General features: G+C 46.3%; 1 protein-coding gene and 2 long non-coding RNA genes across 4 annotated transcripts; 2 read left to right on the top strand and 1 right to left on the bottom strand.

Annotated features, from left to right (window-relative positions):
- Positions 1 to 29,858: 29,858 nt before the first annotated feature.
- Positions 29,859 to 32,778, top strand: LOC132655988 (uncharacterized). Its single transcript, XR_009593942.1, has 3 exons — positions 29,859 to 29,920; positions 31,585 to 31,685; positions 32,344 to 32,778. It is a non-coding gene; the product is annotated as an uncharacterized LOC132655988 (long non-coding RNA).
- Positions 32,779 to 35,584: 2,806 nt separating this feature from the next.
- On the bottom strand, positions 35,585 to 47,775 carry Slc38a2 (solute carrier family 38 member 2). 2 transcript variants are annotated; one of them, XM_060388742.1, is made up of 16 exons: positions 47,471 to 47,775; positions 46,682 to 46,881; positions 46,227 to 46,308; positions 45,966 to 46,081; positions 43,465 to 43,538; positions 43,266 to 43,358; positions 43,066 to 43,147; positions 41,690 to 41,772; positions 41,450 to 41,508; positions 41,201 to 41,365; positions 40,744 to 40,823; positions 40,544 to 40,644; positions 39,974 to 40,098; positions 39,571 to 39,715; positions 39,333 to 39,430; positions 35,585 to 38,444 (listed from the first exon to the last, which is right to left on the bottom strand). In XM_060388742.1, the coding sequence occupies exons 2-16, from the start codon at positions 46,795 to 46,797 to the stop codon at positions 38,346 to 38,348; spliced, it is 1,518 nt and encodes a 505-aa protein (XP_060244725.1). In that variant the 5' UTR covers positions 46,798 to 46,881; positions 47,471 to 47,775; the 3' UTR covers positions 35,585 to 38,345. The 2 variants fall into 2 exon arrangements, with proteins under 2 accessions (XP_060244725.1, XP_060244726.1); XM_060388743.1 differs by lacking the exons at positions 45,966 to 46,081; positions 47,471 to 47,775 and having other exon boundaries at positions 46,682 to 46,822.
- A 7,221-nt stretch (positions 47,776 to 54,996) lies between these two features.
- On the top strand, positions 54,997 to 94,175 carry LOC132655987 (uncharacterized). Its single transcript, XR_009593941.1, has 3 exons — positions 54,997 to 55,130; positions 92,026 to 92,087; positions 93,182 to 94,175. It is a non-coding gene; the product is annotated as an uncharacterized LOC132655987 (long non-coding RNA).
- Positions 94,176 to 128,742: the final 34,567 nt, after the last annotated feature.

Genomic DNA, 128,742 nt, shown 5'->3' with positions numbered 1-128,742 from the left:
CCAGAGACAGACGCGAGCTTTGCTGCTTCGTCTAAGCCTAGTTCTGGCCAGGAGCCAGTCACGGGTGTGGGTAAGCTAGTTAACTCTCCTGCCCTTGAGTCTCTCCATTGTGAAATGGGGAAAAATAATAAGATCGTTTTATGGATTCCATGAGACAAGTTTATATCATGTATCATTATATCATGTATATAACCTCCAAGGTCAGCCGGTGAGGCTAATCCTCGCTGGCTGTTGCTAACAATGTTCTTACTGATCACGTAGCTAGCTCACACCTACACGGAAGACAGGGCACTCGGTGGTAAAGGAAGTAGATGCCGGTACCAGGCAGCCAGGCGCCAAACCCAGGCTCTGCCCAGGGATGCCTATGTGAGCATGAGCAGGAACCTCAGCCCTTTGATTTTCTTGGTTTGCAAAGTGGCGCTTATAACACTTCCTACTCACAGGGCCCTGTGCAAATTGAGTTCATGTATGTAAAGCCTCGAGAGAGGTACTGTATGGTAAAGACCCACGGTACATTAGCCAGCACGGCCGTCACCAGTCCCTGCGCCTCCAGCTCAGCCCTCACACAGGCACTAACGTGCTGGCATGTTTGTAATCCCCCTCTGCCTACTTCCAGGTCCAAGTATTTGGTTCCTTCTCTGGGGATCCCATCCTTTCCACTTGTTTCCCTAAGAGACAGAGCCAATTTCTGCAGAAAAAAAAAAATCTAAGGGCAGAATGAGGAAGGAATGGAATGCCTCAGCCAGCTCACAGAATAGGTGCCGGGGCTTCCTTGCCCTCCTTCTACCCGCCTACCTGTGTACCCCCACAGCCACCCACAGCCTCTCCTACGTCCAAGCACTGATAGTAGATGAATAGCAGCAATGAACCCTTTACTCGACCAAGTTAAGTATTTTCGGGTCATGCGAATATGAAGCTCACGGGGATCCTTGCTTCCCCCCCCCCATTAACAAGGGGTGTGGGGTGTGTGCAGTGGCTGCTGCATTGCTTCCCTAGCACCGCAGACATCCCTTCTCAGTGTCTGTCCCATGGTGGTGGGAGCTGCAGCAGGCCACTGCTCTGCCACAGAGCTACACCCCCAGCCCAGTGGGGAATGTTCTCAGCAGGCGGGTGTCAACAGAACCCTTCGGTTCTAGCCGGAGAGTGAAAAGAGGCCGAAAACGGGGCTTCTGTGAGAAAGGGTCTCAGCCATGGAGGCTTGACACTGTCCTTGCGTAGGAGGCCAAGACAGGGCCGAGGTGCCTCCATCTTGTATTCTTGCTGAGGCCGTGTCAGGTTTAACTAGAATCCGGTCTTCTTGATGGAGAACCCCGTGGAAGACTACCCAGCTCTAGTCTAGGACCCACGGCTGTCCTAGCTTCCGCTACACCGCCTGCTTGTGCAAACCCCTCCCTGCAGCTGCCGAGTGAGACTGCTGTCATTTTTGTCTTTAGAAGTCTCTAAAAGTGTCTAAATCATCAGCTCTCGACTGTGGGTCGAGACCCTTTTGGGGTCGAATTATCCTTTCACAGGAGTTTCATATCAGCTATCCTGTATATCAGATACTTACGTTATGATTCATAACAGTGAAATTACAGTTATGAAGTAGCAATAAAAATGATTTTATGTTTGGAGGTGACCACAACATGAGGCACTGTGGTAAAGGGACACAGCGTTACGAAGGGTGAGAACCACTGTTCTAAATGTTCGGGGCTACACTTGGGTGCTGAATATGGAGAGTAGTCCCAGACAACTGGAATAAAAACTTTCCGTGTGCTATCAGCTGGACCTGAGTGGTCGTATTTTCTGGGCTCCCTGTAACAGTTGCAATTTATTATGTGAAAATTTTTCAAGAACAGACAGTAACTTTCCCCACTGTCCACTTTTCCATTTGTAAATTGGAGGATAGTGTCTTTTGGCAAACTGTTGTAAAAAATGAAGATAAAGCCAGGCACAGTGGCGCACGCCTATTAATCCCAGCACTCAGGGAAGCAGAGCCAGGCGGATCTCTGTGAATTCGAGCCCAGCCTTGTCTACAAAGTGAACCCAGGACAGCCAAGGCTACACAGAGAAACCCTGACTGAGAAAAGAATGAAAATAAAATAGTGTGTGTGGAGGTACGCTGGGAAGCCCCAGCACTTGGGAGGTAGAGACAGCAGGATCATGAGTTTGAGGTTAGCCTAGGCAACAGAGTGAGACCCTTTCTCACCAAAACAAAAAAACCAAAAGGGAGTAACATGAGCTTAACCTGGAATTGGCCCATAAGAAACACTCAAGAGGACGCAGAGGTGGCTGTAATTATGCTTGCAGGGACTGAGAGAATAGAGGTAGAGCAGACATGTGGAAAGCTTTTCCATGTGGGAATAGCAGCTGCACGGGTCAGGTGCCCACCATGTGCTGGGCACACCCTCACGCGTGATTCTAATGCCAATTACTGACCCTCAAGATCTGGTTACTGCCCATGGGATGCACCCATCCTTGATTGTGTAAACCTGCCTAAAACATTATACCTACTTGGTTCATTAAATGGCCTACACCTGGGCAGGGCAGAATGGGGTAGGCGTGGCTAAGGTTCCTGGGACTTCGAGGATGAAAGAATCACAAGAACCAGGGGAAGGAGATGGACGGACGACGGGAAGGGAGGAAGAAGGAGAACACCAGGATGGGTTAGCCTGGAGAAGGAAGCCACGTGAGGCAGGAAGGAAGGGCTCGAATAATGGCGTGAAAAGGCCCAGATGAGGAATGAAAGCAAGTGGATGGAAGATAGGAGGATTAAGGAAGATGGCATTGGATGGGTGCTGGGAGATGGATGGTGAGGTGATTGAGACAGTGTAAGTAGGAGTACCTGCCCAGCTCAAGGTAAATAAGGCAATAACAATTCTAACAGGTGTCCGTGTCTTATTATTTGTGACAGCGGATTAGATAATACCGCCGTGAAAATCAAAGGGCTAATAATAATAAATATTAGATAGCCCACGCTCTTTTATTACTATACCACAGAATCAAGCGCCCAGTGTGACTTCGGCTCTTATGGTCTCTGGAGCCATCTGTCATGGAGTGTCCCAGCCCACACATAGAAATGTGTCTGCGGAGAAACAGAAAGGGACGGGCAGATGAGAAACTGATGTTTTCAAAATCCCCCAGGTCAGTTTGGAGCTATGAAGATTCTTTTCTTTTCTTTTGAAAGGTGGGACCGCTTATGTTTCTCGAACACGAGGAAGGCTGAGAACCGGCCCCTGGACCGTGCTGTGTGTCCAGTTATTAGGCTGTCCGTAGATGAGCTTGTCTCTCAAGTAGCGCATGTTTACAGAGCTAAGTGCCTTTTCCTCACACCCCATTTAATCTACGCTGGTTTTACCTTCCTGCACAGATGGCCCTCTTTTCCTCTTCCTGAGCTGGATTCTTGCAGAAGCCAGGGACTGGGAGTCAGGCGGTGCCTGGTGTTACTGGGTCAGGAACCTGCAAGGGACTGGTCCTCAGGCTATGAGGTCATGCATAAGGAATATTAAGGAACCTCGTTGGCAGGATAGTTGAGGTGATGGATAAGCTTCAAGTGACGGCAACTGAAAATAAAGGAGGAAGCTTGTACATCAGTCTGATTTCCAAATGTCAGAATTCAAAATGTGCACGAATATAAAAAATCTCACACCTCTTAAAGACCAGGAGAGAGAGAGCGGGAGGGAGGGAGGGAGAGAAAGAGCAAGAGAATTAGTGGCTATTTCTAGGTGAAAGAATTTAGGTTGATTTGTGTGTGTGTGTGTGTGTGTGTGTGTGTGTGTATTGTTAAAAACCAGTTCGCACCTTTTTTTTTCATTCTCTACTAAGTTTTGTAGAAAAAAAAACACGCCAGACTTTAAAAAGACGAGTGACATTCAGGGAGCCTATTTTTCCCGATAGGTGTTTGAGTCTGAATTACAGGCAGTCTCCGCTGAGTTTCTCTGGAGGAGGCGTTGGTGTCTGGATTCTCCTGCAGCGGCCTCTTTACCTGGTGTGCGTGGGAGAGCCTTCCTGCCCGGAAGACGTGCTCACCACGTAGCAGTGACCAGAACTGCTCAGCCTGGGAGGAAAAGGCCGAGGCCCGGGCTCATCTGCTCAGGAGCTTCGCTCCTTGGCGTTTTTCAGGGGCGTTTACTGCAGGACCCAGCCAGCTGCAGGCCGCAGCTGTCTCCAGATGTCGGAGTGCATCCTATGATGCCTGTGCGGAAAGCGCGCTCTATGGCCCTGCTGTTGGGTGCACAGACCAGGAAATGTGGTAACAGTAAATGAGGTAGAGCTGTGGCTACCCTGACCTTTCAGGAAACAACTTGTGGGAAGTTCAGGTTGTGCCTTTCACATACCGGAAAGATCAAGGGAAGCAACGTACCTGCCACTGACGCCCTGAAAGCTGTATCCACAGGTGGGGGTTACTCCTGTTTCTCTCCTTAAACGCTAGAAGCCCTAAGGCTTAGTCACTGTTACTGTCAGAAACGTGTGTGGAGAATGTGGTATGGTTTGCACTATTTTAAAACTCAGGAAGCAGGACTCAGTTCTCAAGAGCGCTTACTGCTCCTTCAGAGGACCTGGGTTCAATTCCCAACACCCACATGGTAGTGCAACTCCGCTTTCAAGGGATCCCACGCCCTCTTCCGCCCTCCATGTGTATTGAACACACATAGCGCACAAATATCCACGCAGGCAAAACACCCATATACATAATATAAAAATTTTAAAAATGTGTAATTGAGCAAGCAATGTTACAATAATCACAAACAATGTTTTAGTGTAAGGAAGTAATCCATCATTTAAAAACCCAACTGTTTTCACTTTAAGGGCTTAAAGTGCCGAAGATTACATCATAAGAATGATTAAACTTTATGAAAAAAATTTGGGGGAAATCCTTCTATATTCGACTTTTCTTAGACAGTTGTCATCAATTTTATTTATTTAGTTCCAAGATTCTTCCTCATTTGAAGAAATGTCCTTAAGATTTTGAATTGTAGTAGATAGATTTCTTCGGTCCATTTTGGTTTTCTATTTAACATCAGGTAAATAGAGACAGTTTGAAGTAATTGCTAAAAGCTGAGGCCATGCAGCAGGCTAGGGGCCTCATTACAGAGTCACATTGCTATGAACTAGCAATGAAAAGTCAGCTCAGAGACAGGAGATGTCAGGACACTGGTATAGTATGAACCTTTGATGTGCGTCAGAGGTTGTACATCAGAGGTCATATGTTAAAGACCGGGTCATCAGCCTGTGGCCTGTCATGATATGGTGGAACCTTTAGGAAATGAGATCTACAGGAAGGAAGTTAGGTCACTGGAGATATGTCCTTGAAGTAGATTTTGGACTCTGTCACAACATCTCTTTCCTTCCCCTTCCTCTCCTTCCTGGCTTCCTTGATCCACTGTGTACTTCTCACGATGACACTGTGACTTGGCACAGGCCCAAAAGCAACAGAGCCAAGCAACCGTGGACTGAAACCTCTGAAATCATGAGCCAAAATAAACTTTTCCTCTTTATAAGTTGTCTCTCTTAGGTCTTTTGTTACAGTGACAGGAGTCTGGCTAATATAAGCATAAAGAAAGCTTTAAGAGAGATAGGGATAGAATCTCCACGGTGTTATTGTGAGAGAGAAATGAAGTAATATCTAAAACATATTTAAAATATGGCCTCGGACATTGAAAGCATTCAATAGATGGTAGTCACTATGGCAGACATATTGTGACATAAACTTTGTAGTAGGTCTTTTCATGTCAATAGAGAAATATGCTGATACCTGTGTTATGGACCTTTTGTTTTATTATTTTAAAATTGTTACACATTCATTTATTTAGTGGTTGGCTCTTATGTGTTAGGCTGCTGCATGTACCTGGCATGGTTCATGCATGGAGGTCAGAGGACACCTTGCCGCATTCATTTTCCTCCTTCCACTGTGTGAGTCCTGGGGACCAAACTCAGATTTGTCCGGAGTGGCGGTGGCCACTCTTTCCCACAAAGCCACCTCTCCAGCCATTCCCTTTCTAGATGACCTCTTAAGGCTGTGTAGCGTTTCACGGAATTACTGTGTCCGTGAATGTCTTGTGGTACACTTGCTGTCTTCCTTTCCTGACACCTTAAATGACTGCGCATCATCATCACTACACGCATACACACAAGCAAAAATAAGCGTTAAAAAATGGTAAGGGAAAAAAAATCTAAAACTAGAGCTACGACGTGAAGTAGCTAAACCTGTCTAGGGTGCATTCTCTAAATGAACACACTGCACAGATACTTGCGCATTCATGCTACGGCTGCACCGTTCCCAACAGCCAGGAAACGGAGCCATCAGTAGATAAAGAACGTGCGGTTCACATACACAAAGGAATTTTATACAGTTGTAGAGAAAAATGAAATCAGGAAATGTGCAGGACACCAGATGCCACTGAAAAACATCACACTCCACAAAGAAAGCCAGACTCAGAAGGACAGGTATAACATAATTTCTCTTCTATGCGGGACCTAGATTTAAAAGATGTGTGTGTATGCAAATGAATGTGTTTATTTATGTGTGTAGGTTATTAAACTAGAGGGGGATCATGAGAAGAGAAGGAGAAAAAATCGACAGCAATGAAACTCAAGCGCTAAGAAAGAAGAGGGGGAAACTGGGGAAGGAAGGGAACTAGGAACACAGGGTATGAAGTATCAGAGACGAAGCTCGGTGCAAACTCGCCTTTGCTAACCGAGAGCAAAGCCCGGCCGGTTGTTATGTGGGGTTTGGAAGCGCTGCCCCCTAGAGGTCATCTTCATGATCTAAGCGGACAGGCTTCCCAGTCACACCAGAAAGTTGCAGGAATCAGACTCTGGTGGACTTGGTTAGGGTTGGCCTTAGGTCACGAAAGATGTGTTTTCCAACTTGAGGTGATACAGGAACTCAGTTGGGGTGCACTAGGTAATTTATCTCAGAAGTGGATCATACATTAGAGCTGAAAGCGTCCTTCCAGCACTCTAGTTTTCATTGGCACCAGAAAATACTGTGCAAGCTGCCAGGGGAGAGAAGCAATAGGTAGTTCTAGCAGCTGCAGCACCTACGAACTACCCAGAGACCCTCGGGCAGGAGCTGCAAAAGCGCAGAAAGTGGCGCTGACATGTCGGTATAGCACGAGCTGTCTAGTTGGACGGAAGCCTTCTCACGAGGAACAAGATCCTGCCCGACACTGAAAACCTGCTGCTTCCCGGAGCTAGTGAGGTTGTGGAGTATAGGCATTGCTACGTACCTAGACAGCATAACTCCGTCCCACGGGGTGAATCTTACCCCTAGGCCCACAGATAAGTGGAGCCAGCTGTCCTCCTCAATAAGGCTTGTCTCCACAGCGAATGGAGACCGTCCCAGAAGACCACAACCGGACACAAAGCAGCCGAGAGGAAGAGTCTACAGCTTGGCTCCTGCATCCACGGCTCAGGAAACATGGAAGAGGAGTGTGTGGAAAGGACCGGAACAGCAGGATGTCTGCAGTGACACAGTCTCTCCTAGAAGGGCTGGATACTCAGAACCAGAATAACAGCAAATGGCCATGGAGGGGAGGGGGGTTCACAGGGTCTGTCCCCAGGGAAGGACTACTGGCAACTACTGACTGCTGGGAAAGACAGAGTTCGCTTCTCATGGGAAAGAGTCCTCTAGCTGGCTGCCTAATGCGGAGCCACCAGTGCTGAGCACCAGCAACGAAAATGGACTCAACAGGCTATATCTGCAAACCTGTGCACACGAACACACAGATGTCTATGTATGTAACAACAAAGAGAAAGGACTAGCAATTTGAGTGATGGGGATTGAGAGAAGGAGAGGGAAGGGGGAAAGAAAAGCATGGATTCTCCAATGTGCAGAGAGTTTTGATGGTAAAAGAGTCTCTCTCACCAAAATAGGAAACAGAAAAGAAATGAAAAGAAGGGAACTTCTCTCGGATTAAAGATGTAATCTAGTGAAAGGCTCACGAATGAAAGGCGCTGGCACCGATGTCCCAGATGGCAGGCCTTAATGGTACGGGCATGCCCCAGCTGTGGCAGCCGCTTCCTAGAAGGGCTGCTTGGAAAAGCAGATGTGCCCAACCGGCCAGGAATGAGGAAATGACTTCAGGGGGTGGGCAGCTAGCAGCGGAGCGGTGACCTGATGGAGCAGGAGAGGTAGACGTGATAGCAGCGGAGGTGGGGACAGCTCTCCCAGGTGCCACTGACGACAGCAGTGGGCTGGCCTCTTGCCTACTGCCTTCTTCCTTTAAATTGCTTCTCCCGATCTCCTGTGGGCTTGGGAACCAGAAGGCTCTGCGAAACAACGCCAAGGAGACCTTTCGGAGGAAGGTTCCGGAAGGATGACAGCAGAGGAGGTAGTACAAATCCGTCTCCTGGCTCTGACAACCAGCTGCATGGTGAACCTGCCCGGAAGAAGCCTTTGGAGCCAGGCTTGGGCAGAAATTTGCAGGTAGCGTTGGTGAATTGCAAATATTAGGATGTGCCCGCTGTCTGTTACTGCAATATCAGGCAGGATCACACAGGTGCAAGGAAGCAGGCAGAGATCACTGTGCACCCCTTTCCCTACCAGAAGTCTCCCCACTTCAAGACTAGTAAGGAAGCTGACTCCTTTCCCTTCCTTTGTTTTCCCTTCTTCTTCTTCTTCTTTTGGAATCTGAGGACTAGAACATTCTAATGCAATTGAGTATTTGGGGAACTTAGGAAATCTTCATGTCCAGGGGGAGATGTCTGCTCGGAAGAAAGTCTGGGAAATCTTTACACTTGCACCCAGAGTGACGCTCAGCCCGGAAGTAGCCACTACAACCAACAGCCAAGTGAGGCAGAAACCCAAAGCGCTCAGGGAAGTGGGGTGTCCTGCACAGTTACCACGCTACCGAGGTGAAATCCTGCTTTGCAACACCAACGAGAAAAGCGTAGAGTGTATAGAGAACTAAGTATGCGCGATCTGTTCGCTGTGTGTGGCCACACACGCACTGGGATCCCAGGACCTGGGAGGCCGAGGCAAGATGGCAGGATTCCAAAACCATCCTCTCTCATGTATTAAGTTCCAGGCCAGCCTGGGCTTCACAAGACTGTCTCAAAACAAATAAGCAAAAATATTCAGAGGGGGGAAATATCAACAACAACAAAAAAGCATCTCTGAAGAACATTAAACAGTAGATCTACTAGGTGTGGACTTTAAAAGCCCTACCTCATAGGCAGGCACCTTTAATAGGAAGGTGCTCAAAGGTCTAAAAGAGGATATGCAGACAAACAAAAACACACACCAAAAACAATTGAGCAAAAGAAAAATATTAATAAAGAGATAGAGACTGAAAAAAGAAACCCTAGGGCCGAAAAATATAATAAATAAAATGAAAAGAAAATCACTAAGGGGATCAAAATCACATTTAGGCAAGCAGAGGAAAATATTGGTGAATTTGAAGATAGAACATGGGAAATTGCCGAGTCCTGGGCATAGAAAGAGGCCTTGAAGAAGCCCTAATCAGGATGGCAATCTAGCGTGACAGTTTTTACTTCTGTAAAAGGCTGTGCTGGTTAGTTCATGTAGCAAGAGCATGGAGCCAGAAATGGGATGGTTTTTAATCCTAATGTGAGGAACTGTGTCTTTCTTAGTTTATGAGGCTGACTAGCATTTTAGAAATCCGAGAAAACGTGGTGATAGCACACCTTTAATCCCAGGGCTTAGGAGGCAGAGGCAGGCGGATTTCTGTGAGTTCAAAGCCAGCCTGACCTACGGAGTAAGTTCCAAGACAGCCAGCTCTACACAGAGAAACCACATCTCCAAAACAAAACAAAACAACAACAACAAAATCTGAGGTGAAATAAATGAAGGACGTTATTGGCTGCTTCCGGCCATCAGGTTTCAGGAATGCTTCGGGGAACACAGCAGGCTGTCAGAGACAATCAGCTTAAGAAGCTGGAAGAGGTTTCAAAATATTACTACAAAGTTACATGCCTGGCGTCCTTCTTCTAATGTAAGAGATTTAGATTCCTTGTAGTTATTTCCTTCCGTTACCCTCTCTTTATTATCCCAGAAAACTCTTCTTCAAATTTTATCATCAGTTTTTGCCCCCCCCCTTTTTTTTTTCTAAGAGGAGGTCACTTTGATAAGGAACAGAAAGAAAATTGTTCAGTCAAAACTGTTTCTGTTCATCTCTGGACTAAGTCAGGAAGGCAGGCGATCATGTCACATCCTACTAGAATCATGGCTCCAACTGTTAGAGTCACCGATACTAAAATAATGTCAATTTTTTCCCCTTCCAGTGGCTGGACCTTTAGGCCATTAGATAAAAACGGGTCATCTATTCCTGAATTTTCTGCTAGGTCATTAGGGTGGCCATTAGGAGCGTCCATCCCATCTGGGATGCAATGTCACCCTGACATTACACAGACTCCTTTTCCACCTAAAATTTGTTTCTTTTTAAAAATTAATTAATTAATTAATTAATTATTGTTTTCCAGACAGGGTTTCTCTGTGTAGCCTTGGCTATAATGGGCTCCCTTTGCAGACCAGGCTGGCCTCAAACTCACAGGGATGCGCCTTTCTCTGCGTCCCCAAGTGCTGTGACCACAGGGGTGTGCCACCGTGCCCGGCCTAAAATAGTTTCTAACATTAACTTATTCCCCCAAGTCATTTCGCGCACAGGACTAAGTTGCTCAGCTATTCCTTTGACAGTGTCCCAAGTAAAGTTAATAAAGCTTTGCTAGATGTGATAAATACAGCTAATACAATCTACGTTTTTTTTTGAATGGTCAACCACCACTACAGGGTCCGCTCAAAACCAGCAGCTGTTTGGTTCCTGGCTTTGAATGCATTTGGGGCCTCCTGGGGCACTTCCATGGTGTCTCTGTCCATCTGGGGGTCAGAGAAGCCTCCTAAAGTCAGTAGCTCTCCTGCATTGGGTTAGAATGTCCACACACATAGTGAAAAGGATGGCCAACTAGCCTCAAGCACAAGCCACGCTGAAATCGACAGACAAGAGCCAGAGAAGGGTCCTCCGCAACACTGCAAGATGTCTGCCCCGTTACACCTGGGTTAACCGGTTAACCATCCCCCTGAAGAGTGTTCTTCACTGCCCCCAGTTCCATTGTCCACGGGAGTCAGTTGCTGCCCCCACCCACGGAAGGTATGAGAAGTAATTACTCCCGGTGGCCCGTCAGGGAGAACAGTATGGACAAGCCCGTGGCCTTTTGGTCTTGGAAGAGAGATCATTCAGTGAATGCCTTTCCATTAACTCCCATTCCAATGGGAAGAGAACTATTTGACCCTTGGGCCTCCAGCACACATGCATGCCACTTGCTCTTTTGAGCGTGCGAAGGGAATGCTCTACCCATTCAGTCGAACATTTGTGTCCACACAGCGCGTCTCAGGTCTGCTTTCGGCCTTTAACTACAGTGACTATCACGTAGGCAGAATCATTCCTAGAAGGCTTGGTAACACTTTTTGGTATGAGGGGGAAGGAAGGAGCCAGAAGTGGAAGAGGAGAATCTGGGGACAAGATAGGATCATTGATTATCCCCTTACACACCAAATCCAGGCCTTTGCTACTCAAAAACAAAACAAAAGAAAAACAGCAACAACAAAAATCTGAGGAAAGGAGATGAAGGAAATGAAGAAAGTGATTGGTTGCTTCTGTCCAGATTTTTCCAAACATGAGGGCCCCTCTGAAGCTATATTTGCAATCAGTGTAGATTGTTCCTTTTTTTCCCCAGGTATCTTAGGACTTGTTTATGAGTGAATAATTCATACATTTGTGCTAAACAATTATTAGGTAATTTGCATGTGATTCACCAAAGACTAATTCTTCTCTATCCATCACAGGGTAGCCATCATGACTCTTCCCCTTGCTTGCTTAGAAGGATTCAGCCATGAAGTTTGAGTCCTTCCTGGAACAGAGCTTCTCCAAGACCAGGCTGGACTGCAGGCTGATATGCTACCCGGTCTAAGCAGTAGTGTGTTCCAAGGGGCTCGCTCCCTCCAAGAGTTCAGCAGGACTGTGCGAACTATCGGCAGTAAAGAATCAGGTCATCTTTTCTACAGCACAACTTCGTATCTGAGGGTGCAGGGGTCAGCCGACCACTTTCTTGCCCTCTGGTTGAAGTCACCTCTAACCTGGTGAGGACCACCAGCCATCAGGGAACCCACGAAAGTCAACTTCCTGTTTTCTCTGGCGAACAAGGCAATGGCTGCCACTGGCTGGGAACACTTAGGGTCTAGGAGTTTAGGAAAGCCTTAGGCTGCCTTTTCCCCAGCCCACGTTGTTGGGTTAAGATCTCAGAGCCACTCCCTGTTTGCAACCCCAGACAAGGGGAAAGGTTTTCAAGTGGGACGAGTGCTAACACTGGGGTTGAAAGAAGAGACTGTTAAAGATCCCGGACAGGTTCATCCTCTGGGTGCCGTAACAGACGGCTGGGTTTGCTTTCTAGTAACTTGGCATAGAGGTCCTTAGTTCTGAGAACATAAGCGTCAGTCCAGAGCACTCACTGCTCTTCCAGGGGACTCAGCCTCAGTTCCCAGCATGCACACAGCCGCTCACAACCTTCTATGACTCCAGCTCTAGGGAGTCCAGTGTCCTCTCTGGCCTCCATCTGTGCGAGTGTGCGCATACCCATACACAGGCATATCACACAAACACACATAAGTTTTTAAGGAGTCTATCCAGAGTCTACAGTATCCAACCAGACCCAGAAATTCCCTAAAGTCAGTTTGTATTGCTAATCCCATCTATTCACTCAGGGACCAACCTTCATTTTCCTTTACTGAGTAAGTGTTCCAAGTAACAAACTTCATTTTCAACAAATTACAATTTATTTTGAGAGACTCTTCAACTCTGTTGATCCAGAAGATCGAGGAGAGCGAAGGTGGTCTGAGCGAGCTCTTCCTGGGAGGCCTCTGCCAACAAAAAATCATCTACATGTTGATGAGATGAACTGGGGAAGGGAATGCTGTGTCTGCTAACAGCTGGTCCAGGGTTTGTCCAGGTAGGTTGCGAGAGACGGTAAGTCCCTGAGGAAGAACTGTCCCTCTATGTCACATCTTTCCTGAGGATCTTCCACTCAAGGGCAAAGGGCATGTTGGTATAAAGCCGAGACTGGATCCAGAGACCTAGACAGCTGGTGCTGAGCCAAATGAGGTCACTGCCCACCCACAGCACCAAGGATCAGCTCTCCACAATCAGTTCACATCCTACTCACTCTCAGCTGCTGCTGCTGCTCCTCCTCCTCCCCCTCTCCTTCCTCCCCCTCTCCTTCCTCCTCCTCTCCTTCCTCCTCCTCTCCTTCCTCCTCCTCTCCTTCCTCCTCCTCCTCTCCTTCCTCCTCCTCCTCTCCTTCCTCCTCCTCCTCTCCTTCCTCCTCCTCCTCTCCTTCCTCCTCCTCCTCTCCTTCCTCCTCCTCCTCTCCTTCCTCCTCCTCCTCTCCTTCCTCCTCCTCCTCTCCTTCCTCCTTCTCCTCTCCTTCCTCCTCCTCCTCTCCTTCCTCCTCCTCCTCCCCCTCTCCTTCCTCCTCCCCCTCTCCTTCCTCCTCCTCCTCTCCTTCCTCCTCCTCTCCTTCCTCTCCTTCCTTCTCCTCCTCTCCTTCCTCGTCCTCTTTCTTTTCTTTTATCTTTTCTTTTTCTTTCTTTCTTTCTTTCTTTCTTTCTTTCTTTCTTTCTTTCTTTCCTTCCTTCCTTCCTTCCTTCCTTCTTTCTTTCTTTCTTTCTTTCTTTCTTTCCATGTAGCCTTCGCTGGCCTCCAATTCATTGAGAATCACTAGTGGTGCTTGCTTGGGAGCTCCCCTACATTGCTGAGAGACTTTCTGTCTCTGGATCATTACTGATCTAGGAAGTGCTGACTGCCCACACCATGGGCCCATCACAATAAGGTCCTGGGACCTGTCTCCCTAAAGTTAGGGCTCTTGACTTATTCCCAGACAGAACTAGAATTCCAGATAAAGCCCCAAAGTGCTGGAAAGAAAGACAGGGTGCCAAGGACCCTACTGACAACATGCAAAGAACATGAGTTTCATTGGTTAGTTTTCTTTTTTTTTTATTCCAACTTGACACAAATTACAGTCATCTGGGGAAAGGGACCCTCAGCTGAGGAGCTGCCTCCATCAGATTGGCCTGTGGGCATGTCTATGGACTGTCTTTGTGGTTAATGGTTGAGGTGGGAGGACCCAGCCCACTGTTGGCAGTGCCATCCCTGAGCTGGTGGTCGTGGGTTGTTTAAGAAAGCAACGTGAGCAAGCCATGAGGGCAAGCCAGTTAGCAGCGCCCCCTGGTGGTTTCTGCCTCAAGCTCTTGCCTTGGCTTCCTTCGAGGATGAACTGTAACCTGTAATTTAAGCCCCTTCCTTCCCCAGCTTGGTCGGTGTTTCTACAGCAACAGAGGTGCGCTAACATGATGAGGACAAGGTGGAAGTAAGACTTCAAGGCAGCTTTGCCTTTGCAAAAGGTGGTTGCTTCTTTCAGGTAGTAAACACTGAGCAGGGAAGCCATCTGTTTTTACCCTGACGTGAGGGGATCATGTCTTTTCCTTCTCGGCTGTCATCTGATCACAGTCTTTCAAGGTTGGCTAGCTCAAAGGAGATGAAGGGAATGGGGATCCGGTTGGTTGCTCCTGGCCACCAAGCTCTGGGAATGCAGTAGCTGTGTAAGCAGAAAGTTTTACAAGGTGGGGAAGCTTTCAAAATAGCATTACAAAGGTTACATTCCAGGGATCACTCTTCAGATGAAAAACATATTTAGATTCCTTGTAATTACTTTCTTTACAAGCCAGGCTCAGACACCAGTCTTCAATAAGGTATTTAAAAAGAATCAAATGAACAGTGACAAGCAGAAATGGGGCTTTATTTTACATTGTCACATTGGACAAAGAGATCCAGCGACCACCTCCTTCCCTGCTCCAGTTTGTTTTGGGGCCCTGACATGAGGGTTGTTCTTAACTGGAAGGCAAGAGGGATATGTAGCTGAAAAGCTGCGGTTGAAGTGTGCACCCCATTGTCCCAACTTCATTCTCTTCTTCCGGGTTATCAGACAAGGTACAAATACTCCTGGAGGCAAGCTCACCCTCTGTCTCGGCACAGACCTTATGTGAGATTCTTGGTGAAATTCTGGTTTCTTGGGATCCATTCTTTCAGTGGCTTGATAGACAAAGGGAGGGTCTAAGTATTTCTTCAGAACATCTTCCCGCAGGGACAGGAAGAGTTTCAAGAGCATCTGGGCCACCATTGATCAGGCCAGTGTAGGAGTCTCAGAAGAAGAACAGAAAAGGGGACACAGAAAACATTAGGACCGGAGAGAGGGCTGAGGGGTCCAGAGCACTGGCTGCTCTTCCAGAGGACCAAGGTTCAACTCTCAGCACCCACATGGCCGCTAACAACTGTCTGTAACTCCAGTTCCAGGGGATCTGACACCCTCACAGAGACATACATGCCGGCAAAACACCAATGCACACAAAACAAAAATAAATAATTTAAAAAAACAACTTGAAAAACACAATGACCAGAAAAATTCCAAATTTGATGAAATACATGAATACAAACATTCCAGCTCCACATTCCCTAAGCAAGAGAAGCTCGAAGAAGCCCTCAGAGGACAGGTTATCATTAAACTGCTAAAGTGCAAAGACAAAGGGGTAATGTTGAAAGCAGCTAAAGGGCAGCTGCTTGTCCCGGGCCGGGCAGCCTCACTGCGAGTACCCAGAGTAGATGCTGCCCAGGTCACGCCCACTGCAGCTGTGGCTCTCCTCCCTCAGGACTGCATCTATGCTCAGGGCCCAGGCTTCCAGGGACACTGCATGTATGACAGACACACAGACCAAGAGGATCCACCCCTCCTCTCCCCACGCCCTCAAGATCACAGTCCTTCCCCAAAGAGCAGTCTGCTTGACTGCCGCTCTCGAAGCCCAAACCTGAGCACTTGCACTCGTTAGGAATGTCAGCAAAGGCCGCATGCGGACTGGAGGCCGGAAGTCAGCGGGCTGACCAACAGCATTCTAGGAGAGTTCTGCGGGTGGGCGGCTGAACACAGCACAGTGCTTGACAGGTGAAAACGGAACTCTCGGGTGACCTAGCGGCTACAGAGCTGATCGCACTCCTGAAGGGACTGAGAGTAGAGTGTTGAAAGATGTGGACAGCAGAATACTTCCCAGCGTTACTTCACGATCGCTGACACGTGGAAGCCACTCAGGTGTGAGCAGGTGAGCGGGTGAGCCAACCACTGTATCTTCACAGTGGCCTATTAGTTAGCATTTTAATAAATCTCCTGAAGGTCATTTAAGTGAGTTCAGGACTTCTGAACATGTTCACCTTAGCTGTTTCCAGTATAAACAGGGACAGTAACAACCCTCCTGGGCGGAAATGTCTGTCTGTCCATCCGAAGCATCTGAGTCAATGTGTGCTCCTTGAACACGTTGGATGAAGGTGAGAATTCCCCTTATTAAGAATCTTGCTGCTGACTGGTAGCGGTGCCCGCCTTTAGTCCCAGCACTTGGGAGGCAGAGGCAGGTGGATCTCTGAGAATTCAAGGCCAGCCTGGTCTACAGAGTGAGTTCCAGCAGAGAACTCCTGTCCAAACACAAGCAACAAAACCAAACCTAAAGATAAGACTATCACACTTGAGTTAGTCACGAAGTAATTGCCATTAAAAGGGGATGGGAGGAGAAAGAAAGCAGAAACTGGACAATCCATGAAACATGGCTGCTCCCTGGAGAATGATACCGTAGCTGTACTTAGGTTTCAATGAGTAAATCATGTAACAAGCAGAAGTAAAGGAAAAATAGCAGGCAGATGGGAGCAGCAGATGAACAGTAAAGCATCTTCACATCGGGCGCTCACACCCCCCAGCATCTTTTGAGGCAGGTGATTCCGCCATCCAGCAGAATTGCTGGGGAAGTTCCGCTTGAACGGTTGTCCTGGAGTTCCTGACTATGGGTTTCCAGAAAGAGCAGTGTTCTCTTTGTGGATTGCTGTTTACTGTTGGCTGTTGGCTTTCTCCTGTCTCCCTGCCACAGCCATGAGGGCAGACTGCCCCGGGAAAGGGCCTCGGAAACGCATGAGCTAAACATGAGTCTGAGATCTTGCCCTTGGAGTCAGCTCTCTACACGCACAAGCCCCGTGTGATATTTAACAGCTAAAGACCAGTGAAACCCTGTGTGCATCCGAAAGCTTTGAAAATGATTGTAGCGACAGTATTCGTAGAGGCCAAAAGGTAGAAACAGCCCGAATGTCTCCTGAATGGCGGACAAATGAAACGGCCATAGAGTGGACTGTAGCCAATAGTAAACAAATTAGATTCAGCCACGCCACCACACGGGTGACTCTTGAAGACACTGTGCTAAGTGAAACAAGCCACCCATGTAGTGTGTGTGAATCTGTCTGTCTGACATATCTGAAAAGGGTAAATCCACAAAGGCAGAAATTAGACTGGTGGTCACATAGATCTCGGGCGTAGAGTGAGGTTGGGGCAAGGAGAAAAAAAGAGTGAGGATGCTCTTTGGGGACAGGGTGGATATCTCTTGCTACTACTAGTGGTTGTGCAATGCCGTTGACTACACTGAAGCCCACTGAGCCATGCTCACAACGCGTCTGTGAATGCGCCTATTGGCAGAAGGGACAAGACTCATGGTTTCTTTGAGAGTTAAGCTAACAAATGTCGCACTAGCCTAGAAACAGAGAACTGTTCAGAATTGAAAACGGCTCTTGACCCAGCCTACTCTGAGTAGGAACCCGGCGAAGAAATGTTCCTAAGCTACAAGAAAGGCATATTTATCATTCTCACTTCTAATGAGGCCAAGAGCATATCGGGGAAAACAGAGCCTTGCTGAGTGTTTATCCAAGGGCTGTGAAAATAAGTGGCCCAAGGAGTCTCCCGTGGAGGAAGAGTGGGATGAGAACTTAATTAAGAAATTTACCCCATCTAGCTCACAGTTACCAGCCTTCCTGCAGGGGTCCTGGGCCTGGTCTGTCAAGCACTTGGAAGTCTGTCCTTTGTTCCTCAGGGCATGGAGGGATGCTGCATCCAGACCTCGTGGCGTGTCACAGGATGCTGTCCTAGTTAAGGTTTCTGTTGCTGCAACCAAATATCATGACCAAAAAGCAAGCTGGGGAGGAAAGGGTTTATTCAGCTTATACTTTCTCATTGCTGGGCATCATCAAAGAAAGGCAGGATGGGAACTCAAATAGAGCAGGGACCTGGGGTCAGGAGCTGATGCAGAGGTCAGGGAGGGGTGCTGCTGGCTGGCTTGCTCAGCCTGTTTTCTTAGAGGACCCAGGACGACCCACAAGGGGCTGGGCCCTCCCTCACTGAGCACTGATTGAGAAAAAGCCGTACAGCTGGGTCTCATGGAGGCATTTCCTCAACTCTTTCCTCTCTGGTGACTGTAGCTTGTGTCAAGTTGACACAAACCTAGCCAATACAATGCCATTCTTCAGCACACAGTTGTCCTACAAGGAGCATTTTTGTGGTTGTACCCCTCAGGATATGTGTGTACTGAATGACCTGGAGAAGACCTACCTGTTTAATAACCAGAAGAGGAGAACTAGGGGTGGGTCTTTGAAGGTGATGCTCTTTCCTCATTCCAGCTCAGCTCTCTGTGTCCTGTCTTCCAGAAGCCCGAAGCTCCCGTCACCAGGGAACTAGCCCAGCCATTGTTCTTGGCAGTCTCCACTATGGCGGACTGTGACTCTCTGAAACTGTGAGCCAAGCTAAATCTTTCCTTCCTTAGGTTATTTCCATCACAGCGATGAGAAAAGTAACATGACTCTTCCGTTACTGTCGTATCACCTCCTCTGATACACGGAATAAGATGAACTGACCGAAGGAAGCCAGGTGTACCCTAGCCATTGACCCCTGCAGTGTTATCTAATTAATTAAGCTGTTTTTCATTCGCATGCATAAAAGACCCGTGTCAGGATGGGAGAGACGGCTCAGAGATGAGCAGCCCTTCCCCCAGAACCCATGTGGCAGTTCACAATCGTATCTCCAGTTTCAGGGGATCTCCTCTTCTGGCCTCCTCAGACACTGTGAATGCACACATACATGCAGGTAAAATACACATAAAACAAAAGCATTAATAAATCTTTTTGAAAAAAATCTCATTGACCTCTGATTCATCTCACTACCATCTGCTTATGACTCTGGATAGCCACAGGCCACTCTTTTCCCATACTTGTGCCTTGTTGGACCCTGATGGTAAGGTTGAAGTCTGTGATTACCAGATAGCCCGTGAGCTTGGTGCCAAAATGACAGACTCCCTTCCTCAGCTGGGTCCCCTCCTCTTCCCCTGAGCCGGGGAAACCCCAGCTCCTCTAAGGAGAGTCACATAGCCCTCAGGAAGACTACAGGCTCAACACTTTCCTGTTAAGAAACCTGTTCGGGGGCCGGAGAGATAGCTCAGAGGTTAAGAGCACTGGCTGCTCTTCCAGCACTCCTGAGTTCAATTCCCAGCAAACTTGTGGTGGCTCACAACCATCTATAAGGAGATCTGGTGCTCTCTGCTGGCGTTCAGGAGTACATGCAGACAGAACATTGTAAATATAATAAATACATCTTTAAAAGAAAAGAAAAGAAACCTGTTTAGCAAGCACCAGGGGATTCCTGGATATAGCCCATACTATGCTAATGAGACCTTAGCATTTCAGCAAATGACCTTTAACCGTACCTGAAGTTCTGCCCCCACCCACAGAATAACTAAGTACTGTGTTCCCCCTCTTACAGTAGGACTGTACCACTCATTTCAATGAAGTATTCCTAGCACGAATCAAACACATTCACCTCCAAAACCCCAACGAATCAAACACATTCAAAATCCCAACGAATCAAACACATTCACCTCCAAAACCCCTCCCACTGCCCAAGGTTTCTAAGTCCCTGTTTCGCAGGAAATAAACTGGCTTCGCTTCCAGGGCTGACACAGTGTCTTCGCCATGACCCTCTGAGACTTGTCATTTATTCTGGGGAAGGAAGGACTCCCCTCCGCCCTGAAGAATTCACTGACTGTCGGTCAGGTAGACACGCTGCTGGCCACCGTGAGCTTCGGCCCTTCGCCGGCCTGTCCGCGCTGGTTCAAAACCGGGCTTCTGCCTCAGCCTCTCTCGTTTTCAGAGCTTCGAGCTGCTCACAAACGAGCCACTGTCAAGTCCACGTCCGGCCAGGCCCTTCTTGCTGCCTAGCTCCGGTTTTGGAGCCCTGAGCTCCTTTGACCCCGCACTTTACGCGTCTCTGCCCGGAGGATGCACTTCCAGTTTGGTACTTGATGGGGCCCAAGCTTCCCCCCACCCCCACCCCAAGAGAACCTGAGAAAGCCCAGGCGCCCGCTGAGCTCAGAATGTCAGCACCTGTAGAATTCATTTGTGCTTGTAACTTTTGAAAGCCAGGAGAGGGCATGAAGTGTTCAATAAATCTATAGTAAGATCTGGTGTGCAGGCAGAATGTTGTATAAATAATAAGTAAATCTTAAAAAAATTTATTTATGTATTATGTATACAGTGTTCTGCCTGCAAGTACACCAGCGCTCCAGGTGAGGGCACCAGATCTCATCTTCAATGGTTTGTGAGCCACCATGTAGTTGCTGGAAATTGAACTCAGCACCTTGGAAAGAGCAGCCAATGCTCTTAACGTCTGAGTCATCTCTCTAGCCCAAATAAATTGTTTATCACTCAGGTTTGATTCATTCTTTCATATAATAAGTGTTATTGAGACTATAGTAAGCGCTGCTACAGAGATATTTTTAAATACACATGCTTAACCTATTTTTAAACCCCATTTTTGATGATTTTTCAAGTTCTGCAGCAAGCTGTATTATATGAATAGCACAGGACTTTCCATGTTGGAAGACAGTTTAAAAAAGAGTGTGCCCAATTTAGCATACTGGAATTACCTTTCGAAGGGTGTTCCGAAGGGGTTTCTGTGTTGACCAGATGTCTCTGCATCCTCGGAGTCTTGCTCAAAGATTTGAGAGCAGGCACACAGCAAGGCCACGGGGCATGCTCAAAGGGAAAGTACAGGGAGGATATGCTGCTCAGGAGTCCTGGGTTTCTCTTGGGACTTCTTTTCAAAGGGTCCAGGAGGAGGACTCGGTTGCTTAGAGGGGGTATGTGTGGCCTTTTGATTGCCAGGCTTGGGTTGCGTAAGCTTTTGTCCACTGCTCATGCCTATTTTCATGATGTATCTGATCTTAATACTACTCATGGCCAGTCTTGCACAGGCATAGGAACGGAGAGTTGGAAGACACAGTTGCCTCCCTCTAGATGAGCCCCAAATCAGTTTCGACTGGATTAGCTCCCTGCTTGTAGCTTCCCGATTATGTTCTAGGACATGTTTGGGAGGAAACTAGCCACAAAAGGGGACTTACTGAAGGTTCCTAGGAAGGAACAACTTACTCTGTTGTTTGAAATAAGAGGTAAATACAGTTTGATGTGGGTCAGAATTCCAGGTTCACACCTGCATTGTTGGAAAGGAATGTGTGCATAACTCAACCAAGTGATGTCTGGCATGTAAAACTTCCCCCGTGTTTGTCTGTCTCAAATCTATGTGAGATTCTATAAAGCATCTTTTTTTTAAGGGAAAAAAAACAAAAGCCAGTGAGGTGCTCAGTCTCTGGGTCCCACAGTTGTCCTCTGACCGCCCAAGCCCCACATGCCAGGTGTGCATGTACACACACACACACACACACACACACACACACAGAGAGAGAGACAGACAGACAGACAGACAGACAAAGACAGAGAGATACACAGAGAGACAAAAACAAAGAGAATCAAACACATCCTTTTTAGAAAGAAAGCTTACCCAACTATATGAAAAGTATTATTTTAAACAGTATCTCATTATATAGCCCAGATTGAACTTGAACTGGCAATCCTCCTGCTTCCACTCCTGAGATCTGGGATCACCATTATTTCCAGCGTAACCTCTCTGCTTGCAGACACCTCTTGGCCATTCTTGCATATAGACTGCTTCTATTCCTTTTTGCCCTTTTCCTTCTCCTTCTCCCTACTCGCCACTGCAGTCCTTTCTTGTCCACATTCCCCTCTCCTTTTTTTTTTGCTTCTCCTTTATCACATCCTCTAGTTTGTCAAGCCATGCTCAGCAAAGAAACAGGCTTTATTTCCTGCCCAGAGGCCATCCATCTTCTCCTTGAATTACACCGTCACGTCTAGGAAGCTGAAGACGGCCATTATTCAATGGTCCTTATCGGGATGGCTGTAATGGGAAAGAAGAAAAGAGAGCAGGCATTGCCGAGGACAGGGAGAGGTTGTAGCCCTCATGCTTTGCTGGTCCGAATGTGTAATGCTGCTGCTGCTGCTGCCGCTGCAGGAAACTCTGGCTTTCTCCAAAAGGTTAAAACAGAATTAGGCTGTGAGCTGGCAATGCCTCTCTTGCAGCAAGATGAAAGCAGAGGCTCAAACAGCGGTTTGTGTCCCAACTTTCCTCGTAACCTTGTTTTTCAAATTTTATTTCTCCTTCTTCTTAGTGTGTATATGCATGATGGATGGGTGGATTCACATGCCACCATACTTTTCTGTGAGGGCCACGTGACAACTTTGTGGAGTTCCACGGGGTTCCACGGGCTCCAGGGTTAGAACTCCAGTAGCCAGGCTTAAGTGAGAAGTGCTTTTATCCCCTGAGCCATCCCGCCTGCCCCATTGTGTCATTATTCAAGACAGCTAAAAAGTAGAAAACATCCGCTTTGTCCATCCACAGGCGAAAAGGCAAAATGGGGCGCGCACACACACAGATAGATGACTATCATTTACTCGCAAGAATGGAATTTTGAGATATATCACAATATTATTGAGTCTGGTTAGACATAGAACAGATAGGAGTGCGTTTATTTAAGTGCCTGGAAAGTTACACAGAGCAAGGACAATAGGGTAACCGGGTGTGTTCCCTACTTTCCAAAAAAAACTGGCAAAAGCAACTCAGGGGAGGAAGGATTCACCCTGACTGAGGGTGTGCAGGGTAGAGTGGCCTGTGGCAGGAAAGGCAGGATGGCAGATGGCTCCGCAGTGGCAGAAACTCTCAGCCAGGACTCCTACTCCTCATAGCTCAGGCGATCAGCAAGAAGAAACAGGACAGGATGCAGGCAGGATCTAAGCCTCAACTCCCAAACTCCACAACCCGCTTCCTCCAAGTAGGCTCCACCCCTTAAGTCCCACGGCACCCGAGAACAGCGCCACCACCTGGGGGTCAAGCGTGCAAACATAAAGCCTCAGGGAGATGAGGCGCGAGGTTACTCTGGGGAAATCTGAGAAGACTGTGCTGAGGATGATGAAGGATTCCTAGGTGTGGAAGACGGTGATAAACAACACTGTGAATACACTTAATTCCACTAAGCGGCACACTTGTGCCTGGTTATAAAACCACGAATACTTTGATGTGTGTTTTTTTTCCCATAATACTCCTTCCTCTCCCCCAGCTACGATTGGCACCGTTTCAAAGCTATAACCTCATATTCACATAGCTAGGGTGGGGTTGGAGAGCCACCTGCAGGTGTGGATTCTCTTTAACTCGCTGTTGCTGGACTAAAACTATTACTCTCTCGTCTACTGTGACACTTTTGATAATCCTCTGGTCTTAAGTTGTGGCATTTCCAGCCAGATGTGGTGGTGCAAGCTTTTAATCCCAGCACTGGGGGGGAAGGGGAGGAGCGGGAGGGGAAGCAGGTGGATCTCTAAGTTGGAGGACAGCCTGGTCTACAGAGTGAGTTCCAGGGCGGCCGGGGCTACACAGAGAAACCCTGTCTCTGGAACTGGAGTTACAGGTCGGTTGTGAGTTGCAATGTGGGTGCTGGGATTTGAACCCGGTCCTCTAGGAGCGCAGCCAGTGCTCTTAACCACTGAGCCATTAGGAGTATGGGCATTTTGCCTGCATGTGTGTCTATGCACCACATGCATGCAGTACCCGTGGCGGCCAACAGAGGGCATGTAGTGACACACAACTAGGGAAGCGAGAGGAGTCAGGAAGGGCCGCAGGGCGTGGAGATTTTATGCTGAGAGGGACAGAGGGAAAAGACATGACTACATGGGTCCTGGGAAAAACTTGCTGTGCCTGCAGCACGGGGAGAGGCTTGTGGGCTGCAGAGCTGCAGCGCAAGCACTGTAGGAATGCCAGTGTCGGAGAAGCATCAAAAGCCAAGGGCTGTAGAAAGGGCCCTGTCACAGGCGATGAATACAACACAGATGTCGGAGACGGAATGAGAGTTCAGTGAAACGAAAGCAGCACCGACCAGCCGAGCAGGCAGGGTGACGACCACGGCCAGCAGGAAGCCCGGATTCCGTGACTGGGTCCTGGAAGGACCGAGGATCTTTTAGCATCAGAGGAAACCTCAAGACAGTTATGTTTGTCTGTTTGTTTGTTTTACAAGGAGGAAAAATTTATTTTGGCTGACGATTTCAGAGATTTTTTTTCTTTTTTTTAAGCCTACAGGAAGGGCATGGTTGAGCTTTTAGTCCACTTTGTGATGGCCGAGAAACAGACCTAGAATGCCTAGGTTGGCTTTCGCCTTTTAAAAACCCTTTTCAGGGACGGGAGAGATGGCTCAGCGGCTAGGAACACAGGCTGCTCTTCCAGAGGACCAGGGTTCAACTCGCAATACCCACACAGCTGCTCACAGCCGTCTGTCTGACATTCTCACACCGACATACACACAGACAAAACATCAATGCAGATTAAATAATGATAATAAAATAGAAGTGATTTTATAATAATAATAATAATAATAATAATAAAAGCGGTTTTATAGTTGGGCAACGGTGGTTCACATGGGGGCTAGGGTGAGTTTGAGGCCAGCCTGGTCTACAAACTGAGTTCCAGGGTGGCTATTACACAGACAAACCCCGTCTCGAAAAAAACCTAAAGATAAAATTTAAACCCTTTTTATTCAATCTGAACCTCTCCCCTGCAGGATGGTATGGCTGCATTCAGGGCTGATCTCAGTGCAGTTGCTAATGGAGCCTCATAGACACACCTGTGGGTGTTCTGCGCTAATTTAATTAAGTTAATAATCAGGAGTGACCATCATAGCCCACTGCAGGTCAACTTGACATCCAAATGCATCTTAACCATGGCCTCCATCTCTGGACCCCCAAAGGTTCAATCACAAAAAAGCTCCATCTCTTTCTAGTCATTTTTACAGTTCCAACAGTGTGTAAAATCAAGGCATCTCTGGGATTTGTAGCTAAGTCTTTGTCTGTTTGCTTTTGTTGCCTGGGGCAGGGTCTTATAGGTAGCCTAGGCTAGCCTTGAGCTACATACAGTCTTCCAGCCTCAGCCTTCCAAGTACTAGAATTAACAGACAGGAAGCACCATGCGTGTCAAAGCCAAGTCTTAACTGTGAGTCTCTGCTAACTTTAAAAAGCTACCTGCATACCTCCAACGTATAACAGCACAAAGCAAATCTTTCCATTCCAAAGGTGAATAGGAGAATGCCAACGAGGGAATGGCCCAAAGCAAGACTGAAGACCAGAGGGAAATACATTGAATTTTGTGGCTCCATTTCTGGCATCCAGGAAATATGGCAGTGTAGGTGCCCAAGAGATGGCCATTCCTGGTTGAAGTCCACAGGATTTGTTGTGTGGGCTGGCTTTGTTGACTACCCAAAATTTCCCCAGCAGACATTCCATGTTTCTGGCGTCGTTAACTAGCCGGATGCCTGCAGGAATCTTGGCCTTGTTGCTCAGGGGCTGGCCCAGCCTTTCCTATGAACTCTGGGTAGAAACTGTCGTGACCCCAGAGGTCTTGTATTCTGCATCTCAGCAAAACCAGTATCCCGTGGTCTACCACCAGCCCGTATTTCTTAGACCACGGTTGCCATGGCTTCTGAGTCCCTGGATGGCTGAACACATGGAAACATCTCCCTTGGTGGTCCTGTGTGCCTGCGTACCTGAGAGCGATCATCTCAGAGGGAAGTCTTCTAAGTGAGTTAACAATCTACCCATGCAGGGACTGAGACAGGTCAAGTTCCAGAAATTCTTCAGATGATAAAACCTTTCCACTCTTAAGAACTGGGGCAGGTAGGGTCCCAGCAATTCCTGGGATGTTAAAACTTTTCTACTCTTGGGATCAGGAAGGGTAAAGTCCCAACAGTTCCTGAGGTGTATACAAAGCATGTTTTCATGTTATACCGGTAAACAGTACTTGGCTTCTTCTTCTTTTTTTTCCCCCCCCTTTTAAAAAATTATTATTATTTATTACAATTTATTCAATTTGTGTCCCAGCTGTGGCTCCCTCCTTCATCTCCTCCCAATCCTTTCCTCCCTCCATCCTTCTTCTCCCCCTGTGCCCCTCCCCTAGTCCACTGATAGGGAAGGTCCTCCTCCTCTTCTATTTGACTCTAGCCTATCAGGTCTCATGAGGACTGGTTGCATTGTCTTCCTCTGTGGCCTGGCAAGGCTGCCCCTCCCAGGGGGAGGTGATCAGAGAGCCTGCCACTGAGTTCATGCCAGAGAAAGTCCCTGATCCTCTTACTAGGGACCCCACTTGGATACTGAGTCTACGGGCTACATCTGAGTCAGGGTTTTAGGTCCTCTCCATGCATAGTCCTTGGTTAGGGTATCAGTCTCTGCAGGGCTCCCAGTGCTCAGTTTTTTTGTCTCTGTTGTTCTCCTTGTGGAGCTCCTGTCCCCTTCAGGTCTTTCTATCTCCCCCTTCTTTCATAAAATTGTACGCATCCTGCCCAAAGTTTGGCTATGAGTTTCAGCCTCTGCTTCAATACCTTGATCAGTAGAGTCTTGCAGAGGCCCTCTGTGGTAGGCTCCTGTCCTGTTCCCTGTCTTCTCCTCCTTCCAATGTCTATTGCGTTTGTCCTTCTGAATGAAGATTGAGCATCTTCCCTAGGGTCTTCCTTGTTTAGCTTCTTGAGCAGTATAGATTTTAGTATGATTATCCTATATTGTGTGCCTAATGTCCACTTATAAGTGAATATATACCATGTGTGTCTTTCTGCTTCTGAGATACCTCACTCAGGATGATCTTTTCCAGTTCCCAACATTTGCCTGCAAATTTCATGATCTCCTTGTTTTTAATAGCTGAGTAGTATTCCATTGTGTAAATGTATTACAATTTCTATATCCATTCCTCCATTGAGGAACATCTAGGTTGTTTCCAGATTTTGGCTATTATGAAGAGAGCTGCTATGAAGCAAATGTCCTTGCTGTATAGCTGAGCATACTTTGGATATGCCTAGGAGTGGTATAGCTGGATCTTGAGGTAGCATTATTTGAATTGTCTAAGAAAGTGCCAGATTGATTTCCAAAGTGGTTGTACAATTTTACATTCCCACCAGCAATGGAGGAGGGTTCCCTTTCTCCACATCCTCTCCAACATGTGTTGTCACTTGAGTTTTTGATCTTAGCCATTCTGATAGGAGTGAGGTGAAATCTCAGGGTTATTTTGATTTGCATCTCCCTGATGGCTGAGGACATTGACCATTTCTTTAATTGTTTCTCTGCCATTAAATATTCCTCTATTAAGAATTTTCTGTTTAGCTCTGTACCCCATTTTTTAATTGGATTACTTGGTTTGTTGGTGTTTAACTTCTTAAATTCTTATAAATTCTGGATATTAACTTGGTTTCTTTTTTTAATGGTTTTCATTTTTAGAAGCCATGCTCTCCTTAGACTCAATTTTTCAAATGCTTCTCTTCTAGGCTAAATATAAGCTTTTTGTATATTTCTATTCTGCCTTTTCCCCCCAAATTCTCACTGTAAGCTTGTGTAAAACCAGCCAATAACTACTCCATCACCTAAAAGACAGAGCGCCTTGAAATTTTCTTTTGTCAGAGCAATACATGTATTTACTCATCTTATTTATCAATTAATGTATTATATATGATCTTGTTAGTTATTGTTCATTTAGTCATATTTTTGTTTTGTCATGTCTTATTTTAAGATAGAGTCTTGCTAAATAGTCCAGGCTCTCTTTAATCCTAGGACCCTTTAGTCTCAACCGCCCAAGAGCTGGGATTACAGGAACATGCCCCAAGCTCAGATTAGCCTGTCTCATTTAAACCCAGCCTAACACTGTCTCAGGACAGAGACACATGCAGATAAGGTTTGTTTTGATCTCAGATCCCAGTGTGAACACCCTATTATCCTATTCCCATGAGAGCCCTATTCCCAAAATCACTGTGGGTCCTGGAGTTCCTGTAGGAACTCCCGCAGATTCACTCTCAAAGCTTGGACTTTTTCCAGCCTGTTTTCTACACACTTGTCTAAATCTTTCTACCACTTTCTACCAACCGCCCCTGAGCCCCATGGTCAGGGGGCAGCGACAACTCTTGTTCTCTGCACTGATTTCCGTTTGTCACTTTCCCGTTGCTTTGACAGAAAGCGAAGGGGAAGGTACCAAGAAACAGAAAGAATTTGCTTTAATGTAGTTCCTGAGGTTTCTGTTGGCACGGTAGGATATTCCCAGAATTCACCTCACGGACAGGAAAGCACTTAGGAGGCAGAGACAGGCAGATCTCTGTGAGTTCAAAGCCAGCCTGGTCTACAAGATAGAGTCCAGGACAGTCAAGGCTACACAGAGAAACCCTGTCTTGAAAAATAAACAAACAATGAAAACAAAAACAAAAAAAACTAACATAAAAAAGGACAAGGTCATTTTAGTCTTTATTTTTTTTTTTAAATAAGGGCGTTACCGTGTAGCTCAGGTTAGCCTTCAACTCAAGGTCCTTCTGTCTCAACCTTCCAAGTTCTGGAGCCACGAGTGTGTGCTACCATGCCGGCTGAGCCATCCCTTCTATTACAAGAACAAGACAGGAAGCGGCTGAGACACCCCCTAACATGCCAGCCAGTCCAGGTCCCGTCTCCTTCACCGTTTATAACCAGTGTCGTCTCTTCTCGGAGATTTTGAACGGTTCCTAAATTAGCAGCTGTTCAACAACTCAGATGAACGTGTCACTTCCATGGCACCCTTGGGACAAGAGACCAATGCTCGAATTGGGATTGAAGGCCTGGGCTGGAGGAAGCTGAGGAAGTCAGGGCCGGCAGTCTTCTCTGCACACTCACGTCAGGCAGACTGGAGGAGGAGTGCATAGAGACACATGTTTTACTCGTGTGTCAGAATTGCTTTTGTGGATCTCAGAAGTAAAAATTCAGGATATGCTTTGTCCTACAAACACCAGAAAGCTAGGACATGGTTAGCCATTCTATCTGCCATGGTGCTAACCCAGAATATACTTCCTTCTTCTCCTTCTCCTCCTCCTTCTCCTCCTCCTCCTCCTGTTTTTCCTCCTCCCCCTTGACCCCATCATCTTGAACGCCTGTATATCATGCTCCTTCTCTTTCTCTGTTGCAGCAAACATGCTGGTAAGCTAGTAAAACTAAAGAAGTCTCCGTTCCCACTGAGCTGTTTTGAACTTTAGGGCCCTAACCTTCTAACTAACGAATGTGATATCATAGGGCTTGCCTTTTTCACTAAAGTTTACTACAAAAGTGAGCTGTGGTTTACTTTCAGAGATACCCAGTACTCCACTGTGTGAGACTCAAAGAGATGACATCCCAAACAGCCCGACTCGTGGATGCAGCTATTGCAAAGATGAGTGGCGTGATACTGCGGGATCTGAGTCCGGGCTTTTTAGCTCCACCCCTTATAAGGTTCCGCTCCTTTATCAGTGGGTCGAAAGGCATTTTCTGGAGTTGGAAAGATGGTTCCGTGGTTAAGAACACTGGCTGCTCTTCCAGGGTCCAGGGTTCGATGCCCAACACCCACAAAGCAACTCCCAACTGCCTGTAATTGCAGTTCCAGGGGATTCTTTGGCCTCCCGGGGCACGCAGACAATGTAATCCACCGATGTATATAAAATCAAAACACTCATACACATACAGTCATTTTTTGAAAAGGCGTTTTCTTGAGGGAGGTGTGGCGTGAGGCTGTCAATGTCATGCTCGAACAGAATCATGGGAGTTCGGCTCCATTGTGTTGCAGGCATACCCAGCTGAGCAGGCCAAGTTGCTGGCTGGATTTCACACAGGTGAGGAACGGGGACCCCTCTCCCCGCTGCCACACTGTTCCCCCGAAGTCACACTGCTTTACCGGGAGAGCTTTCTAGAGAGGTAGGGGCCTAGGGACAGGGAGCACGGAATGATCGCGGCCCCCAGCGTTGGTGACTCTTCCCCCACAAACACTGTAGTAAAATCTGTGATCGCTTACTGGAACCTGGCGTCTTTGGAGCAAATTCCTGCCTGTCTGTGCTTTCATTTTCTTCTGAGAACAAAGGGCGCTTTTAAAAAATGTAATTCATTGTCTCTCCCCCACACGCAAGGAAAGTGCGCTCGCTCCCTTGCCTTCAATGCAGGCGGCATTTCCTTTCGGAGCAGTTTGTGAGAGAAGAATGTTTCCAAATGCATGCGGCCCTCACATTTCCAGCAGAGATTTCTCATATTCCACATATTTCCTTCTTTGGATCTTTCTATTTAGGGATCAGTTTAAAAATACAGTCCCTCTGTGTAGCGCAGAAGGGTTGTGAACCCTGAGTTCCACCTCTCCCGAGACTCCAGTCACCCGAGAGGGAAATACAAAGCAAAAGAAAGGAAAAGAAAAGGAAACAGTTTATTTTCGGTTTAGACTATAACATGAATCCATGACAGACTACAATAGGTTAGAGAAACCATCGAAACATTTATAGTTTAGCAGAGAGGAGTGGCCCTGTTTCCTCTTGAGGAGAGCAAATGCTTGTTTTTTTGTTTTTTTTTTTTGGGGGGGTGAATCCACAAAACGGGCTCCTTGTAATAAGCTGGTTTCTCTCATTGCCCATTGACCAGATACCTCACTTTGAAAAAGGATGTTGGTTGGGCCTGGAGAGGTTGCTCTGTGCTCATGGCCACTCACTGTTCCTGCAGGGAACCTAGATTTGGTTCCCTGACTCCCCTCCCCCCGTGGTGCTCATATGCACACTCAGGCGCAGGCACATACATTTAGACTAAATACATGAATATTTAAAAAAAAAAAAACATATGTTGGTTAGGGGCAGCTAGTAGCCGCCTAAAGAGGGAGAATTAGTCTTCCGCAGGGATGAGGAAAATGAGTTATCCAACTCCAGGTGGTCAGCTCTGAGATCGTATAAATGACAGCAAGGGACTTGGTAGGTTTTGTTTCCATATTTATCTGTCTATACGTACATGTAACAGTATCAACGAAAGAGGCCATGAACTGGGGGGAGCAAAGGGGGACGTTAAAGGGGTTGGAGGGACAAAAGGGAAGGAGGAGCTGATGTGTCATAATTTAAAAAGTTTATATATATATATATGTGTGTGTGTGTGGTTTTGCTATATATTCAGTAAAAATATCAGACTATAGCCTTGAAAGTATATGTATGTATACATACATATATGTAAATGTATGCATGCATATATATACGTATGCACACACACACACACACACACACACACACACACACACATAGGATCCAGGATATTTCCCCAAATCCTCACTCCGAGGACTGGCTTACGATAGTGTCTTCGCTGCAATTGAAGGACAGACTTTTGTTTTAACAGTGTCTCTCCCTCACCTGTTTCTTCCTGCCCAGGCATGGTAATCCTCTGTAATGACATCATTGTCCACTGGGCACTGCGGATCATATGAGACTTTGTGACATTTGTGTCTGTTTTTTTTTCTCCCCCACCTGTTCTGCCATAGAGACGCCGGGAAGGAATTGCGCATCTGTGGGGCAGCCCGTTTGCCCACAGGGAGAGCCGGTTTCCCGGGGAGCTTTGGGGGAACACCACGGTAGCGCTGAGGTAAGGCAACTGGTCTAGCAGGTGCTAAGGGTGCATCTGGCTAACAAGGACCAGTGGAGCCACACTTAGGAGTCTAACCGTCTCGAGGCCTGGCTCTGAAGAAATTTGGAGCTGGGGATGGAGGGCGTCTTCTGTGCGGGACCACGCCCACCATAGAAGGGCACTGGGGGACTGAGCTCAGACATTAGGCTTCAACACGTCACTTTTCCTTTACCCTTTATGACAGATTGGGCTCTATACATACATGTTTAATTGACTCAGCTAGAAAAGCTGAACTTAGCAGAACTCATTTCAGGATAAGCACTGTATGTGGTTAGAAAAGACACCCAAAGAAGTCTCTTAGAAAGCATGAGGATAGGCGAGGATCCCCCCCCAAAAAAAAAGAATGCAAAAGGAAGCGGGGGGCTGGTGCACTGTCATCTCCGGAAGGTAAATTCTGGGGACAGCATCACGGCTTTCATTTCCTGAGCATAGGCAGGTCTGAAGCAGTGCCGAAGCCCCCTGGGGACCGAGAGGCAACAGGCTGCATATGGCATGGATGGGCTCTCAGCTCACGACCGAGTTTCAGGAACTTGGGAGGGAAAGCTATCAAATGGGACTCTCTGAAGCCCCAGCTAACTGCTGGAGGTTCTGAGTCTCCAAAACCACTTCTTCCTAGAGATGACAAGAGCCAGTGTCAAAGGAAAAAAAAATCAGAACATATTTGCTGATGAAGTTGACTCCTAAGAAACAAAAGCAGGTACCCCGGACTGCCACGATTCCCTGCAGGAAAAGTTCTCAGAGCTAAAGCAACAGGAAACGACATATAGGAGAGGATTCTGGGAGCCCAGCACAGGCTTCGGAGACATTTCTTGTCTCAGACCACACAGGGGAGCTCTTTTTCTTCTTCCACCGACTATGAGAAGCCACCAAAGAGACTCCAGGTCACTGGGGGAGGAGCTGTTGACAGAGGAACTCGCTGCTATGCGACTTGGCATAAACTAAGACCCCAACGATGAAACCAGGTGCACACATTAAACTTGGTGTTCGTGCAAAACAGCCTGACAAACCAGTATGGCGTCTGTTACTCCAGGGTGACCGTAACAAAACCCTCAACGCTAACATCAGGAACCTTCTGATGGCAACATCCCTAGGATCGCCAAGGGTCAGCAAGCAGACTCCTGGGGTTAACTCTTCACAGTTGGTGAGGGACAGTCAAGGCTGACTGGACTTGAGCAAACCCATTAGGTAATGGAGGTCAAAGAAGGCTTCTGCCCTCTGGAGGCAGATCCCGAGTTAGACACGAAAGCCCCCAGCTATAATTATATGTATTTTAAAACCCGCTCTCTAATTTTATGGCATGTGCTGTATTTAATCTTGCAAGCATTTAGTAAATTCTTGCTAAAAAAAAAATATGTGAGTCTCATTTCAACTCTAAGGCTGAATTAGGGACACTGATTCATTTAACAGTTATGTAGAGCAGATTGCTGAACTGTTGATAAACTCACGAAGAGGCAGGGGTGAAGCTCACGGGAAAACGGTGGGGTGGTGGCGATGAGGCAGGTAGAAAGAGATGCGTTGGAGTCAGCCGTAAAAGCAAGCTGTGTGAATGTCTCTAGAAAAGGGAAAGCCAAAGAACACAGTTTTTTGCCATCATGGGACTGTTTTATTAAGACATGCTTGGAGTGATGTTTTTCTTGCCAGAGGCCAGTCACGCTGCTGAGGACTAAAACGGTTTTCATGGATCCACAAGAAAAGTGTGAACAGAGGACCACAGGTGCCAACTGTTTCTAGCCCATCGCCATCACACCTTTCCTCTGAGAACCATTCACACGACAGAGCCTGCTCCTGGCTTCCGGAGTCTCCACACCCTAGCACCTGCATTGGAGATTGGGATAGAGGCTTGACTCTGTACTGGCCAGAGAACCCAGCTGTGTGGCTCTGTAGTGAGCGCCACACGCCTGTCTCTGGTCTCCAGAACAGACTGGTTTTGGTATGTGCAAGGACACTGATGGAACATTTGCCTAACCCTCTCAGGCACTACTTGCACGCTTCCTTCACCTTGCTTCCAGAAACCTTACAAGATCATCTCTCTAGGTGAGAAGGATGTGCAGCTCAAGATACAGGGCCTTAGAAATACGTATTTCTCGAATGTTCCAAGGGCTTTGTCAATTTCTTGGAAATGGCGGGCCCACTGGTTAGTGTGCTGATGCATCCTGAGTGGACCTACCAGCATGTATTCCTAATTGTAAACAAACTGGTGTTTCAAATGTAGCCTAACCATAGACCCAAAAGATGCTCAGGTATACCAGGACGTTTGCTCAACCATGTTCATAGCAGCTTTATTTTTAATAGCCAGAAGCTGGAAACAACCCTGATGTCCCTCAGTTGAGTAATGGATACAGAAATTGTGGTATTTACACAATGGATTACTACTCAGCAATTAAAAACAAGGAAATCATGAAATTTGTGTGCAAATGGTAGGAACTAGAAAAGATCATCCTGAGAGGTATCCCAGAAGCAGAAAGACACTCACTTATATGTGAATATTAGATATATAATATAGGATAAACATACTAAAATCTGTACACCTAAAGAAGCTAATCAAGAAGGAGGACCCTAGGTAAGATGATTAATCCTCATTCAGAAAATGGGATGGACATTGGAAGAGGGAGAAACCAGGGACAGAAGCCTACCACAGAGGGCCTCTGAAAGGCTCTACCCAGCAGGGTATCAAGGCAGAGGCTGAGATTCATAACCAAACTTTGGGCAGAGTGTAGGGAATCTTATGAAAGAAGGAGGAGATAGAAAGACCTGGAGAGGACAAGAGTTGCTCTCCACAAGGAGAGCAACTGAACCAAGAACTCAGGGCCCAGGGTTCTTTTCTGAGACTGATACTCCAACCAAGGACCATTCATGGAGATAACCTAGAACCCCCGCACAGATGTAGCCCATGGCAGCTCAGTGTCCAAGTGGATTCCCTAGTAATGGGAACAAGGACTGTCTCTGACATGACCTCCCCCTGAGGGGGAAGCAGCCTTACCAGGCCACAGAGGAAGACAATGCAGCCATTCCTGATGAGACCTGAGTCTAGGATCAGATGGAAGGGGAGGAGGACCTCTTCTATCAGTACACTGGGGAAGGGGCATGGGTGGAGGAGAGGGAGGGTGGAATTGGGAGAGAATGAGGGAGGAGGCTGCAGTTGGGATACAAAGTGAATAAACTGTAATTAATAAAAAAAGTATTTTTTTAAAAAATGTAGCCTAGCATGGTGCATGGCTTTAATCGCAGCTCTGGGGAGGCAGAGGCAGGCACCGTTCCACGTCCGACAGCCTGGTCTACAAAGTGAGACCAGGACAGCCAGGGCTATTGCACAGGCTATCACCGTATCTGGAGGGGTGGGTGATGTAGCGTTAACACCACACTGTTGGAAAACCAATGTGACAGAGCACCTCCATCACTCCCATGTCAGCTGCACACAGTAGGTGTCCAACGAAAGCCTGTTAAATACCAAAGGCTTCGTGTAAGCCCTTAGCCACGCTTTGTAACTGCATTGCTAAGCTCGGGACCTTAGTTTCTCATAGCTGTGTCTTTGGAAACTTCTCAAGCTGTTTTCTCCTTATATTCCCTCAGCCTTCAAGGACCCAGGCACAGCCTGGCAATCCTTGACCCACACAACACATGCCCATCAAAGCGAACCTGACCTTCCAGACCTATCCAAAGATTCCTTAATCTCCACTGTGCATTAGGGTAGCTTCCTAAAAACTCTGGCTGTACCAGCCCCCAGCAGGGATAAGACTAGACCCCCAACCCAAAGCTGTAACCTTGGAGTCTCTGGCAGACACTTACTGAACACTGTTTTACAAGGCACCTGATTCGCCCCCTCATCCCATTAACCAGAAGGAAAAGAAAAAGGCTCATCAGGATTAAGCATGTATTTATTTTAGTTCAGTTAAAACAAACGTACATTGTTTCATTGAAACTTGTGTAGCACTCCTTGCCAGCACGCCACAATGGCATGTTAGCCTCTAACAGGACAGTGGGACATTTACACTATACACACAGCAAGGCTTCCACGTCCTCACGATCACACTCAGCATGTGACCAGACAGCATGTGGTAGGCCCCGCATCATGAAAATTTAGACCTCATTTAAAGCTTTAACAGTTCTACTTAAATTGACATCCAATCAGTTTATTGCAAATAGAATTTAAACAAGTACTTTCAATTTTGGTATTATACAGTGTCAATTTCTAACATTGAATTCTCTGTACATGTACTTTGGGGACTTATATATAATGTAAATTCATCAAAATGCAGTTAAGAAACTTATGGGAGTATCTACATTTGAACCCAGGACCCAGTTCCGCTGGTATATACACTCTATTTACAAATACATATGGACAATGTATGTACAGTTTATCATAAATATTGAAAAATAGGTTAGCTTTAATGGATTAATGCTGCTCTATAAATAACAGTACAGTTATAACTGAAACGTCCATGGAAGACAGCAATGCAAAAATGAGGTGACAGGGGAGTGGTTTTAATACTGAAGACTGCTCAAGATTGGGATTCAGTTTAGGAACCTCAAGGCAGATAAACAGCCCCAAGCGTTGGGATTTGGCCTAAAATTCATTTTGAGCCTTAAATTGTGCTCCCTCAAAAAAGGTTCAGGAAGTCTCTCCACACTGACAGGCCATGAACAGGATTTTCTCCTCCACCTCTTCCTGGTTGCCACGGCACCCTTTCTCTGGTGCCTGTTTCTCAGCAATCTCCTGGCAGATCTTATCAGCAACTCTTTCTAGGTCTTCAAGTGGAAGTGGCGATTCCTGAATTACAGGTGTGGTTCTGGATTTGAATAAAATGAAAGCAGCGTGGTAGTGTCTCCTCACTGCCTTTGCTTCTAGATGGTCCCCAGTGATTTCTTCGGGACAAAAAGGACCATTGGTTTCACCCAATGCAGCAATAACAGACGTCTTCCATTCTGCAAGGGTCTTTAACAGCAGACAGATCTTGCCTCTGAATTTAGTCACATACACAAGACCATGTAACAAAAACCATGTGTGCCAATCTCCGGCCCTTGCCTCAAACTAAAAACGTTTAGTTCAAGAGAAAACCTTAAGAGCCAGATGGCCAATTAATGATTCCACTTGCTTCCCTCAACCGCTTAATGGAATTATGTATATTAGATCTTAGACATTATGCCTGATGAGCAAAGTACCACATTATTTAATAATATTTTCACCATACACCGTTAACATACAGTAAATGTGCTCTTAAAGCCAAGCTTCAAAGTGATACTTCTAACTGGAATTGAAATGGAAAGGTAAGCACGCAGCTGGACCAGAAACCAAGTACAGCCAGGTTGTACTACTTCCCCTAACCAATCATTTGTTCGTTGTAAACAAATAATTCTGCGTTGTACACAAATGAGATGACAATCCAGTGCGAGTTTTTAAAAAGCTTACTGCGTGAGAAACCCAGTGACCTTTCCCCGCGCCGTGCAGAGTGCCAGCGTTGTGCAGCCTGCGGTTGGAGGTTAGACCTCTGCTGTGCTCACAGCAGGAGCGCAACTGAGCCACTTGTTGTCAAGTAAATCACGCTTCCAGTAGATGTGCGTGTGAAAGCTGCACCTTCTATCGGACAGGTTTGGCCTACTGCCACCAAACCATTTCACTTCTGGAAGCAATGTTTTTAAAATAGGTGGGCCCAAAAGCACTACCCAGAGCTGACCACACAACTCTGGAGACAGACGCAACTGAATAAACCCTGTTTTACCCAATTGCACTATTTGGTACCTCAAAATCAGTTATTTCATTTCCTACAGAAACATCTGCACTGTTCTCCAGCCTACTAGATTGAACACATTAACATTTTAGTTTTAATGAACCAAATTATCTGGAGGCAAAGTAATGAACGGAGTTCACCTGTTTGGTACAACAATTACCAATTATCCTTTGAATGAAATCTGAACGAACAAAACATAACTATGCTAATTCATGGTGCAATTTTTCATAACATTTTCCTGAAAATGATTTTTGGGTAAAAAAGTATTTGGCTTATAATGCCTACAAAAAAGGCAAATAATTTCATAATACTAATATTCACTTTTAAACATCAATGAAATTGTTTTACGGAGTTCACTGACAACTGGTTCTGGATAAAGTTCAAAAAATGCAATTTCTTCAAAGTAAAATAGTGCTTCTGAGGTCTTTTAAAGTATTTTTGGTACAAAAAATAAGTGTTTTTCTCAATGCTTATTTCAATACTTTGCTGTAAATTAAGAAGTGTTTCTCACATCGAATGGTTCCGTTAGGCACATTCAAGTAAAATCATAAAATATCCAAGTTAAACAATGACACAGCCAAACATGTGGCTTGATAAAAGTTAAAAGTTCATCCATTCTCTGGAATGGAATAAATTGTCACTTCCCTTAACCCAAGACTCGTGGTTTCCTTGGTAATATCCATTCCCTAACACACAGATAAGTTTCCTTAAAAAAAAACAAAACAAAACAAAACAATAAAAAAGAAAAGTTCACTTATTCTGCATTCAGAAGAACCAGCGAGGAATCTGCACTTCAAAAGGAAGTGAACGAAAGCATCGGGTGAAATTTCTGAGTAAGTTGAGTGTTGACTCAACACTGTGGCAGATGGACTGTTGAGTTTTAGTGGTGCCATTAATGGCCACCTGCAGAGGCATTGTGTACCCAATCCAAGACAATCAAGGCCATGCTTCCGATCATCACCACTATGCCACTCAACAGGAAACACAGGGCCTGCAAGAAGCAGAAGACTCATCAGCAAGGGGCCCTTAAAGTCACACACTAAGTTACAACATTCTAGTTTCACCTGACTAAATATGAACTCTTTTGAGTGATTGAGTTATTTGTTGCACAAAAAGCCTACAGCTGAAACGTTCTGAGCTTCTGCAAGAGGTCCTCCTGCTGAAACACTTGAATTGGCTTTGTGTGTGTTTCTCAATAGAACAAACGTCACAAAATTAAGCCAAGGCGAGCCCTGGAGTTGGAGGGAAGGTGAATGGGCCTTTTCTTTAGTACAGCCATTTGCGTACCTGTAATTTCTCACCCACGGCCTTGGAATTAATAAACTCACTGAGTTAAGGGGGCAGAGCTTGGCTTGCAGGTGCCCTCTGGGCTCAACAGTTTATCTCCCTAGGAAAAGTTCACCCCAGTTTATTTCTAACCTCATTCTTCAGACCAGAATGGCAGTGGCGAGCAGGGCCAACAAGTCTTTTGCTCCTACGTATCCCTTGCTAGGATCCTGGTTGTTCCAAAGCTCGGGGTTTGTGCTTAGTGTATCTCCCCTGTGAAACAAGGCTCCCGAACCAAAGACTAAACACAGCAGTAAACCTGTGCAGAGCAGGACCCTCCCCTCCAACTCTACACAGGGTCCGCCTCTTAACTAAACCCATCTCTGCTTCCTGCAGCCTACACAGTAGACAGGCCTATCTGCGCCCATCATACAGGGCACCAACAGCATGTCAATGCCTTTGCACTGTTCTTTAGTAACTTCTTTGCAGTCACGGTATCTACTGCAAAGCACATCCCCATCCCCACCCCTTCTATGAGGTACTTCCCTACCAAAGCTTTACGAGAAAAAGAGAGACACATTAACTACTGATTGTACGGTCATCTCTCACTCACCCCGATCTTCTGCACAGATCTCATAGGTTCTTTCTTCACCAACTTGATGTAGAAGGCAGACGGAAGAATGAAGATCAGCATGGCGGCCGCCGACGCACCTGTAAGAAGCCATTCCCCACTTGAGAACTCATGGAGTCTGTTTTTTTGAGCCCTAATATTCTAGGCACACAAATCAAGACCACCTACAGATTCAATGCGACTCCCATCAAAATTCCAACACAATCCTTTACAAACTTACCAATGAAACCGAAGATGTCCCTAATCGTAGGGACAAAGATGACAAGGAGATTGGTAAAGGCCAAGATAGACACGGTGATGACAGAGTGGCGCCACCAGCTGAACTCTTTTGCCGCACAGAGTAAGTGAGTGACAGAGCTCCGGATCTGAGAAGAAAAGGTAAGTACCGTTTATCATGTAACAGTCCAACTGTAATCAAGGCGAAGAACTCTCAAGCAACTGAGAATGTTATCGATGACAGTACTTCTTTTCTGGGGAGCGGGTGCTCCCGTTTTCTGCCCCGGGATGACCCGGAATCTATGCCGCATTTTATTCACCCATACCGAACCACCCACACACAAGTCCCTCTTTTTGAGCAACACCCAGACTCATCTTGGCCGGTGCAGGGGCACGTGGTCACTTACCGGGAAAATTACTACTGGCACCGTGAGGGTGACGGCCACCAACACAGCCAAACGGACAACGAGGAGAATAATGTCGGTTCCCACGATGGAAGAGTAGGTGTGGAGCAGTTCGGATTCCACATGTTCTGTGGGGACAGAGCAGAAACGGGCTTTCAGGGCGGCTTCTCTCTGGGGATCGAGTATGAAAGCTGACTGGCAGCGGGATCTGCACTGAAATTATTAGCTACTCACAAAATGACTGCAAACTAAGAGGCTAACAAGATTAATCTGGAATTATGGTTAATGCAATTAAAGTAACATTGGAGGAGAAATTTTCTAAATACTAATTTAGCCACATGACCTCCAGCGAGGCCTAACGGGAGCCAAGACTCTAAAGCCCGGTCTGGTTAACTGTGTGTGCGCGTGCATGTGTGCTGTGGGCTAAAGATGGGAGCAGAGAGAACATGAAACGTCAACAGCCGGCTCTCGGCTGCTTCGGAATTACTGATTACACCGGATGGGAACTCTTTACACATACAGTGACAGTTTCACTTCAGAGTCTTGCTCTTTCTTAAAGCAGGCATCATTTACCGTAAAACGTCAGGTATCCAAAGAGAGCAGCAAGCAGATACATCAGGAACATGGCGAAGAAAGAAATCTTGGACACATTCATCATCCGTCTCCGGCTGCGACTGCACATTCAACAGAGAGCACAAATGCGTAATTAGCACGCTCCATACCTACTGCTTCAGTATGCGCCCAACAGACTTAGAAGAGACGGAGCAGCCTACCCTTTCAGCTCTTCATAGATGGGAAGGACAGCAGGGTGGCAGACGAAGGAGAAGGTCAGGATGGGCACAGCGTACACCGTCTGAAACAAACACATCGCTGTACTCAGGGCCCACAACACCCCTATCAGGTCCCAGCTAAGCTCCAGGACCTCAAACTCCCAACTATCCCACTGTTTCCCAAGTAGGACCGGCATCCAACCTCTGGGACCCACCATGTCATTTCTCTTGCCTTCCTAGACTACAACAGAACCTCAAACTTGTCTAGTCCGCCAGTTCTTTCTTTCTTTCTTTCTTTCTTTCTTTCTTTCTTTCCTTCCTTCCTTCCTTCCTTCCTTCCTTCCTTCCTTCCTTCCTTTCTAAAAAGCCATATGGCATCTATCCTTCAATTTGCCTTAAGAGATCTTTTTATCCTTTCCTAGACATTTCTTTCCAGGAAACAGGATGGAAACAAAATTACCTGTGAGTTGAAGATGAAATACTGCGGCCTACAAGAATCATCAGCCATGGTGGTGTTGGATGCCAGAGATGACCAAGCCGCCTGGGTGAAGGTGCCATTCACAGTCTCGTTGATCATCAAAGCAGCTTCCACAGGGCAAGGGATCTGGAATTTCTTGCAAATAACCTGAAAATGTATTTTGCATTGGTTAAGCTTGAGTAGTTTGACAGAGTTCTTTAAAAAAATAAAAAATAAAAAATCATTACGTACCACAATGAGAAAGAACATCATACAGAGCAGGGACAGACCACTGGTGTACCCCAAGTATCCTAGAGGTGAAGAAGAGCAGCATTGCTTTAATCAATCTGGGATGGGTGGGGGAGCACAGCACAAGACCCAACAACCATCGTCAGTGGAGGGTTCCGACCAGCTGGGGCTTTGCCAGGGTCTCGCCAAGCTGAGGGCCTACAGTCACTTCCCACCCCAAACCGGTCAGAGATGTTTGCTCACCTAGATTTCTCAGCAGCGACAGAGGAAGAATGAGCACCAAGGACACCAACAGGACCAGATAGTCGCCATTCAGATACCACAATCTGAATGAAAAGAGGAAGGCCAAACAGAAATCAACTACACGTCTAACTCAGAACTTACACTCGGCGCACACACAAAAAGGACGGCTTTGAAAAGGAGCATCTCTTATCCAGGGCAGGGCTCACTCTAACCGTTTGTTTCCCGAGCAGTCGGTCACTCAGGTGAGAGACGGGGCATGAAAAGCACCAGCTTTTGTGCCACTCTTTGCTCTGGGAAGTCTGCCAGCTGATTCGTAACACAAGACGTTTCATAAAGCTTGATACTAACGTAGGCAACAAAGCTGCTCTGTGCCGCCAGCGAGCTTATCTCTAGGTGCTCTGAGAAAGACTGTACAGCGGCATTACAGTTCTAGCTCGTAATTTCTAAAACCGAAAAGCTACAACAATATTCTTCTGACGTTTGTTAGCAGGAATACTTTGTTAAGTGTTTCAGTAAGGAAATTTTCAGACACAGTGAATTTCAGATGCACAGGCTCTCCTCCCAAATTAGACTGAACCAAATCCCCACTCCACCAGAACTTGTTTCAGATTATCACAGTAACACCCCGACTCCAAAATAATAACAAAGTCACTCTGAACCTGAATGCTCCCTAAGTTCTAGCACTGTTTCTTCTTCTAAGTAACCAAGGCCTATCCTCGCCAGGCATGGTGGCGGCTGGCATGCATTTGCACTTTTCGTCCCAGAGGCAGGTCCCTGTCTCTTTAACAGCACTACTTTCAGGTTCTAACTCCTCAGGACTTGCACTGCACTCCCGGGAGGAATGAAGACCCCACAGAATGCTGAAGGGATCAGTGTCTTCAACTAAGTCTCTAAAGGCACATTCAGAGAGCCACGCTCTGCTTTGAGGCGGCAACCACGTGCAGCTAAGGAAGCAAATGAACCCTGGCTGTTGACATTAGACCTTGTTCCTCCACTGGGAGGAGTAACTGCAGCTAAGTTAACATTTCTACAGCACAGCTGTGCATTTTTGGCTCTTTAAAGCAGGAATGGTTTTTTGGGGAGAAACAAAACAAAGCAAAAAAGAAACCCCCCCCCTTTGGTCTTAACCAGCTCTATATTCACCAGCTGTAATCAATGTCAGCACAGACAGATCAAGCACTAGAAAAGTTCGCAGCCACGGTTTTTGTCTTTGCAAAAAGTTAAGATCAAGGGGCTGCAAAACCTCACCAGTTTGTGGGACCATTCCTTGTCAGAAGGAGGAATACTCGCGAGGAATGTGTTGGTAACGGGTTTTTTAGCCAGCTTTGACAGAAATGCACCTGTGTTTCTAGAGAGTAACCTTACTTAGCACCTACCCATTTGAATCTCCAATGTTCATTAATGCCTTGATCACCAAAGGTAACTCATATTTCACTATGAAGAGGTAGCTTGACATAGCTGGAGGAAAACAAAATTAAACCATTACAAGTGCAAAATGTGGCCTGTGACAAGTCATGTCACCACCTTGTGCTAGCTTTTAAATGAAGTCTATCCCAAGCGCCCTTTAAAAACCTACCTCCAATGTTCTGCATTGTGATCGAGCCAGAGGCTGCTAGCTTTCCAGCCAGCCCAAACGCTTTATGTCCCAGCTGTTCGTATAACAAAGACCCTGTATTAAACAACACAGAGGAATGAGGCGCTCTGAAAGCTCTAACCCCCCCATCAGAATAGGCACAAATTACTTGGGGGGAAAAAAATCAAGAATGCTACTGTACCTCCTTCATTGGCAGTCTTCAAAAGGAGATGAACAGAATACAAGGAAAATATTGACACAAATGTCAAGAGGATTCTGAGAAAAGGAAAAGGCACTCGGTTATAAATAAGCAGGGCTGTGCACGTAAAACACTTCCTGTCTAAAACAGCACTGGTGGTCTTCCCTCTCCTAACTCTTCACTGACACTAACTTGTCGGTATCGGGTGCGTTTCACAGTATTTAAAGCAACGTCCACAGTGTCAAATGCAGGAGACTGCAAAGCCCCAAATCCCAGGGGAGTAGAAACTTGCTTTCTGTGTGTATGTATCTTATAACGCCATACATGTAATTATCTATACGCCTGCCTTGACTTTCTAATAGTTTAATTTAAAACTTGCCATTAAACCTAGTCCGCAAGGCTTTTCTACGCCGTTCAACTGAGATTGTCAGAAAAGCCCAAGATCCCATGGACCAGACAGAAATGAGTTCAGTGGAACAGTTTAGCTGGACACCATAAAAATTTTTACTAACAAATCAGAGAAGTGATGGCTGTGAAGACCCAAATTGGTGCTGGGGTTCGGCATCCTGAACAGTGGAACAGTGAGATAGCAGCCCCACCCTTCCACTTAGATTGGAAGAGAAAAATAAAGGGAGAACAAGGAAGGACTAATGGGATCTAACGCCCTGTGTTCCTTGCTGGTACGGGCTCTCAGTCAAATCCCACTCATCTTCTACACAGGCAGACAAGGCAGGGATTAAAACAAAAACCGCCAACATGCAAAGGAGACAGCCGCATACATCTTGACCTTGTATGGGCAAAGCGTGAACACCACGTAAGGTGCTGGGGAAGCAAGGGCACCCGCACAGGATGTGACTTCCACCCTAAGGTCAGCGTCACCACACCTGGTTCTGAGGTGACACCATGAGCTTGACCGCTTGGAAAAAAGACGGTTTAATTTAAAAAATCCATTAGAGCAAATTAAGTACTATCTTACACAGAGATGACGATGAATTTCGTGCCCTTCGAGGTCACGGTCAACCTCAAGATCACCGTTAAAAGGTCGACTGCCTCGGCATGTTAGCATGTGGCTTTTGGCCCATTTACCTTCACATGTAAGTATGATGAATAAAAAACTCACACAATCTTGATACCATTTAGCCATTTATTAAAATGGTTAATCAAACACATAGTAAGCTATTAAAGCAGAATCCCAGAAGCTCAAGGTAACACAGGTTAAGTTTTACTTTCAGTTATGAACGGCGTTACCAATAACCCACACTAGTAGCGTTTGAAAACTGGCTCCCAGTTTTCATGGCAAGAACTAAAAAAAAAAAAAAAAAAGGTTCAGATGTTTAACTTTGATTCCAGCCATTCAAATTCCCACCAAAAAAACTGCTTTTTCTCTCTCTTAAGCTCCTGAGGAAATTTTGGCAAGAATACTCCAAAACCTTCATCGTGATGCTTCTACTACTCAAAGACCGGCTTAACGCTGGCACGGGACTTGACCAAGCAGAGCTTTTCTTATGTACACTCTTATCATGCTCGAGAAGGTTACCCCACCAGCTAACGAAAACCTAACTGTCCTGAAGAGAAAGGGACAGTCACTGAGTGTGTAAGATCATAGTAAAGCCAGCAGGCTTCTACAGAATCCGTGTCAGCCAGGGACCTACAGGCAGTCTGAAACTTATGACACAGTGAAAACTGCACACTCAAACTTGTACACGCTTCTGTACATTTAAAAAACAAAACAAAACAAAACAAACAAACAAAAAAAACCAAAAACACATTTCTTTTTCTTGCTACCGGTTTTCCGGTCTGATAGCACTGGGAATGAAACCCAGGAAGCAATTCATGCATGCTAGGCAAGCACCCTCGTGCCTCTAACAGCCCAACAATCTTCAGCCACCCAACACGGGCACCTCCAAACAAGAATATTGGAAAACAGCTACTTAACTTAAAAAAAAAATTAGTAGGCTCTTATTTTAAATGGTCAGGCACTGACCATACAGATCTGGAGAAATGGTATTTTAAAAAAAAGTGAATTTGCTTTTTAGCATCCAGAAGACCTATGACTCACTTGTTCTAAAACAAATATGTTCTGGGCTGGGTAAATATCACCGCACCTTATAGTTCCAGAACTTTCTCTTCCTTATGTATGCGAAGGGGTCACAGGTTTTCGGGGGAAGACTGTCAACTTACGAAACCTACCTGGAGCCATTCCACTTGTTTTTAAATCAAACATTAGTTACTCTGGACTCATCGGCATTTCTTTGACAATTAAGAATACCCCACGGCCTTTTCAAAGACTGGCCTTCACCCATCTGTTTTAAGTGTTACCTACCCTATCTTCTGTCTAACTCGCTTTCTTGACATTTTACATGTAGCAAAACAGAGCTTTGGACTTCTCATACTTCAAATTTAAATCAACTATGTTGAACTGCAAATTCGGTTTTCTGGAGCCAAAACTATGTTTATGGTATTTACTGCCCCGCACGGCAGGCTGGCTACTTACACATACTTACATAAAAAGAGCAATTCCAGTATTAGCCATGGCATAAGAAAGCCCAAGGATTCCACTGCCCACAATCGCATTGCTCAGATTAAATACTGACATTCCAAAGGAAGTAGTACCTGGATGCTACATAGAGGGAAAACGATAACCAAACATATAACAATAATTAAAAGGAGAAAACCAGCTTTGGGCAAGTCAGATTTGAAATCTAAAAGTTAACACTATTCTTTTACTCCATAAAGCCAGACACATAATAGCATTTTCAACTTACAAAGTCTGTTTCGTACTTCTTCTTCCCCAAATTCGATTCAAGTAAAAAGTTCTGGTTTTCAGGATCCACGTCCACATAATGGCTGCAAAAAAAAAAAAAAAAAAAAAGAGGTCACTCACTGTAATCCAACTGAGGATATGCAAATCATGCTTTGGTGCTCATACAGTAAAACAGCCCTTCGATTCCGATACACAGCCACTTAGTTAAAGCAGGGGTCACACAGGCTAGGTGCTCCCCGAGACACCATCAGTCATGCAGTGGCCCGGTAATTTAGGAAGCTACTGTCTCCAGGGCTGTGTGGGCAAGGAAGAAGCTGGGGCCCCCAGGCGAGCCTTGTTTCCTAGGTGTGAGCCTGGAGCCTGCTACCGCTGGGCCATCCCTGGAGCCCCAAGGCAGCCATGTGTGCAAGCTGCCTTTCCCTTTTTTTTTTTTTTTGCAAAGCGCACTTCTCCCACCTTTTCAGAGCTGCCTGCTTGGTGGGGTACGAGTAGTTGAAGTCACTGTTGGAGCTGTAGCTGCTGCTGTCCTCATCCGGGGAGATGTTAAACCTTCCCATCTCGGTCTTCTTCATGCCGATCGCGGAGGCTCGGTGCGCGGCGGCGGGCGGCGCGGGCTTCCTTTTGTCCTTGGCGGCGCACTGGCCCTCGAGGCGCGCCTGCGAAGGTAGAGAGGCGGCGCGTCAGGACTGCGGCGCCCGCCCGCCCGCCCGCCCCCGACCACGTGACGCCGCCGGGCGGCGCAGCGCGGCTGATTCATCCCCCGCCAGGCGAGTGGAAAAGTACCAGGCGAGCGAGGGGCGGGGGCGCGGCGAGGGGCGGAAAAGTACCGACGGCGGGGCCGCGAGAACAAAGATGCGCCCGCCGCGGCGCCCCTCGGGCCGCTCGGCCGGGCCCGGCGCCCCGCGATGCCCCCGCCCCGGGGCCGGCTGGCGGGGCCCCCGCGCGCCGAGCCCCCCGGCCGCCGCGCACCGCCCCCGGGGCCCGCGCCGCCCGCCCCTCCTCTGCCCCGGGAGGAACTGATGCAATACCGAGGGGCGATGGATCGTCCAGCCCTCGCGGCTCCCCTCCCCTCTCCCCCACCACCCTCACCCCCCGATCGTGCCCAAAGCCAACCGAGTCCCCACACCAGGCTTGCAGCGGCAGCCGAGCGGCCCGCGCGCGGCCCCCCTCCCCCTCGGCGGAGGCTCTGCGGCCGGGCGCCCCGCACTACCCCGCAGCCCCGCAGCCGCCCCTCCCCCGCCTCACCTCGGTGCTCTCCCTCCGGGCTGGCCCACCTCACGGCAGCGTCTCCCTGCGGGCTGTCCCGGGCACAGCAAGATCGTGAGACGAGACAGAAATAGCACTGACAGATCCTCTTATAAAATGGTAATAATAACGATAATAAAAAATCCCCGCAATCCAACAGGCAGGAGAGGCTGTTTTTTTTTTTTTTTTAATTAGGTTATATATATTTTTTTCCCCTTTGGAGCGGGGAGCGGCGGCGGCGATCGTCCGGCGGCGGAGAGGAGCTGGCGGAGCGGGCGGCGGCGTGGCGCGGTGTGGAGCTCGCCTCGCGAGCGCAAGTTATAGCGGCGGGGAGCCGCGTCAGTGGGCGGGGCGGCGGGCCCTCGCCTTTGTGTATCAACAGCACCTGGGCTCCGCCTCCCGCCGCCCCGCACCCCCGCCCGGCCCCGCCGCCCCCCGGGGCCCCGTGGGTGGCCGCCCCCCGCGGCTGCCGTCAGGACCGGCTCGCCTTCGGGGCCCCCCGCCGCCGTCCCCGCCGCTGCGCCTCGGGGACACATCCGGCGTGTGTGCCGTGCGCCCCCCCCCCCAAACACACACACCCAAACCCTCTCCAGCCCGTGCGTTAGCGTTTACGCGCAGGGTGGTTCCCCCCGCGGGACCGGAGCCGGCGCTGCCACGCTGCCCGGATGGCCGGGGTGGGTTCTGGATCCTTCCACCTAGGGCTGCTCTCGCTCTCCCGGAGCCCGCCCGGCTCGGGGCAGACTTTGGGAGGCACGTGCTGGGCTGCGTACCGGGGAGGGGGTGCGTTTGGCCAGGGAGCCGGACACCTTGTGGGGGGTCGGGTGTGTGTGTGTGTGTGTGTGTGTGTGTGTGTGTGTGTGTGTGTGAGGGCCGGGCGCCCGTTCCTCCCCAGGCCGCCCGGGAGCGCCCCGGTCCCCCTGGGCGGACGCTGTCTCTCTAGCCGCCACCCCGCCCCGAACTGAGCCCCGCGCCGGGCTGCCTCCGAGCGCGCCCGCGCTGGAATGCGGGCCAGAGGCTGCCTCCGCGGCCCGGAGCCCTCGGTGGGGCCGTGGTCCTGCGGATCGGGCAGCCCAGGGGGCCCCTGACACGGAAATATTCGGTGCTGCCGGAGAGGCGAGGGCCCTTCCCTTTCGGTTGAACAAAGACCCCCGAGCAGAGAGAGAGGCTGAATGGAGGAATAAACAAACGAGTTTGACCCGGTGCTGTCTTCCTTTGGGGGACGTGGGAGAGACTGGGCTGGGCGGAGAGGGAAGGGCTGGGTGGGATCCCCATTCTTGCCCTCAGCGTTTTCCTGAGGAAACCTGTAACGCTGCCTGTTTCCTTGGCACGTATGGCTTGGGGTGCCTCCGGCCCGTGCCAGCGTTGCAGATTGACAGGGCAGGACCCTGTTTCCCCTCTACAGCGTGTGTTCCTCCCCCTAAACATGCTCTGGCCCGACCAGTCCCACTTAAACAATAGTGTACATTCATGCTGCACGTCCCCATTGCCCCTCTCAAGCGCCACCGCCTCTCTAGACTTGGGCGTGAGGAGCCTGGAAAGCCCTTTCTCGGCCTGCCCTAAAGCGTCCCTCCTCAGACCTCTTTTCTCAGCACTGTTTTCTGAACCGCGTGCTGCTGGGCTTTGTAAACCTGTGCAGTCTTGTACAGTCCTCAAATTGTTGAAATTTGTTTGCATTCTCGTGGCGACGGTCTCCGCGTGAAGACAGTCCTCTCCTCGGAAGGGAGCTTAGGAATCTGACGTATAATCGGGGCTGAAAAGTCTGGATTGCCTCCCTTCCAATTACACTCCCGCAGAAACAGCGGATCGACTCTTGCCTGAAAAATATTGGTGGCGGACTCAGGAGGCCTGGGAAATTCCTTCCTATCAGGTTTCAACTGATAAAAATCAAAGGTCTTAAAGCACTTTTTCATTCCAGGTAAATCTCTTGCCCGGCTTGAGGTGTTCAGGAAGCTCTGTAGGTTGTTGGTTATGACTACAATTTGCAATACAACTGGAGCTATTGTCCTTTGGACTTCTTGGTGGTTCATATTACATGCAAGAGAGAGAGAGGTTGGAGGCTTGTACTCTGGGTGGTCAGAACCTGAATAATACATGACCAAAACAAATAAAAAATGTGATTTTTTTTTTCATTTTTCTTTTCTTTCTTTTTTTGGTTTTTTGAGTCAGTGTTTCTCTGTGTAGCCTTGGTTATCCTGGACTGGCTTTGTAAACCGGGCTGGAGACACAGATCCGCCTGCCTCTGCCTCCCAAGTGTTAGGATTACAGACTATGTGCTTTTTCTATCACTAGTTTGATTCTTCCTAACAGCCAATCAAAAATACCTTCCTGGACCTGGAGAGATGGCGCAGCGTTAAAAAGTAGTTGCTGCTCTTCCAGAGGACCCTGGTTCATTTCTCAGTACTCAGGTGGCAGTTCACAACTGTGATAAGCCAGCCCTAACCCAGTGACACAGTGACCCCTATCCCAGATACTCCTACTTTAACTAGTAATGGCATTTCTTCCAAAGTGGCCTGGTTTGTGTAATGACTTATACATTCAAACTCTGTAAGGATGCCATCTGTAACTGCAGTTCCAGGGGATCCAAAGTCCTCTTCTGGCTCCTGTGGCGGTGGCCACAGCACACATGCCATGCACAGATACACATGTAGGCCAAACACCAATATGCCTAAAAATAAATCTTAAAACAAAAAAAGCCTAACACAAGTGTTTTTCCACTGAGACCTCAACTGAGTTGGGTCTTACTGGTCTTCTTTATCCAGAAGGTAGGAGACACAACTGTATCACCAAATGTCGAAAAGCTGATGTTCTGCATTTTTCAAACGGCAGAAAGGGACCAAGGGGTTGAGAGTGATGGATTCAGCGGCACCTACCAGCTTACACTCTTTAGTGAGCAGGATGGATGGGGGAGGTCTCAGCATCCCACCTATAGCATTTTGTGTGAAACTTGTATTTTGACTAAATAGGATGAATTTTGAGTTGTGATGTAAAATGTATTGGCGGGGTGTTTTTGAACCAGAATTCGGAAAGTATGTCTGGGCTGGGCTGGAACTCAGGTTCCAGGTTCCTTATCACCACCTTTCCTTAGCACCTGGAGTTGGAATTGCAGCGGGAGCTGTGATTGCTGCATTTGCTAACACACATTTGCAAAACGTATTTCTTGCTGAGACCCAAAGCGATCTGGTAGCCTCTTCTATGAAGGGAAGGCAGCTACACAATAGTGCTGGATTTTTCTTGAATGCGTTGTCAGCACAGGTTGTGGAACTCCACCACCACCAGCAACCCCCACCAGCTACTCTGGAACTAACTCTGGACCGGCTGGCCACACACTTAGGGAGCCTGCCTCTGCCTCCTGGTTAAAGGCGTGCACCACCACCACCCAGCACGTTTGCTGGAAGTTTTGCAATGAGGGTGGAAAGCTACCTCCTGTAGAACTATTTGACCATTGTTGTCTTAGAAAACAAAGTAGTTTTTTTTTCCTCCCTGTAATTAGCTAACCTTCCCAACCTGTTAAAAGGCGGGACTGAAGAGGGACCCTCAAAAGTGTGTTTATTCAGTGCTTCAGCCTGAAGTGGGTTTGTTTCTCCCTACCTTCCATTTTCAGCATATCTCATTCTGAGGACCCAGTGAATCTTACTTTCTGCTCTCCTACCTTTTGAAAATTCTCTAGATTGGGCCTAGTGATGTGGCAAAAATAACATACATCACTTCTTGTTGGAAGAAACAAAAATGTCTTATTTTATTCTCTCTCTGTGTCTCTCTTTTTCTTTCTCTGTGTGCTCACAGAAGCCAGGAGGATGGTATCCCTTGCAGCTAGGGTTAGTGCCAATTGTGAGCTACTAACAAGGGTGCTGAGGAACTCTAGTGTTCTGAAAGAACGGCACATGATCTTCCTTGACAGCTGAGCCGTCTCTCCAGGTTCCTCACTTCTGAAACTCAGTTACAAAAAGGCATTGACTTTCTTGGGAGCTGGAGAGATGGCTCAGTGCTTAAGAACACTTGTTCATGCTGAGGTTTGATTCTCAGTACCCTCCTGGTGGCTCACAACTGTCCACTACCCCACCTGCCACTCAGGGGATCTGACTCATTCTTCCAACATCCATGGGTACCATGCATGCATGTGGGACACACACACACGCACACACACACACACACACACACACACACACACGAAAAATACCCACATAAAATAATTTTAAAAAAAGTATGAGGCTTGTATCTATTTTGTTTTCTCCTCACCCTCCCCCCTTCTCTCTTCTGCATTTCCCTCAAGGAAATCAAGCTACCATTTCTTGAATTGTCCTATAGGAAGACCTGTGATAAAAGCTTTAATCTCTGGCAAAGTCAGGGAATCCCAGGAGCCTGCCTGAAGTCAAGAATAAGGGTAGAGGCAGCTCCTGTTCAGTTGATCCTTGAGGTAACTGTCCTCAGGAGCAACCTGCGTCACAGGACTCTGGTAAGGCCAGCCAGGACTCTTGAGCCATAGAAACAACTGATAGTGGTTCACTGTTTTAAATCACTGTGTTCTGGCATAGTTTACTACTTATCAATAGATAATCAATATACGCCTTTTATACCCTGTGCTATTGCCAGAATGTACTGCTTATTGTTTTCAGTTACAAATCATTTTACACTTAAATCACTCCCACTACTTAGAATGTTCTTTGTGTGCCGCTGCCCTACCTTTTCTGTGTAAATCTTTAGTTTTTCCTTAGACACTCAACTCAGATGCCACATCTTTCATTAGCTCTTCCGTGTTTGATGATGTCTGCAGCCATCCCAGCCGGAACGCGCCCAGTCTCGTCTCCCCAAGACTGTGTAGAACATACGCCTGTGGTTGGCTCCAGCCTGCTTGCCCGTTGTCCTCTTAGCTCACATCCTGACCTGTATGCGGACTTCCATTCTTTGTGCTCACACTCCACTTCAGACCCAACAGTCAGAAAACCTCTGACCATTCGTTAATTTTCTTGCTCAGAGATAAACCGTTTTAGAGCCCTTCAGCAACATTGAATTGCAACCAGAATAAAATGGTGTTTACTTCGCATCACCTACCTGGCTGTGCCCTTGCCGGTCTCAGTCTCCCGTACTCGACCACTCTGTCTCCATTTCTATCCTAAAGAACACAGCCTCGGAAATATTTTCCTGAGCCCCGCAGCCAAGATTGAAACTTCTGTTTTTATTGAATGTCTGCATGAGATGAACACATGATGCTTTTCTCTTTGTAGCCCTGACTGTCCTAGAACTATCTCTCTAGACCAGTCTGGCCTCCAACTCACAGAGATCAGCCCGCCTCTGCCCCCCGAGTGCTGGGACTAAGGGCATGCGCCAGCATGCCTGTTTGCTCCTTATTTTTAAGTGTTTGTTTATTCATTGATATTGATCATTTCATGCAGAACAATGTCTCTCGATCATATCCGCCCCAACACTCCCTGCCACTTCCCCAGGCACTCCTAAGGTTTCTCCTCCCTCCCTCCTGTCCCGTCTCTTCATTTGTAACCCACTGAGTTCAATTAGTGCTGTTTGATGGAGTGGAGACTGATCTTGCTGGTTTGGTCTTGTACCTGTTCCAGGCAGATAACCATAATAGCAGTGTGTCCGTGAGTGCCCTGAACGGCAGTGCCACGTTCAGAAGCCAGGACTCCCTGCTCTCCTTCCATCCCCTGGCTCTGAGGGTCTTTCCGTCCCCTCTGCCACGATGTTCTTAAAGTCTTGGGGGTTGGAGGGTTGCTATAGATGCCCTGTGTCTGAGGGCTGGATACTGGTTATTTATTTATTTTTGCTTATGATCCTTTTACTCTGTGCATCTTCCCTTCCAGACCTCTTGCAGCAATGTTGACTCCATCCAAGAAGCTTACAATTTTGTTTATCTTTGAGTCGGCACTGCCTTGTATTCTACATGACTCATAGGTGGCCAAGAGCAAAATGTGTGAATAAGTACATTTGGTTTTTCCCTCATCTGTCACACAGACACTGACTGATTGCTTGTTGTAATGGCTCTGTGATGGACACTCTTGTTGCTCTCTTTTGCTCAGACCCCCACTCGTCTGCAGGCCACTGATATGAGAATAATTGCTAAGACTTACTTTCTGATGGCTTTGTCTCGTCTAATTAAATGACAGCCTGATTCCCTTGTCCCAAGATAGTGTTACTCAAAGTTCAGACTTAAAACACTAGCATTACAGAAAGGGAATAAGGTTACTTTTCCTGCCCTTCCTCCTCCTCCAAACCACTTCTTTTCCATTATTCCCAGGGATTCCATATGTTCTTGTTTTAGTTTTAAATTGTCCAATAAAATATATCTTACGAAAGATGTTTTGAAGTATTTTTACATAGTGAAATGGCCCAAGAAAGCAAAGACATCTGCCTTGTCCCACGGATTTTTTTGGGCATGGGGGTGGGGAGGGAGTAAGAAAGCTTAAAAACTTCTCTTTGAATATTCAAAATAAAACATAGTCACTATGATGTGCAATACACCTGGTGAACTTACTCTAACTGAAATTTCATGCTCATTCATTCATTGCACATGCGCAATGGTGGTGGTGGTGGCTGTATGTACCTGTAGAGGCTAGAAGTTAATGAGATGCAGCTCCCTCTATAATACTTTCCACTTGATCTTTTGAGAGGATCTCTCACTGAATCTGGTGCTCAGTGGTTGGCTAGAGTGGCTGGCCAGTGAGCCATTTGGACCCTCCTGTGTCCCTGCTTCCTAAGGCTGGGGTCCTACTGCATGCTACCATGCTCATCAGCTTTTTAAGAAATGTGGGTCCGCATGCTGGCACCGTAAGCACTTAAGCTACCGAGATACCTTGCTGTCTTCAATTTTAACCAGGATCTCCAGCTCCAGAGTTCTAAGTTCTGTAAGTTCAACTAATTTAGATCTCACCTATGGGAGCAGATAATGTAAGTCTTGGCTTATTTCACTTACTAAAATGGCTTCCACTCTTATCCATACTGTTTTCTCAATATTAATGTCTTCTGGATCCATTAGAAAATTTCCTATCTTGACTGGTGGAGGCAGCACCCAGGAGGCAGAGGCAGACAGATCTTTGTGAGTTCAAGGCCAGCCTGGTCTACAGAGTAAGTTGCAGGACAGTCAGGGCTGTTACACAGAGAAACCCTGTGTCTAAAACCAAAAAGAAAATTCCTTTCTCACCCTCCCCATCGCTTTGTATATTCTATTCTTGGGATCATGTATAAAAGGTGCTCAATAAAAGAGGAGTTAACATCTGTAAAATGGCCCCTAAGTCCAAAGTAACAAAACACAGCATTTTGTTGATTGTTCGGGGCATGTCTCTGTTGGAGGATACTTCATTAGATATTAATTGCTGTGTAACAAATTATTCTAGCGTACTGGTTGAAAACAGTAATTTATATTCTTTCTGCCAACCAGGAACTCAAGTGGTGTTGGGTGCTCTGGCTTAGGTCTGATATGAAGCTGCAGACTCCAGCAGGGCTGTCGTTCCCTGATGTCCTGATAAAGGCGGAAACATCTCTTTCAGAGTTCCTCACTCACATGGGGCAAGAGGGCACTGGCCAGCTGCTTCCTCTACGCCTCCTCCAGAAGCCAACCGACATCTCCATGACAGGGCTGCCGGTTTATCCTGGCGCAGATGACTGAGGAGAGACCAAGGCAGATGCTGCCTCAATGAACTAGCCTTCAAAGGTACTTTTCTCTCTTCTGTCATGTTGTATCACCCCCAAAGACAGGACTGTAGATAAGCATGGATGGCAAGCAGGGAGAATCATTGGGCAATATTCGAGATGCTGGCTACCTCAGAGGTTTGTCAACCAGCAGATAATTGCAACAAACACACCATGCGGCAAAAAGTCGCTTTAGATGAGAGTGTAGCATAGTATGTCTGCAGCCAGAGAGGCTCAGAGGTTCTCTTTGGCCACAGCAGTCCTAAGGTTTTTTTCTTTCTCTTTTTTTCATTCGGATATCTTTAACACTCAAGGGGTGTCTCCCAATAGGACTGCAGGCTGAGTAGAGTGGCTTCAGGGGTCAAAGGGCAGATATGGGGGAGCCGGGTGACAGAGGTGTCAATTCTGTGAGTCAATTTTATAAAGATAACATTCCCTGCAAGCACTGCTTGTGATGTTTCGCACTCCATTGACCAGGATCAAGGAACTCGGGAACTAAAAAGTGCTCTATGCGTGCAGGTTTAAGCCGTGCTGTGTGTAATGCATGTTTTCCTCCACAAGAAGAAAATTCCGGTGCCCCTAGACACTTAGCCCGAAAAGACCTTTATAGAAATATCCAGCTATAACAGATATTTTAGTATAAATGTTTAATGCTTTCGGGACTGGAAAACTTCCCGGGGACATAGCATCAGCGTTCTTTCTGTCTCCTCCCTAAAAACGAGGGATGGCTTGAGTTAGGTGCTCTTTGTAAGACTTATCATTGCCATTTCCGTGTTCCTGCCGAGGCCCGTTTTGCTAGGTGTAGGAAACAATGGCCGAGAAGATTAAGGATTTATAGACCTAGTACTTCCACTGACACCTGCTAATCAGTAGTAAATGGGTTGGAAAGGGAATGTGAAAGCCAGATCACACCTTTTCTCACACACACACACACAAACTCTCACACACGTCGGCAGGTTTACAGAATGCTCACACTCAGACTGAAGAACTCAGTGAGAAAACGAGGGTGTCTATGTTTCTTCAAATAGTGCGCTACATTCGACTGCTCTGAAAAAGAAAAATATCTCAGATAACAATTATCCAACATGACTATTTAACTTAAAAAAAAAAAAAAAACCCGAACATGTTTACATGTTTAGAGTCTTCTTGTTCGAAGAGAAACGACAGGGATTTATCCATCGTGCCTACTTTGGGGCCACAATGGACTACCTTTTTGGCCTTCACTCAGTTTCCGGATCTTTCTTCGCCCAAGGCTAAGATACTGAAATAAGGATTTATTAACATACCTGCAATTCTGGTTCTGGGGGGGGGAGGGCATTTATGGGCTTGGTTCTGGGCTCTCTGCTCACAGAAACTCCCACTGTTTTGGCAGAAATCTTTGGCACAGCGTCTCATGTTGACGCCTGCATCCGGTCTTAAGAAAAAAAAAAAAAAAAGTCTTTGGGGACAAGTGGAGCGAAGGCCTCTTTACCTGCCCCGGCACACCGCAACGCTCACCCGAGTGAGCCACGCACACCGCACACCCCTTTAGAGCCAAAGACCGTCGTGGACGGGACTTGTCGCCCCTGGGTGGGTGAGGGCCAGCGCCTCAGGGTCCCATTCTGTGAGGCACATTTCTGGGTGGGGGAATGAAATGAATTATTTACTGTTTATTTTCCTGGGGGGGGGTGAGGGTGAAGCCAGGCCGGGCTTTGTGTAGGCGACCAGGAGTGCCCGCGCCGAGCCGCAGACGCCCATCCCAACTGCTCCTCCCCCCGTCCTGCACCGTCCGGGGGGGCGTGGGACCCGAGCGGAGCCGAGGTCGGTGAGGCCGAGGCGCCCCGCAGGCGGAGGCTGAGGCGCCGCGGAGCCGCTCCTCGGCGGCCAGGATGCGAGGCGGCCGCAGCGCGGTGGCCAAGGAGGTTCGGCTGCCGGCGCGGGCAGCTCGGGAAGTCCGGGCCGGGAGGTGGGGCGGGGGGGCGGGGCCTACGCGGCGGTTTCTCCTCGGAAGGCGGGGCTTGCGCAGAAGCGCGCGGGAGGAGGAGGAGGCGGGGCCTCGCTCCCCTGGGAAGGAGGAACCCGCGCGGAGGTAACGGGCGGGAAGGGGCGTGGCCCGAGGCGCGCAGCCGCAGTGGGCCTCCTGAAAATTTTCCACTGAGGCTGAGGGCGCCAAGGTCGGGCGCGGCGCGGACTGCCGGTGCGCAGACCGCCTCTGCGCACCCGGCGCCCACGTGACGGCGGTTCGCTGGGTTCCGCCTTTCTCCCCGAGGGATGGGAGGAGGGAGGGAGTGGGGGCCGCGGCGGGAGCGGGTGTCGCAGCCCGTCCCCAGCCGCGCGGGGGAAGAACTGCCCGCAGCTTCGCGCGGTGCCTCCACGTGGCTCCCGGCGAGTGTTCGGAAACGGCTCGCGAAGACCTACCCCCGAAGGCGGGCCGCGGACACTCCGCCCCCGCGGGAAGCGAGGGTGACCGATGCCGCCACCCCTCCTCCTCGCGGCGTTTTAGGTTCTTTCTAGTAATGGCGTGTGACCTTTGGGGTTTTTTTGTTTTGTTTTGTTTTGTTTCTGTTTTCTTTCCGTCTTTAGAGTCATTCCATCAGATTCTTGGAAAAAAGTAAACAGGAACAGGGAAATGAGCACAGAGACAGCACACGCGCCTCTGAATTAGGAAGTTAGCGTCTCTGTTTACCTGCTGACTCCTGGGAAGGAATCCTCGAGGTGCTTGTGTTGTCCAGATTTCTTCACGGACATGCCTGGGGCCCTTTTCTATCCCCCAAGTGCAGCAAAGGACAGAAAAGCCTCCTTCCTCCCACATGAGTTCCCACTACTGCAGAACTATGCGTTTTAGTTTTTACTTTTTTTTTTCCTATTCATGATTTCCCGGAACCGGAAGCATTGTGATTATTAGAGTAGATAACACCAAGCTCTCAAGGTAGATAGTATTTCAAATTCCTTATTGTCCCCATCCAACCCCTTTCCCCTCCCTGAGTCTAGGTCTTACTCAGCTTGGGCTATCCTTGAACTTTCTGATCTTGAATCCCTGACCCTCCTGTTAGGGTCACATATGTGCAAATCCCTTATCAGTATGGGTGTGTAATTCATCAGGTCTGTGAGGTAGGGGCTGTTTATAACTCATTATTTACCCAAAACAGATAAACATGGAGCTGTTAGCTAACTTGCCAAGGCTGTACAGCTTGCAAAGAGAGCAACTGGATTTTGACTCCAGATGCTGCTAGTCTAGAAGAGTTTCCTGGAGGCCTGTGTAGTTCAGCTGTTAAGAACACTGCCTGTTTCCCCAGAAGATTCAGGTTTGATTCTCAGCACCCACGTCACGGCCCACAACCACGTGACACTATAGTTCCAGGGAATCCGATGCCCTGTTCTTGCCTCCTCAGGCACCAGGGATGCCTAAGGAGCAAAGATATACTAAGGCAAAATGCCAATGCTAAAATAATGAAAAGAATTTTTTATTAATGGATATAATTGTATTGAAATAATTGAAGTTAAATTTTAGTGTGGGCTTTTATTAGCCTTCGTGAAGTTTGTTTTGGAGAGATGTCTAAATCTAATTTGGATAGAAAAACCACACAATTTAAAAAAGAACTCATGAAGAAATGTGTTCCAAAGCAGTATTACATTTTTTCTTCCGCAGTTTATTGAGGTCTCTGACCTAGGAACTTACTTTCTCTAGGGAGGTGGGGAGGTGTTTGTCTTCCTGTAACTTCGGCTTCTAGCACATGGAGAATGATCCAGGAAAATGCGGCTCTTGGATTTTCGGCATTCAATAAATTTATATTGATTGATGTGTACTCAAGAAATGAACACCCTTGAAAGGGTCAGTGATGTAATGCCAAACAACGGAAATTTCCACGAGACACATACATATGAGATAATTTCAAAAAACATTTTTCTGTTTTTTTCTTTCTGGAAGCTTCCTTTTCCTGACTTAGCCTCTTTTGAGTGCTGGCACCTTTGAAGTTACTAGCACTGAGTTTTTGTTACCTGTCCTTGGGATGGTACTTCTGATTAAGAACTCTGAGGGGCAGGCTCACTTCCTGTTGCACATGATGTCCTGGAGTGATAGGGCTTCCGGGGTCCAGCAGTTCTTGTTGAAAGGATGAGCATGATCTTGTTAGGCTGTAAGGAAGAATTCACGTCTAACAGAAACCACGAGCTGAATATACCCATGAATGTGGCTCCTGCTCACACTGAAAGACTACCCCATCTCAACTTCCTCCTCTTCACATTCTTTCTTTTCTGATACACATCTATCCAACTACTCATCCATCTGTCCATCCATCCACCTACCCATCCACCCATCCTTCCTTACTGGTATAAATAGCCGATGTTAGGGGTGTATATTGAATCTGTATACATGTCACTGTTCTATGTTGTATTTTGCAATTTTTTTAACATGATAGTTTGTTTTTTTTTAATCTGTGTATGTGTGTGTGCCTGAGTATATGTGTGTGCACCACGTGTGTGCAGTGACAGCAGAGGTCAGAGGTGGGCTCAGATGCCCTGAAACTGGAGGTCCAGGCAGCTGTCAGCCACTATGTGGGTGCTGGGAACCAAACCCAGGCCTTCTTCTAGTGTAGTAAGTGCTCTTAACTGCTTTACGATCTCTTCAGCCTCATACATGATTGGTTTTGGTTAAATTGCAAGAAAAACAATCTCTGAAAAAAGGTTTTTATGTCCAATAACTAACTTCATTTCAGCTCCCAGTTAGTGGCCTGAGATTTAGCTATAGCCTAAGTGCAACAGCTGCAGCCTATCCTCAAAAACTAGTCTTTGACCAGTGTAGCCAGATAGGTTTTCATTGATGAAGACTTGATTATGAATGGATTAAAACTAAAAGGCTTAAGTTCTTCACTAACAACGTTTAAGACCTCAGCAGATTTATGTGTTTCCCTCAGTACATGAAGCTCTTTGGCAGAGCTAATAAGTTAGAAAAACCAGATATAATTTTATTAAGCTTATTTAATTTTAAGTTACAGTTTCTCTGCTGTGTGTTTGTATGCATGTGTGCACGCGTGCCCCCACAGGCTTGGATATTTGGGCTTCTAGTTAACACAACTCGGGGACTTCTAGCCTTCCACCACATTGGATGTGGGGATTACGTTCTGGTCATGAAACTTGGTGACAACTACCTTTGCCTGCTGAGCCATTTCATCCATCCTTAGTTGTTTTTTGAATAAAGGTCTCATAGTCCAGGCTGGCTTTGAACTTACTCTGCAGTAGAGGATGACCTTGTTGTATTCCTGATCACCCTGCTTTTACCTCCCATGCTAGGACAACAGATGTGGCTCCCAAACTGGGTTTATGAACCCAAATAGATCACCATTACTACAGAGTGTTTGATGCTCAGCCTCAGCGCCTTGCGAATACTACATTCGTATTTCCAATGTCTGTTACCTCATAAGGAGCCAAGGTTTCCCCTCAGCAGTGTCTTGGTTAATGTGAATTAGGCACCAGAGAGACTAAGGGTTTGAGGGGGTTCTTCTTTGTAGTCTTTTCAAGTGAAAATTCACCCTAACCAATCCTTTGTGAATCAGTTTTCTCCTTTTTCCCGTTTAACAGTACGTTGGTGGATTTGAGCCTCTGTACAAGGTTGACATTCATTAGATTTGGCTGCGCCTTTTAGACTTACATATCAAGGAACCAAAATACCCGGCAGTGTTGATAAAGGACAAATGCCAGGAAGTTTTAGACAGACCAAATATATATTTAATGACATCATACATGAATGCAGACAGTTCCCAATTTACAAAACACCCTACTCAGAAGTAGCCTAAATATAAAACATACTGGGTACCTTTTTAAAAAGCCAGGGCTGGAGAAATGGTTCAGCTCAGCTCTTCCAGAGGACCTGGGTTCAGTTTCCAGCACCCACACAGTAGTTCACATTTTTCTGTATTCCCAGTTCCAAGAGAGCTGATAACCTTATACAGATAGACATACAGGCAAAACACTAACAAAATAAAAATATCTCTCACACATTTTTAAAAAAAGGTTTAAAAAATTGTGATTCAAGATGTATAGGCTGAGCTTTGCTGTGCTGGTCTACACAGAAGCTGTGGGAGAGTGGGGGAATCTGGAGGTTATTTCCATACTAGGGCCCATTTGCTTATGTGGTAACCCCCTGATAAAATTAGTTTAGTTGTAACTCCAGTCCACCCCACCCCACCCCTCGGGGCAGGCACGCTGCTTCCTGTTGTCTATGCCCTGACTCCTGTCTCTTTAAATGCTCCAGTGTCAGGAGTATTTCTGTTTTACTTCTGTCATTTACATTCTGTGGCTTTGGGTAGGTTTGCTAGTTTCTTTGAGCTCCAGCTTCCTAAACTGTAAAAATAGGAACATACCAAGTAGCAGGAACTAAAGAAATAATTAAAATATAGATTAGAAAAGTTGGGGTTGGAGAGATGGCTCAGTGGTTAAGGGAACGGATTGTTTTTCCTGAGGACCCAGGTTCCGATCTCAGCCCCCACATGGCAGCTCACAACCATCTGTAACTCCAAGATCTGATACCCTCACTCCGATATACATGTAGGCAAAACACCAGTGCACATAACATAAAAATAAATAATAAATTATTGGCTTAGAAAAGTCATAGATTCAAGAGATTGTGAGTAATCATAATTTGATTATTATAAATAATTATAAAAATCCAAGACTTGCCCCTTCCGAGGCAAGTATCAGTCAAGTGCACATGATAGGAATCTGGTCCATCAAAAATTTTCAGCAGCTGATTGCTTGAGTTGTGTACCAATGGAAGGAGGGCCCTCAGGTAAATCAAAGATTTAATAAAGGACATGGAAGTAGAAAACCAAAACAAAACAACAAAACCAGTTCTGACTGTAAGGCACTTTGGGTAAATATCTTCTTTTCCTTTAAGGGATGAAGGTAATTGCTTGCATTTTCCCTTCCTCCTGTTTCATTGATTATTCCTAAGGCTAGCTTTTCTACTCTACATTCAAATTCATCTGACATAGCATGTTTTTAAAGGCTTTGCCTGGCTTACTTTGATTTTCTAGTTGTCTTTTGCTGATGGAGCTTCTGTGAAGGGCAGATTCAGAGTATAGTTGCCTGCTGGAGGGCAGCAGTAAGAAAGTGGTGGCTGTGGTTCCCACAGCTGTCTTTGGTGTCTTTGGCCTCCTCCGAACCAGAAGCAGCAGCCCTGGGATCTGGCCAAGTCAAGCAAACTGAGCAAAAACCCAAGGTAGGCAGTGGGGGTGGGAAAGGAGGCAATGATGGTGGCTGAGGCTGACACCAGAGAGAATGATGGGAAGTAGCAAGTTCAGTACATGTATAAATAATTTACTTCTCTGACAACCTCAGAGCTAAGTACCACAGAATGACTAAGGGACTATGTCCAATGTCACACACCTAAGTGGCAGAAGTGAGACTTGAATGGCAGATGGCTTTGGGCCTTGCTCTTTTAACTGCTACACTAACAAGCCTCAGGAACCCCTGTGTTCTTCAAAGTTATTCAGGACCCAAAGAGTTTTGTTGATGTATTAGGAATTAAGACTGGAGAAGAAAATAGTTAATTCAGTTAAAAATAGCAACATAAATAGTATCTTAAACATAAATAGTATTTTAAAACGAAAATAGGATGTATTTTTATGCCTTGCATAATCCTCAACCGGCTGATGTCCCCTTCCCATGTACATCTGCAGCTCAGCAAAAAACTTTGAGTCAGGGCTGTAGAGGTGGCTCAAGGTTGAGAGTCCTTGATGCTCTTGCTGAGGAACTGAGTTTGGTTCCCAGGACCCACATGGTAGCTCACAATGTTTGTAACGTCAGCTCCAGAGAATCTGATATCCTCTTCTGACCTTTGTGGGCATGTGTGGTACACAAGCATATCTGAAGGTAAAACACTCAAAAACATAAAACAAAGACAAAAAGCCAAAACCAAAAACCCAAACCTTTAAGTCACAGGGTGGAGTAAACTGGGCAGGATTCTGAACGGTGGTTGGATGCATTTGAGGCTAGGGAGGCATAGGGTACCCTGGTTGAACTGCTGGTGGAGATAGAAGCCCAGCCTCCTGCCTACTCTTTCCCACCCGTGTCATCATGGACACTTGTAATCCATCTTCTCAACCATTAAACAGACCCTTTCCTACCAGAGGACACGTGAACTGACAATAGAGTCTACAGTATGTTCACGTGCCTCATCAATGTCATTGTGAAAACTGTCCCTCCTCCCCAGGTCGCCTCTTCCCCCAAAGCTTGGTCTGTTCCCTATTTTGTTAGGACTTGTTTCAACTTCCTTCACTTCACTCTTTGTTTCACAGTGAAGAGACTGTTGATACTGGAAAGAGCCTAAGAATAGGAGAACAGCAGCTCTGTGGTATGTGAGAATGCCGACTTGGTTGCTGTAGTCTGCAGGATCTGCCTTTCCTAGGGATGAGCATATTTTGGTCCCCAGGTTTCCAAGATGAGCGCATTCCTGCCAGTACCATCCTTGGACAAGCTGCTCTGGTATTTGAACTTGCTGCTGAAAAAGGGTGAAGTCCAGGGCGTGCGCGCGAGAGCACACACGCACACACACACACACACACACACACACACACACACACACTGCAGTAGGGGGGGTGAACCAGGGTTGGCTGTGTAAGCACCTCATTATACAACAGTTCCAGGAGAAAGTCATTCCAGATGCGCTATTAGCAAGTACCCAGGGCTTATGCTTTTAACCCATTAGGCTAAAATTCACTTGCAGAATTTGGGGAGAGCCAAAATTAATTAATGCGCTAGTAGTCCTTAGTTACGTCAAACAATTGATTCTCCACTTATTGCAATTTATAGTATTTTGAATTAACTTCAAATGAGAGGATCTTGATTGAAGCCTTATAAAACGTGCACATATATTCTCACAAATATATCTTTGACGGTAAGAGTTCATGTCGTGAAATGGCTTAGATGATTAAGTTCTGTTGTCCTGGAAATTGCATCTAGAAAAGTTAGCACTTGTATCTAAGAGGCAGTAGTCTTTGTGATTACAAAGAATGGACTTTGTGGGTAAGCCTTGGCTAAGGACCTCTCTCTCTCTCTTTTTAAAGTAGATTAAAACATTTTCCTTCATAAGCTTCAAAGGTGGTGGATGCCTTTTTGAATATTTACATTCTTGAGAGTATGGGATGTTTGCAATTGCTTGGGCCTGTGGAGTGAGAGGCTGTGTATGTGTGTGTGTGTGTGTGTGTGTGTGTGTGTGTGTGTGTGTGTGTGGTGGGGTAACATTTTGCTTTCAGGTAATTCAGATTTGTCTGAAGAAATTATGTTCTCTGGTGAATACATTGGGAATGTTTTAAGCTGATCTTAAGTACTGTAGCTGACAGTATCACCTTAGTATACGCCTTAATATGATATTAATTTGTGTCTTCAAGGAAGAATATTGGACAGCACAGTCTTGAGCACTGCCTGTTCTTGCTGGAGGGGTTCGTACAGCAAGAACTCTGGGTTGTGCAAGGCTCTAGATGTAGAGCTGATAGCTGCTGCTACCTTTTCCTAGCTGTGCGCTTTGGATTCACAGCGCAAAGGATGGGCACTGATGTCTGAGGACGCACCGAGCCTATGGGAGGGAAGCCTGCCTAGAGCTGGCTGAGGTGCTGGGCACCAGTCACTGTAGACACCCTGGGGAAGGGGAGGTGGAGAGTTCCCAAATCCAGAGCCGTTCTGTGCTTCCATAGTTGAGAATCTTCCTCAACAAAGTAAACATTCAGCTCTACGCCTGACTTGTACTTTGCGACATAGGACTCTTTGCTTACATATATAAAAATAAATTCAGACTGTGTCTTTGGCATGGCAGAGGTGCTGAAGTCACATCACACCCACACATCATACAGTGTTGGAAGTGGTCTTTGGAATTCATTCTTCTTGGGGCCATGGCTGGAGGGTAAGATGATGAGGAAAGTGCAGCAGTGGTATACCTTGACACTGACCCGAGACTCAGCATGGTGGGCCGATGCTGGGCTCAGGTAGCTTCCCGCCAAACAAGTTACTCATGGCGTCCGCAGTGGAGAGAAAGACCCTTGTCTCTGGTTAGGAGAAGGGCTGTACTCTTATGTGTGACCTGTGTAGGGAAAGACTGGATTTCCTTTAGTTACTTAGGAAGTTACCAGGCTGGCCCGGAAGCCCAGGCACTGGCCTGTGACAATGAGCTCTGTGCTGAAGACCTTTGCTCAGAAGGTACCTTTCCTCCTGGCTCACACAGCCCCATCCCGGAGTCCAGGGAGTGGCAAGGGGAGAGCAGACTGGCTTCCAGCTCACCGCGCTCCCGCACCCAGGCCTGCTGAGCATACATACACACAAGTGTACACTGTCCATCCAGTGCGGTAGCCGTGGAGACAGTGCTACAGCCCAGGGCTTAGCGCTGTTTGTTTCCCTCAGCCTCAGTCTTCCCAAACAGTCTGATCTGAAAAAGAGCTGGATACATTTTGCCATTGAATCCAGTGATGCCTATTATTTCTGCTACTCCCCGAGCGTATTGTTCCTAGCCTAGGACTTCTGCTGGAGTCCCATGAAGCCACGTTAGTTTAGGTTGAAGGTCCTGCTAAGCCGGTGCATGAGTCGAGAAACGGAGAAAGGTGGCAGAATAGATCCTTTCAGCTCTCAATCATATTTCTGTGATGCCTTTGCTGCTTCCTGCACCTTTAGACCTTTAGACTGTAAGACACGCATTTTCTTTCCAGTGGTTTGCAACCTTAGCTGAAAAGTGAGAACTTTGGAAGTCCCTGCCTAACGCCAGTCAGTCTGTTGACACAGCATCGTGTCAACAGCAGCCTCACGAGCTTTGTGGGTTTTGGCTTCTCTTGTTTCTCATCTAATATTTTCAGTATTATCACAGTTAAATTCCTCACTGGACATGCCACAGATTAAAATCACACGAAGGTTGGACTTAACTGACACAGCTGAAAGTCTTGGTTCTTTGGCAGGACCTCCCCAGACATCTCCTTTGGTATTAGTGGCCCCAGACATCAGGAAATGAAGAAAAGCTGGTTACTTCGGTGTTTTCCTGTAGGTAGCATGCCACCTGTGGGAGAGCACTGAGGGAAGAGCTTTTCCAGACCTGCTTTTCTCCCTTTCGTTGACATTCCCCTTTCCAGACCGAATCCTGTTCATTCTGAAATGGGTGGTAGGAACCTTACTCTTTTACTGACGCATAGTGTTCTAGTTTGCTTCCTATTGCTTAGATAAAATATCATGACTGAAAGCAACTTGGCCAGGAAAATGTTCATTTCATGTTACTGCTTATAGTCTACAGCAGTCAGGGCAGGAACCTGGAGGAAGGAACTGAAGCACGGACTGTGGAGGAAGCATGGAGGAATGCTGCTTCCTGACTTGCTTTTTTTTTTTTTTTTTTTGTATAACACAGGACCATCTTTCCAGGGGCAGCATCACCCACAGGGAGCTGGGTCTTTCCACGTTAATTAATAATTAATTGTTATGACAGGGTCTCGTTATATAGCCAAGGAAAGGCTGGAACACAGAATTATCTTGCTTCAGCTTCCTCTATGCAGGTATGATAGGCATGTGAATCTTTATCCAGCTCTTAGACGTTTATTCTAAAGCACTTTTCAAATGCATCACTAACTTAAGTATTTTGATGTTACTATGCCAATTTTCTCTGCTTTTACAAATTGGAAAATCAAGGTTTACAGATCGACATACTGGTTCTCCAAAGCCTAAAGGAACAGAACTAGACTTTCTCCTTTATTGGTTAAAAAATAGCCATACCTCTATGTCTCAAGAGCCGAAATTTTAAAACAGCTTTTGATCACTTAGTTATGTGTTATTCAGTAATACCTAATATGGGAAATATCAATAATTGGTCCCAACTTATTTTGAGAATCTTTTGTAATGATATAAAATTCTTAGGGTTTTCAGCTCAAGTCTTTTTTTCTGTTACACAGAGAGAGAGGGGGGAGGAGGGGGTTGGGAGGGGAAGGGGAAAGGGAGGAAGGGAGAATAGGAGGGAGAGAGAGAGAGAGAGAGAGAGAGAGAGAGAGAGAGAGAGAACAATAATTATTTTGTCCCTGGACAGAATTTATAGTAGTTTGTGTATGTTCAGCTTTTTCAAGCACTGAGAAGACTCTGCACTTCCATTTGCACTTCCCTCTGAATGTGTTCCAGATAACAGAGACGCTTTTTACTTTCCAGAATATGGTGAGCCTCAGGTTAATTTTAAGATAGATTGAAGAATGCCCAGTGTCTGAATAGATGGCCGTTGGTGCAACAGTGGCACAAAGGTTATGAAGGTAACCAACTGCTTCCTGACTGGATTTAAGGTCTGCTTCATGGGATGGAACTCCTGTCTTGTACTGTAAACCTGGCTAAGAACCCAAATGTCTGCAGAGGTTGCAGACCTCAGGGGAGAACCTACTACTATTATTTTGCTGAATGGACAGAGTATCAAACTGCTTTCTAAATGTTTATCCATATACTCATAGATTAGTGTAGCTTTTAATCGTCGTTAGAACAGTTTTCTTCTTGTGGCACAAGGCTTTAATCTCAGGATTTGGGAAGCAGAGACAGGCAGATCTCTGTGAGTTCCTGGTCTACATGATGGATTCTAGGACAGCCAGAGCTACATAGTGAGACCCTGTGTCAAACCAAACCAAATCAAACCAAACCATCCAGAAAAGAAAGAAAAGCTACCTTTTCCAGCAGCTGGCTGTTAACACAGAGATTCGCAGTTGGCAAGAGTGCAGAAAATAAGTGGGTGTGGAGTCCTCAGTCCTGAACAGGACCTTCTATATCACATCCTCTCCCCAGGGCTTGAGAAGCACCGTGGGAGAAGGTGTGGAAAGATTAAGAGCAGAAGATCGTTGAGGGCTGCTGACAAATAGTGTCTTCTGGACATGAAAGGGCCATTGCACTCATGAACCGACAGTAGCTGTGGTGGACTGAACAAGATCTCTACAAGATTCAGCCAATCCAAATCACATCATGACGGGGAGGACCTGACAAAGTCCTGCCTTTAGCTGAAGGGCTCGCTGTTAGCATAGGGAGACTCAGTTATTTTCAGGAGTGTTGCTCTTGGTAGATGGCTCAGTCTTGAGTGGATAATGCTATGTCCGTGCATTTACAGGCAGCACTAACGTAGGAGTTTATTGGAAAAGGACCTCAAGTAGGGAGAGTTTCAGGGGAGGGGATCTTGGAGAAGTTTCAGAGAAGATGGTGGATATAATAAAAATTCATTATGTACATGTATAAAGTTCTCAAAAAATGAATGAAATATGTTAAAGAGAAAAATAAAACAATATCCAGTGCCTGGAGCTGGGATCCATCCGAAAGGCTGAGGCAAGAGGATCAAAGATCAGGAGTTCAAGACCATCCTCAGCTCTACAGTTAGAGGAGGCCAGGCTGGGCTGCATAAGACCTCGACTTAAAACCAGAGTGCAGAAAATAATGGTATCTAGTCTCTAGACTACCACAGACAGCTGATGCATTTCAAGTAATGGCTGAATTACTCACAAGTTGTTATTGGCATTCTTGTGGGACTGAGATGAGCAAAGGTTTGGGAATCTGAAAAGAGCTGGGATCCACTCTCTGCCTCTCCACTTACTTCTGCTGACTGTTGTGAGGCAGTCTGCAGAGCTGCCCTGACCTGCAGTCACCTTGCCTGCAAGTTTGGGGTCCTATCGTATACCTTGCAAGACTGCTGCATGGTTGCTCTGAAATGTTTGCAAAGTGCTCTGTAAAATACAGAGTGCATGCAATACACGTTCAGAGTTGGATGAAGACAGAAATAGCTATTGTGGCTAAATTCTTATACTCTAAAAAAAGCCACTGGTAACTATTTTTGTGTAGTAAGCAGGCACGTGAAGATGCATGATAGCAACTAGTACTGTTGGAGTCCTACATTCCCACTGAGGCACTGACAAGCCAAAGGTCTTGAAGATATATATATATATAAACTAAGTTAAGCTTCTTCCCAGAAGAATAGCTAATGTTGAGGGCTCAGAGGAGCAGGTGACTTGGAAGTGGCAGATGATGCACAGGTCGGTTTTCTGTCTCAACATCTCAATGTCTATGGTGGATCTTCATTCTCTGTCTCCAGCACCTGCCGAAGCTGAGACCAGCGGATGCCACTGATCAGGAGGGGAAGGCATTATTAGCCAGGGATTGCTGATAGTAGGATGATGGTAACAGGAGACAGGAAAAGCCAGAAGTCTGCCATCATTCATAACTAGTTACACACCGAAATCATTTTCTGAAGATTGGGGAAAGTGACGATTTTGTACTTTATTTCTGTATACCATTTAGCTAGTAGTCCATGTGACAGTTAGGAGACTATGTTTTATGATTACAACCTTTGTATGTAAAAGTTCTGCTGTGTAATCTGTAGCATAAAATGCCTATGGTGATAGCAGCATTTTAATAAGCCTGTTCTTAATTTTCCATAGAAGAGCAAAGGGCCAAAAATAGTAAAGGCAGTTTTGAAGGAAGAGGGAAGCTTTGGACTTGAGCAGACACAGACTTGTGACTCTGTGGCACAGTCATGTGCTAATGTGCCACAGGATGGCCGGTTAGGAAGCAGATCCCAGGCTGCGGGAGTGGCAAGTGCACAGCCTTGAGCTGAGTCCCTAGCTCTACACAAACAAGGAGACAGCGCGAAAGAGGCAATCTCCTCCCATCAGTCCATGAAAACTCAAGACGCACGAGAGATGATACAAGGAGAACATGCGGTGATTCCATAATGGATTCTGGTGCAACTTGTTCTGCACTCTAAAAGTAGATCGTTACGTTACGCCACAAACAAAGGTCAGTTTTAGATAAACTGAAGACCTGAATGCAAAAGCACAATTTTTTTTTTAATTTATGGATCTATTTATTTGTATGTGTATGTATGTATGTGGGCACATGCGGAGGTGAGAGAACAGCTTTTGGGCGTTGATTCTCTCCATGTGGATTCCAGATCCAGCTCTGGTCGTCAGGCCTGGTAGTAGGTGCCTTTAACCTTTTAGCCTTCTCAGTGGCCCCAAAAAACAGAGTTCAAATATCACAGCTATTTAGTGGTCTTGAGATAAGCAAAGCTTTTAAAACACCGCGTAAGAAGGTGAACTAGAGAAAGGTGGATTAATCTACTGCATTACAGTTAGAAATCTCTGTAAATAAAATACACATATATAAGTGAGTGAAATTTAAAACTACCCTCCAAGGAATGTATAATCTTAGGGTGTGGATGTAGCTCAGTGTCTCCTGGGATGCATGGAGGCCTAGATTCATCTCCAAGCAGTGAAGAAACAAAGCAAAACAAAACAAGTCAACACAGACTAGTAAAACTAAACCAAAATAACAAAAAGAATCCTCACAAATGAACGAGAGAGAGAAAAAAAAGAATCAAAAAATGAGTGAAGGCTTCAAATAGGCAGTAAATAGAAAAGAATCCAGAAGGGCTGGTAGCTACATAACAGTGTGCTCAGGGAAACACAAAACTGCAGAAAGTAGGATGTTATGTCCATCAGGACCAAGCATTGGTGAGGAGATAGAGCAGGAGGAGGTCTCTGCCTCTCACTGGCGAGCATTTCACTGGCACCAACATCTGCAAAAATAAAGTTTAGTGCAAGAAGAGATGAGCCCACTACATTGCCTGCTTCTAATTTCCACAAGCTCCTTACAGAAACACCTGGCGTTGGTCACAGTGCCTAGTGCAGAGGAGCTCAGTAAACAGGCAAGGAAGAAAGGAGGCAGGATGTTTGAGTGAGTGGCCTTCTGCCTTGTTCTTCCTGTTGTGGGGCTGTTTCTTCCTTGCTGTTACAGTCCTAGGATCCCCCGAGGCTCTGTCAGCTCCAGCGGAACCTCTGAGATCTCAGGAGACTAGCCTCTACTTCTCAGATTCTACTGTGAAGGAGGAGTTTTCATAACTGATGGATACATTCTGTAAATGAATTTCTACACAGAATTCACAGTGGTCTTTCTTTAAATAGTAAGTGCTAACGGAATATTTAATAAGTCTTCTAATGCAGAAAATGAGACGTATTGATACATTAGGGGTAGTGTAAAATATTATTACTGGATGCATTTAATTCCATTGGCAAAGAAAGATGAGACTTGATACCCTGATAAAATAAGATGTTTTTGTCAGGCATGTGAATAATCTAAATACATTTCACAGGTCTATAAAGAAATGGATATTCTTTTTCTGTAGTAAATATTCATCTGCACTAAGCTAATCTTTTTATAATACATATTCCCTCAAGCATAGGAAACATGGTGGCTTTTCCCAACACTGGAAAAATGTGTGTGGTTACCTTGGCAACAGCATCTTTGTTTCTGCTTCCGGGTACCACCAGGTGATTTTAAGACTTAACAACATTTATGTTTCCACCGAGGAGACACAATACATTCATGAATCATCTCATGGAGAATTTAACAAGGAACAAGTTTGCAAACTTTGGGAGAAGGAGGAAATTAGGTAGTTCTATATGTCAGTGGAAGCAGGTTTCTTTTTTTTTTTATATTTTTATTTTTTGTGCATTGGCTTCTCGCCAGCATGTATGACTGTCTGAAGAGTGCTGGATCCCCTGGAACTGGGCTTACAGACAGTCTGAGCAGCCCTGTGGGTCCCGGGAACTGAACCGGGGTCCTCTGGAAGAGCAGCTAGTGCTCTTGACTTCTGCATCATCTCTCCAGCCATGGCTGTTGAGTTTTAGAAGCTCTAACTGTGCAGCCTTGGAAGCATGCCCGAACCAGATAAGACCCATCATCAGGGCTGTGAGGCAGCATCTCACAACCCTAAATGCTAGCAACCTGTGACCATTTTCTTGCCCTTTAATTGAAACGTAATGTTTTAAGTGGAAAGTGACACTCTGCTTTAGCAGGCGTCAAGGCCCCCGACATTGTGTGGCTTGCTGTGACAACTAGAGTTACATGAAGAAAACGGTGTTCACAGTTCTGTTGTTTCCCAGTGTTTCCACTTTTCCCTATGGTTGAGTGCTTCTGTAGATGTTTTGCATTTTAAAACGATTTGTTTTTACTTGTGTGAGTGTGAGCATGCGTGTGAACATGCATGCATGTGTCTGGGTGCCCATGGAAGGCAGAAGTGAGCTCCACGACACACGGGGCAGTTGTGGACTACCCAGTGTGGGTCTGGGGGCTAACTCTGAGTCCTCTGCAAGAGCACTAAATGCTCTTAGCTGCTGAGCTGCCTCTCCAGCTTCAGGAACCAAATGTCTTAAGAAAGGGAGAGTAATCAGGAGGACAAGGGTCTGATGACTGTGGAGCCAGACAAGACTATAAGATAGCGACATGCAGGTCATTGGTAACTTGAACAAGAACTGTTTCCATGAAGTGTGTGTGTGTGTGTGAAGGATGCTCAGGATGGCTTCCAGAAGGAAGGGAGGAGCTGGACTGGGCGCCTGGAGACTACACATCAGTCAAAAAAGAAAGAGAAAGGAGAGGCAGAGGCAGGATGATTGCTGTGAGTTCGAGGCCATTCTGGCCTACAAAGCAAGTCCAGGACAGCCAAGGCTACACAGAGAAAGCCTGTCTCGAAAACCAACCAACCAAACAAACCAAAAGAAAAAGGGGTGTGGCTGGAGAAGGATGTAAAGCAGGAGAGTGTTATGCAACAGAACAACTATTATAGCACATTCGTTCATTGGGAGTGACCCGGTAGGGGATAATTAACTTGATGTAAGAACAGGAGAGCAATTGCCAGAGCAAGGGCAGATTCCAATGTGCAAGGGGCAGGGTTGCTTCTAGGTAGGAGCATGGCCCGTTCATCTGTGTCTCAGGAGGGAGACTTGGGTATGGACTCTAAGGCATGTGTTTGGAGGGAGTTAGGTGTCTTTTCCTTCTGGCCTCTCAGACCGTTCACCCACACTGATGGGTGCGTTTGAGAGCTGAAGGTACGGCTGTCGTTTCTAAGTGCTGCCTGCCCCCAGAGCACTGCATTAAAGGCCAGCTCTGCCTCCCTCTAAAGCCACCCACAGAAACATACGTGCTCTCCCTGGCTCTGCTCTTTACCTCACCACCTTGTACTGCTGAAGTAGGCAATACCTTGACATCAACCTGAAGCTTTTAAAACATTGGCTCACTAACAAAGGCTCACAAGCTCCTAAGTGGAAATTCAACCCAGTTTATCCTTTTCTGGTTCCTTTAACCAATGTTAGGCGGGAGCTAAGAAACAGGGAAGGGGTGTTTTATTTCCAAAGACCCTTAGGGCTCAGCGCCTTCTCAGGTTCGTCTCTACAGTGGAACCCTGGGCACCACAGGGTGATTGTGTGAACACACAGTCTGTTAAGTTGCACAGGGATGCCCTTACAGACGGAAGGAGCTCCAGGTGTGTGCACAGATGGTCTCGTCTCTCCATTTGCTGATTAAGGACCTTGAAGCATCGGCCTCAGGAAGTGCTCCTCTCTCTCAGTACTTCCTTCCTCTACGTTTACCTTAAAGTAGTCTTAACTCTACTCTTCCTTTGTGTTCTTTAGGTCTGGGGAGAAGCAGAATTTCTGTGCATGCGCTCCTGGCCCCTAACCAGAGACTTGATGACCTAGAAATCATTATAGGGCCCCTGGTCTGACTCTACGACCACTCTGCTTTTCTTTTAGTCACTTACATTGGCGTTTTTGGTTAAGATTTGCATCTAGGAACTTCTCCATTCATGATAGTAAACAGAAAAACAGACATGGGGCAGGGGATCCTACTTTGTTTGTTTGTTTGTTTGTTTGTTTTTGGAAGTCCTAAGAGGAGATGTGAAGGTTTATTTAGCCTGAACACACAACTTCTTGGCATGGCAAGGGTTGCCACTGCATTTATCAAATACAGTCACTAGGTCACAGGGCTTTGACATATCTTGGGCTGTTGCTCAATATATAGCTGCATTATCAAAATCTGCTAGACAGGGTGTATAATCCAAGGGCCAGAGGTTTGCATTTGCACACATGCAGTTTGTCTGCAGTCTCTGTAGACTAGAATGTCATACCCTGGCTAGTCAGTTCAAACTCCTAATCATAATGGGAGGCGTTATTAAAAAGCTGCATTGAAACAGCTAAAGAGAGAGGGTTCTTTAAAAATGGAAACAGTTCTTGTAATGGAGTTTATTCAGATGACACTTAAATATGCCTTTAAAATCAAAGTTTAGGTTAAACAATATTTTATAAAACATTTTGATGTGTGCATGGTGACACATACCTTTAATCCCAGCACTTTAATCCCAGGGGCAGAAGCAGGCAGATCTCTAATTTCAAGGTCAGCCTTATGCCAGGTCTCTAAATTCAAGGTCAGCCTACACAGAGAAAACCTGTCTTGAAAAATATAATAGTGACAAAAAATGTTTAGAGTGTTTGAATATGTATAAATGGAATATTTTCAGAACCATCATTCTAATGCTTCTATGACTCAGCAGCCCTCCCAGACAGATCCCCCTTAAAAAAAATAACAAAACATTTCAGAGTGAACAATACTTAATTCTGTTCCTTCACAGAAAGGTCCCTCAGATGGATCTGCTGGCCTTGGTAATCTCTTGTCCCCCAAAGCCTTTTCCTTTTGTCAAAATATTCAGGCGAGGGTATGAGGAGAATCAGTCCTTCTGGAGAGTGAAATGACTTCAGGAGCATTTCCATACATGCAGGTTGGGTGAGGGTGGGGTAGAGGGTTAAGTGAAAGCTAGAATTAGTCACATGATTTATGGGTTTATTTGGATCCTGGGCTGCTCCTGCCCTGATCAAAGCCAGCAAATCCTGCCGCCAGCTTCAACACCACCACGGTTTCTGTCCCACTCATATAAAAGTTCAGGCCAAGGCACCAACCACAATCCTCCCTTTCTTGTTTTTTCATGCAAAAAAAAATTTTTTTTTTAAAGATATATTTAAATGTCAAATCTTAGAGCACTTTGAACAGGAGAGGCTTCAGCTCCTTCAGTTCAGAGCCGAGTTAAAAAAATTCAAAAAACAGCTCTGATGACGGTGCTAACATGTCCAAAGGTCTCGTTTTCGCCAAGCTCAGTCTCAGGAGACAGAATTGCTCTGCTGGAGAAACAGGACAGGAGGAACACCGAGGAAGGCACAGATGCCAGCAGTAGCACTGTCACGCCCAGGACCCAGTGTGTGGACTCCAGTGTGCCAGTAAACACAGCGCCTGCTCTGTGAAGAACGTTCAACATGGACCTAAGCATACGCCAACATACAACGCTACCCAGACACGCCGATGGGCCACCCCCAGCTCATCTGCTGGGAGAACATGGCAATTTTTCCTAAGTGCTGTCTTATGTACATATTTCAGGTTAAATACACACTCGATGTTCACAGACCAGGCAGTGGAAAACACAGTTTTAATCAGTTCTGGACAGCTGGAAGACTTCCGGCTTCTATAAGGTTGGCTCTTCAGTCAGCAGATGTTTATTGATAATGAAAGACAGGAAGCTATACAATATGTGTCTAACTTCAAAGATCTTCAAATGTGGGAATATTCTTTCGGGAGTCTGGTAAGCAGAAAGCTTAAGGGAACTTTCAGGTGGCTATGTCAAAAAAGCAGAATGCTGTCAAGAACGAGGAGGCCAAATTACCAAATGATAAAGGTTGTCCAAGAGTCTTGAGATGGAAATAATTAGACCAACAGCAAACCGTTTCCTTTGTTCCACCACTGTCTCTTAAGTTGTGCGAAGTATTCCAACGGACTCTTGAGAAGGTGATGAAAATTATGGGTCTAGCCGTATCTGCAGAGCCTTCAATGTTTTTGCACAGTGTATCAGGGGCTTGGAGTTGGGTCCAAGGCTTTATGTATATTTTAAAACTTGCCCAGTTCCAGCTACCGTGATGAGGGGGCAACAGTGATTTATATTCCCATCTCCTCCTCAGGACCACATTTTTATTTTTATTTTTTTATCTAAACACCTTCTTGGTTAGCATTGTGCTGGGGGCATAGGAGGCCTAACCCTAGTGAACACCCACTTGCCTGCCCGCCTTATTCCTTGTTAGGTTAGTACAGCATCTTCCATGTGCTGTTGGAGCAACAGAGGTGTTGTTTACACCTATCTTTCTGTACAAGACACAGGCAATTTGTGCCAATAATTACCAAATTTCAGCGAGTGACTGACTTATTTGTCTGTTTATTGTTATCAGTTTTCATTCAGCTTGTGTCACTCTGGTATATCTTATTATCTCTCTTATATTATCTGTTGTCGAGCAACAATCGGCATTCAAGACATAGTGGTTTAAAGAACAGTGCCTTAGCTGGCTGGATTCTGTGGGTTGGTTGGCCTGGGATGGACAGTTCTTCTCCACATGATGTCTGCTGGGTCATTCCTGTGGCCTGGTAGCTTGCCTGGGCTGGAGGAACAAGAAAGCGTTACTTGTAGGACTAGCTCAGGTTGGGGATGTAGCTCAGTACGGCATGTGCTAAGCATGCGTGAACGCTGGCTCCATTCCTTGAACCGTGTCAACAGGACATCGTAGCTCATGTCTGTCAGCTCAGTACTCACCAGGTAAAGAGCTGAAGCAGGATCTGAAGCTCAAGGTTGGCCTAGGCTAGAGACCCTGTCTGAAGAGAGAGAGAGAGGAAAAACAACCCCCAAATTGTTATTATGGCTCAACTGTTGGTGCCTCTGAATCCCTGTGTTTAGATAACATGAAATGTGATCGTGTAAGAGGGAGACATTTAGGACATCATTAGATGTCATGGGGCCTGTGCTTTTCCGAACTGGATGAGTATCTCTATAAGGCCTTGGGGACCATGTTTGTCCCTTCTGCTATGTGAGGACGCTGCAAGAAGGTGTCATTTAGGGAGCAGGGTGATTCTTTGACAGATACTAAATTGATGGCAGCTGCATCCTGGCCTTCCCAGCCTGCACAACTGTGAGAACTACATCCGGCTGTGTTTGCATTAGCCAGTCTCAGATATTTTGTTACAGCACCAGGAATAGAGTAAGAAAGATACAAGTGCATGTGGCAGCCAGCAGAGATGGCCAGAATGACTCACAGGCAGAGACTGTCCATCCCTCCGCAAGCACTTGGGAATCTGGCGTAAGCATTTCTGCATCGTGGCTGGAACCCAAGAGAGTGAAAAAGGAAACTGCATAGTCTCTTGAGACTAGACCAGGAACTTAGAAAACATCACACAATTGAGAGGACAAGTCTGAATTCAAATTAGCTTCACATCTTTGGGGAGCTCAATGGCACACGTGCTTCTTGATAGAGGAATCTTGGGCAAAGAGTTTATAAACAAAGACAGACATGGGTGTACATATGTACTCAGCACTCCAGAGGTAGAGCAGGAGGATCATAAGTTCAAATCCCACCTCACTACAAGTCTGAGGCTGGTCTATGAAACCCTGTCCCCCAAATTATTGTAAACAAAATACACAAGTGATGTAAGTGTCATAGCCCATGTGGCAAAGATGGTGGGATTATTATTTAAATAACTGATATTTGCATTACCAAGGTTCTGCATTAACTTGGCAACTGAATTTTGCTTCACACAGGGCCTGCTGATAAGTTTTATTCTTTTTCTTTTCTTTGAACACATGATGGAAGCCTGTCCTGTTCTTCTGATTAGGGAAACAGGTATGCAAATAAGAGGCTGTAACACAGTAAACACGTGACAGTCCAGGGCTTTAAACATACCGTTTTGATATTTATGCTAAGGCTTGAAAGTATGTTGGTTTTCTTTGGACTGTAGTTTTTAGCCAAGATGGTGAAATTCCAAAAGATCTAAAAGTGCCGAAAGACCCTAAAAACTGTGTTGTGAAGCAGAGATCAAAGCTGTTGTGTGGGTTGGGGAAAGGCTTCAAGGTGGGAACGTTTACACATGGGAAGAGCAGATGACTGGGCAGGAAGCACCGGCTTGAGCTAGAAGCCAACAGAATGAGGGAGGGGAGGCAGGCATGAGGGAAGGAAAAGGAAACTGTGAGGGGACAGGAATTCCGGGGCCTGGGGAAAGTGGCAGGAAAGATTGGCTGATTCTAGCCAAGGGAGAATGGTAGATGGTAAAAGTCATAGGAATCAAAAGTGTAGGTTTTCCGGGGCCATTATTTCCAGAACTGGGCCCTGTCCACGTGGTGGTTGAGAGCCTTGTGTTGAACCAGTGAGCACCGGAAATGCAGTTAGACACCTTCCGGGGAGTGTTGGTGAATTGAAACACCCTAAGCGGGATTACCGAGTTGTAGTGTGGCTGATGAGGGTGGAAGGGGGTGATGCGGGGAACAGGACACTTCCAAAGGCTAGTAGGAACTCTACCAAATGCAAACATCAAAACAAATCTAGTTAGTGGGCTGAAGGAGTTGGAGTGCTACTTCCCTAGAGTAGTGTGGCAACTGAGGAAGCTTTTTGGAGGCAGCTCAAAGTCGGGGAGGGAACTGATTGTGTTCAGTTTACTAAGGCAGGAAAAGTCCATAGCAGTGTTAACCTCTGAGATCTAAGTGGCTTCTCCGGACACCAGCTCATTGCGCATAACCTTCCCCTCCCCACCTCCATCCACACACATCTGGCAGGAAAATAACACAGATTCTCTGTATAAATGAAAATCCTTCCTGGTGGCCAGGATGCCAGAGCAGAGAGGTTGTGTGTGAGAGGAAGAGAGACTGGGAGAATAGCAGGAGGCAGTCACCCACTGGCCCTGATACCCATAGTCAGAGGACAGGAATGAGTCAATCTGTCCAGAGAGACTTCTTGGCCTCTCATGGTGTTCTGGACATTCTCCAGGATGGACTATTGTGCTGGAACTCTTCGAGAAGAACTGATTTCCTGCCTTCAAGACTTGTTTCTGTCTAGGGGCTAGAGAGGTGGCTCAGTGGTTAAGAGCACTGGACCTGCATTCAATTCCCAGCATCCACATGGCAGCTCACAACTATAACTTTAGTTTTAGGGGATCCAACACCCTCACACAGGCATGCACGCAGGCAGAGCACCAATGCACATCAAATAAATAAACAAAACATTAAAAAATACTCTCATCTGAGGGAAGGATTTAATTTAGATTTTTTTCCCTCCCCATATACCGTTACCCCCTCTTCAGTCTATAAGCTGGGGTGTTGTTCCAAACACAAATGCTGTCAGAGTTCAGCAAACACCTGCACCATATCTCTGAATCACTGAAAAGAGGAAAACAGGAAGAAATTTGGGACAGTGATGTGATGCGGCCATTTCCCCTTGGTCCTGTTGTTTGCGACTATTTCCAGCATGATAAACATCCATGGATTCAAATCACCGCTATGTTTATGATTCTTTATAAAGTCAAGGTCATTTTTAACACCCGGCACCTCCTTTCAAGAGATAAGGAAACCTCCCTGGGGAATCCCAGACACTGGCACCAAGTTCTGCTACTGTTCCTTCCCTTTGCACCGTTACAGTGCTGTCCAGACTCAACAAAAGAAGTGTAAGGATAGCAGTGTAGGGGTCAGGGGTCGTCTGGGTAGGGTGATGGAGAACAGTAACACTACTGCGCCAACAGCACTGTTAACTGGCCGCAGTTGATAGTTGTTTGGCTCCAGCAACGGCTCCGGCACCTTCTACCCATGAACCAATTTAGTTCATGCACTCTTCTCAAAAATGATCAGATAGACGTTGCGGGGTTCACATAGGTACCAAATAGAGGACTGGACATCTAAGTTGAGGCTGAAAGTGAGGGCTATGGATTTTCTGAAAGGTGGGAAAAAATGGCTTGAGAAGAGGCTCCTTCTCTGAAGTCACCTTTGACTCTGAGGAGGATGGCCTTGCAGCTGCTCAGGTTGGCCCTTACTTCTCTCAGAAGGATCCTGTGACTGACAGAAACTTTTGTGGGGTGCTCACAAGACTTTCCTCAGCTGCAGGCAAGCATCCCAGCATTATGAAATTCCAGAGCTGCGGCGGTGGTGAGGGCCCTGCCGAGCCCCTCATTATACAGAGGGCCTGGGCGACAGGGACACTTCCGTTTCTTCCCCCCTCCTGGGAAAGGAGATGATTTCAGGGGAGCAGCTAACCAAGCAGGCATCTGGAGCCCCATTTATTTAGACCCTTTGTTCCTGACGGACAGGAATCACAGAGATGAAAGTTAGATAAAAGAGTAAAGATACGAGCAGATTTTATGGGGAAACATGTGGACAGGAAGGCGGCCTTCGGGCGAGGTTTATTTATAGAGCGGTGGGGACTCTATGGGTCAGTGTTTGTGAGCAGGGATAGTTCAGGAACTGTGAAGCTAAAATCCCTTTAATGTTCTTAGTAGGTGCCCGGAGGGTTCATTACGATGCTGTCCGTGAAGTCAGAAAGTTCTCTATCTCATTTCCTCACAGAGACAGCTCCCTTTCTGATGCTGCCGTCTTGGGCATCCCTTCTTCTCCCCATTTTAGGCGTATGCTCCTGACTCTCACCTGGACACTTGGGAGAGGCTGGTTGAACTGGGGCATGTTCTAGAGACACTGCCCCCCTCTGCTGCCAGCTTTTACCCCAGTTTTCTCATCCATACGCAGAAAATCATTCCTTTGTCAGCTCTTAACTATGCCTCTGGGTACTTTATGTTAAGGGGTGACATTTTTCTCTCGACAGGCAGTATTATGGTATAGAATTATCCCGGTTACTCTTTATTGCTTTTAATAACTATGAAATCTCTCACAAGACGTCTAGAGCTTCATAAACACATGTTAGTGACAGCGTTTCACCCATCATGAAATGGCGAAGGTCGAAGACAATGTGAAGGAAGGAAGACAATGAGCACACTATTATAAATAGATGTGTGGTTTAGAATGGTCCTTTCGGACCCGGGGACATTAGTTGGCACTTAGGAAGGAAGTGATGAAATGCAATAATAATTTTATATCTTTTTAGGAAACTCTCTAGATGTATGCCATACACGTTGCTGTTATGTTTAACCTGGTTGGCATCGTAGCATGCCAGAGGCTTAAAAAAAATTATTTTAGTTGTTTTCTTCATATTGAAAAGTGAACTCAAAGCTAAGATCGGAATAGAAGTATAATTCAAATAGTCACAATTCAGCATTTGATACATACACGCAAATATATGTTACATATATATTTAAGACGGTATTGTTCTGTAGCTTAGGCTGGTCTAAGTGCTGGAATAACAGACATTAGCTACTACTCCTATCTTATAATTTTAATTAATGAAATCTGTCAGAAACATGTTCACCATTTTCCCTTGAGTTTTCCCTTTGGCGCCTTTAAGAGCATACACTCGGGAGACCGTTTTACTTACTACCGAAGCTCACTTAATCTCTTAGTGCTGCTCAGAAATACATTTTAATGACAAAACCTTACATTTTATATTAGATTTGTTATTGGCTTCTCAAAAATGTCATCAGGAATCAGTTTGGAATTGCCAGTAGAGGTCTTGCTAATTTGTGCTCATTAGCGGCCGGTGAGGGAGAAACGGCACAGAAGCACTGACAATGGCCTGGGCTGGCCGCGGCAGGCTCCTGCCATCCTAGCAATGGTCAGCAGAGGCTACCTGGGGCCACACATCCAGTCCTTCTGTCAAAAAAGAAAAGAAAAGGAGAAGCAACGGCCTCTCTGTTAAGTTGCTGCTAGTCCACAGTCAGTAACTGCCAACGCTCCAGGGTGTGTATAGGGTGGTACTTGTCACAGGGGCACAGAGGGTCAGGGCCGGACGTAAATTCCCTGGAATTCCAATTTCTTCATCTGTAAAGGAGGATCCTATTATCGGCTGCTGTCATTAATATTGCCATAACATTCTCTTGCTGAAGATTAAATAGGCAGTGAGTGCCAGGCACCTGATAACGCCTGTTTTACGATGGCAGCTGCCGTAATTATCCTCATTCCATTGTCCAGGTAGACTTCCAGCTTGAGATTCGGGAAGCTGGAAAATGGGCAGCAGGAATGTGCGAGGAGGCGCCACCTCCTGTACCCATGCAGGGCTTTGGTTTCCCATTCTCCTACTGCTTTCTGGAGAGCTGCATTGTGGGAAAGGAGCTTAGTGTCTGGACCAGGAATCGAATTCTAACTTTGGGAAGAAGTGGTGAGGTCACAGGGACAGCAGGTGTTTACAGCTGGGTCCCGACGGCACCTGTCTCTACTTCTGCACTGTCTCACGTGTCACACCTGCCCAGCCTTAGGGAAAAGGTCGGTATGGAAGATCGTTTTATGGAAGATAAAAAGGTGTGAAGAAGAATAACCCACCTTCAAAGCCTTGGCTGCTCTGTGCCGGCCCAGCTGCAATGGTGGCAGGTTCATTAGCACAACTTTTCAGCAAAGTTGTATCAACTAGAAAAACATAAAGGCTACTGCCAAATCCAGGGCATCACCGATCAACAGGTAGGAGGAATGACTGGGCTTTCCTCCCTCTGTGCCGAGCAGTGAGTGTTTGCCCTGTGCAGCTTCTTACCTCATGCGAAGATCTGTGAGCAAAGGTGTTTATTGAGGCCGGAGGCTTCTTTGCATACAATCTTGAGTTTTGCATCCTAGTCTTTTTAAGTGTTCTGTTTGTAGTACAGTCTGTTGGGGGGCAGGGCATAAGCATGAGTGTTTGAACATGTGGCTCCCGGTTGGTCGTGTTGTTTGGGGGAGCTTCAGGTGGTCATCTTAAAGAAAACTGAGGAGTTTCCTAAAGGCAGGCAGGGGAACATCAATTCTAGATTTATTTCTAGAATATTGTCTCCAGACAGAATTTTTGCCATTAGTTGGTAGTCTTTTCGATACCTTTAATTACTTTCAGTGTCTACAGTTATCCTGGCTTCGGTAAGGGGTGAGTTGGGTCTCCCCTCCCTTCTTGAAGACAACTCAGCTATATTTCATAAACTTCTGTAGTTAAGTATCATTTGGAGCAGACCCTTCTGTTTTCTTTCTAGGGACATCTCTGAAGAGAAAGGACAACATAGGAAAACAGAGAAGTACAGGACAATGAGTCACAACTCAAGGAAGCATTTACTTTTAATTTTTTATTTTTGCATCTACTTTTATAATACTTTTGAGACTGGAAGCCCAGGTTGCCTCTGAACTTGTGGTGACCCCTCTGCCTCAGTTTCCCAAGTGCTGGTGTGCACAAGAACACCTGGATGGAAAGCTTTATCAAAGGCGAAGCACTGATGGCCGGGGCTAATTTTGGCTTTTGTTTTAGCACATGAATTCTCCCATATTCTCAAAGAAAACCCAATTTTATTAGCTTGCTCTGCAACACACACACACACACACACACACACACACACACACACACACGGTGGCAGTCCGTGCCGGTCCTCTGCCACTGTCCCAGTCACCTGCATTCCCGGATGGTGGGTAGACGGTGGACAAGGCAGCATTCTCTTCATGCCCTCAGTGTGCTCCATCTGCTTTGCTTCCTGTCATTTAGCTTCCAATCTGCTCGAAATGGAATCATCCACTTCAAAGGAGAATGGTGTTATGCTGCCAGTGACGGCTTCTGCAGCTCCATCATCATGGAAAGCATGTTGGGCTGCGATTAGAGAATAAAGCGTGAGCAGGTGGAAGACAACGTCCTCACAGATGGCAACGCAGGCTTCGCCGCTCGCTTCCCCTTGGACCTGCGTTCCATCCGGGCATACAGCCACATTCACACCAAGGCTAAGCGAGTGGAGGCGAGGCTTGTTTTAGCCACGCCTGTGAGGCAACCTAAGCATTTATTTCGGTGGTTTGCTTTCAACTTTTTTCCATCCTCTCATATAATTGGCTACTCAGTTTGCTGCAGAGTAACGCAATAGATCCTGAAGCTCAGCACGCCAGTCCAAAGTTTTAGGCCTCTCCTAAGTGTGTGTGTGTGTGTGTGTGTGTGTGTTTCTAATGACTTCATGGTATTCTCTTGCTCAAATATCCCAAACTTTATTCGTCTGCCATTTTCCACTGTGAGCTCTCCAGGCTTTCCTGCTGTAATCAAAATGAGGCCACAAGTGAGACTCATGACCCACTGAGCACAGAAGAACTGTTGGAAACCATTGCTGCCTGTATTGAAATTGCCAGACTGATTTCCTTTTCTGATTACTAATTTTTATTAAACCTTTTTGACCCTTGTTTTTATTATGTTAGTTTTCAAAAACGGAATTAAAAATAGTATCAGTTAACCTTTAAAAAGCCCAGATTAACATAGTTTTAAAATATCATGCATTAGATCTCCAGAAGATAACTTACCATATATCTCTATTAGTCATTATTTATTCAGTAAATACTCCTCTTCTGGCAGACATTTATAGAACACTTTATAGTTTCTATTTTATTGAAACAATGGGGAGAAGAGGAAGGGAAAGATAATGGCGTAATTGTATTTTAATATTTCCTAGGGAGTAGTTACACAAACTGTAGCTCCTTCCTCTTCCAGCCTCCTTTTAAAAAACGATTCTACCAAATGTCAGGGCCCTTTGGTTTTCCTGCCTCTGTGTGTGTGTGTGTGTGTGTGTGTGTGTGTGTGTGTGTGTGTGTCCAGTGCTTGCACATATAGATTTACAAGTGAAGTGCCAACACTGGAGGTTTCATCTTTCTTAATCTCTCTCTTCTCTATTTATTGAGCAAGGACTCTTGTTGAACCTGGCTGATCTACCTAGCCAGCTTTCTCAGGAATCTTCTGTCTCTACCTCCCAAGTGCTGGAGTTATAGGTAGCTGCCTCACCTTCCCCGTTTTAACCTGAGTTCTGGGACCCATCTCGGCAAGAGCTTTATCCACTGAACTGTACCTCCTTCCCTGTGTTAAGTGATTTTGGAAGCCACATTGTTCCAGTATGAAGCTTTCAAAAGATACCACTGTTTTCAGTGGCAGAAATAGAACTACTTCCAGGTTAAGATAATCAGCCCAACACATATAAAAGGATCCCAGATATTGAAATGTAGCATGTTTTCCTTAATTTTACAGAGTAGAAAAAAAAAAACATTACAAACTTTCACATCCACATATTATAATCAGTTATCACTTCAATTATGTGCATATGTGAAATATTTTTAAAAGATTTATGTTTGTGTGTATGGGTGCTTTGCCTGCCTGTGTGTATGTGTGCCACAATCTTGCAGTGCCTTTAGGGACTAGAAGAAGGCATCCTTTCCCCGTAACTGGAATTCAGGTGGTTACAAGCTGCGCTGGGAACTGAACCTGGGTCCTCTGCAAGAGCATCAATGCTCTTAACTGCTGAGCCATCTTGGTAGCCCCTGGAAATAAAGTTCTAAAGTAGTGAGGAGCCTAGTTTCGCTTCCTGGCGTCAGAAACCAGCCCCTGCAGAACTGCCCAGGGAAGATGCAGTTCTCAGCCCTCCTTCCCTCTCATCTCGCTGTTTCAGACGACATCCTCAGTCCTTCCCTAGGCCTCTGATACTTCCTTTGACATCTTTCATGCTGGCTCTTACTGCTCATTTTTACACAAGAAATCTGTTCAAGCTGAAAGAAATCCTATTAGAATTTTTTTTTCTTGGTTGGTGGAAAATATTTTACAATAAACTTTAAAAGAATCAATGTCTTGAATTGCTGAGCCTTTTAAAACAAAGTCATGATACCACTTTCTATTTTCTTTAGACTTTTTAAAGAGGGTGGCTGTTTGTCTTGCTGGCTTTATGAACACAGTAATTCTTTCTATGATATCTTATTTCTTTCGTATCTATCTATCTATCTATCTATCTATCTATCTATCTATCTATCTATCCAACTATCTATCTCTCTCTGTGTGTGTATGCTCTGTCCTTCCACCATGTAGACCCTGGGGATTAAACTCAAGTCTGATTGGAGTTTAGATCATTAGGGTTGGAGGCAAAAGCCTTTCTCTCTGAGCCTTCTCTGTGGCCCGCCCTATTTTATCATCTGGTTGTTCAAAGCACAGGGATTATTGATTTCTCCATAGTGTGACAGTCAAGTGTCAAGATGGATTAGTTTTCATTGCTTGTTGTAGTTTTCCCACTAATTATCTTGAGTTCTTCAGCTAAGCCGTCACTTTATCTGCACGTCTCCACAGTTATAATAAACAAATAATGGTGACATTAAGGTGTGTGGTTAACGTGTTTGTGTGCACATTTTTAGCAGAGTCTCTTGCTTGATTGAAAAGTGACGTAAACTGTCAAACATAAGCACACACAAAACCAATGAAGTTACAGACAGCATGAAGCAAAACAAGACACGCAAACAAAAACTGTTCTCATGCGCAGTTGCTGGTTAATCAGTTGTTTCAGAGCTGGCGGAGACAAAACAAAAGGACATAATTGCATGCCGATGTCACCGAGTAACCGTCAGCCTTGCCTTCTCTGTGTTCCTTAAGTCATTGCCAGGTAATTCATAGTAAGAATGGATTTGAACCCGTCGAGCACTCTAGCAAGGTGCGATTTTCGTGTCTGCTGTCTATGTTACAGTTCACAACATACAGTTCACAAGACTTCATTTGAAAACCAAGTTTAGTTAACAGGAAAAGTGGAAAAGGTCCAAAAGGAGTCCTGCCTCTCGGTTTCGGGACACTGAGCTGTCACTGGGAGCCCAGTGCCAGGGTGTCAGCGCCCCACAGTCTGTCCAGCGCAGAGAGGATGTCTTAGACTCCTTCAAGTGACGTTCTGAACAATGCTGGTTGGGTGCTTACTGCAGTGTGTGGATGGCTGAGATAAAGCAGGGCAGGAACCTGCCCTGCCCAGCCCTATCTCTCCCGGGAGTGAGGGAAGTGATTCATTGACAGCCTTGCTGGGAAAGCACAACTCAGTATTGCATCAGCCAACGTTTGAAAACGCCGTGTCCCCGGAAACTGTTTGGAAACCCATCCTATCACTTTCTCTTACTGGTTTAACTATTTGTTGAGTTAATGAAAGCAGCTGCCACTTGCGTTGGGTTTTTCTGGTTACCTACTCTGGTAACCCCTGGAGCGGGTGAGCGAGGGCTGCCAGCTCTGATTTGCTCCCTGAGGGAAGTGAGGCCCACAGAGGATTGATCTGGGGTTTGCTCAGCATTGTGTAAGCAGAAGGCGGCGGAGCCAGGAGTTACTAAATCCAGTTATGTCAAGGTAGCATGAGGGCATGGGCTGCGATCTGGAGAACGGACATAATGCTGTGCTGTACTGTTGTTAGAATGAAATGAAGCCACGTGAGCAAAACATTTCAGGCAGTATTTCCTCACAGGCAGAACCCAGTGCATTTACAGGTTGCCTTCTGCGCTTTCCTCAGCATCCTGTTGACAGTCGTTGGTATCATTTGCATTTCTACACATCCACTGCCCAATTTCTTACCTACGTCATAGCAATCAGGGCACGGCTGTCCGAATCCTCAACATAGTGGTTTCCCTGGGGACGAACTTAAAGCAAGTTGCTTCCAGTATTTTAGTTGTTAACCTCTTCGCCCACTTTGCAAAGGCCAAGAGTGTTTCAAGATGATTAAGATGCAGCTACAGTTTATCAAATTGTGCCGTTCCCTGGAGTTAGAGCAAAGTTTTAACACATGTACCAGGTGACACAGCTGAAGGGGAGTAAGTGGCAGGCCGAAGCAGAATCATAAAAATGCACTTATCTGCCAGCGCTTTTGTGTAAGGGATTACACAACTGGTCAGGAATTTCCTGCTGTCCCATTTTTCCCCCCTATGGAACTGTTCAATTGCTTGTAACAGGCGCTGCACTTCCTCCCGGCCTGGCTGTTATCAGCCCCAGTCAGCTACCCTTCCTATGTGGTTTGCTGTGAGTGGGTGCACCTAGCTTCCAGTGATTAGAAATGCATATCATGGAAGACTCATTGTCATCTTTGCTTCCTTGCACATAGGAGAGCTGTAAGCGGTCAGTCTTTCCAAACTCCTATTAGCTCTTTAACCTTCTAGGAAAATGGCTCCATCAGCTCAGAAAGGCATGAGTGCATTTTGTAAGAAACGATTTCCTAGTACATTAATAGGTCAGGTATCAGTGAAGACACTTCCAGAGGTTGAGGAAACCAATCTGAGTACTTTTTTTCCTTTTTGTTTTTAGACTTCTTGATGTATATGAGTGTCTTGCGTGCATGGATGTGTGTGTGCCAAGCGTGCCTCTGGTGCCATCAGAGGTCAGAAGAAGGCCTTGTAGTCCCTGGAACTGGAGGTACAGATGGCCGGGAGCCAGCGTGGGGGTGCTGGGGAACCAACCAGTCAGTGCTCCTAATTACGGAGCCACCTCTCCAGGCTACAAGCTGAGCGCTCCCAGCTAGAACTGTGATGCCAAGGGAAACAAGGCAACTCAGGAGCCACAGTCCAGCCCCACAACCAAGTCAGGAGCTGGTAGAGGGCCCGGGGACTCACAGTTGCATTTTCTGCAGCTCGGAAACGGGCAGGCTGTCGGTGTTCTTCACCCCGGCTTCTTTTATGAAGTCAAATGAGGCACCCTGAAAAGCCTCATTTAGAGACGCGGAGCAAAACTTCCACAGCCTTATTTTCGTGTGTGGACACGCAAATGAACTCTGAACCTATTTTTAATGTGTATTCAGACGGCAAATAGGAAGTAGCATAGTGAGGTAGATTTGTTGTTTCTTAGCGTTCCATGAGGAAACGTGGCCCTATATTTTGTTTTTTTCTTTTGTTTGTTTGCTTATAATTAGAGTAAGCAATAGCATATTTAATGAATTGTCAACCTCCTAAATATAATCCGATTTTAACTTTTTACTTTTTCTTTTATCAGTTTCACAACAATCTGCCAGGAAAGGTTAAAAAAAAATAACAAAAAGAAAAAACAACGTTTTCTTAAAATTTCTTTGCATCAGTTGCATGCAGCTGTCAGTTGAACCTCATGGAGGGCTTTAACTCCCTTAGATTAAAATTTCTGATGTGTTACACAGGCGGACACCACTGGCCTGGGGGCTTACGCCTTTAATCCCAGAGGAGGAGGCAGTCGGACCTCTGTAAACTGAAGGCCAGCCTAGTCCATATAGGGATCCGAGCCAGCCAGGGCTACACGGTGAGACCTGTGGGGATGGGGCGGATGAAATGAAGAAGACTATATTATGTTATTACTACTCCCCTGCCTATAACAATGGAACTAATTTCTAGGAATGTGAGTGTGAACACACAAAGAGATTTTGCCGGGCGACTGGACAAAAGGTGAACCAGGAATGTGTACCTTGGGGAGGAGCAGGGAGAATTGTCATGACCTCTGCAGGGGACATAATGGCCTGTTTTGTAAGACTAGAAACTCAGCTACAATATGTTTTAGACACAGTAAGTGGATTTACCTTTGAAAAATTAACTTTTTAGTAAGTAGGCATGTTAAAAATTAAAATGTTGGAAACAACAGCTTTTGTAACTAAAGTTGCTATTATTTATTTTGTTTTTAAAACACTGGGGACTGAACCCAGGACCTTGTAGGTGTCAAGATAGTCTTTACCAGCTGAGTTATAGCCTCAGCCTTCAAAATTATAATTTACAATTATACATAGTTATACAAAGGAAAACAGAGTTTTGTGATATAAGAAGAAGCCACATAAAGGCAAAGGCCATTGTCACACAAAGCTCCTAAAGCAGTGTTAGTAAAGATGGCGGACAGAAAAAGACATTTGTCAATAAGTGAGTAACAAATGATTAGAAATGATCATACAGCACATCGTCCTTAGTAAGGAAATAGTTGATTTGTACTGAGGGCCTTGAGAGAAGACTTAATGAATGACTTCTTCTTCCTCTTCATTCTTCTTCCTCCTTCCTCCTCCTTCCTCCTCCTCCCTCCTCCTCCTTCTTCCTTCTCCTTCCTCCTTCTCCCTCCCCCTTTTTCCTCTTTCTTCTTTCTTCTTCTTCTTTCTTCTTCAAATTTCTAGACAAGGTCTCACTATATAGCTCTGGCTATCCTGAAACTCACTCTGTGGACCAGGCTGGCCTTGAACTCACAGAGATCTGCCTGCCTCTGCCTCCCAAGTGCTGGGATCAGACACTACATAAGTCTGGCCAGAATGACTGGTTCTTACTTGGAAATAGTCAGTACTGTAACAGTTTTCGTTTGTTCCAGAAGAATCTATCTGGTTAACATTAGTGGAATCTAAAATTCCATAGATACTGTTTTGCGCTTGTGAAATTAATTGTTTAGTGGAAGAATGGCTGGCTGTGCAAAAGAAGCTGTTGAGTGTTCAGAAAGAGCAACAGTGGCTGAATGTAGCTTCTGCTCTGCCAAACAGTCAGTCTCCAGTTCACCAAACATGTTGAGACTTTCCTCTGAACTTGGCAGTATGTTATGACTCGTGATACAAAAAGCAATCAAAAGGACCTAAATTTGGTTTCTCATGGAACTTAAATGTAGCCTGGAGAATAAGAAACACCAATAAAGAAGTAAATATGCCAAGGTAAACACTGGTGATGTGTGTTAAGGAGAAGGAAGTGAAAGAGGGGCCAGACCAGGAAGTTTTGGGGTGGGAGGTGGAAGTCGGCAGATGAAATTGTTGTTGATAGGGTGTCTGGAGAGCTCTCAGAGGTAAGATCTGAAGTCGCTGAGTGCGGAGGTTATCTGCGATAGAAAAGCTCAGCGACAGTGCGTGCTCAACAGTGCAAAGCCCCAGACCCCTGCACTTCAGAAAACAAGTAGGCAGACTCCACACAGGAGTTATACAGTGTGCTCTTAGCTCCAAAGAGACACATGAAAATGGAACCAGTAGAGGAGGGCTTTGCAGCCAGTCCCGAAGATACCTGATAAAACAGGATCAGATGAATGGGGAGGTCCCCCCCATCAGTGGACTTGGAAAGGGGCACGGTGGAGATGAGGGAGGGAGGGTCTGGAAGGGAATGAGGGAGCAGGACATGGCTGGGATACAGAGTTAATAAAATGTAACTGATAAGAATAAAATAAAATTCAAAAAAGAAAAGAAAATGGAACCAGTATTGAGTTCAAAGCCGGCCAAACATATATGAAGAGTCAGCATGTCATAACGAGGCTAAGAAACTGAGCTGTTCATTAATGGTGCTGGCACAACTTGCTAGCCATTTGAGTCAAGGGTTGGGGATAGGAAGAGGGCGAATCAAAACTACCAATGTATACGAAGGGCTTCTTTGCTAAGAAACATTCATTAAAGTGCTAGGAGAGCATTAATTAAAAATTAACCCTTCCATTCTTTGACAATAGAAAGATTCTTATAGCAAGACAACAAAGCCAGAATGAAAGCCTACCAAGTTGAAGATAAAGTTTACGACGCTTGGGTGAGCAGCTCAGGGTGTGCAGGTCCAAGCGCGCCTGTGCAACCCAGTAGTAGCGTTTTTAGACAGGGAAGATGCAAGGGTGGAATTTAGGGAAGATCAGTCCTGAGAGGCAAAGGGGGTGGTGGAAGGGAGAAACTCCGGCTCCTTTCTGGAATCTTATGAAAACTCTGGCTTTTTATCCAGAAAAATGTCCTCAAATAGATACACATATTTTTGCCTGTAGTATTGGACAGGGCAGTGTCCATCTGTGGACCTCAGGTTAACCTTAATATAGCTCATTTATTTACCTATCTTCAGTGCTGGCCAAGCACCATACCACTGAGCCACCACCCCAGCACTTTACTGTAGCATTTGAATGTGACCTAGGACCTCAAGGTCACTTCTTATTTATGTAATGTTCAATAAAATCATGTCCCCCAGTTTCACCCAACCCCCCAAAACTTCTGAAGTAAACAAAGGGTCTATTGATTTGGCTTTAACAGCTTAGAGATTTTAGGGCCTCTGAGATGAAATGATATCAGAGCCTTCTTGACGGAACAAAAGACTTTCCACTGGAGTTTAAGCCTGCTCTTCTGAGTTGGATCTGACGTTTCTGTCTCTCCCATCCTAAAGCTGTTTGGCTGAAGTGTTTGGTGTCAGGTCTGACACTGTGGCCGTGTTCCCGCCCATACAGAATAGCTACCCAGAGGATGCTTGCTGGCTTGCAGCAAATTATGGTGTTACTAGAATACTGATATTCCATGGATTGGCCATGCAGTTTTACAAGATTTGGGGAACTATCTGGTTATTTTGGTCAAGGCAGTTGCTGGTAATTGTTGCTTTTAAGGTTGTTTGGGTGTTGTTTTTTTTTTTCCTCCTTGAATTACGTAAAAGAAATAATCACAGAAAATACTTTATATATGTATTTGAAGATTTTTAATGACTTTACTGCTGAGTTTTTTGTTTGTTTGTTTGTTTTTAAATACAGCAAATACTATTTGTGAGGAACATTAAAGGATGGACGATGTCACAGAGAACAATTCCTTTGGGGTGAGTCTAAGAAGTTCATTTGCTAAGGGGCCTCTTTGGGCACCATTTGTTCTCCCAGTAGGGCAAAGCAAGGCTTCTGCTTTTTACTTGACCTCTTTGATTACTCAGGAAGAGGAACTAGGGCACCTTTGGTGTGTGCTCACCCATTTATTTATTTATATTTATTTTTATTTATTTTATGGGCATTAGTGTGAGGGTATCAGATTTCCTGGAATTGGTGTTACAGATAGTTGTGAGCTCTGGGAATAGTGTGGATGCTGGAACTTGAACTTGGGTTCTTTGGGAGAGTAGACGGTGCTCTTAACTGCTGAGCCATCTCTCCAGTCCCTCACTCATTTATTTCTAAAGTACACAGACTTCTCTCTGGTAGGAAAGAATCCCACTGGTTCTGGGCATTCCTTTGTAAAGATATTTTATCAGTCACCACGGCTTGGAATTGAAGGCATCGTTAGTTAGAGATTAACCTGGTGGGGTTGAGGGAGAGGAGAATGGGATGAGAGAGAGAGAGGAGAAAATGCTGGGTTCTCTGGGCGTCAGGCCACTGGGGCTGCTGCGAAGATGCAGAAGATGTGCCTGAGCCTTCCAGGCTCTGGGCTGTGTGTTGTGCACAGGCACCTTCTCTTCACTTTCAAGAAGCCTGTGAGGGGGTGGTGGTCGCTGTTAGCAAGTAACAGTCAGGATTTGAACTCAGGAGCATTGAGGCCCCAAGCGTGTGTGTGTGTGTGTGTGTGTGTGTGTGTGTGTGTGTGTGAAGCCACGCTGCCTACGGCCATCTAAACAATGCTGGCACTGCAGTAATTTCTCCCCATTTGTTTCTGGTTAACTGCCCGGCATTCTGTTCAGCGCCAATGCCACACGCTCCTGGTTTATTTTCATTCAGAGATAAGGGCACACAGAGAGCTGCAGGCCCTTTTATGGTTTGCTGAAATTTATTCTGTGTTTACTACTTGCTGTGCACCAGAACGACTTGATTAGTTGAAAATAGAGGCATTAATGCCTGTGTGGGATCTGAATAATGCATGCTGTGTAAATTTCTGGCTTTTCTTTTGGAGCATGCTAATTTGCATTTGTCTCTTGTCTCATGCTTTTGGCAGAGCATGGAACCTTCAAGTATTAAAACCAAGGAATTACCACCTATGATTTTCTATATTTCACGGGAGGACAACTGCGAACGTGGGGATAGAGCTATGTGACCTGACATGGCAGCTCCACCCTGTATCTCTCTGGGGCAGTCACAGTGGTCTGCAAGTACGTAAAGAGGACTTTGCTTCCGTCAGTTTACTGCATGATAGCTGCTGCAGAGCCCCGAGAAGAGCACTACGGTGTGGTTGGGATTTGCTGTTGTTCTCTCTCTCCCTCCCTCCCTCCCTCGTTCTCCTTCCCTCTCGATAGGTTCTCAGAAATCCAGGCTGGTCTGGGACTGACCTTGAACTCTTGATCCTCCTGCCTCCACCTCCAAACTTCGGGATTCTAGGTATGTGCCCTGTGCCTGGCTTAGCAGTTTATCTTCTTTAAAGTTAAAAAAAAAAAAAAGTCACAAGACTGGAAACTTTATGAAGGTTCTGCCCAGAATTAGATAATCATTTACTCATCACTACGGGGGATAAAGTGAGAGCTTAATCCTTACTTCTGCTTTCAAGGAACTTATGAACCAGAAAGGAAGAGAATGGAGAGATGAACTCTAGCGCGGAGGTGTCAAGGGCTGTAGTCACAGGGCCAAATGAGGGCACTACAGAGAGGTGATTGGCCTCACTGGAGGTGTCAGGGGAAATGTTCCAGGCAGAAGAATCTATTCCTAGCTAGGCTGGCCACGCAGTTTGTGGGGCCCAGTAGCTGAAAATGTTCATTCACCCAGAGACTATGAAGACTCAAAAAATAACAGCAAATATGGGCACTTCAAACCGAAGTTCCTTCCTCTGAAAGCTGTAGCACCCACAGTGGGAAAATGAGCCCAGCCCGGCCTGGGCATCAGTGCTATTCGTCTCTTTTGAAGCATTTTTATAATCTAATTACAGTCCAAGGGAATAGATTTAAGTCAATTTGGTGTGGTCCTGGTAGTTTTGGGGGGAACCGAGGACATTGGGAAGGTCATGGGGGATGTGTGCTATTTATTGCTCTTCCAGCACAGAGCAGCAGTTTCTGGGATGTTTGGGGAATATTTTCGACCTCTTCCAGCAGCCTGCGCCTCTGAAAGGAATAGCATGTCAATGACAAAAAGCGAGATATTAATAGAATGTCTGCTGGGAACGGAACAGAAACCCCACCTGCCGATGAGAAAAAGCAGAGTGTGTGGAACCTGTGGAATACTGTATTCGCGCCACCGTCACTCCTGGCCTGTAGCTGTGCTGTCCATAGATAGTGCCCTGTGTGGAGGGACCCTGCTTATGCCAGGCTTGGTCATGTATAGGTCACGTAACTCATTTTGGCTTTTGGAGCGAGAGGACGTGAAGCGAGCTAGGTCTGAGGAGAAGTTCTGGGCCAGCTCTTTAAAGGCCATGGCAAGTTATTGGTTTCTTCCCCCCGCCACACCCCAAGTCCCATGTGTTGCCTGTCCTTCAGCCTGAATGCCAAGAAGCTACAGGGAGCTATAGCCAACATACGAAATGTGAATGAGAAGCCACTGAGGTTACAAGGTTACTCATAATCTGGGAAGAGGTGACCGATGTGGGCTCATCATGAACTTACTCTCACAAGAACAGTGCTCCACCAAGGGACGGGTAGTGGTCCCACCCTCCGGGGGGCAGCGCTGCTCTGATGACAGTGGCGGGCTCTTCCGGTGGAGGGTATCCTGGGAATCATGCTGATGGCTTAAGAATTTGCAGGGAAATCAAGTGGGACCCTCGATGCAGGAAAGGGTTTGGAATTTGACAGCCCGCCCTGGCTTCCTCATCTGGCTCAGCAGTTTGCTGCCTGCTTGACCTTGGACGAATTGCTCAGAATCAATTTCCCCATCTGTAAACTTGGAAGACTATTCACATCCTAAGGCTGTTAGAGCAGAAACACTGCCTGCTAGTCCTTCTAGGTCACAGTCCCCTTCCATTCAGTTTTCTGCTCTTAGTTTTTCTGCTTTTGTGGTTTCTTGTTTTGTTTGTTTGTTTGTTTGTTTGTTTTTTCACTATCTGCCCTTCATGTAAAACAAAGTATGGGGGTGGCAGGATGGAGAAGAGGAGCTGGGAGGAAACGCACTTGGTGGACTATTTTTCTAGCATTTTCAAGGCTCAGGATTTAATTCTCAGTTCAAAAAACCAAAAGCCCCTCCAAAGCAATGACTAAAAACCAAAACAAAAGAAAAAGACAAAAATGAAAAACAAAAGCAATGACTCCCTCAAACAAAATACACCTCCCCCAAATTATCCAGAACACAGGATGTTTGTAGATTCTTACCTAGCACCCTTTCTCTTCAGGAGCCTGTTCCCTTCTCTCTCTGTAGTGACAGCCATGATCTCATAGATGGTACTTCATTCTGATACCTTATGCATGTTACTAAATATATTACTTATTATCATAGTATACACCGTCTGGGTAGATATGTATATACAGTTAATTTTGTAAAATACAGCCACGCTCTTCACAAAGGACAGATCTAGGATGAAACAATTAATTAAGGCTCGATGTGGTGGTTCATGCCTGCAATCCCAGCCCTTAGAGAGCTGAGGAAAGGAGATGGTGAGTTTGGGGCCAACCTGGGCTACATAGCGAGACCAGTCCCCCACCTCATCTCAACAAAACGAGGAAAAGTTAGGGAGAATACTATTTCTTAAAAGATGGTGATGGTGGAGGCAAACGAGAAAGGTCCTTTCTGCCATTCGTCAGGTATTGGGTTTTTCGTCATTGTCACGGTGGAGCAGGACATGGTGCACTAGGAACTGGAAATCGAGCAGAAGGAGACAGGTCAAGGCCTGTCCTCACTGTGGCTGCTTTCGGGTGGGAGGAAGACAGCACGGTAGCGAGCAAACACAGTAGCGACACCCCTGAAGCTGAGGGTCCCGGGGACTCTACAGTGAGTAGATTCAATAATGGATACAGGACGGTATGTGGAGAACGCTGTGTCTAAATTCCCTAACAGTTTAGAACACATGAGCTGCGAAAATTAAACACTAAAGTAAGATAAGCCAACCAAGATATAGACTGTGGTTTCCAAACAAGCACTTAAAATGGCCAGTAAGTAACTTGGAAAGTATTCAATATTCCTATGCATTGGATAAAAGCAAATTCAAACTAATTTGAGATTCTTTGTCGTCCCGGTCAAAATGAGAAGGAAGAATTTTTATTCACTGCTGATGAAATGTAAAATTATAAAGCTAAAACAGAATCAGCGTGGAGGTTCCTCCATACCCTAAAAACAGAACTGCCAGATGACCCGGCCACAGCCCTCTTAGGAATATGTCAGAGGGGTGCTGAGCCAATATCCCACAGAGACACGTCTATATCCGAGTCTTTACTGCACCGTTCACAACAGCCAAGAAATGGAGCCAGGCTAGAAGCCTCTCAGTGGATAAAAGGACATGGTCCTTGTACACAGTGGAGTCTTTCCAGCCATAAAGACAAATTAAACAATGACATTTGCAGGAAACTGGAGATCATTGCATTAAATGAAATAACTTGGATTCAGAAAGACAAATACATGCTCTCTCTTATATGTGTAATTTATATTTAAATTTCTGTGTGTTTGTTTAGGTTATGAAAGTAGGAAGAGGCATATGAGGGAGGAGGAAGAGATTGTAAACGATATGAGAGCAGACGGGAGGAGAAAGGGGGACAGCAGCAGGGGATCACGGGTAATGGGGGAGAGGGCTGAGGGAGGGGATGGATGATGACCAAGTATAAGGCCATGTGTGGATGTAAGTTCAGTAAAGAAACCCAGGAGTGAGCAAGGAAGAAGAAAAAGTAGTTTCTTGGGTCACTGGCTATGGTTAGTTCATCTATTTTTACCTCATTAATTTTCACGATAGATCCATTTTTTTCAAGTTTGAATTTTTAAAGTTCACAGTGGTTCCAGAACGAGCCTGCTGGTGAAGAGGGGTTTTTGATCCTCACCTCCCACTTCCTCAAACCAGATGAGTCCTCCTAAGCAGGAAAAACACGGCCTTTTCTGTCCTCCCCTCCCCACTGCCAGTTGTGCTATTTTTAGACAATCGATTATTGTATCTTGGAATAAAAGTTCAACCTCAGCTTCCGTGCCCTCACGGTCTCCTCCAATTCACCGTCCTGTGGCTGCTCCTCCCCGGGCCCATCTCCGCGGGCACCTGTGAGAGGGTGTGCCAGCCGTCGAGTTTTAGGATCTCACGCCTGGAGCGGCTAGCTCCGTGAATGGTGCAGCATTGGTTGCTCGCGGCTCTCTGGTGTGCACACCTCTGATTCTCTCTGATGTGCACAGCTAGCTGGGTCTCAGAGCCCCGGGAACCGAAGGCCTGAGTCCCTCTGACTGCAGCTAAGAGCGCAAAGGATTCCCTTTCTCTGGTGGGAAGGGATGCCCCAAGAGGCACTGGGAGAGGCTGCTGGAGGAGGGCAGACATGCCGGGGTGGTTGTGGTACACTACGGAGGGGGAGAGCTGCTATGGAACCAGCCTAGGCAAGGCTCCAGCTTCAAGTCCCAAGATGAGCTCCGGGAGGCGCTAGCTCTGCCGCTGGCTGAGGGGGCGAGCGGGCCAGCTTCAGGTGACTCTGTGGCGGATGTTAATGCTCATTGCCAGAAACTGCTCAGCCTTGGCCTTGAGGGAAATCTCAGGTGCCCAGCCTAAATGGCATAATCTCATTTGCAATGCGAAGATCTCACCATCATGAGCAACCCGGAGAGGGAAAGGGCTCTTGCCTGGTCAGGCCTCGGCAGCGTGGCCATTTTTCCAACACAGAATTCATCTCTGGGTAACTGTCATATTGGGGGTACAGTGTGACAGATGTCGTACTGGCAGTGCGCTTTGTCCAAAAACCGCTAGGCTGCAGAGGAGCCTGGAAGCACACCCCTCTTGTCATGCTCCGGAGGAAGCCACCTCGCTTGAAACAACTTGAAGAAAAGTTCTACTCTTACTTGGCAGTTGGGAATACTGCGTCCTGCCCTAGAGAGTGGCGTGCTGTATGGACGAGCAGTAAGGTAGACCCAGCCCGCTGGGCGAGTGGAGCTTTCCAGCCTCGGCCTCCTGCTTCCCTCCGCACACACCCTTCTGAGTTCTGGGAGGCGCCAGGCTGGGCCTTCCAACTCCAGGGCCGTGTTCAAACTTGTCCTCGATAAGGGCGTGCTTTGGGAGGGAACGAAATGCAGAGACAACCAGCGGAGACTTTGAGGAGAGTCTGCACCCTTCCCTGGCCAAGCTGGAACTAAGAGAGAGATCAGAGTTGTGGGTCTCAGAGAAAGTGGCCAGGAGCGGAGAGGTGACATGGAGGGGTGACAGGAAGAGCAGGCCCCCATTGGAGATTGTTTTCAATTTTAGTCAGGGGCTCAAAACAGCTGGCCATAATGTCTCATTACTGGTTGGTTTATTTGGTCCCTGCATCCTGGCTTTGTTAGAATCACCCGTGGAGACTTAAAAGGGTGCAAATACTTGGCTTCCTGGTGGGGAATTCTAAGTGGAAGGGTTGTGGACAGAGTCTAGACATCTGCATGGAGCAGACCCTCCCTGGGCCCCAGGGTTAAGGAAGCAATTCCGGGCATGGCTTTGAAAATACAGTATACAGTCTTTGAAAATACAGATTTTTTTTTTTTTTTTCGAAAGGGACCAATGCTAATCCCAAGATTACTTTTTGTGAGGAAAGGCTTTAGGTTTGTTTAGGCCTAAGACAGAAACAAGAGAAGCTCAATGGAGTAGCAACAGTTTTATTATTATTGTTTTTAATATAAATGTCCTGGAAGATGTGCTTGTTGTGCTCCTTTATTCTATACTTTGAATAATTAAGACAGCAGGGCATGCGTGCGTGCATCTGTGTGTGTGTCCGGGCCAAGGGAGGCTTGAGCAGGCTGGCGGTGAACTCAGTCTCCCGGCCCCGGTCTCCCTGCAAGCTGCCCAAACTGCAAAGCTGGCGTTTTGAGACATCATCTAGAAATGTGACCTAACTTGAGTGAGCACCGATTGCTCGCTAGGAGCTCTGCCTGGCAGTGCCAGGTGTGTCTTCCCAGGTGAGGCAGCCAGGCTGCAGGAGGACCGGGGAAGACACTGTGAACCAGCGAGCAGGTTAGAGACCGAGACACCCGAGGAAGACGTGGTGATCCTGTGGCCGATTTCAACACGGTCCTGCCAGTTTACCTACTCAACTTCTGAGAACTGTCTTAAGGAAATGCGTGTTCAAAAGCAGCATACAACGAAAAGAAGAATCATGTTTCAATATATAGTGACATTGGAAATGACAATTATTAAGGACACGTAGGTACTTCATGAAATGTTTGACCTTAGAAGTGGCCTAGGAGCTCTAGGCATAGGCAAAATGCATGTGACAAAAAGTCAAATGAAATGCTCAGTGCCGGGAAACTGTATAAAAGCTGTTCCCATTGCAGGAAGTGGTGTGAAATCGGGATGAGGCCCGGGTCAGGGACCAGGGCTCTGAGTGAGTTCTCCCTGTGTGTGTAGCAGGGTGGGGTAGGGATGGGGACCGGGGGCTGTTCTGGTCAGCATTCCCAAGGAAAATCAACCACTCCCATGTGGTCAGTGGCTAGGATGTTGTTTGTCTGGAATTCATGGTGACTTTGGTCACTTGTCCTCCGTGGAAAGGACTTGCCTGCAGGAGGAGGCAGTGAAACTCGGTAAAGACACCAAGCGTCAGAGACTAGACAGGGAAAGGGTCGGCAGAAGGTGTACTTGAAGGCAGCTTGGGTTCCTGAGACAGATGTCTAGGTGTGACTTTTGTTTGTCTGTTTGTTATTTTGTTTTTTTGAGACAGGGTTTCTCTGTGTAACAGCCCTGGCTGTCCTGGCACTCCCTCTGTAGATCAGGCTGGCCTCAAACTCACAGAAATCCAACTGCCTCTGCCTCCTGAGTGCTGGGATTAAAGGCATGAACCACCATGCCAGACTAAATGTGACATTTTTATGAGCCTGTAAAATCCTGTGTGTGTGTGTGCATGTGTGTGTGTGTGTGTGTGTGTGTGTGTGTGTGTGTGTGTGTAAGTGTGGAGGTCAGACGAGGATGTAAGCTGCCTTACTCTATGCCGTTGAAACAATGTCTGTCCCTAAATCTGGAGCTAGATTGGCGGCCAGCAAGCTCTGGTGCTCCTCCCGTCTTTGTCTTCCACAGGGATGTGTGGCCATGGCCAGCTTGTTCTGTGAGTGACTGAGACTTGAACTCAGGTCATCATGCTTGAGCAACCAGCACTCTCATCCCCTGAGGCACCTCCCCCCGTGACCCCTTTCTCACGCCAGCTTACATAGTGCCAACTGCCTGCAATGGGAAGAATCGGAACAACAGATTCTGTACTTTTTTTTTTTTAAGTGTTTTTATTCTACCTAACCCACCACAGTTGTTAATTGTCTGTTTTTACAGAAGCCTTTCTTACTTTCTCAAGTCCTAGAATGTTTTGTACCACGTGTGGATTCTGCTTCGATGAATCATTTCCCATTGCATTACTGATAGAATTCTGGTCCCTATTGGACTGTCACTTCCTCTCATGCTTTTTTTTTCTTTCCTCCCGCATCAGCCACAGTAACTGTTTGCCCATATCCTGCTTCTGACAACAGTTAGCTGGAGAACGCTTTAGGAAGAGTGCCCCAACCACAGTGGGAATTCAAACCTGTGCAGGACAGGAAGATGTGGGGAGTTATGGTGGAATTCTGGGGGGAATATATGGTGAATTCCATAGTCCAAAATAATTAACTGAGCACATACTAAGCAGTAGGGCACAGGGATAATAAAAGCAGACAGAACCTTAATATGTGGTTTATAAATGTGATTCTTGAGTGCCTTAACTTACACTCCCACGACCCCACACTCACTAGAGATACAGCACTAACCTAGGCTTAGAAGTCATTTAACCCTTATTTTCTTAGCTGTTTCTGTACCAGGACAACATTTACTGAACTTCAACTCTGCACTCCCATAATATGATTCATTATTATTTCCTATATTTTCCCAGATAAAGAAACTGAGCTGATTACAGAGTCAATAGGTGGCAGAGGGGGATTGGCTCCAGGAAAGTCTGACCCCTCGCTATTGGATAATGTTCTTTGTACAGAAACACACAGTGAAAATTTAAAAACACAGAAATGTTGTGGGAATATATTTTTGTTTTAATCCCAGGTGTGGGATATGGGGCTGCTTCAGATTGTCCACAGCAGCTGACTGACTATGATTTGCCTTGTGCTCTAGCAGAGGCGTGGTTTTGCCAGTTGCAGATAGTTTCTGCCAGTGTGTGGCATTTGGAATTCTGGGGACTTTTGAGGTGGTTTATAAATGCTAGAGCCCAGAGAGGGGCTGTAGTATCTCCTCCTCAACTTCCTCCTCTTTTTCTTCTTCTTCTTTTTCTTCCTCCTCCTCCCCTTGCTGCTGCTGTTGTTGCTGCTGGCTGAAGTTTGTTGCTGTTTGTCCAGTGACACTACACAAAGAGATGAGAAGGATATATTGAATATCCTGACAGTAAAGGTCAAATTTGCCCCAAGGAACTCAATGCCCCTAATCACTAGGAAGTAGTCTAGTGATAAGGCTGCTCCCTTTCCCCTGTATCCTTTCTCTCCTATCTAGTGTTAGGGGGTTGGAAGGGTGGAGTTAGGGTGCAGAAGGGTGGAAGAGAGTAAGGAACCCACGAAGTGGCAAATGCTGGCTAGAGAAACCTCAGAAATGTGGGATCTGGTACTTAAGTCCATTGAATATATATAGTTTAAATAATTTTTTGGATTTACTTTACATATGTGAGTGTTTTGCCTGCATGTATGTGTATGTGTGTGTGTGTGCCTGGTACCAGAAGAGAACGTCAAAAACCCTGGAGCTGGATTTATGGATGGTTGTAAACCATCACAAAGGTAGTGGTAATTGAACCCAGGTCCTCTGCAAGAGCAATAAGTGCTCTTAACCACTGAACCGTCTTTCCAGCCCCATTAAATATATTTTGAAAAAAAAAATTATTTGGCTAAATATTTGTTGTAAGATGTAAGACCAGCTGTCCCAAAGCGATGATGGGGATTTCCCTTCTCCACTTACTATGTGGACTTCAAAGCATAGAGAAAAACTTTCTGACAAACCCAGTCCATCTGTTGTTGCGTCTATTCAATAGAATAGTTGGTAAACTAAATGCTAACTACTTGCTTGCTTGCTTTCTTTCTCACACAGAAATCCCCAAGACTGGCAAAGGCTAGAAAAGAAACAGTCCTGATGGAAGTATTTCCAGGGGTACTTGAGAGCATCCAGAAGAAGACAGTGTTTTGCATGGTTGATAGGGATAGTGAGTGTCGGGAAAGAATTAGGAATTCCTCAGTGAACATAGGGACATGGGGTAAGTGTGGGAAAGGACTTTGGGAAGCCGCTAAGGTCACTCGAGGAGTCCTGAGAATTTCAGGGAGCTGAAAGTACAGGACTTGGGCAGGAGGGCTATGTCCACCTGGGGAAGGTACGGGACTTCCCTTCAAGGCCTGGGACACCTAAACTCTCCTAGTTTGCAAAGTAACTTGAGCATGTCCTCTTTAACTATGTAGTTATTTAATCATTTACATGGGCGTATGTATATTTATTTATGTGTAGGTTTCTGTTGGTGTAACTAAAAGTACAACCAGAAGCAACTTTGTGAGGAAGGTTTAGCTGGCTGACACTTCCAGGTCATAGTCCATCATGGAAGGAAGTCAGGGCAGGAACCGGGGTGCAGGACTTGGAGCAGACACCCTGGAGGGGTGCTGCTTACTGACTTGGCCCACAGAGCTTGGCCAGCTTACTTTCTTGTACAAGCCAGGACCACCTGTCTAGGGGTGGGGCCACCCACAGAGGGCTGGATTCTCCCACACCAGTCATGAATCAAGACAATACCCGGTAGGCTTGCCTGCCTGCCTACCTGCCTGCCTGCCAGTCTTAGAGAGGCATTTTTCTCAGTTAAGATTTCTCAGTTAAGATGTATCTTCCCAGATACATCTAGGTTTGTGTGAAGCTGACAAAAACCAAAGAGTATACATGTATTATTTCATACTACTTTTTTACACCCCATGATGAAAATTTAAATATGTGAAGGTGAGAGTTAACAGATACTGCAGAGACATCTTTATTTTTGTGATCATAAATATTAAAAAGTAGAAACAGATATGAGCAATGTGCTTGAAAATGTTGTTTTCTTGTGTATGCATTGTGTATGTGCAAGGACACGGGTGTGGATGTGCATGCTCCTGTGTACACGTCTGTGTGGAGGCTGGAGGACAACCCTGGGCATCATTTCTCAGCTGCCACCCCCCTTTTGTCTTGAGACAGTCCCTCACTGCTCTGGAGCCCCTTCAGTCGGCCGTGCCTGCTGGCCAGAGAACCCCAGGGATCCTCTCGTCTGTGTCTCCCCAGCGTTAGGTTGCCAGAACAGCCACCACACCCAAGTTTTTAAATGTGGGTTCTGGAAACCAAATGCAGGTCCTTGGCGTGCCAGGCAGACGCTGTACAGATTGAGCCCCATCTCCCGGTTTTCGAGTTTCTGAAAACCTTTATTTAATGCTTTGTGATAGGATGTTTTCAAGGACCGGTTCTAAGTTCGGTTTATTCTGATTTCCAGTTTTTTAATCAAAATAAGATGCCTCACAAGCAAATACAGTTCCACTGAAGGGCTGTTTCTTGGCAGGACTAACTAAGTCAAGACACTACTTTTCTTTTTCTTTTAGTTTAGAATTCTTTCTTTTCTTTTTGAAAGTATACTGCAATTACATCATTTTGCCTTCCTTTCCTCCCCCCAAACCTTCCTGTACATTCCCTTCTGCTCTCTTTCAAGTTCATGGTCTCTTTCTCCATTACTGTTGTTACAAGCCTATATGCTCGTGCGTGCGTGCGTGTGTGTGTGTGTGTGTGTGTGTGTGTGTGTGTGTGTGTCTAAGTACAGCCCCTTCAGTTTGCATAATGTCTGTATGTTTTCTGGGCTGATGGTCTGGTACCGGATAAGCAGATGCCGGGCTCTTCTTTGGAGAAGACTATTTCTCTCAGCCTCATCATTCCTTAGTTGTCTGTAGTTCCTTGGGTAGGGTTGAGGCCTCCTGGGCTTTTGCACTCCCACTTTGGCATGTCTACTGTTGTTATCTGTGTTCACCTCGTGTCCAGGCACGGATGCTGGTGAGACTTTATGGGCGTAGCTTTGACATTCCTAGGAGGCACCATCTTACAGCAAACTCCCTGATACCCTGACACTCACAACCTTTCCACCCCCTCTTCCACAATGTCCCCTGAGTCTTAGGTACAGGGTTGTTCTGTGAATGCATTTCTTGGGAGTATTTTTTCTTTTTAAATCTGAAGCACCACACTCGTGGTTTTTTCTTAGTTTAATTACTAACTTCCCACCTTTCAGCCATCCCTGGGACCTTTCTGGAGGGTGTTTCTTTTATAATTTTAGCTACTGAGTCAAGTCTATGAATAGTTTTTTATGTGAATAAAGTGTGCATATAGAAAATTGAAAAAAATATATATTCTCATTATTTCCCAGCATCAACCCAATGACAGGGAAACGTTTCTCTGTGGTGTGAGCCAGCTCTTGCTGGGTAACAAATGGCTCTACTCCAGTGTCTCAAAACAGCAGGTGCTTATTGCCTAGAGTTTGTGCAGGCCAGGATTCCAGGAGAGGCACAGCTGGGCTCTTTTGTCTCAGAGTTTCTCTTAAAGCTGCAGTTGGGGTGGTGGTAGGCTTCCGGTCACCTCAAGGCCAGAGGAGAGGAGAGGAGGACCCGATTCCAAGTTCACTCGCATGCCTGCTGTCAGGCCTCAGATTTTTCTGGACCAATTGTCTACTGGGCTTCTCTGTACTAAAGAGACGGTGAATTAGATGGAAGTCACGGTCTGTTCCTTGTCAGACTCACTACGTGCAGGTCACACTCAAGGTGAAGGGATTACCCATAATCTGTGTAACCAGGGAGATGTGATCAGGTGAGACTAGCCCAGAGACTACCAATCACACCCATTTTCAAAGTTACAGGTTTATTCAGAGAGGCAGTTGCTTACTCACTATTAAGATGTCATCTTTTCCTGAAAGAGACACATTAAGTGTAGTTATTTGTACGGAGATATTTGCCTAACTCTGCCAATTACCCTGAGACTTCATCAAACTGTCTTCATAAGAGAGAGAAGGTGAAAATCACCTCTAACCTTGACAATTCTTTCAAGCCTTTTGATCTCAACTAACGAGTCCACTAGTATGAGGTACAAACCTTTTAGTAGGAGGTACCTTAGAAGACTCTTTCATCTTCCTTAGGATTACGAAGAATCTGCATTCTGAAGTACCTAATTATATGAAATTAGCCATTGATGGAACCCTCTAGCACCACGGTTCTCAACTTTCCTAATCTGCAACCCTTTCAAACAGTTCCTGATGGTGTGGTGACCCCAACCGCAAAATTGTTTTGTTGCTACTTGCAATTTTGCTGCTGTTAGGAATCATAATGTAAATATGTGGTGTGCAGGGTACCTGGCATGTGACCCCTGTGAAAGGGTGGGTCTCCCCTAGCAGTCCCACCGGTTGAGAAGCATTGTCTAGTAGGTAGAATGCAGCTCATTCTGGTCTACTGAAAGCGAAGGCCTGCCACTGCATTCCTTCTGGTGGGACCCTCGCTCATCCTTCAGGGAAGCCTGGTCCTGGGTGTGGAGGACAGACGGGGTAGGCGCCACTCTGTATATTTGTGGCTGCATGTAGTCTGTACAACTACACCTAAGCATCTTTCTCATTACCTGATTTTTGGTTTTATTGAAGATGAGGATATGTGGAAATCTAACTGCTCGCCTGCTGTGGACCCCTCAGAGCTTGTTGAATGCTTTTCCATTTGCACCTCCTTTGCTTGAGAGATTTTTTATATAACCTCTGGTATGTAGGTATAGGAAATAAGTATATGAATCAAACATTTAATCACACAGAAATTATGAAGAAATTTATTTGAAAATATTAATTTTGTATACACATTTTACAATGTATTAAAGATTTTTAAATAATGCATTAAATGACTTCGCATGCTAATAAGATGGAAGTACTTGCTTATTCTTACATAAGGAATCAAATCCTGGGTGAATGTTTGTCACACAGCAACAATGTTTTCAGAGTTGACTGATAATTTGCCTTGCCAACTGTCAAGTGCAGAGAATGCTGCTTCGTGTAAATACGTAGTACAAAATGGAGACGTTATGTTTGAGGCCACTGGAAGTTTTATCCTAATTCCAAGCCAAAATTCATTTAACGTTCCTGTGAAATGAAGCTTAGGTCACCAACTCAAACAGCAACTTTTCAAATCAAACATTCGAATCCAATCCAAGCCAAAGAAATACTAATTTGATACTTACAGGCTGAGGGATGGGGATGAGAAAACAATGAAAGTCTTTGTTTCCTCAAGCTGGAACTGAGATGGAAGCTTCCTCCTGCCTGGCAGCTCTCAAAGTCCCAGACTGGGGTCAGGGGAGGCTTCGGTGGTCATACCTAGCTAAGATCTGTGAGACCAGCTCAACAAGCGGGACATGCAGTAGTGGCACTATGGTAACAGGGCCATCGGCTGCTTTCTGTTGAGATTTGAGGCCCAAACTACAGGAGAGAGTACATTCTCAGTACTTGAACTTGGTTTAAAAAAACAAAGCAAACCATGGCGGGGAAGCTGCTAAGCCTGAGGGTTGAACTGAATACCGCTATTTAGCTAAATTAGCACAGCATCGAGATGCCTCCTAAATAGCCATAAGTAAACACTGCTTTCACCCTGAATCAGAGAGCTAGTCTTCCCAGTGGACGGTAGTGAAACTAGAGATTTGTGGCTACCTAGGTGCTCAGGGTAGGGGACGGCTGAGTGAGTCCTCATCCTAAAGAAGACATTTATATCATCCTCCCTGAGACTTAGAGAGCACCGCAGAAGAGGGAGGAGAAAGAATCTAAGGGTTGGAAATGAGGAAGGCTGTTTTCTTAGTTTGGTGTTTAGTGCTGTGATAAAACAGTGATTGAAAGCAACATTGGAAAGAAAGGGTTTATTTCATTCTGCAGGTTGTAGTCCATTGCTGGGGGGGAAGCCAGGGCAGGAACCCAGGGCAGGAACTCGGAAGCAGGAACCAAAGCAGAGACGGTGGAGGTACACCTCTTACTGGCTTGCTTTTTATGCTTGCTCAGTTGGTCTTACACACACCAGGACCACATGCCCAGGGGTGGCACTGCCCACAGTGATATGGGCCCTTTCACATCGGTTGTTCATCAAGAAAACGTCCCACAAACTTGCCTACATGCCAATCTGCTGCAAGCCATTTCTTGGTTGAGATCCCTTCTTCACCAATATGTCTGTAGCTGTGTCAAGTTGAGAAAACCCAGGCAGCACAGCTGCACACCATCTTCTTGACCACTTCACTGCCAACTCACAGCTGGGGGTGCCTGCACCGAGTTTGCAGAAGAAGCATCAGCAGTCAGAAGTGGATGGAAGAGGGACCCTGGAGGTGCCGCCCATCGCTGCTGAACTTACAACTGACAGGCACGGGGAGAGGGGAAATTACTACCTTCAGTCGGGTACCCACTAATGACCGTGTCAGGTCCTAATAGTTCTAATCTGTACACACAGATGGCTCTGGTTAAAGGAAAATTGTCACATTACAAAACCCAAAGTCATGAGTCTGGAAAAGAGATTGGTAGAGATAGGAAGTGCCGGTAGGGATGGAAGGGAGAGGAGGGGTGCAAGGCAGTCATCAGAATATATCGTAGATGCATGAAATTATCAATTAACAAAATTAGCCAATCAGTCTTTGTTTTCCACATACCATTATGTTTCTACTGGGATCAGAACATTCCGTGTACAGCAAAAGTCTGCAATTCAGAGGGTACCATCATTTTGACTCTCAGCTGAGGTGCTTCAGGCAGTTGGCTGGCCTTGGTGTGATGGCAGGCATTGTAGCCATTAATTTTGAAATCTTTTAATTATGTTTCTTTTATCCTTTTCTCCCCACTCCACCCCAGTCCCTTCCAACATTCCAACACCAGGTAGGAGAGAGAAAGGGTTAGTGGGAGAAGGGACGTAGTTCTCTTAGTTGCTTCCTGCTGGTTAGGGTCACCGGGTTCCCTGGAGCCAGTCCAGTCCTTGTTTCAGGAGATCTACAACTTCTTGTCTAACAACAGCAACCAGGAGCAGCAAGAGGAAAGCAGAAGCAGCCTTGTTCTTTCTCCTCTCTACACTCTCTGGGCCCTGGCATTTCTTCTCTCTCCAGAGTCCTCAGATTTAAACTGTCTGCAGCTGGCAAAGAGCTCCTCTCAGAGCCCGCATGAGGCAAACAGTCTGCTGCTATGGACCATCTGAATCAGTCCACATCCCACACCTGGGACCAAAACAAAACATGTTTCTATCTACAACATGACACAGTGCGAAGTGTCCGTGTTGAGGGTTCAGAACCAAAGCTGCTGCGGATGTGTTTGTGACATCATGAGTGCCTGCTGATAGCAACTCCTGAGATTCAGTATACATGTGATTGTCAATTAACCTTTCATTGCCAGGCCTTCAGAAACATTTTATGCCTGTGACCTCTGCATTCAGGTGTAAGACCTCAGCTGGAGCTGCAGCCCACAGCTATGGTCAAATGATGTACTCCCTTGGAGACCTCTGCTCTAGGCTCAGACTGGTTGATGCCTCAGAATTTAATGTTCTGGATAATTTATCTAAAAATATAGTGGTTTTAAAAAAGTGACCAAAGCTTTAATTAGCTATCAACCTCTCTCAAAACAAGCAAAGAAAAAAAAAAAAAAACAGAGCAAAAGGAAAAGCATTAAAAACCATTCTAGGCAATGTATCAACAATGAAAAAAATATTTTTAAATCTTTTTATGTGTGTGTGTGTTTGTCTGCATGAATAGATGCGTACCATTTGCATACCTTATGCCACAGAGGCCAGATGAGGACATTAGATCTCCTGGAACCGGAATTATTCGTGGTTGTTAGTTGACACATGGGTGCTAGGAAGGAACTGAATCTGGCCTCTCTGGGACAGGGGTTCTCAACCTTCCTAATACTATGACCCTTCAATATACTTCCTCATGCTGTGGAGACCCCCAACCATACAGTTACCTTTGTTGCTACTTCATAACTGTAATTTTTGCTACTGTTATGAACTGTAATGCAAATATCAGTGTTTCCTGAAGGTTTTGGATGACTCCTGTGAAATGGTCTGTTGATACCATGGGGTCGGGACCCACAGGTTGAGAACCGCTGATCTGGAAGCCTGACCACTGCACCATCTGTACAGCCCAACAGCAAACAGCCTTGAGAACTGGAATCCTATCGTTTCTATCTAGAGGCCTATGTGCTAAAGGACTGGTCCCATGGCACCATTAGGAGGTACAAAATTGGTAGGAGGTGGGCCTGGTATGAAGTTTGGTTGCTTAGTGAGGGTTGAACTTGAAGGGTTGGACCATATTTAAAGAAACCCAAATTCCAGAATTTTGCATTATAAATACTATAAGAATGTGTTTTCTTTTGGTCCCAGGTACGGGGGTGTGGGGCTGCTTCGGACTGTCCACGGCAGCTGATTATGATTTGCCTCGTGCTCTAGCGGAAGAGTGATTTTGCCAGCCACAGATAGTTTCTGCGAGTGTGTGACTTTTGGAATTCTGGGAACTTTTCAGAGGGTCCGTAAATGCTAGAGCCCCAAGAGGTGGGGTTGGTGGTTATTGGTGGTTCAGGGAGACTGGTTGCAGTTTGTTAGTAGTTGTGCTCAGAGAAGAAACAGAAACAAAGAAACTGTATTCAGATCTCTCTCTCTCTCTCTCTCTCTCTCTCTCTCTCTCTCTCTCTCTGTCCTTTCTCTCCTGTCTAGTGATAGGAGCTGAAGCTGGGAAGGGGGATAAAAGGTGGGAAAAAGAACACACAGAGTAGCAAAGATAAGTTACATGACCCAGGCTTTCCTGACCCCCCTTGCTACTTTGCTGCTACCAGGTAAGCAGGGTGACTTGGCTTCTCCCTCTCACCATGGTGTACTGCTTCACCACAGGCCCTCACCACAGGTTCAACTAATGTACCACCGAAGCTCTGAAACTGTGAAACAAAGAAATCTTTCCCTCTCCCAAGTAATTTCTCCCGGGTATTTTGTCACAGTGACAGAACGCTGACTGACAGAGACCAGGGGCAGTCCTAGGATTTAGTCAGCTGCTTGGGCGCCAGTGCAGAGGTGCCCTTTGTGGAGTAGGTCTGGAAGTGGGGAGAGAGGGAGAAGGCCAGATCCCTCAGCAGAGCAAAGAGGGCCAGGGATCTACAAGGCCCTGTGAACAGAGGAGGAGGGGAAATCTGTTGTCCTCAGGACAACCAGGATGTGTCACTGTGAAAAGGGCAGCGCTCGTGAAGCCACTGGATGTGCGTTCAAAGGGCACTGTAGAGTCTGTCCTCCAAGGGAGTCAGTCTGGAAGATGGTTCGCCTCCTATGCCTTCAGAACAGACAGGAACAACAACAGAAATGAATAAATGCACATTTCTTCATTCATTGAGGATTCAAGGCAGAAAAGAAGGGAGAGATTAAGAGTGTCATCATCCATAGTTGTGCCATCTGGTGATGGGGCACACGCCAGCACTTCAGAGGCAGAGGAGAGTGGATCTCTGTGAGTTCGTGGCCAGCCTGGTCTACAGAGTGAGTTCCAGGGCAGACAGGGCTACACAGAGAAACCCTGTCAAACAAAGAAGGAGAGGAAGGAAGTGTCATCAGTATTAAGAAACAAGGCGAAGGGGCTGGGAAATGACCCCGGAACTCTGTGTTAGCCTGAGGCCTGACAGAGCTTTTCTAAGCTGCGAGATACGGCGGGCTTGAATTCCGACCTGTGCTGTTCAAGAGCGGCAAAGTAAAGATTCATTCCCCCCTTGGATTTCATTTTGTTGAATCCGAGTCTTGCTGCCTTAACCCAGGCTAACCTTGAACTCACTATGTAGCCCAGGCCAGCCTCAAGCTGGCAATCCTCTTGCATCTACCTCCCGGGTGATGGACTCTTCAAGAGGCAAGTTTCTGTCGCAGTCATTGTTCTGGTTTTGTCTGGATTGCGCCACGTTCCCTCTCATCTCTGGCTCACCAAGTCCAGTTTCTGCAAGGCCTCAGACCCCGCTAGCTCTTTCCTGTCCGCTGTCTCACTTTATCCATTTCTTATCCACGACTGACCCATCCATAAAGGTTTCTCAGGGCTGTCGCTGTAGGATTCCAGGAGTTGGAGTGAGACGGAGGTGTGAAAGAGCGGGGGGCTTCCCGCTAGCGGCGCGGGAAGGCGGGGCAGCAGCTCTGCTTCGACAAGGGTCTCTTTCAGCCCTGTGTGGCCTCACGTTCCCCTGCGCCGGGTCGCCCACCCTTCCAGAAACAACACTGTGAACACGCTGGCTTTCCCGGGGCTGCCGTGTTATTCCTGCGGCTCAGCCAGGTCCCATCCTGGGGAACACGGAGCCAGTGTGCCGTGGGAGCCGGGCCCGTGTTGTAGTTGGCTGACTGTTCCCGAGCCGCAGCGGGTTCCCATGGAGGCGAGCCAGGGCTGGAGGCTGGTCGGGGAGGCTCCTGGGCCCTGTCCCTCTTTCGGAGTGGCAGGTGGTCCTGAGCACGGTGGACGGCAGCCGGTGGGATGAGCCCACTATCAGTGACCTCAGGCTTCAGTTGTTTAAATCTCTCAGCACGCTCGCAGGGGGAGGGCTGCGGGGAGGGCGTTTGGGAACCCGAGCACCTCTGACCTTCAGTTAGCCCCGGTTCTCGGGGACCGGAGAAAAGGCCTTTGGGTGTTCAGCTGGCGGAAGAGTCTGACCTTGTGAGGTGGCTCTTGAGGGCTCTGTGTGGAAATCTACTTCTCTCTGTGTCTTTCTGTCTTTCTCCCCCTCTGCTCTCTCTCCCTCCCACCTCTGCTCTCATGCAATTCTGACTGGCTCTTAAGGAACACTGTGTGTGTGTGTGTGTGTGTGTGTGTGTGTGTGTGTGTGTGTTTGTGTTTTGCCTGAACTCACGGCCTTGAGTATTCAAGGTAAGTTGCTGTACCTCATTCTCAGCTCATTTCCGGCTGCTTGAGCAGGCCTGCAGAAGCAGCCAGGCTGCAGTCCTCTCTCAGGACTTACCAGGTGCTCCGAGGAACCTGCGTCTTTTCCCCGAGGCACTACTTCCTCAGTGCTACTGACATATGTTTTACCACAGGCTGGGAGTGACTAGCAGGGCTCCAGCATGGTGCCCATCGTATTGAACAAGCTTTCGGGATGAGATCATTAATTTACCGTAGCGATTGTCACCTGAGGGGCCAGCAGGACCTTGTCGAGAGTGAATCAAAGGTCCTGGAAAGGTCCTGGAATCAAAGGTCCTGTATGCAAGTCTGACTCAGAAACATGGTCAGTTTAGTCAGCCCGTCAACATGACTAGCTGTATTACACATCCTTGTGCAGAAAGCAAAAATACAGACTTTCTAAGTCACTAAGAACTAACAGTAACATGACCATAAAAATGTCTAGAAAAAAATTCATTTAAAAATTTAAAATGCAGGCAGTTCTGTAAGTCTCTAGATGCTCTTGTAGTTGATAGCGGAAAAGAGGCCCCCTCTTTACCCCTAGGTGCCTTGTGGCCTACGTGAGGTCAACAGCTCCCTTCCGGCCTTTGACATGGTCGGCTTTGTGCTGGGCCATTCCCATTCCCACTGAGATAAATGGGCGTGAGCTGGGTGAAGGCGCAGCACGGGCACTTCTGCTGGCAGTCGGATTTGCCCAGCTCCTACCCCCTTTTGTTTGGGTGGGTAGCAGGGCCGTCTGCCCTGTTTTCAGGGGATCCCCTCTGTCAGCTCTGGGATCTCTGCCCGCTGCCACTGTCCACCTGAAACCCTATGGTTGCTTGCTACCCCACTGCCCTTCAAGCTCTTTCCCCTGGACTTTCCGAAGCGGGCACCCTACGAAGGGTCCTGTGCTGTGCTGTCCTCCCTCGCCAACGTGCCCAACTTCATTCAGCCCCTCTTGCCTCCGTGTGTCCTGCCTGTCACTCAGTGTTTGCCAGCGTCTGTCCTATTTCCTCTGGAAGGGCTCTGGAGAGACCCAGGTTCCTCCCACATGTTACACTGGCTGTGTCAAAGGAGGTATAGAGGTCATGAGTAAAGGGAAGCTTTCTATGCACACCTTCTTGCATGCGTGCATGCGTCCGTGCATGCGTGTGTGTTTAAGCTTAGTCCTAAATCTTGGCCTGATGTCTTATTATTAACTAGAAACTTATTAGGCTTCTGAATGAGACAGGAATGTGCACAAGTTTGGACTGGTGCATGACTCATTGGTTCTAAGGAATTCAGCAGTGGTGGTTTACCGAGAAAGTCAGCCTGTGAAATGAGGGAGAGGGAGAGGAAGAGAGAGGAGGGAAGATGGGAAAGGGTGGGAGAGGTAGGAGGAGAGGACAGAGTGGGGAGGAGAAGAGGCAGTTAAGAGGCCCTCTTATGGGTAGACATGATGAAACAGGGCACTCCCACTCCCCTTGCAGCCCATCAGTAATTCTGCATTTGCTTGGATCCCGTGGTGAGAAGATGGGTGTTCTGGAGCTGTGTGGTGGGAGCGGGAGGGAAGGGATCCTAAGTATTACACTGTCAGCCTCAGGCCAGCCCCGGGGTAGAGGTAGGAGCAGCTGTTCCTAGAGGCTTCACTGAGTCTCACTGACGGAGCGCCTTACTATGTCCAGACAGGTGATTAAAATAAACACAAGCAAACAGCAAAGGCCCCAAAACAAGAGCAAAGAAGTGCTCTCGCGTTTAATCACGGCAGACCCACATGCTCTGAGGGGTTTTCGAAGAGCGCAGAGCACAGAGCGCTGAGCGCTGAAACCCAAGGCCACACACAGCTGGTGAGGTTTGGAGACAGGATGTAGACATGGGTCTGTCCAGTCTTTGCTGAGGCGTGCACTCACCTATTTACCTGTTCATACTGACTTCTGACTTCTTCATCTTTTTTTTTCCTTTTTGGGAGGGAGGGGGCATCTTCACATTCTTTGGCAATGAGAAGTTGCCTGTCCCCGGGGCTTGGTGAGGTAGGTTCTTAGCACATTTTTGATGAATGACTGAGCTGCACAGCCCATTGCTCCATGGAACTATACCGGGAAAAGGGCTCCATGGAGGAAGAGGAAGGGAGGCACTCTGTTCTTGTTCTTTCTTTCTGACCACTTGATCTTCGGCTGTTGCTCAAATTCTGAAGGGGCAAGGAGCAGTGAACTTTCTCCTAAGCCAGATTTCTGGGAGGCAAGGAGAAAAGCCGCCAGAGCCCCTGGAGTGTGAGTCACCCTGCAGGACCTCTGTGCTGCCTTCTTATCTCATTTGCCTATCTTCATGGTTCACAAAAAGTCTCCTGTCTTTCCTGTGCTGTTTCTCTGCCTTGCAAAGGACTGTCATCTTTTATTGCTTACCGTATGTCAGGATCAAAAAGTTCTATAGAAGACAAAAATTTAGTAAGGACATAAGAAGGCTTGGTGACCATGAAAAGTCTAAATGCCATCTGATGGAAACTCAGTGGACACTTTCCTCACCCAGGGAAATGCTATGGCTACCCACAGAGGTTTTAATAACATGTTAATGCAAAACAAAGGTGTTGATAAAATCAGATTATTCAAGCACAAACTAATTACCCCAAGTCTACTCTACAACTAATTTCACTGACAACTCCTACATTGAAGCCGTCTCAAATTGAAGAATTGTTCTCACCTATAAAGTGAGAGACTATATTTCAGAGAGAGAGAGAGAGAGAGAGAGAGAGAGAGAGAGAGAGAAAGAGAGAGAGAGAGAGAAAGAGAACTAGCATCATGTAGGCACTTAAGAAGAGTTGACTTTAAACAAATTGAGACTCAAACCTGGTGACCTTGACCAATTCATGTTTTCTTCTGGGGCCATAGTGACCGAATGCACCCAGTCTAGAAACAAAGGCATCTTTAAGAAATCATGTGAAGCCTTGACTGTGCATGACTAATGGAAATGCTGATCACTGATGCTCCAGGTACAGGAGAAAGCGACTATGTGCCAAGTACCACACTCTTTATTCAGAACACATCAAGGAAGGGAGATGGCCAGGCTGATGGGGAGAGAGCCCTGGAGATCCCACCATCAGCAAGCAGGAAGGAGGAAGGGTGAGCTAGAACCCAGGCCCTGCGGTCTGTAAGCAGCTGTTGTCTTTATCAGTCTCAGCAGCGTTCTTTGCTTCTCAGACTTGTGAGGTTACGACAGAGGAGTGATGACTACACAGTCATCAATGGACAGGAGCTTTCCTCTTGCTCACTGAAGAGAGAGCATAGAAAATGGACAATACTCTTGAGAAGACAGTGAGGCGCCAGGCTGTGCCCAGAAGCCGTATAGCCATGGATTCGTAAAATGGCCAAACTTGGGGACCACAGAGGGCAGGGTGTGCTGATGGAGCAGGATCGTACATCCTGAGAGAGCAAAGTGTCTTTCCTTCTCTCAAAGGCAGACCAAGTTGCTTTCCCACAGAGCATTTGAGTACTAGGAAGGAGCACGATGGTTAGGGCTCCCTGTGTCTACTTCAGAGATCCAGGAGGCCCGTTCCTGTTCCTCCTCTGCCAGCTTTGACGTGTGCAGGCTCTCCTCAGTGTTTCTTTCTGTGACAATGCAAACTTATGCCCTCTGCCCGCTACTGCTTAAACTGCTGCATCACCCTACCCTGTGCACACCTAAGAGATAGCTCTGGACAAAGGTACCCCCTGGCATACCGGCTTGGCCTCATAGCCTTCACAATCTTTTTTTTTTTTTTGATAGGGTATTAGTTTTCTCAGCTTCTCCCATAATTAGTGTGGAAGCCTGTCTGTCAGCTGCCCCTATCACTCAGCCCTCAAGGTTAAACTGTTGTCATCAACCAAGTATTGGGACAAGTGGAACTCAATACCGGCCAAGTGACACGGACTGGAAGGTCAGTGAGCAAGTCAGTTTTTCAGGCTTCAGTCAGGTTTGGTAGAGGTGACTGCGGACCCCAATGCCTCCTGGCGGCTTCATCGCCCAGGCTCAACTCCAGCATTAGGAAGGTGCCCAGTTCAGTACGGCTGCTCACACCAACAGCTACCCGACTGCCCCACGCTGGCTTCCCGTGTGGGCAAGAGCAGTTCTGGAAACTGGGGAGAGGGCTCTGAGCTCGAGGGCCTGCCCCAAGCTTCAGACACAAGCCTTGGGGCCGGGGCAGGCGTGTGTAACGAAGGCAGCAAAGAAAGAGGTTTATGAGGAAACACTCGAGTTTCTCACTTGTCCTCACAGTTTCATTCTGCTGACATGCGCATGTTACTCACTGAGTGTCACAAAATCTCAGGCCAGGTTGACCCGACTTCAAAAGTAAAATCTTCACAGGGTTTGCCCAGGTGGCCAGTCCTTCCTACTTGGCTCTGCTATCCAAGGTGGCAGCTTCCATTTACGGAAAGGGAAAAAGGTAACCCCTCAGGAGCAGTCTCCTGCATCAGGCACAGAGGCACGCTCGGAGCCAGGTGTCCCAAGCTAATGGTTTCGAGGTGTGACATCCTTTGTGCCAGTTGTATCACCTCCCAGTGGTCTGCATCTAAGGGCTGTGTCTTGAGGGACGTGTGTAGGTGACGGCAAACGCATGGGAATGCGCTGAGGTAAGGCTGCAGATGCGTCCAGAGCTCCTGGACGCCCCTGAGGTCAAGTCTACATAGCGAGAGGGGTGGGAATGCTCTCCTCATGAGGTCAGGGCTATAACTGCTTGCCAGGATTAACTGAGGGAAGTGGAAGGGAGGTGCTTTTGTGTTGAAAGAATGCAAAGCCGGCAGGCTCCCTTTCCCCCTTATTTTCAGGGCGTGTTGTGCATTATGCTTGAAAGTGCCCAATTCTTTTCTTGTGAAGGTTTTGCTAAAACCTGTAGGTTTAGACTATGGAGTGGAAAAAAAAACCCACCCATATCCTCCTTTATTGATGTTTTAAAACATTGAAGCGTTTAACATTTTGACCTAAATGTTAAAGAACAAAGCCAATTGTTTAACTAAAAAAGCAGAATGTAAATATTTAGGTTAGATATTTGGAGCATCTATTTGCACAACTGCCGTACTTCCTTCCAAACGTTAGAGAAGGAGTTAGGACACTTTGAAAAGCGTGGGAAACCAAGGGTGAAATACAAACCTGGCCATAAACTTCCTTCCTCGCATTTCAGTGAGACCCTCGCACCTTGAAGTGGGCCCTTTCTTGCTTTCTAAGTGACTTCGTAACACATAGTTTTGGAAATGCTGATTTTATTTAAGTAGACAATGTTTACTGTGAAGAGGTCAAGCTCTAAAACACGACACTTGGAACACAAAGCAGTTTTCATCTCGTGCCTCTGCGTCTCCCCTTCCTTGTCTCCTGCAGGTCAGTTTAAGCTCTGCCGCCTTGCTTTCCAGCCATCTATCCACTTTCTTTCCTGTGTTCTGTCACTTTTCTGCATGCACTTATTTACACACTAGTTATCAAGTGTTTGCCCTATGCCAGTCATGGTGCGAGGTGCGATTGATTACGCTTTATGCAGGTTTGAGCATATTTCTCCATTATTTGGGAAAACAATTATTTTAAACCATACCCAGAAGACTAGAGAGACGTTCTCATGCCTCTGTGCAATAACTGGTGAGTGAGCATCTGCAGCTTAGACTGGAGACCTCGATGAGGAAGGAAGGTCAGAGGTGAAAGGTCAAAAGTGACAATAATTTGCAATGGCAGAGCCTGCCACATACTGTGAGCTCATCCACATTCTTCACACCCATAAACTAGAGTAGTTAATACTTGCAGTGACTATTCATGCTCTCACTGTAGGAATGGGGAAACTGAGTCAGAGTCTCCCTTTATATAACGTCCCAAGAATTAGCGAGGTTAAGAGATGCTAGAGCTCAAAACACAATAATATATACCTCAAAAACGCTTTGAGAAGATTAAATTGAGAAAGTCATGTGAAGTGCTTACGTTTGAATAGCCATGGGGTTGGGGCACTCAAACCATCGTACAATCATTTCTGTAACTACACCACCTGACACACTTAAAGCAGAGTTTCTGGTGCCTTTTTGACACTAGCCTTCTCGGTGCGAGTTTGGGAAAGTTGTCTTGCTTCTCCACGCCTTGGCCTTCTTGGCCAGACACCGAGGAGAGTGATCATGAAGATTAAATGAAACGGTACATATACATGGCATAGCATGCCTAGCACATGAGAAACACGCCGTAAATGTCAGCTTATACTGTTAATTGTTACTACATGAGGGGAGGGAAGAGCGGCAAAACGTACAAATTAAATTAAGATGAAATCTAATTCAAACAGAGTCAGAGGTTTGAATCTCAGGCAACTGAAATATGACGTTTTATGAAACTGATACCTTTTCCGCAATAGGTGATACAGATTTTCACAGGGCCCTAATTAGGTAGCGCTTATCTCAGAGGAGAATGGGCTGGCGAGGGGCCGCCTCCTTACAGCTGTAGTGAGCGTCTTTTATGTACCTGGCATCCTGCTGGTGGGGATAGGACACATGGCACGTGAGAGAGAAGCCATGGCTGGCTCTAACAGTTATGAGTGGGTGAGGAAGACTGTGTCTAGAAAAGAAGATACCCACCCAAAGAGGAAAGGCTTTGGAACGTGAGGCAATCATTGGATTAGAACCAATACAGACAATGTGTGTGGAGTCTTCTAGAAGGTTCTGTGTAGACAGTGGGGCCCCACTGAACTACGAGAAGTGAGACCCACAGTAGCACCCACAGTCACTAAGAGTTGAGGCAACCTCTGAGGGCGTCTGACAGAGCGAGACAGGAAATGGTAAAGAGATGTTAACTTTCTTTAATGTCGCTGGACTCAGGTTTCATTTTATTGGAGCTGGTGGCCTAAAGGCGCGGCTGAGGGAGAGCACAGCTTTGTACTTTCATCTGTGTGTTCGCATCGATGCCCTTTTTCTCCCCAAATCTCAGTTTTCCCATCTGCCCAGTGGTAATCCTTGAGCCTCCTACATGCGTACAGGAAGGGGATGGGCTCCAGCGGGATGGGATCCAGATGCAGGGGATTCTATGGCAGTGTTATTTCATAGTCCTGCCCACTCTCAGGACCTCTAATAAAGAACGGAGATCCAAAATAATGAATAAGGCAACCTTTCCCAGTGAGGTAATGCTTTCCCTTGCCTACCTCCGATTCTTGTTCGTAAGTCTCCTATAAGCTACTTCCTTTTGTTGGCGTCTTGAGCTGGCTATTGAGGCATAAGTCAGTCTATTTTAAAATGTCGTTTTAAAGCGGCACCCAGGTCTCTGTGGAAATAGTCTCTTCTGGTTCTTCGTCATGGGTTATGACTCTTCTGCCATTCTCTCCCGTGCCAGAAACTCATCCTTAAATACTTTTAATTGACTACGTCTTTCTGTTCTGTAATTCTAGCTTGCAAAATAAGCTCTCCTAAAAATATCATGCCATGACAATTCCAGCCTGCTATGCCATCCATTTCTCGCATCTTGGATTATTTGAAGGTAGGTAGAAAGCTACCTAATCCCCTTCAGCAGACAGACTGTGGGGCGGCTCCTCTGTGAGGGCTGTCACCTCCCTTGGCCAGAGGGACAAGATTCATTTTCCTTTAGTTTTGCAGAACTCATTACCTTTTCAACTCAGGCACAATTCCTTCTGATAGCCGCTCACTTGAATTATTGCCTCTGTTGAGAACTCATCTTATCCCCTCTTTGTTAGGAGTTCTGCTACCCCCGTTTTCTGCCTGCTCCCCACAAAGAGTGGAAACGAGTGTGAACCAGATCTTCAAGTAGGATTTAATTAGAACAATGGGTATTGTTTTTTCTCATGCCTTCAGAATGGAAATAAATTCTAGAACTACAGTATTAAGCTCATAAGCACAGCAATGGTTTTCATTATCTTTCTGTTCTTTGCAGCAATATATTTTTAAAAATATTTTTAAGTTATTTACTTATTTACGCATTGTATGTGAGCGGGGGGGGGGGGTCGTGCATACCATAGCGTGCACACAGAAGTTAGAGGATATATATATTTTTTTCCTTCTGTCATGTGGGTTTGAGAGGATTGAATTCAGGTCATCAGGCTTGGTGGCAAGTGCCTTTACCTGCTGACTTGTCTTGCTGGTCCTGAAGCAACTTCTCTTGTAGTTCAGAGTTAAAATGCCCTTCCCTTTCTTAGTCTATAGTTTACTCTTCTAGGACACTGCTCCATAACCACAATAGGATTACCTCCCTTTTACCCCTAGGTTAAGTTTCTGTGCTGACCCCAAATAGCCTAAACTAAGGCTCAAAACAGAGACCCTCAGGCCAATGCTCTATACCACTAACTTTTAGAAATTAGATTGCTGTCTTATCACCTTGAGAAGTCAGGAGAAAGAGGACAGCTGGATTTATCAAATGGGCCACTTTCTTTCAGCACGGCAATGGTGCTGTTACTGTCACAACAAGGCTGATGGAAATAGCATGATGGTAACCAGTTACCTGCGACTCTGCTGATCTCCTCCCCACCCGCTGTGTCCATAAATTACAAGGAATGGAAAGGACCAACCGCGTTTCCTTGGCTTCTGCTTTCTCACCCCTAGCTGTCTGCGAAGCCAACCTCTCCTGCTCAGCTTGTTGGAATTCTGCCCACTTAATAGAATAAGTGTCTATATCCACGCTTATCCCGATCAGCCCAAGAGAAACCCAAGTCCAAACTCTAAGATAAGGCTCACTCAGGTTGGTATATTTAAAGGGATTTGCCTTTTGCACCCTTTGACAGAGGCACGAACAGGATGATCTTTGTAGCTGTGGGTCCTGGTGGAAAGATTTGCCTTTAGCGCACTGAATCTGGCCCTTCATCCTCCTCCCCCTCAGGAGGCAGCGCTCTTCAAACACCTTTCCTCTATGGTCCCTTTGCCTCTGGGGTTGGGGAACTCCCAACATGGAGCGCTCAGCATCACAGTGCCTCGACAGCACTGACAGTTGCCGGGAGCTAGAGTTCTCTGCAACCAGGTCAGGGTACACTCCATGTTTTGGTGTGCTTGCATCAGCTTCCTGCTGCAGGGTTTAGTAACTGCAAGGGTTGAAACACTTCCCCTTACTTTCCACGTCAAAGGGGGGGGTGCTCCTGGGAGGAAGCAGGGGACGGTGTGCTCCTCACGCTGGGGTACAGAGGCCCAGAGGTCAGGGCCGGAGAGCTAAGGCTAAGCTAGCCTGTCTAGAGTCAAATGATGCTTCAAAAGAAGCCACAGCTCTGTGACCCTGGGCAGGTTATTCTTATATAGAATATAAGCTATATTTATTTTTTCTCAGTTACAGAACAGGTAGGAGACGGTGTACTACTTGGCAGGGAGGCTGCGAGAATTAAATGAAAAACAAAACCAAACCCACAGCTCTGCCTAAAAAGCTTAAGACAGCACTCGGCTCAGCTCTTCCTGTTCGAGGACTACCTCAGACTGCCCTCTGCACGGCGGGCAAGCTCCGTACACTGAGGCTGCGCAGGCGCCGGCAGGCCCGTGTTCTGCAGGCCCCCAGTGGGAGCTGTGCACGCTGGGAACTGAAGCTTGCGTAGAGCTCCGCTTCTTGTTTCTGGGACGAGGTTCTGCTTTCACAGAAGCCTCTGCTTTGGCCGCAGCAGGATTCTGTATTGCTCCCCAGTTTGGTGCCCTTGGGTTCCTGCCCAAATCTATTTTGGCAGTCATTTCCGTGGAGACAGGAGTATGCCTGTTTTGTTGAATGCTATATCTGTAGCTATTAGCCTTTGGCATAGTAGAAAGTAAAAGCATGTTTAACTAATGTTACATGTAATTCTAGAAAGTGCTATTGTACGTAAGCAGCTTCCAAGAGATATTCTTGTACTTTATAAGGTCAACATGCTGTGTTAGGGGGAAGAGTGGAGGGGAACAGAGATACTTGAGAATATAGTATTAGCGAGAACACACTGTAAATTTACAACTACGGGGGTAAGAGCAAATTACCTGATTTAGACAATGGTCCTATTAAACATGATGTTATAACACAATACAAGTCTTAGTGTACATTGAATTTGGAGACAGGAATCGAAAAGAAGACTCCATGCATAAGAATCACACAATAAACACTCAGTACATATTATAATTTTCTCAAAGCAAACTTTGACGGTGGCCATTTCTTGTCTATTAATTGGTCTGGCGTCCAGCGAAAACAAGGCCAGGGAAGTTATCCGGCTGTATTTTTAGAAGTACTTCAGCGACCCAGCTAGCCCGACAACTCCTTGAGAAGACAGGCCATGTCCAGAACGTTTTGTATCTTTGTGGCGCATATGATACATTCCTGCTGCACAGCTCCTTTCTTTTAAGGAATTCTGCAGACCGAGTCCAGCCACAGTGGGGTTCTAGAGCAATAACCAGCCAGGTTGAGACAACATGAGAAGTATGTCTAAGTTTGCCAAGACTTTGTTCTGATGCTTTGGCCCAGTTATTTTCCTTCACTCCTCGTAGACGGTGGAGGCAAATCTCCATTTCATGCAAGACGCTTGCATGTCTTGGATGCCACGTCAGGTTGAGTGACTGGCTTGTAATCCCTCCTATTTTAGCAGAGTGATTAAAGAAGACAGGAAAAATCCCTTTTGATCTTTGACTGTCCATATTTATAAAACCTATTCCGGACTAAAGTATTACATCTTACTGATAAAATGTAAAGACATATATTAACTGTTAAAATAAGTCGAGATTTGGAGACATGCTGTGCTGTCTAGTTCTGTGCCAACTGGAGCCATCAGAGAGGAGGGAGCCTGAACTGGGAAAACGCCTCCATGTGATCAGGCTGTAGTCAAGCCTATGGGGCTTTAGTGATCGATGAGGAAGGTCCCCAGCCCATTGTGGGTGGTGCCATCCCTGCGCTGGTGGTCCTGGAGTCTGTAAGAAAGCAGGCTGAGCAAGGCACAAGGAGCAAATCAGTAAGAAAGCACTCCTCTACGGCCTCTGCATCTCTCCTCCAGGTTTCTGCCTTGCTTGAGTTCCTGCCCTGACTTCCTTCAGTGAAGGACTGGGATGTGAAAATGTGAGCCAAATAAACCCTTTTTTCTCCAACTTGGTTTTGGTCACGGTGGTCATCATAGCAGTAGTGAACCGAACAAAAGACAAATGGTGTGAACTTTTGACGTTTATAATTTTAACAAATTATGCAACTTTTTACATGTACAAGTAAAAAACTCTTAAATCTTATTTTTCATTCTCTGCTAGAGGAAACTAAAAGAAAACTGGTTTTACTTTAGGATTAGATTTATTTTAGGCGCATGTGTTGATTTTTGGATATGTTTCCAGCCTCCAGGGGAGAAGGAAGTTCTAGCATTGGGAGGATGAAGCTTGAGATCCTGTTTTGCACTTGGAAGGCTTGCACACACTAGGGTGGATTCCCTTAGGGGTCTGGGCCTGGACCCTCACCAAAATATCAGGGATGGTGTGTCTGACACATATACTAAGCTACAATAATTTAAGAGTCTGAATTTGTGAGCTTTTTTTTTCCTTTACATATCTAGAGAAATAAAACTAGGCTTGTGGCAGACATCCAGACTCTTAGATCTATTTATTTCATGGTGTCAAACTGATTCACCCAGATTTAAAGATTTAGAACTGGCAGGATTTGGGTGGGGATCATCTAGTCTGTACATGACAAAACGCAAAACCGAGGCATAGGGAAATGTGAGGCTTTCTCTAGGACTGTGGCGCAAGCTCAAGACTGGGTGCTGACCTAAAGGGATTCAGGAATCACTGGCCCAGGCTTTCTGGCTGGCTGTGTTGTCTTGCCTTCAGGTGAAGGGCCACATGGATTTGTTATGAAATCACTCACATCCACTCGGTTTTGTCTTCTGAATGCCAAAATGCTACTTCAGTCCAAAAAGGGAAAAGAACAACCATGATGATTTGACCAGGAGAGGACCATGGAGCACAACACTGCCGAGTTCAGCTGCCTTTCAGGAAACTCAGGCTCTTGTGAGAAATTATAGATAGACGTAGGCTGGCAGAGCTTCAGATCGTCTTCATCACAATGGCCTTAAAAGAAAAAAAAAATTACATTGTGTGTATGGGCGGGGGGGGACAATGTCATGTACCATAGTATGTTAATGGAGGTCAGACAAAAATTTGAGGGAGTCAGTTCTCTCCTGTGGGTTCTGAGGATCAAACTGGGGTCATTAGCTTTGGCACCAAGCACCACTAACCATGTTGCCAGCCCGGTTCGTTTCTTTTCTTTTCTTGTCTTTTCTTTTCTTTTCTTTTCTTTTCTTTTCTTTTCTTTTCTTTTCTTTTCTTTTCTTTTCTTTCTTTCTTTCTTTCTTTCTTTCTCTCTCTTTCTCTCTCTCTTTCTTTCTTTTTGGAGGTGGGGTGGAGGAAACAGTTCCTTTGAGGGAGGAGAGTCTATGTCACATGTGATTTGAAACCACCCCCACGGCTGGAGCGGTGCTTGTCACCCTGTAAGCTTCTCCTCCTGCCTTCTAAATTGTGGGATAACGATAGACTCCTACGGGAACTTTACCAGATGCTCTTAAGAGGCAGCTACAACCCAAATGTACTCTGAGCCAAGAGCTGTATCCATGGCCAGACTTTACCAGCACTCTAGAGGCCTGGATACTGGTACCCCCATCCTCACTTCAAACTGGACAGGCGAGTCTTCTCCTGTTTATATGCCACCTTACAAATGGAATGATACAGGCAGATGAGCAGGTTCCAAACTGAAGAGAACTCAGCAGAGGAGAATGGCTTTTGCGTACTGAAGTCTCATTTTCATGATGGAAAGCTGGTGTCAACAGAGAGGTTGAATACTAAGAACGTGGAGGTGAGATTGGGTTGAGGCTTGTTTTTATTGCCAAGATTTTTGTACCTTAAAGGGTTCACTGAACTTTATATTAAGTTATAATTTTTGGTTAAGCTGACTGATATAAACAGTATAAAATCAAGGAAAGTTTTTTTTTAAATCACTTTCTTTTGTATGCTTTCTCTTGAGTTTAACTTCTAGGCACAATTTTATGTTCAGAAAAGAATGACAAAAATTTTAAGTAAAATATCCAAATTAATAGAAAATCTTATGTAAACATTCTCGGTGATTCTGTCTTATCTTTGTATTTCTACTGGCTAGTTAAATGCCTGGCACATGTTAGGAATTCAGTAAAGAGAGAAACTAGAATAAAATAAAATAAATAAATAAAATAAAATAAATTTTAAAAAGCTGAAGTAAGGCAACACAGAAAGACGTTACAAATATTTGAACGTACATGTCACCAGGATACAGATAATACTGGAGCCTTATCATAAATCTGGATTACTTGTTAACCCTTTCTGCTGGCTAGGAAGTGATAATAACAGCTAGAAACAGCACATAAATGAGTCATGGTTTGGTATCACGAGTTTCCTTGCTCAACTCTCAGATAAGAGAATTGCGCTTCCATGACATGAAGACTATCTTTTTTTTTTTTTTTTTTTTTTTTTTTTTTTTTTTTTTTTGAGGGGGAGAGGCTCTTTATAAGAGGACCTTAGCATGTGTCATAGTAAATACAAAATTTGTATTTGTACCAGAAGTGGGGTGGGGAGTTTGTTTCATTGAATAGTATAGACAGAGGATGATATGGATACAGTGTTCAGCTAGGAACACTGGTGACAGTTACTATGGTATGTGGCATCTTAGAAAGCTGCCCTCATCTGGAAGTAGGCCATGTGTTACTGACTTTTAGTTCAAGGGTCAAGATTCAGAGCGTAGTGGGTGAGTCCTTATCACAATTACCAGTGTATTAACAGAGGAAAAGGAAGTCAGATTGGCCAGTACACAGATATTGAGAAGGATTACGTCTCCAATTAGGGGTCCATCTTGCCTATGCTTTACACTGTAGTGACTTGGATGCTGAAAGGTTGGGCTATGCAGTCTTGGTTGGTAAATCTGTTACCATCCCCCAAAGTAGCAGGTAAACTCAAAGAGGAAGACTCTGTGAAGAGCCCTCCCCAGCCAGACAATGGACGCCCACTCAGAGCAAAGATCGCACAGAAGATGCTGCCTCCTCGGCAGCATGATGGTTTGACGCCTGAATGTCCCCCGAGGGCTGTGTGCTCAAAGCTTGGTCCCCAGCCGATGGTGCTTCATGGATGCTGGGACCTCAGGGAAGGAAGGTTGGTGATGCACACTTGGGCACGTCTTTGAGGGACCCTGGCTCATTCTGCTCCTTTGCTGCCTCGGGTGAGGGCCTTTCTTGTCACACACTTCTCTGTGGTGTTTGGTTTCACCACAGACTCAGAGACGGGGAGTCCAAAAAAAAAAAAAAATCTGTGGACTTAGATCTCTAGAAATACAAGCCAAATGTACATCCTCCTTTTTCCAGGTGTTTGGTCTCATCAGCAGAGAGATGCCCAGCCGAAGGAGAAGGCAGCCTAAGCAGAAAGACAGCTAAGTAAAAGAGGAATTTGGCTTAAAACTCTGCCCAGAGGAGGCCTTTGGTAACTGTTTCTGTCATATGAAGATGAGAGGAGCTTAGAATCCTACCTAAAGATGGGCTGAGCAGCCTACTCACAGAAAAGGTATTGGAGGAAGACATGGCAGATACTGACAATTTACTCTAGAAGCCACTTTTTTTTTTTCCTTTTGGCTCTTTGAGACAGGGTGTCTCTGTGTATCCTGGCTGTCCTGGAACTCAGTCTGGAGATAAGGCTGGCCTCGAACTCAAGAGATTCACCTGTCTCTGTATGCCAAGTGTTAGGATCAAAGGTGTTCTTTTTCAAACTACTTCCCTTCTTTCCACAAGCTGGGCACCTGATTGCCTGTGAAATGACTCCTTCCGTTTGTGAGTGGGATTCCAGTGTGACTCAGTGCCAGCCAGCACTCTGTGAATGAGAGGTTTGAAAGCATGTGAAAATCGCCGCGTTTTTTCTCTGCTTTTTCCTCTTAATGGGCAATTGGCTGAGAAGCAGCCAACCAATGGGGGTGTTTTTTACTACAGAGAGAAGCATCGTTTTGATGACAATAGAGACATTTCACCGCCGTGATTTTACCCATCTTTGGACTGCTACCCGAAAGGAAAACAACCTTCTATTTGAGGTGCTGAATGTGGGGGCAGGGTCAGCAGCTTAACTTGGAGTCTAACAGAAATACCACAAGGAAGGAGAAAAAATTGCACTTCTGGAAAAGAGTTTTAATATGAGGAACCATCCACGCATAAGCGCGTTAGGAGGGGACCGGGTTCTAGTTTGTTCTTGGATCATCCGTAAACTATGCAAAGCTATAAAACTGACTGACCAGGGATGCTATGCCTGTGAGAACACCCTTGGAGCTGTCGGGTGACCTGGAACCTGTTGCTACTGTCTGTCCTGGCTCTCCAGCCTCCCCCGAGCCAGACTGGACCTCCAGGAGCCCCAACAGGCCAAACAGCAGGCAGCGTGGGGCGGTGCACACTGTGGGTTTTAATTTCATTGATTTGATTTTAAAACTGTGTTTGTGTGTTTGTGTCCTGTGTGTGTGTGTGTGTGTGTGTGTGTGTGTGTATGCGCATGCCTGGCTATGGCATCAAAGGTCAAAGGTCAACTTTGTGGTAGTCAGTTCTCTACTTGCTCCTTGGGGGTCTCTATTCAACTCAAGTTGGCAGGCTCATCGAGCAAGCGTTTTCACTCACTGAGCCATCCTGTCAGCCCTTAGTTTATTCTTCACATACAGAGCAGCAGGTTTCCTCATGACATTTTCAAGCATACTTTGTTCTGATTGGCCCCCCACCCCTGTCTTCCTACTCCCACTTCCTACCTGTACCCCCATTGCCCTCCCCTTTTCTTAAAGCCCCTTTGTTTTTCTCTTCTCCTGGGCCCCTTTCATGACCTCAGTCCACACTCTCACGCAAATATGCATATATAAAAATCGGGAGCTTCTCTCTGCTCCCAAGAGAGAGCTTTCGGTGTTTCTCTTTCTGAGTCTGGACTACTTCGCTGAATTTGATATTTGCAGCTCCATCTATTTCCTGCATCTATTTTCTTACGGCTTCATAATATTCCACTGTGTCCGGGTACCGCACTCACCTGTTGCTAGTCATCTAAGCTTTTACATTTCCTTGCTGTTGTGAATAATGGCACAGCAAGAAACCTGGGTGTGTAAGAATTTCAGTGGCAGGGCATGGAGTATTTGGGGCGTATGTAAAGGAGTGGTTTAGATGGGTCATATGGTCCTTCTAATTTTGGTTTCTTGAGAAACCTCCACACTGATTTCCACAGTGTCAATACCAGTTTTCATGGTGAACGAAGACTCCTCCTTCTCCATGGCCTCATAAGCACTTGTTGTGATTTGTTTTCTTGATGGTATCCATTCTGATTGGCACGAGGCAGTGGCTACGGATATCGAACACTTAAAAACATTTACTAATTGTTTAAATTTTTCTTTTGAGAAATACCTTCTTAGTTTATTATTTTATCTCCATTTGGCCTGACAAAGCCAGGAGTCTCCAATGTTTTACATTGTGTGGATTGTTGTACATTGATAGAAATGTAAGGTTATATTTTGCTACAAAGTACTGTGTACATGTTTCAACTCTTGCTTAAAGCCTTGTACAGATTGAGCTCATTTAAAAATGCGTGTAAAATTCTATTGCTTGAAAGCCACTGTTGTAAATTGTTTAGGGTAATTAAGAATCAGTCACCTATAAATAATCAAACTTGTAGTCTTGTTAGGTACTCGTTCAG

The sequence above is a fragment of the Meriones unguiculatus genome, chromosome 8 (genome assembly GCF_030254825.1).
Source record: "Meriones unguiculatus strain TT.TT164.6M chromosome 8, Bangor_MerUng_6.1, whole genome shotgun sequence".
NCBI lineage: Eukaryota > Metazoa > Chordata > Mammalia > Rodentia > Muridae > Meriones > Meriones unguiculatus.
Note: the sequence above shows the minus strand (reverse complement) of the source record. Positions and strands in the feature narration are given on the sequence as shown.

Coding starts and splice junctions, on each gene's coding strand:
- Slc38a2 (XM_060388742.1), bottom strand. CDS start 46,797: ATGAAGAAGACCGAGATGGGAAGGTTTAACATCTCCCCGGATGAGGAC. Junction 43,359..43,464: donor GAAGACTGCCAATGAAGGAG/GTACAGTAGCAT, acceptor TGTTTAATACAG/GGTCTTTGTTATACGAACAG. Junction 39,431..39,570: donor GGACATCTTCGGTTTCATTG/GTAAGTTTGTAA, acceptor GGCTTCTTACAG/GTGCGTCGGCGGCCGCCATG.